This window comes from Balaenoptera musculus, chromosome 11 (genome assembly GCF_009873245.2).
Source record: "Balaenoptera musculus isolate JJ_BM4_2016_0621 chromosome 11, mBalMus1.pri.v3, whole genome shotgun sequence".
In the NCBI taxonomy this organism is placed as follows: domain Eukaryota; kingdom Metazoa; phylum Chordata; class Mammalia; order Artiodactyla; family Balaenopteridae; genus Balaenoptera; species Balaenoptera musculus.
In genome coordinates, this window is record NC_045795.1 from 41,034,902 (window position 1) to 41,175,127 (window position 140,226).

Sequence of the window (140,226 nt, forward strand, 5' to 3'; positions counted from 1 at the left end):
CCCAAACTAATCTCACACCTTAAATGCCCGTTTAAATGAGATATAGTGTTAGATTGACACGCATCTATTTGAAATCAACATTTATCCTTTTGGACTTAAATAAATCCTATCCCACACCCACAACTCTTAAGTACTTCTGAACTTTCAAAATCCTGTCCATCACTTTTCTCTAGATGACCAGAGCTCAAAGGGAGTTGAAGAGTTCACTCACTGAGCTCCACAATTAAGCGGGCTGAAAAGCCCAATCAGGGGGCTCCTCCCCTTTAAAAAACTAAGAGCCTTGCAAAATGGTAACAAGTGATTCCCAGCCCTGCTTGGGTATTACCATCTCTTTGAGCTTTTGAAAAACCGTTGCCCAGGCCTCAGTTTAAGAATTCAGGGAATTCCCTGGTAGTCCAGTGGTTAGGACTCTGCACTTCCACTGCAGGCCTGGGTTCAAGCCCTGGTTGGGAAACTAAGATCACACAAGCCGCGGGGTATGGCCAAAAAAGGATTCAGACAGAAACCCAAGTTATGAGCTTTTAGCAGCTCTGGAGTCCAAGTATGCAACAAATGTTGAGAGTCACTGCTAGAGCCCAATTTATTGCTACCTCCAAAATCATCACTACCATCTCTACCATATTCCACTTTCCACCTGTTTCCAGCAACATTACAGTAGAATAAACCATTAGGTTTACATTCCTGGCCTTCCATTTAAAAATTCAGATTTTCTACTATGGCCCATTATTTTAAACCGTCCCCTTTTGCAGGGTGTAAAGCCCCCAAAATTCCAGAAACCATACATCTCATCCTCCTCAACTATAGAGCCCTTCTATCTATACAGCATGAGAAGGGGTTGGACTTGTGATTTCATTTTGGTAAGGATTGCTGGAATTCTCTGAACTGGCATTGTATTTAACCAACTTTGCAAAGCTATGTAAATGTGCAATTTGAGGCCAAAGCAGCAAATTATAAAAGTAGGCACAACTGCCTTTTTAAGGCAGATGTCCAATGCAAGAAGTACCTACTGTTGGCTACCTCCCATCCCTTTCACATCTTGCTAAGTGTGCAGGAAACAATCCACATGTCCAGCACCAGAGGAAAACCTGAGCCTATTCCAAATCTTGAGTTTGAAACTCTTGGTTAAGATATGAATGAGCCAGAGAATTCTGTTTTCTTCATCTAAAACCAGAGCAAATTGCAAACCTTAAGGTTATTTTGGGGGATTCACTTTACAAAGGGCAGATGCACTTTTATCACTATAGCAACAGCCTACTGGTTTATTTAAAACAGGATGGTCCTTTTTTCCTCACCTCAGGAGTACTTTCCTCAAAATCTCAATTGTATCACATTCCTTTTGAAGCACTAGAAAAAGAAATGTCATTAAAGTAATAAACTCAAAACTTGAATAATATTTTCTTTATTTACAAGTTAGAATCAACAGACAAAGAAAAGACAATCCAGGGGACCAAATGGGGAGATGACCGAAACCCCCAGGGGCCCCAAATGGAGAAGGAAAAGGGAAAACAGAGTAGAAAAAAAAAAAGTCAACGTAAAAAAAGAACGCCTTCCTCCCTCCCCATGGAGGCTGAGGGGACCACGGCCCCACCCTGCCTCGGCCTTACCTAGTTTAAAATAAATTAGAACAAACAACCTCAAAACAGGGCCCTTACAAGTGAACAGGGCAGCTACCGCCTCAGGTAACCCCGTATCAGGGCCTTTGCCCATTCCCACCCTTTACCCCTGCCCCACCACAATCATTTTGAATAGGGGCTCTATGCCTAAGAGGTCACTCTCCATGGGGCTGGGAACGCAGTCGTATTTTGTCCATTTATGTCCCTCCTTCAGTAATTGTCCCTGCATTCCTCCCCCCTGCAGAGCCAGCTCTCCTACAGTGGGGGGGAGGGGGTGAGATGAGGAAGTGTCACAGCAAAGGGAGAGTAGGGGTGGGGCAGGGTGGTCTAGGGGTCCGGTCCTGCGGAGCCTCCTGCCCCAACTGGCCTGGCCCCTTAGCCTGAGTCTGAATCACTGGTGTCTGAAGAAGAGGAAGATGAAGAAGAGGAGCTGGAATCTGAGCTGGAGCTGGAAGCACTGAGGCGGGACACTGCTACCTGCTGTGCTGATGACGTCTCCGTTTTCTCACTCGCTGCAGAACAAAGTTGAAGTTTAAAGATATTTAAGTCTGATCTCCATTTTTCAAGAGTCAAGAGGGCAGGATGTAGTGAATTCACAGTGGCTTACTGAACACTCACCTTTCTTGGGTGGCTTTTTGGTAGAATTGAGCTGCCCACTAACATCTTGTAACCGCTTTTCTAGTTCCCGCTTCTTCTCCAAAGCCAGTTCCTCCTTTGTCTTTCCCACAGGTTTCTTAATAGCTAGAAAAAGAAATATACCAGGATTAAGATAGCCAGAAGCACCCTAGTTTTTCTGTCCCCTATTGTTGCCAAATTCCTTTCTTGAACATTGGGAAGCAACTAATCCAACCCTTATCATCCCAGGAGCTGATGATCTCAAGTCCATCAAGCGTATGCCTACTATCCTTCTCTAACTGTCCTCAGAACCTCGCGAGGATTTGCTGAGTTAACTGGTGGGCCTCATTTCATACTCACTATAGGGCTTCCGAGGTTTCTTTCGTAGGCAGGAAAGGACATAGCGTTCAAGCTCTCTAAGCGTGGATGGCTTGAGCGTTTCAAAATCAATCTCAATTTCTTCTGGGTTTGAGTCACGTAAAGAGGGCTCCCTGGCTTGAATTATGTGTACAACTCGACCCAGTTTCTCCCCGGGCAACTTGTTGATGTCCAGGCTCAACTGCCGCTTCTCGTCATAACTCATGGGCCTGCTTTCTTCCTCCTCCTCTGAATCATAGCCTGCAGGCAGGGCAGGTGGGGCTGTCTTTGTGGCCTTTTTGGGGAGTCTACGGGCAAAAGAAAATTGTCAATTGTAGGACATTCTCACTATTTAACCCAGTGACCTGGATTTCATGCCTGAACAACTATTTTCCATTAAGGCAAATGAGTGGGCTACTAGACACTGTATCAGGGGAGCAGAGCTTCTTTACATGCCAAATTCTTTTATAAGAAATCTCAGACTTTGAGAACTAAATATAAGTACACTAACACAGGTCCACTTTTTTTGCTCCCTAAAGCATTAACCCCCCCCCCAACCACAGAAGAAAACACGAAAAAACACAGATTCACTGGTTTACAGAAGGGGTAGGCAGACTACACTGTCAGAGTTAAGCAGCTTTGAGAGACTACAATCTTCAAAGTCTACTTCATCACCTGGCCAGTTGCAGAAAAAATTCGCTGGACCCTGATTTAGAGAAACTTTTGCAAGGAGTGGGAGAAATCATCCTCCCTGGAGAGATTAGAGACATAACTGAGCTGTCTCTGCTTCCATGTTAGATAGTACTCACTTCGTGCTACTTCCTCCAGAAGTTCCAAAGCCAGGAGGGCCTAGTGTAGCAGCGCTGCCAGCCCCACTGCCACTCGCTTTCTTGGACTTCTTGGGCTGAGATGGGCGAGGTGCCCGAGGCCCTTTGTCATCTTCCTCAACCCCGGCTCGGCCTCGATGCTTCTCTGCCTTCCGTTTCTTCTTTTTCTCTTTTTTTTCTCTCTTTCGCTTGGGCTTGGATATTGGACCTTGGGACAGGGCAGCCAGCTGTTCATGTACTGCTCGAAGCTAAAGAGGAAAAAGAATCATGTGAAATGGAAAAAATAAATAAGCAATAAAGACTAAAAGAAAAAAAATTTAGGGCAAAGACAGTGCATGAACCTCACCCAGTAAACTGAACAGTGACAAATTAAAATAATACCTGTTCCTGTAGTTCAGCCAAGCGATGAGCCCTTTCTTCCTCAGAGTCAGAGCTTTCACTCTCTTCTTCCTCCTCTTCATCCTCCTCATCTTCCTCCTCCTCCTCCTCAGAAGAGCTCTCACTGCTACTTTCCTCGCTGGAGGACTCTGAAGATGATTTGGCCAAGCCAGGGGGCAAGGCAGTAGAGACTGGTAAAGGCCCTGTTTCCAGTGGTTCATCTGGCATCTTGGCATAACGGAACTCAAATACATCCTAGAAAGAGACAGCAGACTCAAAACCATGCTAATTAATGGATGTGCCCTGATCATACCCAGCCATATGGTAGCTCCAATTTACAACTGTAGAGACTGGGAGAGCCCCATGTTGAGGTTGTGCACCACAGACAGCAAAATTTCTCTCCCCAGACCCATTTATTCTTCAAACTCCGACCTTGACACTCACCTGTAACTTTCGTGCCATGGCCACAACATCATGGTCTGGGGGATTGTACTTATAGCAGTTGGAGAACATAAGCCGCACGTCAGCAGCAAACTCCTGTGCATCCCGGTAATCACGATTCTCCATCTTCCGCTGCAGAAGGAGGCAGCATCAGAAGCTGCACAGGCAGGAAGACTCACCTTTCCCTGCCAGCTCCAGACACCGCAAGGCTAGCCCTCTCAAGAGCATGGGGGCGGGGGGAGGGGGGTAGCCTTAAGGATCTATGCCCTGGGGCTCAAGTCTGAAGTCAAAGGAATTTGGGTGGGTTGAAGAAATATCTGTCTAGGAAAAAAAATCATTTCTAAGTGAAAAGAAAGGGTGGGTGGTCTCTGACTAACCAGCCATCCCTTAACTTTCCTATCCTAACCCAACTTTCCCAATAGGTAGGACCTAATTGTAGATGAGTAGCGATGCTCTGAACACAAAACCCACCAAATTGTCTCAAACTCCAGAAAATATGGATTCCTAACAAGTACTTGACCTTCTGCCCCATTACTATTTTGTAAAAATAAAATGCCAAGACTGCCGTGTGCCCGGAAAAAGTGACTGTTTTATTGATTCCTAGGCTCCAATCACTGCCTGAGTATCCCATCTGCCCCATGCAGTGGGTACCTTGACAGTGCTGAGGTCCATGGGGTGCTTAATGATGTCATGGTAGTCATGCAGGCCAAGAGCAGAAGCGTCCACTGGTTTATAGAAAGGCCAGGCATAGGCAGCATGCTTCTTAGACAGTAATTCCTTCAAAATGCCATTGCAATGTTTTAACTGTTCCGACAGCTTTCCTTTCTTGGAGCTTTGGTGCTGTTGCTGAGAGTCAGGCAAGTCTTTGCGTGGGGGCTTGATAGGGCGGCCACTCTCTCTACGCATAGGGGGAAGCCGTGCTGCCTTAGGCTCAAGACCCCCGGGAGGGCTAGCTGGGGAACCAGGAGCCAGGATAGCTGTAGGTGTAGGGGTGGTAGTATCTGCTTTCCGCTTTACCCCTTTTTTCTGCAGAGAAAAACAAGACAGGAGCCTTTTACCCTGGGTCCACTCCATTCAAGACCTGTCCCTCCTCACTGTCTCAAAGATATCCACAGATGTATACCTTGGCAAGGGGCTGGGCTGGGGGAGCTGCAGAGACAGCAAGGAGCGGGGGTCCAGCGGAGTGCAAGGACTTGAGAAGGGGCGAAGAGATGACCGATGGGTGGGGAATGTTGAGGACAGTGGTAGGTATCTCAGGTGGTGGAGTATACAGGGCTGTGTGAGACACAGAAGAGACAGCAGGCACCTGATGGGCACTGGTGATACTGCCCTGGAGTGCTGGGGGTGGGGAGGGGGGAGAAAAAAAGTTTAGTCTGATTATCTTTCCCATCTTTCCATCTTCACTGGCAAAACTCCTACTGTTCCTACCTGCCAATTTGGCCCCTTTCTTGTGGCTGTTCTTAGGGATAGTCACCACAAGCTCTTGTTCCTCTTGTGGCATTGACGCCACCTTCTGTAGAAAGATCTTTTCCAGCGTTTGTGCCATCAGGACAATATCATCAGTAGGCTACAGGAAACACAAAGAAAAAGTTCAAATGCCAGCAAAAGACAAGCAAAACCATTTTTCTCTGAGAAATTCCTAGCCCCAGGCATCACCACCACCCCCCTTACACAACTTCACCATCAAATACTGAAAATCACCTATATTGGGCCACTGAATTCCCTTTTCTCTTCCAACTCTGCCCCTCAAGATGCAACAAAGAAATAAAGTTCAAAAGTAAGAGAATGAGAGCTGATAAAAAAAAAAAGTTCCTGCTCTACTCAGATCTCTGGAGATTTCTCTGAAAAACAGGGCCACTATCCACAAGAATAAAAAGTGTTCTATTTAAACATTTCTTAACTCTGGATCTCTGAAACCACATCACTGCTTTCAGTGGTACCTTTTGGAACTCAGACTTTCTAGGATCCTGACTACTGAGAACACCTACAGTAAAAGACTTAAACCTTTCATTGATAAAGTAGTGATAAAAAATGCACTCTCTCCCCAACTACTAATACCACAAAAACACTCACCTTGTTGTAGATATAACAGTTGGTGAACATGGTATTGAAATCCTGCATACACTCTGAGGCAGCCCAGTAATAGTTGTTTTCAAGTCTCCTCTTAATAGTTCCCATATCCATAGGCTGCTTTATAATTTTGTGATAATCCTAAAGAAAGAAATGGTAGGTCAGAGCTACAGAAAGATAAACGCTTGTTCTCCTAAGTAAACTATCAACCCCAACACACACGCACATACACACCCCCTATTCGTCAAGAATACATGGTCTCCTAAACTGCGGCCCCAATTAAATCTATGGGATAGGAAAAAAAGTGGAACAGGATTCTTATCACCCATAGGGAGGCCCCTACTGCCTTTCTCTAACCACCCACCTCCCACCCACTCTGGAAAAGCTTCCCATCCTGTGACATTACCTCTGGGGCTGGCTATCCATGGGCTGCATGAGGGAGAGGAAGAAGCTAAGAATTTTGGCCACCGTGGTCCTCTCCCAACCTGGGGTGGGAATCTGTAAAATGGAGCCAGGGCACAAAAGTTAAGGAAGGACACATGGAGGGCACAATGAAAGATGCTAAGATAACAAGCGGTTGGATCAAACACAAAGGACCAAGAATCCAGAAATCTGGTGGCTATCTGCCCTAAAGGGTAGAAATGGGAACTCCTAGGGGCCGCAGCAGCTATACTAGACAGCCCACTCCACGCACACACATTCTTGTTCATTTCCATACCTCCCCACTCCAATCTCTCTACTCACCGGCAGACCCAGTTTGACAGCATCCACAGGCTGCCGGAAGGGCCATGCAAACTGATGTTTCCACAGAGCCTTCATCACCACCTTGTGCAGGTATTGCAACTGGTTGGTAACCCGTCCTGGCTTTTTGGGATTGGACACCTCCGGGGGTGGTGGGTTGGCAGGGGTTAGTTGCAAAGCCGGCACTGAAGCCATTGTGGGGCTCTCGAATCCCTCATACAACAGGGAGGGCTTTCGAATCCTTTTCCCAGGCGCTGCTGCCTCTGGGCCCAGCCCCAGTAACCCTGCATTCCCCTCCCCAGGGAGCCTGTGAAGACAAGGAACAAAACCAGATGTGGTAATCTTGTGGAACTTGGGAGAGTACAATTTACACTAATTTACGCTACGTACCCTCAATAAATCCAGGCTTGGAATCTAGTGAAAGGTGGTCAAGATTATGAAAATGAAACCAGTATCCAACCAATCCATGGAGCTTTTGTTCTTGTACTTCCTACCACCTCTTCTGTTCTTAGTCCTACATTTTGAATTCTCAAGTCTGATGGACTCTTTCATCTGTTTTTAAAATTTAAAGTGAAAAAGCCCAAGGTAGTTTCTCACAGGGCACAGCCATTTGAGAATAACAGCCTTATTGGGATGGGACTTAAGCAAAATGGGTGGAGCCGAGAAACTCAAGCCCCAAGCTTCCTCCTCACTAGGGGCTTGGTGGTTGCCATGGTGGTTGAGCCTGAGGGAAGCGGGTGAAAAGGAAACAAAATAGAAGAATTTCATAAAATGCTAATTAAACAGACACTTAAGAATCCACCTGTGCAGAAGGAATCAGCATCCTCCACAAGCTCTGGATAGTTAACTCCAAACAGACCAGACATCTAACGGAAAACCCTATCAACTCGAAAAAAAAAAAAAAAAAAAAAAAAAAATCAAACAAGGGAGTATTTGTCACACTTCACAGCCTGGAATACCCCAAGCTACCAGTCTCCAAAAACTAATTATTCACAAATTCATATCCTCCCTCTGAAGAACTCAAAAAATAGAGCTGTCCGAACAGTCAAGGTCAGCGAGTTCTCTCAGAAAACTGATACAGACCTCCCCTGCAACCCCTAACAAAAACTGCGATGCCTGTTAACTGTTCCCACTGTAGCATCAACTCTGAAGATCAAAGGCCAATAATGCACCAAGTTTACATTCTCTCTGGTGCTCCTCGAGACCAGGTATTTCCCAAGACCCAAGACTAAAAGACATTATACCGAAATCTCATTGTTTACATCCGCAGAGCTGGACTAGAGGATCCTTAGCTCCACCCTCCTACCCTGAATGAAACTCCCAATTGTATCACAAAAACAAAAACAAAAAAAAAAACACATCAAAAAACCCAATCCTCTGCAACAAGACATACAACTCTCAACACAAAGCCGCACCAGTCAATGAAAGACTAGCAGGAACTTAATGACCTACCCCAGGCATTAAGAGAGTGATCCTTCTACCCTACTCAGGAAACCTCCGTTTCCAGTCCCCGAAGCTCTATCACCATGGCAACCCTGTAAAGCACAAGATATAACCACGAACCCACCCCCCCAAAAGTCCTGACAAACCGTCGCTAGACACCAAACCCCCTACCCGCAGGACCTGCTCCCCAATCAGCGTCCTTCCCCATTACATTCTGCCACCACCTCCCTCTGCTCGACTCCGCTAAGATCTGACCACAGAATAAAAAACGTATAAACTGACAACCCGTGCTCCCTCCATACTCAGGATCTGGGCCACTACCTCAGTCCCAAACCGCCGCTCAACCCCCTGCGCGAGCCCGGCGAGCCAACAGTTGCGCCACGAAACAACGCGCCCCACTAGGTTCCGCACTCCCTCCGAATCCGACGCCCCACACCCGCGCGCCGCAACTCCCAACCGCCCCCTTCCCACACGCGGTTCGCGGGGACGTACTTGCTGTGGGGAGTCACGTTTTGCAGCATCTTGACCACGGGGAACCGGCGCTGCCCTCAGCCGCGGAAAGTCCGGGTGGCCTCGGTTCCCCTTACCTTCCAGTCCAGCATAACCCGGGAAGTGGTGGGGGGGGCGGGGGCCGTTGCCCTCGGCCCTCCAGGCGACAACCCCCCCCCCGCCGGGCCGGCACGAAAGCAGTCTCCTCCGCTGTTTCTCGGAGAACTCCCAGCAGCTTGGCGCGCTCCGCAGGAGGCGGACAGCAAGAAAATGGCGGCGGCCCCAGCCGAGGCGGGCGAGCGAAGGGGGACGGACTCTTCAACCCCCAGGACAGCCCCCGATCCCAGACACCGTCGACAATATTGCCCGCCGTTGGTCTGCAAGGATCCCCTCTTCCTGCCAGGACCGTCCGGCGCGGACGAAGTCCCGTTTCGATCTCGGATGGAGGCGGATGAACACGAAAAGTGGTTTAGGGAGCCGCCGCCTCCATCTTTGAAATCCTCTTGAGGGCGGAGTAGAGGGGGTGGACAGACTCCGAGGACTGGGCGGGGCTCGAAAAAGGGGAGCTTCGGGGGCTTCTATGGGGTCTGTACTGTCCGCCGGGACCGGTCATAGGCCGAGACGAAGGCCATTTCCAAGCGGATGGACGTGGATTGTAATGGCTGCCCCGGACGACTCGAAGGCTCTGTATAGGTAGGCAGAATCCTCCAGCTCGTTCTAGAGGCTGCTCCACTCCAGCGCGAAATGGCGCCGCCGAGCCCCGCGCCAGCCCTTTATATATAGGCAAGGGGGCGGAGCTTCGCCGCTCATGCGCGCCACCGCGCTCCCGACTTCCCCCACCCCCTCCGCGCGCGCGCGCTCGCTCACGCGCGTGAAGCAGCGCAGTCGAAGAGGGAGGAACACCTCTCCGCGGGAGCGTTTTCTATTGGTCGGCGGATGCGATGACGTCATAAGCCTCATTTCCAACGCGTCAGTCACCAGGCAGAATGCCGCATAGACCCACAGGGAAGCGGCAACCCGCCACATCTCCGAGCCAATTGGCTGTGCTGTGGTTCAGCAACTCCAGGGAAAGAGGGAGGTTGGCAGGGGTGCAGCACCCTCTCCCCGCCTCCCCTTCCAACAAAGTCTTCCCAGGCGTCCAAGCCCAGTGCGACTGGTGACTGCCAAGCTCGGGCAGGTCGTGCCGTTTGTAGCTCCTCCATTGGCTAGACTGGCAGGACTGGAGGCGGCCGCGTGGGCGTAGTCAGCCTCGGTCCGCCGGGGTGTGGCCACAGGACGCCCGCGGGTTGTTCTCGGCAATGAGGAGGCCGCCGCAGTGAAGAATCTGAAATGAGGAAGGAGACGCCATCTTAGAAACCGCGGCCTGCCACTGGCAAACAGCTAAGGGCTCCCAAGCGCAGCGAGGAAGGAACCGAACGTTCCCATACTCCGCAATCAAAAATACAGAATTGATAGAGTATTAATATCCTCCCTTTCCTTCCCCAAGCCAAACTATCGAAAGACAAAACTCTCCCCAGAATCTACCATCTGTGAACTCTTAAAGGCTTTTCATCAACAAGGCAACCAAACAGAATACGTTCCAAACACTTGCACCCCAAGCACCTCTCCAATCCCTCCCACTCATACCTTCAGTCACCAATACAAATATCTGCCTGCTCGACAAAACCTCGGCAACCCTTAACTGGGAGCAAAATCTCCAAACGCACCCATATACCCTTTAAAATGAAACCCACCTCCTCCCCAAACTTCATTCCGGTGTGTGGCTCAGAGCGGAAAAAACAAGTCCCGCGAGGGGCGAATCAGGGTGAACGCCCTCCCCCTCCTGGCGAGCTCAGACCTTTCCCCACGCTCGCCGTCCTCCCCCCACCCCGAAGGCAGGCCCACACCCTCTAAGGGTCCTAGCGTCGCGGGGGCGGAAGAGCCCCCCCATCCCCCCCACCAGGGTTCGGAGTCCTCCCCACGGAGCGGCTGGTCCATCGGTCAGCGCCAGGGAGGAGGGCGAGCGGAGGAGGCGGCGGCTGCGGCTCAGACTAGCCCTCCCCCTCCTTCTCTCCCCTCCCCCCTCCCCCCGGGCCGTCCGCCTCCGAGGAGGGGCAGGAGCCATTTTGGGAACTCAATTTCGCCCCCTCCCCCCAACCCACTCAACTAACATCTTTCCCACAATCTAGTACAATAATCTGAATAGGGTTACAGACTACGTGTGAATAGAACCAAAGCACAAGGTCAAGATCTCTAAAGCCATCTCTGGGGCTCCCCCGCCCCCTTACCGGAAAGTGAAAGAATTTCCCCCACCTGGGCTTTAGTGGGGGCCTTCCCCTCCACGTCCCCTCTTCTGGCTACCAAGGAAGAAAACAGACTATGCATATCTGAATAAGGAAATTAATGTAAGTTAAGGAATATAAGAGACCCCCCAAACCCAGGGCTTCGTGAGGGCCTAGGTCCTTGAACTCCAACTGGGTCACCCTCCCTCCGTAGCGGCCCTGGAACCCTAACCTCGCTTACTGCGTCTAAAATGGCCATCAATTCTCGACCACCCGAGTCCGGCAAACCCTGCGGGACGGGGGGAACTGCGCACAGGAAAAGCAGTCTCTCTCCTCCCCCCCACCCACCTCCGATCAGACCTCGGCCCCAAAAGTACAAGCGGGCCCGCCCGGGTGGCTGCAGCAAAGAGAGCAATGACACAGCAACTTTGCAGAGGCCTTCTCCCCTCCCCCATTCCCCTCCCCCTAATGGCCCGGCCTCCCCAATCTGCCTTTCTCCACCCGGGGCCTTGCAAGTCTGCACACAAGCCCATCAGGGGGCCGGGCAGGGAAGAAAATTTAGGAGGTCGAAAGAATACAGGGCCTTATTAGAAAGGGAAAGGGCAGCCAGACAGTACTCTGGCTTATTTCCCTGCATTCCGGAAAATCACTGCTCTCCGCTCCCTCCCAATTCTCCCTTCCCCCACATGAGTCACAGGGGAGGCTACTGCTACTCAGTAATTTGGAAAAGTAACTCTTCCCTTCTTTCCGTTCCCTCCCCCGCAATACACAAGGAGAGAACTGTTCAGGAATGGGGGAGGGGATGAAGGAGGCAAAAGACACCACCCAGGAGAAACCCGAAACCTTGGGAGCAGTGAAATCGTTCCAGGTCCTGAGACTCACTCACTCCAGTCTCAGGCCACGATTACCAACCCCTCCCAAGACGCCGGTTGGGCCGGTTTCTGCTCCCAAGAGGACCCCAAGCTTCCAGCCTGCAAGCCCTCCCCAGTCTGGGGTAGACACATGCTCAGCTAAGACCCCCCGCCGCGGCAAAGGAGGTTTGTTCGGAAGGCTCCGCAGGCCATGTCCACGTGAACGCACACAAATTCGATAAGCGACTCGAAGCGTAACCTCCACCGTGCCATGTGGTGACTGCCAGCTTCCTACCGCTGACACAAAGGAAGCACAGAAATGCTCCTTAGTCTCTGCGGAGAAAGGGAGTGGGCGCCTGGGAACAATTTCAGTTTACAACCCGGGTTGCCAACTCTCAGCATTCCCATCTACGAGTAAGAACTAGTCACCACTCCCACTCCTCAGCCCACTAGGTCACCCCACCCTCCGAACGCCAAAAGGATCCCTTCTCACCTGGCTCCAAGCTCCTGTACCCCCAGGGGACGAATGGAATTGGGGGGGGGGAAACACCGCCCCACGCCCCTTTGCCCTCCAGTTGGTATTGAGACAGAGGTTGGCCATTCCCCTCCCCCACCCGAGGGGCCCTCTCCTGCTCGCCCCCCTACACGCTCCCATTGGCTGTAAACTATTTGAAGGACAAATCCTCCCACCCTCAGGATTCTTCTCTGCACCCCAAGAATCTCCCTCCCGGACTCCCCACCATTGGTTAGGCACTTAAATGACTGACAACGCCCCCGCCCGCCAAAGGCCCTTTCTCACCTGGATCCTGGAACCTTCCAGGGGGGCTCCAATGTTCCCCTTGTCTTGGTGCGGGGGGAGGATGTAATCCGGGGTGTCACCCCCCGGAAACTGAGGTTGCGTTGGGGGAGGGGGCGTAGCCCCCAGCCCCTCCCTTCCCGACTGAGCTAGGGGGTGGGGAGACCATCGGGGCCGCGCGGCCACGTCAGCAACATCCAGATTGGCTGACCCGGGTCACGTGCCAGCCGCCCCTCCCCCCCCGCCACGGGGGCCAGTTTTCCATAGGTTCCTAGGGGTCGCTCAAGCGGCCAAGGGGGCTGCATGGCCCAGGCATTTCTCCACAGACCCAGAGCACTCTAATGCCGCTGCTTCTGCATCTCCCCGGCTTCCCATCCCGCTATCGTCGACCCTATCCCCCCCACTCGCCTCTCCGTACGGGTTCAGCATGGCTGCCGCAGCCCGGGAACGTGCACAGCGCAGGCGCAAGGGTGCGACCAGATTGGGGGAGGGGAAGGAGAGCGGGAGGCCGCGGGGAGAGCAGTGCGCAGGCGTGAGGGCGGGTTCCGTAACTCCCGCGGCGGGCCTCGGAGCGCGCGCAGTGGGTGGGGCGGAAGCGGGCGCGGCGCGCCGCCCTCCCGCCTCAGCAGGCCTTCCCCGAATGCGGGCGGCCTCGCTGGGCAGCCGGGGGAGCCCTGCCTCGGTTCCTTTTCCGCAGGTGGAGGGTGCGGCTTGGGACGCCCGAGCCGGAGTTCAATGGGAACGCGCGCCGCCGTGCTGTTGTCAGTGGAGGAGAATGAGGCCTGGACCTGGAGTTGTGAGGGTTTGCAGGGTGGGGTCTCTCCCCGGCTGTAGTGTGGTTCCACGACGGGAGTGTTGTCACCGCCCTCGTCGTGCTTGCGGCGGGGATAGGAGGTGCGGGCGGTTGGTGTGGGCGTTTTGTTCGGTCTCTTTGTCCTAGGCCGCTTTCTAACCTCTCATTTCCTCTGAGTCTACCTGGAGTTCCTAACTTTATTGAGACCTGCCGGAGCCTGGACTCCTTTGCCTGATGCAAAACTTGCCAGCATTTTGATCACTTTTACTTCTTTACTGGGCTTGTCTCGACCATTTAAGTTAAAACACTTAGGCTTTTTCTAAGGCTTTATCCTCTGCTCATCTTGAATAAAACCCATAAAAATCTAATCTAGGGATGGTTGCCACTTAAAGGCGACCTTTTACTTGTTCATGGGCAGTAATCCCTCCCTTGACCCTCAGAGTGGTTCAAATTTTCACTCTAGTTCATAACTCCCCCCTACTCCCGACCCGCAGAACGGAACAGAAAGGCCAGCTTACGCGAGAGTTCTTGGCTTTCTATCTCCCACCTGTAAACTGGGCCGTGTCTGTGTTCCTTTACCACCATTGTACTCGAAGTCCTCTCTTCGGATTAAAGAAATGTATTTTCCTTTTGACTTGGTCAATCTTATCTGTTACTCTGAAGCTCTCCTCCATTTTCTACCAATTAGCATTTTTAACTAATCCCTTAATACGGGTTTCCCAGCCTAAAAAGAAGAAAAGAAAGACAGTAACCTTATCAATATTGTATTCCCTTGTGGACTCGCTTATCTAACTCTAAGCTCCCCTACACAGTCAAGACCTGAAATTGTCATCTTAATTTTCCTCTCTCTGCCTCATTCCCCACTCTAGCTCATTTCTTCCACTACTGAAACTGTCCTGGCAAATGTCACCAGGAACCTCCTAATTGGCAAAGTCAGGAAGCACTTTTCAGTTCTCACCTTATTTGACCTCTCTGAAGTATTTGACATTTGATCACGCTTCCTTCCTGAAATTCTCTACACCCTTGATCTCTGTGACTACTTCTCACTTGTTTCTTTTCCTGCTTGTCCAACTGTTCCTCTGGTCTCCTTTGTGGACTTCTCTTCTTCGGCCCTGTTGATGTTTGCCAGGATTTTGCCTCAGTTTGCTTCTAGTTCTGTTCATCGTCTCTAAGTAATCTCAGTGGCTCAGAGCCTCTCAGATCTGTATTTTTAGTTCAGAGGACTTTCCTGAGCGAAACTCACTACTGAATTTTACCACTTGGATAATCCTCAGACACTTGAATATTTTCAAAATTGATACCACCTGTATGTGCCCTAGACCTGCTCCGTCTGTATTTTCCGGGTTGATGGCAGCTATTCAATCAAAAAGTCTGGAATCTGGGAGCCATTCTTGATTTCTTTTTCTCACAACATTATATCTCCTAGGCTTATCATTGTGCCTCTAATACAGCCATTGACTCACACTCTGTCCTAGTCCTATCACCTGAGCTGTATCAACAGCTTCCTAACTGGTTTTCTTATTTCTAAAGCTGCACTGTTCACTATGGTAGCCACAAGTGGCTGTTTAAATTAACATTAAATACTGTTTTAAATTTAGTTCCTCAGATGCCCTAGCCTCATTTTAAGTTCTCATTAACCATGTGTGGCTAGTGACCATCATATTGGATAGCACAAATTATAGAACATTTCCATCATTGAAGAAAGTTCTCTCGAACAGTGCTGCTCTAGATTTTTCTCTCTGCCTCTGCCACAATACTGCCAGGAATGAGCTTTCCAAAATACAACTGTAGCCATATGCTACTGTTTAAGCCCCGTATTAATTTCTCATTGCCTGTATGATAAAGTCCAAATTCCTGTGCTTGCCAGAAAGGTCTGTCTACCTCTCCAGTGTCATGTCTAGCCACTTCCTCTTGGGCCCTATATTCCAGCCGTATTGAACTGTTCCCCAGATAGACCATTTTATTTTACACTGTATTTTACACATACTGCTCTCACTACATGAAATACGCTTTTCCCCAGTCCATCTAAGCCCAAATACCATCATCTGAAAAGCCTACCCTTGCCTTCCAAATTGACTGCTCATCCCTTGGTGTCCCTTTATCTTATGATTGCACCTTTCACAGTGAATGGCATATATGTGATGCCACATGTTTCTCTCCCTTACTAGACTTTGATCTTGAGAACAGGGCCATGTAGTTTTGTTTTGTTTTGTTTTTATTTTAAATGCCCCCAGCTCCTGGCTCAGGACCTGGCCAATATGAGGTGCTCACAAAGTGAGCAAATGTTGAAGGAAGTTGATGTTTACATAAGTATGTGACTTAGGTAAGATTGTAATGTATGTGTTTGGAGGGGGGGGGCTCCATGCATAGTATTGGGGAAATAATCATAGACAAAGTTATTGTTGTCAGATAAACATTTGAGACACTGGGATGGTGGGAGGAAAGACAGAACAGAGCAGGTCATTTTCACAGAGCATTGCAGTCCAATCTGGCCCGAATAAAATATAAGCTACAAGAAGTAGAGCTGGAGGAGATTGGAAGTTACATTTATTTGAGACAATGTGATGATTTCCAGTGCTGTTAAGTTTGGACCTAGTGGAGAGCCACTGAAATTTTTTGAGCAATGGCTTGATTTGAGTTATGTCATTAGATAGGAATTCTATCTTCATATCCCCAGGGGCTATCTCTATACCTGTTAATAAACACCAAATAAAAATGCCACGTGTTGGAAGGAGGTGAGACTGGTGATAGCTAAAATTCTTTGAGTTTTTGAAATGTCTCAGGCCCTATTATAAATGCTTTACATGTAGGAACTCTTCTAATGTTTATAACCCTATAAAGTAGATACTATTGTTATCACTCCCATTTTTCAAATGAAGCGACTGAAGCAAGAGATGTTAAATAATTTACTCACAGTTACATGTTTAATAAGTGTCCAGAGCTGGGATCTGAACCCAGGCAGTCTGTCTCTGTGTGGTATGTTATTCTGGTTGTTAGGCACAGCAGGTATTTTAAAATCAAAGATTGAAGTTCGAGAAAAAAAGGTTAGTAGAGGTAGATTTGGGAGTCACCTTTGAGGTGTATGAGGTGTAGTTTGAATCAGTCATGCAGGTAAGTAGGTGAGATTTATAAGGGAGGAAGTATGGAACAATTTAGTTGTGGGTTAAACATCACGCTCTGGGTTACATCCTCACACAGGGAGCAAGAATAGGAAGAGAAACCAGTGTAAGAGCATCAAACAGGAAAAGCAGAACAACATAATATGAGGAAGCCAGAACAAGAGAGGGCTGCAGTGAGGATTTCATGTTTATTGAATGAATGACTAATCAGGAGTTTTTAAGCTTGTTTGTGCCATGGACGACTTCGGCAGTTTGGTGGAGCCTTTGGACCTTGTCTGACAATAATATTTGTAAATGCATAAATAAAATACACAGTTATCAAAATATTTAAAGAAATGTGTGATGATCTAGTAATAATGTGTTCCCTTATTAATAGAATACTAATACAGTAAATAAAATGATTTATTGCAGGTCTAAACTCGTAATTGTAGAGGTATTTTGAGATGTCTATGATATGAAAATATTCGTTGATGGTGGTTTCTATTGATGATGACATTACAGGTACCGCTAGTACTACAAAGAGTTGTTTTCTACATTATTAAGTTTCAGTTAATTAGATGTTCTTAAAAATAAAGGTGACTCTTTTTGTTCCATCCAAGTTCATGGACCCCTGAATTTTATGGCATGTGGACTGCAGGTTAAGAACCCCTGTTCTTTTTCTTCTTTTTTTTTCGCCACGCCATGCGGCTTGCGGGATCTTAGTTCCCTGTCCAGGGATTGAACCTGGGTCCCGGCAGTGAACGCGCGGAGCCCTAACCACTGGACCTCCAGGGAATTCCCAAAAACCCCTGTTCTGATTGAATGAGGAGACAAGATCCTGCAGAGGGTGTGAGAGAATGAAGAAAGGGGTAATCTCACTAGGTTGGTGATTGGGGGTCATTACTGATATTGGAGAGCAGTTTTGTAGTCTGGGGATAGAATTCAGAGTATGGGGAGCCTGAAAAACCCGGGCCAAGTAATTCAGACTGAATCTCGTAGAAAGGGGAGAGCTGTTTAAGTTTTGAGAGGGGAAGGAAGAGCTACTTTTATAGGAAGTTACTTGGCACCATTGTGCACCATGGATTGGCTTTGGAGAGACTGGAGGTATGTCAGGTAGGAATCACAGCACACATTCACCCATGGAATGAAAAGGAATAAAGTCATAGCATTAGAATTAATCACACTTAGAGGAGAATGCAAACCTCGCTGTGGTCCACGAGGTCCCACGTGGTCTTGCTTCTTCCTGCCTCTGGCCTCATCTGCTGTCTGTGCTCTCTTATTCACTAATAATATGCCAGCCACACAGGTCTTCACCTCCCTGAAGGAGCCAGCCCCTTGCCTGCCTCAGGGCCTTCCTCTTCTTCCCCCTCTGCCTGGCTAAATCCTACTCACCCTTCAGATCCCATCTTAATATCACTAGGTTCCCCGTTTCACTTAGTGTCTCTTATGGATCTCAGTTCTTTTCCTTCACAGTACCTTTTACAATTTGTTTTTGTAGGTTCGTATGATAACTTGTTTAATGCCTCTGTTTTCATTAGATTATAAGTTTGGTCATGTAGGTGTCTGGTGCCCAGCATACTACCAGGTACATAGAGGGTAATCAATAAATATTTGCTAAATAAATGAATGAACCTCATTGAGCCACAGATTTCTTGTTTATATAATGGCAATAATAAATTCCAACCTTGTAGTTGACAGGATTGCTGTATTCAAATAATACAGCTAAAAGGGAACAATGAATATGGATGTGAAGAGATCACTGAGCTGGGAATGAGGGTAAAGGTGGGAGCTGGATGGCCAGGTTTACTCTCTGAATTAGGCTGTGGCAGGGAGGAGGAAGAAAATGGGAAGAGGAGTGGGGTGCACAGGGAAAGCAGTGGGAGTGAAGATGTCTGTAGAGTGGCCCACAGACATGCCTGGTAAGATTTACTGTTTTTTTTTTTTTTTTTTGGCTGTGTTGGGTCTTCGTTGCTGCGCGCGGGCTTTCTCTAGTTGTGGCAAGCGGGGGCTACTCTTTGTAGAGGTGCGTGGGCTTCTCATTGCGGTGGTTTCTCTTATTGCAGAGCACGGGCTGTAGGCGCGCGGGCTTCAGTAGTTGTGGCACGAGGGTTCAGTAGTTGTGACTCGTGGGCTCTAGAGCACAGGCTCAGTAGTTGTGGCACATGGGCTTAGTTGTTCTGTGGCAGGCATGTGGGATCTTCCTGGACCGGGGCCCAAACCCGTGTCCCCTGCATTGGCAGGCGGATTACTAACCACTGCACCACCAGGAAACCCCAGATTTACTGTTGAAATATCCATGTTAGAAGGAATGACTTATCATTCATCTGATGCTTGAAGGCTCTTCTAGGCCCAGCTTCAACAACTTCAGTAACCAACAGCCCATTTATTCATCCAGTGAGTAGTCATTTGCTGGTGGGCCTTCTTGGTAGATACTGAAAATGGAAAAAAAACAGGAAGAGATCCTTGATACCTTGCAGTGGAAGTGAGGTGACCGAAGCAGACATAAACAGAAGAGCATAATACAATAGAAATGATGGTAAGGACAGGCCGGTGCTGTGGAAGCATACTGAAGAAGTCACTCATCTCCACTCTGGGTTCCAAGGCTACCTGAGGGAGGTGAGATTTCGTCTCAAAGGATGTATAGAGATAGGTTAAGTGGATCCAGATCATTAAGGATCATGCCAAGGAAAGCAGATTGTAGAGAGCCATTGAAGGCTTTCTTGCAAAAGTATGATGTGATCAAATGTGCCTAATAAAAAGATCCCTGCGGCAGCACTGGAAAATAAGAATAAGATTGGAGAAAGATCAGTTCTAAGAAAATTGCAGTGATCCAGGAAAAAGACAAGCAAACCAATGAGGGACTGAACTAGTGGGAATGGAGGACAGACTAAAGAGATATGGAAGAGGTAGAATTGATAGGACTTGGTGAACAGTTGTTTGAGAAGGTTTGAGGAAGATGAAGTTGTCATGGTTGACTGCCGTATTTGTGACTCATCTGATTGGGTGGACAGTCAACTTACACACTGAGGTCTTCAATACGGGAGCTTAAACATGCTGGAAAGGGAAGGTGGTGAGTTTAGCTTTGTAAATTTTGAGATAGAGGTACATTCAGTGTAGTAATTCCTGAACTTAATTTGCCTAAAAATTCATTATTGAGCATTCAACAGAGGTTTATGAGACATCATGTAAAATAGAAAACTCACTAAATTTTAAAATATGAAAGCACAGTTTGAAAACCACAGGAGTGCTTTTCATTTAAAACTTTCCCTTAGACATTTTTGAGATAGTTGGGGAAAAATGAACACAGATTGGCTTAAAGGAAGTTAAGCAATCATTTTTAATTTTGTTGCTTGTGGTGATAGGGTGGTAGTTACGTTAAGGAAAAAGTCATTATAGATACCCGTAGAAATGTTTCCTGGTGAAATATAATGATAGAATTTGTTTAAATACTCCAGAAAAAAAGAAAAAGTGTGTGGAACAGGAGAATAGATGAAACAAGAATGGAAGACTTTTAGAATGTTGAAAATTGTTGAAACTTAAACAAGAGTACGTGGAGGCTTACTGGATTCTTTTGTGTATGTTTGAAATTTTCCATAGTTAAAAAAAAAAAATTAAACTTAGTCATAGATCCAAAGGAAATCAGTTAGTGGAATGTAAATATTATAATTATATAATTAATCAACACTGAGGTCATAAGTATATTTTGAATTTGTGGCAAGACTTGTGACAGACAAGAGGTCAAGTAGATGACATATATCCCTCGGGCAGTTAATTGGGAGATGCTTTCTGAGTGTTAATGCACAGACTTAAGCTCACATTTATGCCTCAGATGATCTAACACAATTGTCTGGGATGCCGTATGTTTAAGATAATTATACTGAGGTGGTTGGTTCGTGGTAATTCTCGCTTCTCTGGGAATAGCTCTAAGACACAGAGGTGATGTTGTGCCTGGCCACCACTAATTGATCCGGAGGTCCACACCTGATACAAGCTGAGCCCGTCAGATTGTCCCTCTCAGCAACGTGAAATTTGAAAGATAGAGGCTGGAGGACTTTGAAGGTGTGGCATATTAATGGCAACTCAACCCTTGCTGCTAAGGACCCTGTGGCTCCTCTTCCTGAGCCTAGCTGATTCCACCCATTTTTTGATTTTCTGAGCTAGCTCTGTATCCGTCCAATAAATCGCCCCTTTAAAAGTTAAGTTAGCTAGAGTTGGTTTCTGTTGCTTACAACCAAAAATAACCTTATTAAATATAATAAATTATTACATAATAAAAATTACTGTGTAAACATGTTTGGTGTTTTATTACATCTGTGTTGAAATAAATTTAAAAATGAAAAATTGCTACTATCGAATTTACATTTTAAACAATTTCTTGAGGGACCCTATTTTGTGGAGAGTACATTTTGAGAACTGCTGTTGTACAGCATCCAAGTGGAGATACCTAAAGGCAGTTGGGTGTATGGATGGTGTGGAATCAGAGCCAGATCTGAGCCGAAGGGGGAAATTTGGAAAACGTCGGCAAATAGATGGTAACGGAAGACAAGTGGGAGTAGATGCCATTGAGAGCAGGGGTATAGTATAAGAAGAAAAGAGGATGAGGACAAAACTCCAGGGATACCAACACTTAAGGGGTAGCTGAAAAAAAGGAGTCCATGAGGGTGACAAGACGCCAGAGAAGTGGGAGGAAAAACAAGGAGAGAGTGCTGTCAGGGATGCCAAAAAAATAGACCGTTTTAGGAAGGAGGGCATGGCCAACAGTGTCAAATGTTGCCAAGACTGCAAAGAGTCCATTTGATTTAGCGACACAAAGATGTTGAACCACTTCATTGTTGAGTGTTAAGGATTAAATGGAAAGTATGAAAGTAGAGAGATGGTTGCCCATGGCTTTTTCAGGAAACTTGGCTCTGTCAAGAGAAAGAAAATGGGGTAGGACTAGGAAGGGATGGAGAGCTGAGTGTTAGAAAGCTGTGACCTACTGGGTTTACAGGTGTGATGCCTTTATTTTCAGAGGCATTCATGTCTCATGACCAAAGACACTGAGTTACTAGCGTGCAGAACTGGTGCCTTGCCCTTCTCTTGACCACAATTCCCACTTCCCCAAACTGATGAGAGACTATTTTTGAGATATGTATTAATGGAGGTTGTTGCAGGGTCCTGACAGGAAGAGGATTACATAGAGGGAAGGGTAGTTATAAATGTTTGAACTGGTTCCCATTTGTTCTGGGAGAGAAAGGAGTTAACCACAACCTTGCCTTCATCTTGATGATGGGTAGTTATATTTCTCCGCATGCTGGACTTGTCTACACTGTACTCTCGGTGGAGAACTTGGGCCCCCTTTGCCTCATTCCTTCCACCCAGAGTAGTTGCAGGGTCTGCTCTAACTGTTCCTAGCCCTCCCACCAGTCCTCTTCCTCCTGTGCCCCCTCCTCCCCCAGACATCCTTCCAAACAGTGTTGTATCTGGGACATGATACATTCATTAACCAATTGCCACCCCCAAAAAGGAATGGGGCTCTTTGGAGGGTGGGTTTATTTTGGGTCCCCCATCCCATTTCTGACCACACATAGAACAATGTTCAGCAAACAGTGGTTTCTGAGCAAAAGTCAGCCCATATATTTTTATATGGCCCAAGAACTCAGAACGGTTTTTACATTTGTAAATGGTTGAAAAAAAAAACAAAAGAATTCTATTTTGTGACTCATGAAAATTATATGAAATTTAAGTTTCAGTGTTCCTTAGTAAAAAGGTTAAGAACAAAACTCCAAGGAACAAAGATTTGCTATCGGGTCTTTTACAGAAAATATTTGCTCACCACTGGTTTAGAACTCCAGGTGGCTGTGTGTCATCTATCTCCACCAGCTGTTCTGGTGATGTCAATAGACCTCCTTTCTATCAATACTTTCCTAAGGGGCTGAATCTTCCCCACCGCAGGAGCTACTGACGGATTAATCCACAAAGGATGAGACATTAGAAAAATGTTCTACTTTTTTTTTTTTGGAGTGTAACACAATGATTTCCAAGCCCAGCCCAACCCTGGCACTCTGCCCACCCCCACCACACATACACACACTCACACACACATACGTACCCTTTTCAGAATATGCAGGAGGTCATGGGGGTGTTTTGGTTTGGGGCTGTTATGGCTGCTGTTATTTGTTTCTCAAAAGGGAGTATGGATTTTGAAAGGACCATATTCACATAGATTGATTTCTAAGATTACTTAATTGCCACATTAGATCTTTCTCACTGCTTCTTCCCCCACCCCTTCTGTCTTTCTTTTTCTTCTCTATCAAACTTGCAGCATATACACTGACAGTTTCTTCCTCACCTCCCACTTACTTCTCAGCCCACCACAATCTGGAGTCCACTCCCACTCCAACGCTGAAACTGCTCTCAACACATTTGTCACCCATCTTATAATTACCAAATCTAAGGACATTTTCCCGTCCTCCCTTGACTTCTGAGTAGCATTTGATAATGCTGACCTTGCCCTTCTTCATGGAACACCTCTGTTCTCTACATCTGCTTCTTCTTTATTCTTCTCTTAGCTCACTGGATGCTCCTAGTGCCACCAGATTCTTACAAATTAGTGCATTTCAGTGACCTGCTTATAATCTAGCATCAGTGCCAAGCCCAGCCTCCTATACTGTGTTCTGGACTGCTCGGCCGTGTATTTCCCAGCCTTCCTGGACGGTTGGCTTCCTGTTAGATTCTCTCAGTAGGAGGTATGGGTGGGAGATCAGATGGCAGGAGAAACCAAGAAGCTTCCTGCTTTAGTTTCTAAGAGAGTGGCAGCTCCTGGTACCAGCAGCAAGAATGGGTGATTCTGGACTCCAGCTTCCTGGGCAGAGGAAATACCTTCTCAAAGATCCAGCTTTGATGGAGATGGCGCCTTTCTGGTAGATCCGGAAGTGACTGTGATGGTGTCTCCTCCAGGACAACAGCAGGTGTAGACATGAATTCCAGCTCAGGGGCAAGAGCTGCTTCTGATTGCCAGGTTTTCCTCTTTCCTATTTGCACCTCCAGCCTCTCTCTTTTTCCCTCTTGCGTGTCTTGCCTTTTAAAAATACCTTTGTAACCAATCTCTATATTAAATCCCCTCAGTCTGAAATACCTAGAGTGATCATACCTTCCTGACTGGATCCTGGATGATACTGAATAACTGGTATGAGGTTGGGGTTTGAACCCAATCCGACCTGTGTCCTTGTGTCACTTCCCCCTCCCTCTGCACAGTGTACGTGGGTGATCTTGTCCACTGCCTCTGCTTCAGCATTTGTGCAGATGACTCCCAAATTAAGGTTCTTCAGCCCACACCTGAGATCCATACCCATCTACCTCATGCCTCCTGGTTACCCTGGCACCTCAAATTCAACACAAAACCGAACTTAATTCTCTGCTTCTATGACTTTCTTTTCTATTTCAACTCAGTCCATCATTGATCAGTCACCTAGACTGGAGACCCTGGTGTTACCTCTCCTTGACCCCTCCACATCTAATCATCAGCCAAGCGCTTTAGATTCGACTTCCTAATTACATCAATATTTGATTCCCTCCATCTCCTCAGTTCAAGACTTAATTCAGGCTCTTACCATGTCTCACCTAAAGTATTGCTATGCTGCTACCAGAGGGCAGTGTGTGTGTATGTGTGTGTGCAACTTTTAATTTTGATGTCATACACATCACAAAGTCTACGTGTGGACTCTTGACCAGCAGTTTGGCTTCAGTTCTTTTCAAGCTCCAGTCCATTATTGGAAGCATCAGAACGATTTTTCTAAAATGTTAAAAATGATTGTGTTACCCTTCGGTTTAAAGTCTCTATCATCTGTAAAATAAAAAACACCCTCCTTGGGACTTCCCTGGCGGTCCAGTGGTTAAGACTCTGCACTTTCACTGCAGGGGGCACGGGTTCCATCCCTGGTCGCATGCCGCCTGGCTTGGCAAAAAAAACCCCAAAAACAAAAAACAAAAACACCCTCCTTGTGGCATAACAGAGCCTATGTGATCTGGCTCTTGCCTAAATTTCTAGCTCATCTTAAATCAACTATACCCCAATCAAAATTTAAAAAAAAAAAGTGAGTAATTCCTCAAAAAAAATTTTCTTTCCAGCTCATCTTGACACCCCACCCCCACCCCCTGCCCGTTACCAAACAGGGAAACATGAGCAGCCTCCAAACATTCATGTCCAACTATACAGAGGTCTCCAAAGAAAGGAGCTCTGAATGCCTTTGACCTTCACCCATTTGCCTACCCCTTGCCCTGGAAGGCTTTTCTCTTCTCTCACATTCTGCTGGTCTGTTTTTCCTTCAAGACTCTTAGCAGCCTTCCTGATTACATCCCACCTATTTCTCCATCCTCATGAAATTACTACTTCCAAAACACACTTGGCATGGTCTTATTTGAATACATTACATTGTATGTAATTATTTATTCAGTGACCACCCCCACTCCCCCCAACTTAGACTCTAAACTCTTTGAAAGCAGGAATGTGCCTTATTCATCTTGGTATTTCTAGCCCTGGACCTAACGCTTGTTACATTTTCAGTCTATGTCTGCAGAAGGAAGAGAGCTAAATCCTGAAGGAGAATAAATTTTGTGAGAAAGAGGAGGGGGCTTGGGAGGGAGAAGACAGGGTCTGAAGAGGCCTGGGGGGTTACCATGGGAAGATGAACTTCCCCAGTTTATTATTCGGCCACAGGGTGGTGCTGCTCAGAAGAGTCCCTTGGTGTGGTTACAGGCTGAGGCTGACTGCCAGATACTAAAGAGAGATCCCCACCAGGAGGCAGACATTCCTCCACTGCCTCCCCAACCCATCTACAGCCCCCAGGGTGGCCTGGTAAAAGAGCCAAGTCCTAAGAAGGGTGCTCGCTCCTGGTCTCTCCCCAGTGACCGATGACGTCAAACCCTACACTTTCTGTGATTGGCTTAACCAGAATGACAAGGGCAGTTATGGGAAGTGAGCTGGAGAAACATGATCTGGGAAGGAATCTGGGGACCTGGGTCAGCCGTCTGGTAGCTCCTAGCCCCCTGGGAGGTGTGAAGATATGGATCATGAGCTGAGCCAGGGAGCTGCGCTGCTACGGCTGCTACCCCTTCTGTGGCTGCTGCCCCAGTCCTGGACTGCCCCTGAAGGTATGGCAGTACCTCCCCTTTACTTCCATCCTGACTGGGGTAGAACCTAGGGAGCCGGGGCATTTGAAAGTGGTGAAAGTGCTTTGTAAGTGGTGAAAGTATTATGAGAGAGTGGAAACGATAGCGGAATTGGGAAAGAGAGCTATACTATGGATGGATGGCAAACAATGCCAGAGGTGCTTTGTAGGTTTCACTGAAGACAATCTGTTGAAGCAGAGATTATTATATCCACTTTCCAGACGAAGGAAATGAGACTCAGAGTTTAAGTAACCTGTGGAAGTTCACCCCGTTGGAGAGTGGTAGAGCTGGGATTTGAGCAAAACAAATGTTATTTCCACTGTTCCTACTTAGGAGTCTACTCTGCACTCTGTCATCAATCCACCTTATGATTGTTGAAAAATCTCTTAACTTTATTGGTCCTTAGTTCCTTCTTTGAAAAGGATGGGGCAGAATGGAAGAAGAATCTGGAAGACCCCTCTTACTCTATCATTCTGGGTATTGGGTTTTGAGTAGAAGATCTCCTCCTGGCTGGGGAGATTCCTGCCAGGAGTTTCAAAGAATTAGAGATTATTTCCTGCAGCCATGGTGCCATTTCCCCAGTCCTGTCTTTGCAAGGTCTGCAGGGTTGAGGGAGGGGAAGGTATTTTCAGAGAGGCCTGGTGCCAACGAAGCGGCTGAAAAGAAGCCTGGAGAGTGGTTTTTCAGTCTGCCATGTGTGTCTGGGGATAGGGTAGGGCAGTGCCATCTATGGCTTAGGGAGGCCACCACCATTCCTCCACATATCCACGTGAAGACTGGGAACGCATCCAGGCCTTTCACAAGTCAATAGGATGGCCTCCCGGGGATCAGGCAAAGGTGGAGACCTTTGGGAGGATGTAACCCTATGCCAGGATGCATGGCTTGGTGAGCAGAATGCAGGTTAGATTTCAGCTGCCACTTACCTCTTTGGCTGGGTGCCTTTAGGCACAAAGATACAACCAACATTGTGATTCTGAATTACTTGTTACAACTTTAGACAGTTGGCCTTTTTATGGGCTGGGTAAGTTTGGCGAGATCCCGTAATTTCTTTTATGCTCCCACCGGGAGGCAACCCACCTCTTCCCCTCTACCTGAAGCAGGCCTTGCTGTTTTCTAAGCTAAAGAGGAGGAGGCCCCCACCTCCTTGGACACCACTCTGTCTCTTTTGCAGCTCCTACTCCAGGGTGGAGGGATGAGCTGCAAAACCACACGTTCCTGCACACAATGTACTGCCAGAAAGGGAGTCCCAACGTGGGGCTATCCGAAACCTACGACGAGGACCAGCTTTTCTCCTTCGACTTTTCCCAGAATATCCGAGTGCCTCGCCTGCCTGAATTTGCTGACTGGGCTCACAAGTCTCGAGATACTTACAGCATTTTCTTTGACAAAGCATTCTGCCGGGCGATCATTGAGGAAATTGGCCCAGAGCTTGAGGGGCAAATCCCTGTGTCTAGAGGTCAGGGGGTTTTCTGGGGGGTGGGCTGCCCTCTTAACCTCATGATACACTGAATTACTCCCCTTCTCACCAGCTCCCCATCTCTCCTGCTTTCTGGTTTTCTCCTTGGATTTTGATTTTTCTACCACCCATGATCTGTACTCTGTTTTTGTTGTGGGGCAGAAGAAAAGTCCCTGGGATGTAGTAGGCATTCAAAACTACGGAACTTGATGAATTCAACAGAGACCAACTGATGCCTACTGAGTATTAGGGCTTGTGTTACGATGCTTAGCAAGATGGAGGGGAGAATGGAAGCATCTGATGATCTGCCTGCATTTTATTTTATTATTATTTTTTTTTCAAAAAAATTTGAGTTTATTAGGAAATGCTGATGGATCATAGTAGATGAAAGCCCCAGCTGACGTAGTGAAATGGTACTAACTGCCTTGGTAAACTAGGCTTAACTACATAGGTTAATCAAGCTCTGTTAATGATTATTTATTTTATTATTCTACCATATTTGTTTGAGCATCATAATGTGTTTTTTTTTTAATTGAAGTATAGTTGATCCACAATGCTGTGCCAATCTCTGCAGCACAGCAAAGTGACCCAGCCATACACATACATACATTCCTTTATCCCAGGAAATTGGATATAGTTCCCCGTGCCACACAGCAGGACCTTATTGTCCATCCATTCTAAACATAATAGTTTGCAATCATAATGTGTTTTTAATGTACATTTGCCAAGATTTAAACTACAAGACCATATCAAAACTGAGTTGACATTAATTGGATGATGAGGTAAATTTAAAAAAGTATGGATGTGATCAGGGTGTCTTTCAAATATATCCAAACATATAGTTCCTTGAAACTACCCTTAAAATTAGTATTTTCAATTTTTTTTACTGATTGGTTCTTTTTTTTTTTTTTTTGGTGGTGGTGGTTATCTTTATTTTCTTAAATTTAATTTTTATTTTATATTAGAATATAGTTGATTTACAATGTTGTGTTAGTTTCAGGGACACAACAAAGTGATTCAGTTATACATATGTCCATTCTTTTTCAGATTCTTCTCCCATATAGGTTATTACAGAGTATCAAGTAGATTTCCCTGTGCTATACCATAGGTCCTTGTTGATTATCGATCTTATATATAGTAGTGTGTATCTGTTCATCCTGAAGTCCTAATTAAAATGTGCCTGCATTTTAATGAGAAGACAGTGTGTGATCAGATGCTGGTGTGAGCTCCAGACAGGAAGTGCTGCAGGAAGCAGGGTGGAGGTTCCAGAGTGGCCTGGCTCTGGTCCAGGTCTGGTTCTTGCCTAGACGAAGACCTCCCTCAGAGCCCCAGCTCCCCCCGCCTCGTGTCCCCTCCATATGCCACATCCTCTCCACACACGGGGGTCCCATCTAAGTTAGTTGCTTCTTTCCCTCACCTCAGTACCCCCACAGGGCTCCCCATCGCTGAGGTGTTCACTCTGAAGCCCCTGGAGTTTGGCAAGCCCAACACGCTGGTCTGTTTCGTCAGTAACCTCTTCCCACCCACACTGACTGTGAGCTGGCAGCATCATTTGGCCCCTGTGGAAGGAGCCAGGCCCACTTTTGTCTCAGCCGTCGATGGACTCACCTTCCAGGCCTTTTCTTACTTAAACTTCACACCAGCACCCTCTGATCTTTTCTCCTGCATCGTGACTCATGAGATTGACAGCTACACAGCAATCGCCTTTTGGGGTGAGACCCTTCTCCGTGGAAGCCTAGTTCCTTTGGGGGGCAGAAGGGGGTAGACCCACAGGAGGACTTCTTTCTCCACTGGGCCCTTGTTTAGTCTGTTCTCACTCTGAGCTGACCTCAATCTTCCATGCCTCAGTTTCTCCCTTGTCATCCCAGACACCCGTGTCTTTCCCCTGGGGCTCCCCAACCAGGTCTCTGGGCTGACCGGCTTCCCTTTCTCTCTAGTGCCCCAGAATGCGCTGCCCTCCGATCTTCTGGAGAACGTGCTGTGCAGTGTAGCCTTTGGCCTGGGTGTGCTGGGCATCATTGTTGGCTTAGTCCTCATCATCTACTTCCGAAAACCTTGCTCAGGTGGTATGTCAGGGCATCTGGAGAGGGCATGTGTGGGTGTGCCGGGACCGACCTGTGGCCTGGGGAGTGCATACGTGGTCCTCAGGCCCTTGGCGGGGAGGCCTGTGTCGGGCACCGTGGGACATCCTCCTGGTTGAGGTCCCAAATACACACACCCAGTTCTAGGTCATGAGAATGGCTTTGCGTGGGTGAGGAGCGATGTGGGGGGCTGGAGGAAGGGTGCTTGGAGATGATTTGGAGAGAAGGAGAGATCAACTTCTATAGGGTGTGTTGCAGGCTGGAAAGGGCCTTTGGGGACGAGGAGGATCCCCCTGATGGCTTTCCTCCATCCTTCTCTCTCCTCAGACTGACTCTTCCTGACCAGTCTGAGGCCGACAGCTGCAGCCATCCAAGCAAGAGGTGTTCAAGTTTCTCACATCCTACCCAGGATCTCTCCTTCTCAGAGCAGGAGGCCCTGGGACTCCCCCCAGGGGATGTGTGTGTGTGTGTACAGGTTTCTCAGCTGGGGTCTCTGCTGTCCCTGGGCTTTTGCATCCAGGGGAACCCAGAGTGGCTTTCCTATCACGACCACATCACTGCCATGTCAAGGCAATAAATCTCATTTCTTAATATCAGTGTGGCTTCTTTTTTCACTCATGATATTTATTTCTGGATATTTTAACTTGAGTAAGTTGTCATGTCAAATTCAACAAGCCTTAACCTGACATGTCTGCCCTCGTTAGGGAGAGAAATGGGAAAACCCCTAATTCCTCAGCTGATTCCTGTTCCCTGGTCTCAGTACAGCACGATGGCTTTTACTCCTATCAGTTTGTGCAAAATACATAAGCAATGAAGGCAGAGCCACTTTCTGATAATCTGCTCACAAAATGGTGGAGGAAGCTGCTTGCGGGGTTTTTTGGATATTTTTTTGCAATTTACCGTTTGTGAAAATGTTTATGCCTAGTATAGGCTGCCTTGAGGAATATATAACTGCCTTCAACCTACATCATAGCTGAGAAAACAAGAGCTCATAATGGAAAAATAAGCCTTCAGATGCTATTCTAACTCAGTCATTCCGGTTTTGTGAAAACAGTATAATCCAAAGTTCTTGAAACGAAGTGTGAACAGCCTGGAAGGGCCCAGAATTCATGTGTCCTTTCAGACGATCTGTTCGTTGGCCTGAGTGGACCGTCCAAGGAGAACTGTGATGATGCTGTCTTGGGTGGATGGTGGGGGCAGGGGGCACATGTCTACTAGTGGTAATTTCCTTTGCATGTGCTTTGTTTCTTGCTTTTCTTGGTGTTTGGGAGTTGCTTTGGAGGAGGGGGCGGCATTAAGGTGAAGAGTGAAATTATTTTGGTATTGGCGCAAGAGTCTCTGTTCTTTGCATTGTATCAGAATCTAATGTAAGGGAAAATATCCACTTCTTCCCAGGAATTGGCATCTCTTTGAACCATCTCATTTCTAAGAGCAGCATATGTACTGGTTAAGAGTGTGGAGTCCAGAGCCAAACCGCTGGGAATTCAATCGTGACTGTCAAAGTTTAGCTGTGTGCCCTTGGACAAGTTACTTAACCTTTCTGTCTTGGTACCATTTTCTGTAAAAGGATGATGATAACAATGGTGCCCACCTTAATACGGTTGTTGTGAGGCTTAAATAAATTAACATCTTGTAGAATGCTTAGAACAGCGTTTGGCATGTAGAAAAGGTGCTCAGTAACTTAGCAAAGATTTTCACTGGGGAATTTAGCAGCATCATTAACTTCTTTTCTGGAAACTACTTTGAATCTACCTTCAAGTATTGTATGTTCTCCCTTTGAGATGTTTTTCTTTTCTTTTCACTTTACCATTCTACATGTCTCATTGCTTTCTAGTTCTTCCTGATTTCTCTCTCTCCATTTTCCAACTTATCCAGAAACTTCCTGCCAGTCAAGCCTTAAAACTGCTTTCATTTATTTATTTATTTATTGGTTGCCCTGCACAGCTTGTGGGATCTTATTTCCCCAACAAGGGATTAAACCCAGGTGTTCAGCAGTGAAAGCGTGGAGTCCTAACCACTGGACCACCAGGGAAATCTCAAAACTGCTTTTATTATTCTGTGTGACCTTAGACAAGTCACACCCCCTCTCTGGGCCTCAAACTCCTCATCTGTAAAATGATGGGCTTAGGTTAGATGCTCTCTATCAAGCGTTCTATAATACTGTCACTTATAATACTCAAGAAGCCTTCCAGACCCTCTCTCGTCTGGTGTCCCCCCTTTAGTAAAAAAAAAAAATAGTGCCTCCTCTTCCATGAATCTGTTCCTAATATTCCAGCCCTGACTGACCTTGACTGAACTCGGAATTCCAAGACTTGGCACACTCAACCCAGACCTTGCTCTCAGCACTATGCTGCCTTGGTTTATGTGTTAGTTTTTTTTTTCATACAACTACTTTGTAATTTCAATGATTCAGGGATCATAAACAGTTTACATTCCCACCAACAGAGCAAGGTAGTTCTCACTTTCCTTTCTTGTCACTAACACTTGAAATTATTTGACTTTCAAATGTTGGCGATACAGTGGGTGTCAAGTGGTCTCACGTTTTGGTTTTTTTTTTAATTTAAAAAATTTTTTTGAATTTTTAAAATTTTTATTTTTTAACATCTTTATTGGAGTATAATTGCTTTACAATGGTGTGTTAGCTTCTGCTTTATAACAAAGTGAATCAGCTATACATACACATATATCCCTATATTTCCTCCCTCTTGTGTCTCCCTCCCACCCTCCCTATCCCACCCCTCTAGGTGGTCACAAAGCACCAAGCTGATCTCCCTGTGCTATGCGGCTGCTTCCCACTAGCTATCTATTTTACATTTGGTAGTGTATATAAGTCCATGCCACTCTCTCATTTCATCCCAGCTTACCCTTCCCCCTCCCCATAGGGGCAGGACAGGAATAAAGATGCAGACGTTGAGAATGGACTTAACTTGCCTTTCTCTCCTTTGCTAGTGAGGCTGGACATCGTCTTATAGGTTTATCTCTCTGTGAATTGCTGATTCATATCTTTTATCTGTCTTAAATATGGCTTTTTCTTGTGAATGTACGGGGGTTTCTGAAATATTTTATATAGCAATCCTATGTCGGTATAAATACTGCAAGTGCCTTCTTCCACTTTGCTGCTCATCAGTTAAATTTGTATACGGTTCTTTCCCCAAATAGAATGATTTCATTTTGACAGTCAAAACCCATATGGTTTGTGTTTTCCTAACCTTAAGAAATCCTTTCGAACCCCAAGGCAGTAACGTTACAATTTTTGCTGAAACATAAAGTGATAAGGTGAGTCTCCATTTTCTCAATGAGAATATTTTAAAAGATTTCTGACCAATTTCAAAATTTAAAGTTCTGGTATATAGAAGTTTTAGGCAAATAGTCAAATGTCTGCTAACTATCTTTATTTAGTTACTAACTCACAAATTTAAAATCACATATTTTATAACAATATTTTAATGTAGGCATATTGCTGTTTCCACTTTTCACATTTCATAAAACAATTTTTATTCTAATTCTCGTGTATTTATTTGTGATTATGCTAATAGCTTCTAAATTCTTTGATTTATTTAAAAAATAAACCCATTTATTTAAACTAAAAAACCCACCAAAAACAGTTTGTTCATTTCTCCTACCTGCCCACCCCTCCCTGGCAGTCTCTGGCAACCACGAAACTGTTCTGTTCTCTGTTTCTATAAGCTTGGTTGTTTTTTCGTTTGTGTTTGCTTGTTTGTTTGTTTATAAATTTATTTATTTATTTTTGGCGGCATTGGGTCTTCATTGCTGCACGCGGGCTTTCTCTAGTTGCAGCGAGTGGGGGCTACTCTTTGTTGAGGTGCGTGGGCTTCTCACTGTGGTGGCTTCTCTCGTTGTGGAGCACAGGATCTAGGCGCGCGGGCTTCAGTAGTTGTGGCATATGGGCTCAGTAGTTGTGGCACAGGGGCTCAGTAGTTGTGGCTCGCAGGCTCTAGAGCACAGGCTCAGTAGTTGTGGCGCACAGGCTTAGCTGCTCTGCAGCATGTGGGATCTTCCCGGACCAGGACTTAGACCAGTGTCCCCTGCGCTGGCAGGCGGATTCTTAACCGCTGCGCCACCAGGGAAGTCCCCGTTTGTTTGTTTGTTTTAGATTCCACATATAAGAGAGATTATACAGTATTTTTCTTTCTCTGACTTATTTCACTTCCCATAATGCCCTCGAGGTCCATCCATGTTTTTGCAAATGGCAAGATTTCATTCTTTTTTATGGCTGAATAATATTCCATTGTATGTATACACCACGATTTCTTTATGCATTGATGGATAATTAGATTGTTTCCATATTTATAGAGATATTATTATACTATAGAAATATAGTAAATAATGCTTCAGTGAAAATGGGGTGCATGTATCTTTTTGAGTTAGTGTTTTTGTTTTCTTTGGGTAAATACCCAGAAGTGGAATTGCTAGATCATATAATAGTTCCATTTTTAATTTTTTGAGGAACCTCCATACTGTTGGTGAATACTTATGCAATATTGGTAGGAATGTAAATTGGTGCATCCACTGTGGAAAACAGTATGGAGGTTCCTCATGTATTTATTAATTGAAATCATTTTAGGATAATGTATCTTCTCCAAACAGCTTTGAGAGAGTGGCCATAACTTGGAAAGGAAAAAACTTAAGGGTTTATATAGAAGGTAATTCTCTCTTTTCTGATGAATAATTTAAGGTGAAAAAGCTTTGCCTTATATCTGGCCATATATGATATTTCACTGTGCTTTCTTCTATTAGGGTTATTGTTCTCCTTTCACAGTTAGATCTTTATTGATCTGGAGTTTTTCCATATGGTATGAGTATGTTTACATTTCTTTTTCTCCAAACACTAAATTAATTTTAATGCCATGTATCAAATATTTGATTTAGGGCTTCCCTGGTGGCGCAGTGGTTGAGAGTCTGCCTGCCAATGCAGGGGACACGGGTTCGAACCCTGGTCTGGGAAGATCCCACATGCCGCGGAGCAACTAGGCCTGTGAGCCACAATTACTGAGCCTGCGCATCTGGAGCCTGTGCTCTGCAACAAGAGAGGCCACGATAGTGAGAGGCCCGCGCGCCGCCATGAAGAGTGGCCCCCGCTCGCCACAACTAGAGAAAGCCCTCGCACAGAAACGAAGATCCAACACAGCCATAAATAAAATAAAATAAATAAATAAAATAAAATAAAATAAAGAAACCAAGCCTCCTTAGTGCCCACCAGTGCTTCTTATAAAAAAAAAAAATTTTGATTTATTCCCAGGAATTTTATGCCAGATTCCCCCATATGCATGGATTTGTCTCTGGATTATTCAGTTCAACTGGTTTGTCAGTTCCTGTGTCCACTTAATCATGTTTAAATTATTATGGCTTTTTTTGTGTTTTAATATTTGGTAGGGCTAGTTTCCACTTCTTTGCCACCTCACCTCCCAGAAAACCACATTTTGCTCTTCTTTATCAAAATTGTCTAAGATTCTTATGGACTTTATTATCATGTACATTATAGAATCAGCTTGTCAAGTTCTCCCCAAATTCTGCTATGATTTTGGTTAGAGCTATGGGGGGAAACTGACTTCTTCATTATGTTAGGATGCCTCATCCATGAATATGGTATGTCTCTTCACTTCTTAAGGTCTTCATTTATGTACTTTAATAAAGTTTTCCTTTTTTTCCTAGAAAGTTTTTATACTTTTGTATGTTAATTTCTAAATATATTTGGTTTAAAATTCCTATTATAAATGGTTGGCAATTTTCAATTAGTTTCTAATTGATTATTAAGATATTATTATAGTATAGAATTTAGAGTCAAGTCATGGTGCTATTACTTAGTATCTGGGTAAAGCTGGGCAGTCACTAACCTCCCTCTGCCTCCATTTTCTCACAGTTAAAATGGGGAGGTAATAACATGATTCAAGAGTTGTGGTGGCAAATCAGGTAAAATATCCGCTAGTAGTTCAAGTAATCTGGCTGCAGGATGGAAGGAGGTTGAGCTAGTTACAGCAACTGTAGCTCAAAGGTCAGGGTCTAGAGCAGTGCATCCTAACAGAGAAGAAGGAGAGCGAGGAGAGGAGAGGTGGGAGGTGGGTGGGCATGGAGTTGGACAGACTGGGAAGTCATGTAATCCTGATGGGATGCAGAAGTGTGTAGTTTTGAAAAGACATTGAAGGAAGTCACAAATGTGGTCTCATGCTCTTGGTTTTCAATTACAAGTGATGGACAAGTTGAACAATTTTTGAGTTTATAAAATGGAGGCTTGAGTTAAAACCATCTGTCCAGGACTTCCCTGGTGGTGCAGTGGTTAAGAGTCTGCCTGCCAATGCAGGGGACACGGGTTCGAGCCCTGGTCCGGGAAGATCCCACATGCCGCGGAGCAACTAAGTCTGTGCGCCACAGCTTCTGAGCCTGCGCTCTAGAGCCCATGAGCCACAACTACTGAGCTCGCGTGCTGCAACTACTGAAGCCCACGTGCCTAGAGCCCGTGCTCCACAAAAAAGAGAAGCCACCGCAATGAGAAGCCCGCGCACTGCAACAAAGAGTAGCCCCCACTGGCCGCAACTAGAGAAAGCCCATGCGCAGCAACAAAGACCCAACGCAGCCAAAAATAAATAAAATAAAATAAATAAATTTATATATATATATATAAAAAAACACACTATCTGTCCAGAAGCGGAACCTGTGAACGTACAGGGAGGGATGTTAGGAAGGACCTAGAAGAGATTTTTTATTATGGCCATACTCTCGAAAAAGCATAAGACCACATTTCTGACTTCTTTCAAGGTGCCAGTGATGTCACTGTAGTTCGTTTTTGTTTTTGTCAGTCCAGGTAGCTGGTAGACCCCCAACAGCACCTTATAACATTGCCCAGCTCGTGTGGTTATATGCCAAGACCGGGATGCCAACCGCCTTCCTCTTCTCCGACACGAATCCAGCCCACTTCCAGGCCCCCTCAATGGAGAGGACTTCCTGTCCACCAAACACACAATGTCTTCTCTTTTCTCTTTTAAGGCCACTGGCCTGATTGCTTACTTGCATTAACATAAACTCTTCTCTTTCTAGATGTTTCTTCTCACTCCCCAACCGACCTGTAAGCGAATGACATGGGAATGGAGCCCACATCTCTTAGCTCTTCGGAGTCCCTGTAATGCTTTGCAGGTAAACACCATGGTCAGTCCACTTCTGGCCTATGGTGGCCAGCTTAGCAGAAGAGGCAGCGGGCAAGGAGAGGACTCACTCTTTGGGCCCTTGTGTAGCGGCAGTAAAAGAGGGACAGCATATGGGAAGCTGCCTGGGGTTCCCCAACTTCAGTCCTGGGTGTTACATAAATAGTTATCCAATCACCAACGATGCACAGGACAGTTGAAACATTCTTTGGGGTTGACTAGAGGTGGGGGACAGAGCTATGTCTGTAACAACAACAACAAAAAAGTAGGGTTAGGAGGAAGAGGGGAAGGAAGAAACCACTTCGCTGAGCACAGGTCTCTGGGTTTTTCTGTCCAGCTTGATTCTAAAAAGCACCCTCAGTCTTCTCATTAATAGAGAAGTGAAATCGTCTACATTTCCTGTTGCTGCATTGTGGAAGGTTTCACATCTCCTTTGGCTACCTGAGCAGAGAGCCAGACATGAGAGGGAGCTTGCTGAGCCTCAGGGAGCTGGCGGAGGGCCACACAGGCCCTCCTGTGTGGAAAGCATACCTGTGCCAGGCGAGATTTGGGGACCTTGAAAAGGATCCCAAGACCTGGTTCCTGAGTTAGGTTCACTGCCTACCTGGAGGGAGGAGGAGAGACGTAAGGGGGAAGTGAGCGTGTGTGTAGGAGAATTCACACAGTTTTGAGACTGTTGAAAGAAAAAGTGGAAGAGACACTGGTTCTAAGAGCAGGAGGAACTCTGAGCATCGGGAGGATGAGACTCAGAAGGATGGGGTGGCTTTTCCCTTTTTCCTTTTCTCAGCGGAGGCCTCCACGAGTTACCTTTACTTGGGTCATCTCAGTCCCAGGATGTAGTGAGTGTGTGGGCACACTCAAGTGTGTGTGTGTGTCTGTGTGTGTACCTCGAGACCTTGGGTGTGAATCTTTGGACCTGTTTTCCAAACTGTAAAATGAGGACCATTAACAGGTCTTTTTAAAATTAATTAATTAATTTATTTTTGGCTGTGTTGGGTCTTCGCCTCTGTGCGAGGGGTTTCTCTAGCCGCGGCGAGCAGGGGCCACTCTTCATCGCCGTGCGCGGGCCTTTCACTGTCGCGGCCTCTCTTGTTGCGGAGCACAGGCTCCAGACGCACAGGCTCAGTAGTTGTGGCTCACGGGCCCAGCTGCTCCGCAGCATGTGGGATCCTCCCAGACCAGGGCTCGAGCCCGTGTCCCCTGCATTGGCAGGCAGACTCTCAACCACTGCGCCACCAGGGAAGCCCTAACAGGTCTTTTAAGATTAAATGAGATAGCATGTAAAGGATTGACTTAGCATAGTATCTGTCACAAAGTAGAAGCTTAACAAATTTTGGACTCCCCTTCCTCCATTTTCTGCCCATTCAACACCCTTAATGGTTCATTAGAGAAGTTCAAGTGTAGCGGTATAACCCAGGTGGGGTTGAGTGTATGGTTGGGGGGGAAACGTGCGCAGAGCTTCAGTGAAGCTCAACTAGTTACACAAAACAACTCTTTTGTTCCTGATATTCATGTATGTTTTCATCTTGGGGGTAAGCTTCCCCCCCTTCCTTTTTTCTTCATAAATATCAGATCCTCTGGGGGTCAGGGACTTGGAAGGAGGACAGGTAAGTGTGGTGTCAAGGGCTTCCCTCCTAATCCTCTTTTATTTAGCTCACTATCAAGTCAAATTCAAGAGCTTTCAGAAAGCAAGGTGAAACTTGCTTGGACCTCCCTGGTGGTGCAGCAGTTAAGACTCCACGTCCCCAGTGCAGGGGGCCCGGGTTCGATCCCTGGTCAGGGAAATATATCCTGCATGCCGCAACTAAAAAAATCCCGCATGTGGCAACGAAGATCCCATGTGCCGCAACTAAGACCTGGCGCAGCTAAATAAATAAATAAATATTTTTAATAAAGAAAGCAAGGTGAGGAGAGGCAGCCCTGAAGCCTAGTGGGGAGCACAGAGAAACCAGTTTAGGGTTTTACATTTGTAATGGAAAGATCTATCAATCGTATAGTTCACAATGAGAATGAATTGTTATTTAAAATTTGTCTTTTCCTGGGGAAGAAAAGTAGGGATGTTTTATCTCATTTTTCTAGTGGCTTCATAATGTGGGGACCTGCCCCAGGACAGATGGGACCTGTGGGGGAAACACACAGGGGAGTTTTGAGTTTGGGGGAGACAAGTGAGCTTTGGGCATTGGCCCATCACCAGCTAATTATCAAGGGGGTTAAGTGGTATTGCCCTGCGGTCTGCTCTGAGATGGTTCAGAGGGTAGGGGGTTCGGGTTTCTGGCTCAGGAAAGCAGAAAGGAGAAAATGAAGCTCATCTGGCTAGGACAGATGAAGCAAAGGAAGCCCAGGGAGGGATTTTTCAGGGCTGTGACCCTGATCTCTTAGGAACTCCTTCTCTTCTGCAGTCTTGCTTTGAGGCCAGCTAACTGCATTCTCCCTACATCTCCTTCCTTAGCAGCCCTGCCTCTACCACATGCCCCAGAAGGGCCCCTTGTCCGCCTGTTTCCTGGGTGACAGGACAGACCAAGGAATATGTAACCAAGGGATAAATTCCCAAGTAACTTCCCTTAAAGGAGCAAGAGAAGTTACCTAGTCCCCAGTCTTTGAGGAGGACCTTGAGAAGAAATAGTTAAACCAGTGGGCAGTCCAGGCTGCATACATCTTGGGAATATTGGGTTTATTCTCTCCACTGAGCTAGGGAAATCCACCTACAGACTGTTCCTTAGGAGAGTTAAGAGACCAGTTGTTAAAAGCCCAGGGCAGGATGAGATTTACCTAGTAACTGATGATGCTGGGCTGAGGCGCTCAGCGATTTGTCTCTACACTTGTCCCCACCTACCTAGCCAATCTGACAGTTCTCAGTTTGGGACACTGAGTTAGATGATCAGGTAAGGAACAGGTATAGTATCTAGGGGCTTGGTAGCTCCAAATCGCTCATTTAGAGAGCATCGAGGGGCCCCGGCAATACCATATTCCCACTCAGTGTTTGGAGATCATCTACCCAGGCTGGGACTTCTTGGGCAGGCAAGGACCCAGGGCCCCTGGAAGAGCTGGTCCAGGGGACGTGATTTCCCGTGTCTCCCCCGAGGAGAGGATGATTGCCCTCCTGCCGCTGCTGCTGGGCCTCAGCCTGGGCTGCACCGGAGCAGGTAAGGACCCTCCCTTCCTCTGCTCCCTTTGGGTAGGGTGTTCAGTTGTGTTATTGGATTCGGATACCGCAAACTAGTCTGTCTCCCTATTACATACACCCATAGCACTTTGTACTGTGCCTTTGTAGCAATTTTTTAAATTTATTTTTTTATTGAAGTTTAGTTGATTTACAATGTTGTGTTAATTTCTGCTGTACAGCAAAGTGACTCAGTTATACACATGTATACGTTCTTTTTTAATATTCTTTTCCACTATGGTTTATCCCGGGCTATTGACTATAGTTCCCTGTGCTACACAGTAGGACCTGTTGTTTTTCTGTGTAGCAATTTTAATGTAATTAAGCTGTATAATTATTTGTGTAATAGACATTTCCTGTTGGAAGGTAGGCAAAGATGATATCTGCCCTGTTGAATGCTGCATCCCCAGCTCCTAGCACGGTGCCTAGCACACAGCAAGTGATTCAGAAATACATGTGGCACAAATATTTAATAATGTGTCCAGCACAGAACAAGGCTGACTCTTTCCTTTGACCCCTTTTCTCACTCGATCACTGGCCTTACTGAAAGTCTTATCCTGGGTAAATTGTCGTGTTTAAACATGCAAATAATTTTGGGCTACTTGTGTCCCCATGCTTAGTCTCACATAAAGAGGAAACAGGATCTAGAAACTTCTCTGCTAGGACCATCTATGCCCTTAATCGGGACTCTCAGAGACTCTGGTCCATGAGCTTGGTCAGCAGATGCTGCCTCAGGCGGGAAACCTGTGCCCCACTCACCAGGTGTAACTGAGGCTTGGGCTCCTGCAGAGGACTCTGACCTATCCCTCTTCTCTGGCTCCTGCAGGAGGCTTTGTGGCCCACGTGGAAAGCACCTGTCTGCTGGATGACGATGGGACTCCAAAAGAGTTCACGTATTGTATCTCCTTCAACAAGGATTTGCTGACCTGCTGGGATCGCCTGCAGGCCAGTATGGTCCCTTGTGAATTTGGGGTACTGAACGACTTGGCCAAATACCTCTCAGATTACCTCAACCATAAGGAAAACCTGATCCAACGCTTATCCAACGGGCTGCAGGACTGTGCCACACACACCCAGCTCTTCTGGAGATCTCTGACCCACAGGACACGTAAGGAGAGAAGGGAGCAGAGGGACGGTTAGGAAGCAGTTAGGAGAGGGGAGGCCAAGAAGGGTCCTTCACCTGCAAGGGGTTTGAGCTGTGGGCAGGAAAGAAGCCGAAAATCAGAGGACCTGGGATGTAAAAAGAGGGAGGGTTGACCCTTCCAAGGACACAAGGTGGTTGACAGGGGTAGAGCAGGAATGAAAAAGGGGAGGTGACGTCTGAGCCAGTGAGGAGCTTTTGTGGGGAGAGTAAGCTAGTTTTCCTTCAATTTAGGGCATCTCAGGAGGCAGATCCAAGTTCAACCAGGTGTTGAACTGTCAGAATAACCAGAATGGCTTTTCCCAAAATGCTCATGCCACTGTAGCCCAGGTTCTGGTGTCCCAGGTCTGAGACAGGCCCAGGCATGGGAATATTTGGAAAACTGCCCAGGGGATTCTGATGCAAACTCTCTCACCCTTAATCACTTGCATTGAGAATGACTTGAGATTTTTAAAAGAAAACTTGAAGTTCTCTATCGTACAGAGTATTGTGTCTTAAGATGTGATTTCTCAGAATTGCCTGGGGAAGGTGCTTGTTAAAAACACAAGCCCTTGAGAACCGCTACAGATCTGTTGGATTAAAATATCCAGGGTTGCAGGCTTAGGAATCTGCATTTTAACACAATATCTTGGATTTTTATTGAAGATTTTGTTTGAAAAACACCCAAACAAGCGGAAGGGTCACCTAGAAGAATAAACTATTAAAAGATGCCAACATGAATGATCTCATGAATTAGGATCCCCTCGTCCAAATTTAGGAGAGTTAGTCCTGAGTTAGTCTTGTTTCCTTAAACTATCCAGGAAAAAAGAAAGGCTTTCTTTATCAAGTCAATTTGTTCAATGAGATTTAAGGACAAGGGTGTTTTCCTACTTTTGCAAACCCCCCACTATAACTCTGGATGACAATTCACTTATGCACTTGAAATGAATACAATGACTTCTGAAACAGCCTGCAGTTCAGCCCTGGCTTCTAATTGTGAACAAATATAATTTTGGAGGAAAAAGAAAGGAAGGAGCAGTGATGAAATGGGAGACAAGAAAGAGTGAAGCAGGAGTACATTCTAACTCCTCATTTTCAAAGGGATGTGTGTGGGAATGAGGTGGGGGTCGGGAAGGTCGGTGGGCAAAATCCAGGAAGAATTCAAGTAGGAAAGAAACCAGGTTGGAGGAAAAGCCAGAATGTTGCCCTCCTTTGTGACTCTTTTTTCCTCCTCTGCAGGACCGCCATCTGTGCAAGTAGCTAAAACCACTCCTTTTAACACGAGGGAGACGGTGATGCTGGCCTGCTACGTGTGGGGCTTCTATCCAGCTGATGTGACCATCACGTGGAGGAAGAACGGGCAGCTGGTCCTCCCTCACGGCAGCGCCTATAACATCGCCCAGCCCAACGGAGACTGGACATACCAGACAGTCTCCCATTTGGCCACAACCCCCTCTTTTGGGGACACCTACACCTGTGTGGTAGAGCACATTGGCGCTCTTGAACCCATCCTTCAGGACTGGAGTAAGTGTGGGGCAGGTGGGAGGAATTAGCGTTAAAGCAGAGAGCTACTGTCATTCCCTGGCGGTCCAGTTAGGCCTCCACGCTTCCCCTGCGGGGGGCACGGGTTCCATCCCTGGTCGGGAAACTGAGATCCTACATGCTGTGCAGCGTGGCCAAAAAAAAAAAAAAAAAAGCAGAGAGCTACTTCAAGTGGGTGGTTGTAAAAAGAACACCAATATTTTGGCAGAGGGAATGGGATGCAGAGAGGTCCGCCACGGTATAGGGGAGAGAGGGAGATGCTGAGAAAGAGTGAGTCTGGAGGAGCTTACGGAGGGTTCACGACCAGAGATGGGGCCAGGGGATATAGACACGGAAAGAGTTAGTTATTGTTGGACTTCCCTGGCGGTCCAGTGGTTAAGACTCCGAGCTTCCAGTGCAGGAGTCACGAGGTTCGATCCCTGGTCGGGGAAGATCTTGCATGCATAACAAGAGTTACTGTTGCTGTTGCTGTGGTGCTGTGGTTGGTGTTACGTGCTTGTCTGAGGGTGGGAGGGAGCCTGACTGTCCTGAAAAGAGGATGTCGATTTGGTAACCATATTTTCAGAAGCCAAAATTGTGATGCAATATTCTAGGATTCTCGGATTTCCGCTATTCTGTTGTCAGGTCAGGAATGGGAGTTGGAGAAATAAAGAAGGTCACGGAAGAAAGGGTACTCTCTCGGTCTGGGGGCCATACTGAATTGGGGCTGCTCTATCAGGGAGGAAGAAGCCAGGGCTGGCAGACACTTTGGTGTACACGCTTGGAGGCTACTGCATAAAGCCAGTCACCATTGTTTGAACCCTGGGATTGGAAGTAGTTAAAGGAAAGGAATCCGGGTGGGGGACAGGATTCAGCCTAGAGCCAGCTCCAGGAAGTGAGGGCTGTGGAGGGGGGTGGAGACAGGTTCTGGAAGGACCCAAATCTGGAGGTGGGCAGGTAGGAGACACATAAGTACTTGGATAACTCATGGAATGAAACCTTGGAAAGTTAGGAAAGGCGGAAAGACAATTTCATAGGAAAATGCTCAGATAGAGTGGTCAAGGGAGCAAGTATTGTCACCACAGGCAAATGGAGAGAGGGATGGGGAACGCTGTATTCCTCAGCGAGGGTGCCGTTGGGGTGAAGGAAGAATACAGGATGCCTTGAGAGGCCCCACCATCTTAGAGAGGATCTGGAAGCGGGGGTACTAACTCAGGGAGAGCGGCTCCCCAGGGAACCACAGGGGTAGAGACGCACAGGATGGGGGTTTTGAGGAAAGGCCACTTCCTTGGGCCTGGATTGGTGTGAGCTAGACCCTTGGGGTCCGGATAAAGCACCTTTGAACCTGAGGTGGAGGTTGCAGTAAATGAAGTTGCTCTGGGAATGAGCAAGAGAAATTGGTTCTAGTAAGTTTCTATTTCCGCAGCTCCTGGGCTATTGCCAGTGCAGACACTGAAGGTTTCCGCGTGTGCTGTGACTCTGGGCCTGGGCCTCATCATCTTCTTTCTTGGTTTGCTCAGCTGGCGGAGAGCTGCCTCCTCCGGTGAGTGACCCTCCTGAACTCTCAATCCTAACCTCTGCTCACTTTAAAAAATTAAAAAAAAAAAAATTTTATTTGGCTTTGTTGGGTCTTAGTTCTGGCATGGGGGATCTTTAGTTGCGGCATGCGGACTCTTAGTCGCAGCATGCAGTCTCTAGTTCCCTGGCCAGGGATCGAACCTGGGTCCCCTGCATTGGGAGCACAGAGTCTTAACCACTGGACCACCAGGGAAGTCCCTCTGTTCACTTTCTGTTTGTGACTGGTTCTCCCATGGCTACCCCATTGGCTGTGAATAATACCAGAGACTTTTATCCACCAAGACTGTCCTCCACTCAAATATTTTCTTCTCCTAGGCTATGTTTTCCTCCCAGGGTCCAATTATCCAGAAGGTAACGTCTCTGTTGGTCTGTCTGCCTGCTGGTCCTTTGGAGGGGGTGAAAGTTAGAGGGAGTCACCGTTGGGTTCAGCTAATGGTGTTGACATTTGGAGCGGGGGTGAGCTTCCACCAGGCTCGGGCTGATGATGTGATTGAAGCTGCCGTTGTTGGGATCAGGAGCAGGAGGGAGGAGCACCTACCCCCTTCTCTTCTACCCAACGGAGTGTCTGAAGGTGGCTCCTTAGTGTTTGGTGATCTAGAATTTTCCATATCCCTGTATTAAAGGCTCTGGCATGGATGGTTATAGGGACAAACGATGGGGTCAAGTTGGTTTGGAGCTTTATTATCTTGTTTTCATTTCTTCTTCAGGTCAGCACATTTCCTAGAGGCAGAATCCTACAACTTCCTCTCCACGTGAGGAGATTCAAACTCTTAAGAATGCTGCTGTGCTCCTCCAACCCCTCCAAGCTTCCACATTTTCTTGGATCCTATGGTTTCTCTATTTGATTCTTTGAATTTCCCAGTCCCCGCTATGTAAACCTTACAACTTGAGGAACTCATTTCTGGGAATATTCTGTAACCAAGGTGTTGTCCATAGGTAGAGCCCAAGGCTACGTATCTGGGGTGAATATAATCTGGGGAGGAAGGCCAAAGGCCCTCTTGGGGGCCCTCTGTGCCACAGAGGCATGAGTCGCTGGTGATCGTCTCTGAGGAATAAACTCTGGTGGAAATACAGTTTTTTTCATGCTTTTTCTTGAGGCCCTGAGGAAGGACTGTAGGCAGTTAGGGGCTGGGCTTGATTCCCTCTCCTACTGGAGTCCAGGAGTCAGTGTTTCCTCCCATTTTCCCATCTAGACATGACAGAACTGGGGACAGTTTCCTGATGGATAATTCATAAGAAGGTAATAAACTGTGGTGGGATGGAGTCACAGAGACAGGGATAGGAGGGGGTTAACAGTTTTCTGACCTCATAAGGGATCTTAATGAGGATTAAATGAGTTCATACTTGTAAATGGCTGAGAACATTACCTGGCACACAGCCAGCCCACACTCGTGACATATCAGTCACAACTTTCTGGGCCAGGCACTCTACTAGGTGCTTTACATGCATTGTTTCATCTGATCCTCATCACAACTCTGACAGAGACCCTCAGATAGTCAGTATTCAAGGGGCAGAACTCAATTTCTGATCTGAGTTCTGGGCAGTTATTTCTTCCATAACCTACGTGGGAAAGGGACCGTAACTCGAATGCTTATCACGACCTAGGCACTGGGCTAAGTACTTTATGTTGTATCTCATTCATTCACCACAATCACCCGGTAAGGAAGGATGGTCTCCCTCTGAGTCACAGATGAAAGTGAGGTTCAGAGAGGTTAAATAACTTGTCCAAGGTTGAACAGCAAATTCTCTATAGGATGTCTGTCTACCTGAGTTGGAAGTAATTAGGCTGTTGTATTCTGAGGACTGTCAAGCACACCACTCTTCAGAGCCCCCCTTACATTCCCTTCCACCCCAAGCCCAAGGGGGATCCACCGTTGGGGGCTGGATTTCACACAGCGGAAGAGAGGTGCTCTTCGTTCCCAGTGAAGGGCGACACCTGCTGGACACAAGTGGCATTGTCTTTGGAATGAGAGTTAGATACTAGGCTAGGCAACCGAAAGGAACCAGAAATGAAGGTAAGTACTGGAGGAGTTTAGCCTAACAGAGAATTGTGGAGGGAGAACAAGGGGTTAGGGATGCATGTGTGTGGGTGTCTATGTAGAAACACATAAGAGCAGAATCTGATGAGCTGGGGGAAGGGGTCAGAAGACAGACGGTGTGTGGAATCTTCCTGCATTGTTGTCTCCATGGTTGTTTGTGTGGGTGGTTGGGAGGGTGGTCACGGGGGCTGAGACCCTTCCTCCTTGCACAGTTTCTGTGCTGATGGGGGCCTGGAGAAGTGTGGGGATAGCATTGTTCATACAGACTTGATATCCAAGCTGGTGCTCAGGTATAAAAAAAGAGCAAAATAATGCCATTTGCAGCAACATGGATGGACCTAGAGATTATCATACTAAGTGAAGGAAGTTAGGAAGAGAAAGACAAATACCATATGATATAGCTTATATATGGAATCTAAAATATGACACAGGGACTTCCCTGGTGGTGCAGTGGTTAAGAATCTGCCTGCCAATGCAGGGGACATGGGTCGAGCCCTGGTCCGGGAAGATCCCACATGCCGCGGATCAACTAAGCCCGTGCGCCACAACTACTGAGACTGCGCTCTAGAGCCCGCGTCCTGCAACTACTGAAGCCTGCGCGCCTAGAGCCTGTGCTCCGCAACAAGAGAAGCCACCGCAATGAGAAGCCCACGCACCGCAACGAAGAGTAGCCCCCGCTCGCCGCAACTAGAGGAAGCCTGCGCACAGCAACGAAAACCCAATGCAGCCAAAAATAAAATTATTAAAAATAAAATAAAATAAAATATGACACAAATGAACTTATCTACGAAACAGAACCAGACCCATGGACACAGAGAACAGATTTGTGGTTGCCAAGGGGGAGGGATGGACTGGGAGTTTCGGATTAGCAGATGCAAGCTATTATATATAGAATGGATAAAGAATAAGGTCCTACTGTAGAGCACAGGGAATTATATTCAGTATTTTGTGATAAACCATAATGGAAAAGAATACGAAAAACAATGTGTATATATTTGTATAACCGAATCACTTTGCTGCACAGCAGAAATTAATACAACATTGTAAATCAACTATACTTCAACAACAACAAAAAAAACAAAGTAGGTGCTCAGGGTTTGTCCAATCAGTGAATTGATTTCCATCATATCCATAGTTTCCCCAGATGGATCCTTGTGATCAGGGCATCTCTTCTGGAAGGAGTTTCACGAAGAAGTCAATGGTAGGGGAAAGTGCTCATGAGTTCAAAATAGCTATTCTCTGAGCTGGGTCACATAATGTAGGAAGCAGTGGAGTGCCATGCGCTGTGATCCGTATATATAAGCTCAGAAACTAATCTCTACAAATTTTATCAGTTTTATGTTTCATTGAAAAAAAGTTTTTATATAACATTTAATTAATTAGCTTGTATATCATGTAAATAATCTTTCACCTCTACCCCACTACCTGCTTTCTTTAAGAACTTGCTGTTTCAGGTCTTGCCATACTGTTTCATTTTCATTTTTCCATTCGCTGGTCTTGTTTTTGTTTGTTTGACAAAGCCAATTCCTTCCGATATTCTAGTCTAGTCTGGGTGGGGCTTTGGGTCTTGTCTATGCCTGGCCATTTGTGAAGGAGACGCTGTACATCCGAAGGGTCTGGGTGTGGTCTCAGCAGTGAAAATCAAAGTGGCAGGACCCCAGGGGAAGGAGGGAGAGAGTCAGCTAATTAGAGAGCTTCCAGTCCCTCTCTGGAGACCCCGTGCAAACTTTTCTCTGCCCTAATCGTGTAGGTGTTTGGTTTATAGGGAAGGCTGTCCCCTTCCAGATGGGGAGTAGGAAAAAAGTGCCACATAGATCTCCTGGAATCCAAGAAGGCAGATTACAGGAGGGAGAAAAGGGAAGATGTGTGTGTTACACAGGCGAGTGAGTGGTGCCTGGAAGGAAGCCAGAAGAGGGATAACGATGCGCCACCTCCTGACTGTTTGAGGAGAGTAAAATGTTACCCATAGCAAAGTGCCAAAAAGGTGTGCGTGTGTGTGTGTGTGTGTGTGTGTGTGTGTGAGAGAGAGAGAGAGAGATAGAGAGAGAGTTGGGCTTCTGCGTTATATCTAATCAAAGTGGCACAACGATTGGTTCTCTCCCTTCAATGTCTTGTTTTAAAAACTGAACTTGAAGCTGGAATTGACTTAATACATCATCTAGGCCAACTCTCCACCCATATAGGACACACGTTTGTGTCCATGAGGGCAGGCACTTCAACCTTTGGGGCAGATGCCAATTCTTTAGCCAAATGTGTTGACCCCAAGTGTGAGGTTCTTCTTTGGACCATTGACGACGATGGTAATAAAACCAAATGCACCCCACCAGAAACTAACACGACATTGTAAATCAAATATACGCCAATAAAAATTTAAAATAAAATAAAATATAAAGGAAAAAAAAAGGAACACCAAGGATTTCCAGCAACCATTGGAAACTAGGAGAGAGGCATGAAGCAGATTCTCTTTTAGAGCCTCCAGAAGGAACCAATCCTCTCAACACCTTGATTTCAGACTTCTGGCCTCCTTAACTGTGAGAGAATAAATTTCTGTTGTTTTATTTTAATTTTATTTATTTATTTTTAATTTTTGGCCATGCCACACAGCATGCAGCATCTTAGTTTCCCAATCAGGGATGGAACCTGTGCCCCTTGCAGTGGAAACGAGGAGTCCTAACCACTGGACCGCCAGGGAATTCCCTCTGTTGTTTAAGAAAAGAAAACCCCAAACATACCAAATGCATCCCGGGAGGGCGTCTCCTTGGTGTTTTCCTGAGGGAACGCGTGTTCCTGTGTTCCAGGTTCTTTGCTTCCTTATTCAGCACACATTCATGTGAAAGGAATAGACAGGGATTAGTATTTAACCTCACTGTTTATTTAGGGAAATTATTTTTAGATCATCTTCTCAAGTAATTCTGTTTCCAAAGTAAAACCGGGTGAATCAGATGACAGCTGAGGGTGGAGTCAAACCCCACCCCCACCTTGGTCGTGGATGGAGTGCCTTCCATTCCCAAGAGTCCTCAAACTGCCCTGGAGCAGGGCCTGGGGGATTCCTCCTTGGTGCTTCCTACCACCCCTTGGCCAGACCAGTCCGCAGGGGCTGCAGAGAGTGGAAAGGCCCCAAACTCAAAGAGGCTGCTCCCAGACAGGGGCTCACTGGTTCTCCCAACACTTCCTCTCTTTTCCATCGCATATGGGGCTTCCACGAGCCCCCTGGTCAGACTGGACTGGGGCAGGGAATGAAGAAATAAGTGACTTTCATTGTATCAAGGCCTCAATGGAAAACGAATGGCACTTACACCAGGATAGTTCAAGGAGACTCTGTTTACAGGGAGGAGGACAGTACAGTGACCTGGAGCTGGCCAGCAGCTGAGCTGTCACTCCCCACCCCGGGACGGGACGGGAGGGGTATCAGAACCCAGAGCAGGGCAAATCCTGTAGAGTCCCCGCCTTGCCAGCAGCAATGCCCTACCCTTCAGTCCAGGGGACACAGCCAGCCTAAGCTGACCTTGCAGGGAGGGAGCCAAGGGAATAAAAACCCTGACCTCACTCTCCTCTTCCCTCTGCTCTCTGGGCAAGGCTAAAAGCAAGAGAAAGCCAGGGAGCAGGGAGCCTGTGATGTCATATAGGTTAGCGCCCGGGGCAGTGGAGAAGTGCAGAGAGTGGGACTGAAAGGCAGAGGGAGGACAGTCAGCACATTTACAATATGAAGGAAAGAAGCCAAGGTTGGGGGGTACGGTGGGGGGGAGAAAGATGCAAAACTCGGGCTTTTTTTGGCGTTGGACAAGACCTCAGTTGCAAGAGAAGACCAAGTTCGTACTTTCCTGCTGGGGGACCTGGGAGAACACTCTCCCTCTCCACCCCTCCCTGCCCCAAGTTTCTGTAACTCTTTCTGAATCTTTCTTTTTCCCTACATAGTTTACAGTAAGTTTATAGAGTTCTCAAAATGAAAGTAGAATTTTGATTGAGGTTATACTGAATATATAGAGCAACATGGGGATAATTGATTTCTTTTTATGATCAAGTCATCCCATGCAAAAGCAGAGGGTATGTCCTTATTTATTCAAATGACTTATTTGCTCTTCATTATGTCCCCACTCCCACCACACCGCGCAGCTTGCAGGATCTTAGTTCCCTGACCAGGGATTGAACCTGGGCCATGGCAGTGAAAGCCTGGATTCCTAACCACTAGGCCACCATGGAACTTATTATGTTCTTTAAAATTCACTTTTTCACAGTGATCTGGGTATGATGGGTTAACTCTTGGACATTTTAGAGCTTTTGTTGCAATTGTGATTGGTATCTTATTGTAATTTTATTTTCAATTCAGTTATTTCTGGTACAGAGAAATGTAACCAATTTTTAAAAATTGTGGTAAAAAACATTTAACATAAAATTGACCATTTTAACCATTTTTAAGTATACATTTCAGTGTTAAGCATGTTCACTTGTTGCATATTTGTTCAACAAATCACTAAAATTTCTTCATCTTGCAAAACTGAAACTTTGTACATATTAAACAGCAATTCCCCATGTCCCTCTCTCCCCAGTCCCTGGTAACCACTGTGCTTCTTTATGTTTTACTGAATTTGACTGCTTTAGATACCTCATATAAGTATAATCATACAGTATTTGTCTTTTTGTGACTGGCTTATTTCACTTAGCATAAAGTTCTTAAAGTTCATCCATGTTGTCACATGATAGGATTTCCTTCCTTTTTGAAAGCTGAATAATTTCCCATTGTATGTGTATACAACATACTGTTTATCCATTCATCCACTGATGGACATTTGTGTTGCTTCCACCTCTTGACTATATATAGTCAAGTACATATACTTGTATATAGTGCTGCTATGAACATGGGTGTGCAAATATCTGTTCAAGTCCCTGCTTTTTTTTTTTTTTTTTATAATTGTAGCCATCCTAATGGTGATATTTCATTGTGGTTTTGATTTGCACTTCTCTGATGAGTAGTGAGGTTGAACATCTTTTTGCAGGCTTGTGGGCCATTTGTATTTCATCTTTAGAGACGTGTCTATTCAAGTCCTTTGCCCATTTTTCAATTGTTTTTTTTGTGGTTTTATTTGTTGTTGTTGAGTTGTAGTAATTTTAAAAATAGATTCTGGATATTGCTGAGGCCATGAATGGGGCTGAGCTCCATGAGTCTCGGCCTGGCCCTAATGTGGCTCTGGCTGCTCAGCTGAGCTCCTTTTATTTTCTGATACCTGGACATCCCTGCCCTGTTCGGCCCCACAGCTCCCAGCTAGTCAGTTTCTGTTCCTTGGTGGGAACTCTGACTGTTTGAATAAACCAGACACCCCACATGTGTCACGTAAGTTAAAAAAAAAAAAAGATTCTGGATATTAATCCCTTATCAGATACATGATTTGCAAATATTACTTTTTAAAAAATATATCAATTCGAATTTTGTTAATTTTATTTATTTAAAAATTTTTTGGCCACACCACATGGCATGTGGGATCCTAGTTCCCCAACCTGGGATCAAACCTGAGTCCCCTGCATTTGAAGCATGGAGTCTTAACCACTGGACCACCAGGGAAGTCCCTGCCTATATTACTTTTAACCTACCTGTATTGTTATACTGGCATACATCAGAGATATTGTGGGTTCGGTTCTAGACCACTGCAATAAAGTGAGTCCATAATTTTTTTGGTTCCCATTGAATGTAAATTTATATTTATACAGTACTGTAGTCTATTAAATGTACAATAACATTATGTCTAACAGAACAATGTACATACCTTAGTTTGAAAATAATGCTGTTGGAAAAATGGTGCTGATAGACTTGCTCGATGCAAGGTTGCCACAAACCTTGAATTAGTAAAAAAAAAATCTGCAAAGTGCAATAAATTGAAGTGCAATAAAATGAAGTATGACTGTATTTGAACTGAGTTTCTTGTAGTTAGCATATCTTTGGTTCACCTTTTAAAAATCAACTCTTCCAATCTCTTTTAATTGATGTATTTAGACTATTTACATTTAATGTAATTATTGGTATGTGTATTTGTCTACTTGAGACGCCATAACAAAATACCATAGATTGGGTGCTTAAACAACAGAAATTAATTTTCTCACAGTTCAGGAGGCTGGTAGTCTGAGATCAGGGTGCCAGCATGATTGGTTTCTGGTAAAAACTCTTTTCCTGGCTTGCAGATGTCTGCCTTCTGGTTGTATCTTCCCTTGCATGGGGTGGCCATTCCTCAGGTCCTGGCATCCTAGATGGTCTGCCTTCTTATCTCTACCTTTCAGAGTCTTCTTATGTTTGTCTTATATATATAATGCCTGGGGGTTTTAGTTGTACTTAAAATTAAAATTAAAAATATAGTTTTCCAGCATTGATTTATTTCATCATATATATTTTCCCTCTTAATCTTCTAATATAGTGAATTATATTGAGAGATTTTTTGATGTGAAACATCTTTGCATTCTTTGGATAAATCCTATTTGATCATCCTATAGTTATATATTAACAGTTGGTTTTATTTAGTTAATATTTTACTTAGGGTGTTATATTTACTTTTATAAAGTATGGACATAAAATTTGCTTTTTTATATTTCCTTATTTATTTTTGCAATAAAAATTCCTCTATACAATGAGCTGGGCAGATTTTGTTCTTCATTCTTTTTTTCTGGAACAACATACATATGTATATTTTCAAAGGTCAGCTTTTGTTTTCATTAGTGCTTTTATTGCTTTCAGTTCTCTATTTCATTGATCTCTATCCTTATCATTATCATGTCCTTCCTTCTTTCTTTGGGTTTGTTTTGTTCATCTTTACTTAACTTTTGAGTTGAATGCTTAGCTCACATTTCATGGCTCACTTTCACATCTTTTTTTTTTTTAGTTTCCTGATAAGTATAGTTAAAGGTAAAAAATTTCCTCTAAGTTCTGCTTTAGTTATATCTAACACATTTTGACTTGTACTGATTTAATTTCTATTCAGTTTGAATTGTTCTTTATACTTTTTATTTTAAGTTGAATGTTATTTATGAAAAATGTAAGCTTTTTATTTTGAAATAATTTCAAACTTACAGAAAAGTTATAAGAATAGTACAAAGAATTCCTGTGTACACTTTGTCCAGATTCAACAGTTTTAAACATTTTTCCATATTTGCTTTCTTTTTCTCTATTTCTGCCCCTCTCTCTAATGTTTTTTCCTAATCATCTTAGAGTAAGTTGAAACACATATGCCCCTTTACTGCTAAATATTTCAGTGTATTTCCTAAGAGCAAGGATATTCTTTTATATAAACACAGGAGAATTATAATATTCACAAAATTTAACTTTGTTGTAATACTATTATTTAATCCACAGTACATATTCAAATTTCACTAATTTTCCCAATAAAGATTCTTGTAGTCTCCAATCCCCAACCTTCTGCCCTGAAATCTGGAATCATGCATTTCAGTAAGTTGTCTTATCTCCTTTTTAAAAAAAAATTTATTTATTTATTTGGCCACACAGCTTGTGGAGATCTTAGTTCCCCAACCAGGGATTGAACCTATGTCCCCAGCAGTGAAAGCAGAGTCAGGGAATTCCCAAGTTGTCTTATCTCTTTAGTCATTTTTAATCTGGGAGAGTTCTTCAGTTTCTTATTTGTTGGGGCCTGAATAATTTGATTGTTCTGCTATTCAAGACCTCTTTTTATTTTTCTCTCTTCCATATTTTGAGAGGGTTTTGTTAAAATCTCCAACTGCAATTTTTAAAAACACACAACTTCTTTTTTTCTTTTTGGCCGTGAGCCTTGGCTTGTGGGATCTTAGTTCCCTGACCAGGGATTGAACCCATGCCTCCAATGCAGTCTTAACCACTGGACTGCCAGGGAGGTTCCCCCCAAAAAACACAACTTCTAACTGTAGTTTTCTTTAGTTGTTGCTTTATAAATTGTGAGGCTGAAGTTTCAATTTTATATATATTTCTGATACTCATCTTCTTGCTCTATTGTTTCTTTTTTTAAACATTAATTTAGTTTTTGGCTGCTTTGGGTCTTCGTTGCTGCTCGCGGGCTATCTCTAGTTGCGGAGAGCGGGGGCTACTCTTCCTTGCGGTGTGTGGACTTCTCATTGCGGTGGCTTCTCTTGTTGCGGACCACGGGCTCTAGGTATGTGGGCTTCAGTAGTTGTGGCACATGGGCTCAGTAGTTGTGGCTTGCGGGCTCTAGAGCGCAGGCTCAGTAGTTGTGGCACACAGGCTTAGTTGCTCCGCGGCACGTGGGATCTTCCCGGACCAGGGCTTGAACCCATGTCCCCTGCATTGGCAGGCAGATTCTTAACCACTGCGCCACCATGGAAGTCCCTCTACTGTTTCTTTTTAATATAAACACATTTTCTTTTGTCCTTTATGCCCTTTTATTAAAACTTAAATTTTATTTATTGTGCATTGAGATTATTCCCCAATTTTCTTTTGGGTCATATTTGCCACCTGGTTAATCTTTTTCCTCCTTTTAATTTCAACCTTTATTTGTCTTCTTGCTTTAGGAGTATTTGTTGTGAATAACACATGGTTTGGTCTTTTTATTTCCTCCATTATGAGAGCCTCTATCTTTTTGACTGGTGACTGTTGACATAGTAAGACTTATTTTGCAACTCATTTCACATTTTGTATTTTTGTACATTGTTTCTTCCCTTTTTCTGCTTTCCATTTGATAAACTGATTTTGCTTTCTGCTGGACTGAAAAATATACATACTGATTCTGTTCTTTGGTGGTTGCCTTTAATTTAAGACCTACACTTACATTTACCTATCTTTATTATTTTCTTTTTTTATTCTTAAAATATTTATTACTATATTGGACGTACTTCCTCAAAATTATTTTTGATCTTGAAAAATTTATCAAATGGAACATATATGCAAACAAATGTACACATATTTCTTGTTCCTTAACTTAAATGTATCCAGTGCTTTATTTCCTTTGGTTATCGTTTTAGCAAAATGCATTCCAGGTTTGTAAGGTTTTCTATTTCTTATTTTTTTCTTCTTTAACAATTTGAATTATATTTAGTCATTATGCAAATTAACTTCTTAATGCAAAGGTAAATATTTTTAGCATATTGGAATTCTATTTACTTATTTTTATTTTTACCATCTTAACCATTTTTAAGTGTATAGTTTAGTAGTGTTAAGCTTCTTCACATTGTGGTGCAATCATAGTTTTTCTTAAATGGAACTTAATTTATTGATGAATGTAGTGTTGCTGAAGCAATGTCTTCATGTTTTTTCTACTTTATTATTCTTTCTCCAGAATATGTATCAATTTGAAGGCACTGGGTTTTCAAATATCCCTCAACTTATAGACCATCACTATACAACAAAACAGGTCATCACTAAGAAATCAGGCGTAGTTCTGCTGAATCCTATTCCTAAGGTAGGTGCATATATACACTTAAACATTTTTTTAAGTTAAAAAAAATTTTTATTGAAGTATAGTTGATTTACAATATTGTGTTAGTTTCAGGTATACAGCATAGCAATTCAGTTTCATATATATATATATAATCTATCTATCTATCTAGCTATCTAGCTATATTCTTCTTCAGATTCTCTTCCCTTATAGGTTATTACAAAATATTGAGTATAGTTCCCTGTGCTATACAGTAGGTCTTTGCTGGTTATCTATTTTATATCTAGTAGTGTGTATATGTTAATCCCAACCTCCTAATTAATCCCTCCTCCCACACCTCTTTCCCCTTTGGTAACCATAAATTTCCTTTCTATGTCTGTGAGTCTCTTTCTGTTTTGGAAATAAGTTCATTTGTATCTTTTTTTTTTTAAAGATTCCACATATAAGCAATATCATGATATTTATCTTTCTCTATCGGCTTACTTTACTTAGTATGATAGTCTCTAGGTCATCCATGTTGCTGCAAATGGCATTATTTCATTCTTTTTTTATGGCTGAGTAATATTCCATTGTGTGTTTGTGTGTGTGTGTATAAAATATTCCACTGTGTGTGTATATAGATATATATAGCTATGTATACATACCTATATCTATCTATCTATATCACATCTTCTTTATCCATTCATCTGTCGATGGACATTAGGTTGCTTCCATGTCTTGGCTATTGTAAACAGTGCTGCAGTGAACATTGGGGTGCATGTACGATATTTTTTCTTTTTTTTTTTTTTTTTTGATATTTTTTCGAATTAGAGTTTTCTCTGGATATATGCCCAGGAGTGGATTGCAGGATCATATGGTAACTGTACTTTTAGTTTTTTAAGGAACCTCCATACTGTTCTCTATAACGGTTGTACCAAATTACATTTCCACCAACAGTGTAGTAGGGTTTCCTTTTCTCCACATCCTCTTCAGCATTTATTATTCGTAGACTTTTTGTTGATGGCCATTCTGACCAGTGTGAGGTGATTCCTCATTGTAGGTTTTTTTTTTTTTTTTGGCAGCTCAACACGGCATGTGGGATCTTAGTTCCCTGACCAGGGATCGAACCCACGCCCCCTGCAGTGGAAGCGTGGAGTCTTAACCACTGGACTGCAAGGGAAGTCCCACCTCGTTGTAGTTTTGATTTGCATTTCTCTAATAATTAGCGATGTTGAGCATTTTTTCATGTGCCTGTTGGCCATCTGTATGTCTTCTTTGGAGAAATGTCTATTTAGATCTTCTGCCCATTTTTTGATTGGGTTGTTTGTTTTTTTGATATTGAGCTGTATGAGCTATTTGTATATTTTGGAAAATAATCCCTTGTTGGTTGCATCATTTACAAATGGGAGAAAATATCTGCAAATGATGCAACCGACAAGGGATTAGTTTCCAAAATATACAGTCATTGATTTCTTAAAAAAGATTTGAAACAAGTAAGGCAAAATATTAAGATTTAATAAAGCTGGTGTTTGGGCAATGAATGTTCTTTAGTGTTTAAATATTTAACAATTAAAATAAAATAAAAGATCATAAAAAGATTGGCAAACTAATTGATTTTAAGAAATGCTAATCATAGGAACAAAAGCCGTTGTTACTTGCTCAAAGAACCAGACATAATTAATAATACCTGATTCTGTTAGAACTAGACAGAATTCATTAAAACTTATTCTATTACCTGTATATGGATTATGAGAATAAGAAGTTTGATCAGAAGAGTGGTATTCTGTAATTGGCAGCATGAGGGACCTGAGTACATTTTACATTGTTATAATTAGTATTAAACATTTCTAACACACAGAAAACACAAAGAATCATACTTACACACCTGACTTCAGTTCCACCTTTCTTTTCCCTCCTCAGATGTAATTATTAAAGTTAGTGCATATTATTCTTCATTATGTTTTGAGAATTGTCCTTGTGAAATATTGCAAAATATTTAAATCTGGTTAATAACACAACTGATGTTTTTCTGTGGGAATTCAAAGATACACTAATAATATTCATTGGACTGTCATAACTATTCACAAGACACCTTAAGTTTCTAAAGGCTGAGGATGCTTTCACATTCCACTTGGTAACAAGGGAGGAATCACTATCTACAGCAGCATGAATGGACCTCAAGATGATCATACTAAGTGAAGTAAGTCTGACAGAGAAAGACATCACTTATATGTGGAATCTAAAAAAAAATGATACAGGGACTTCCCTCGTGGTCCAGTGGGTAAGACTCTGAGCTCCCAGTGCTGGGGGCACTGGTTCAATCTCTGGTCGGGGAACTAAGATCCCACATGCCACACAATGCAGCCAAAATATAAATAAAATATAAATTAAAAAAATGATACAAATGAACTTATTTGCAAAACAGAACTAGACTCACAGATGTAGAAAACAAACTTATGGTTACCAAAGGGGAAAGTGGGGGGAGGGATAAACTGGGAATTTGGGATTAATGGATACATACTACACATGCTACTATATATAAAATAGATAAACAATAAAAACCTACTGTATAAAACAGGGAATGATATTCAATATCTCATAATAACCTATAATGGAAAAGAATATGAACAAGAATATATGTGTGTATGTGTGTGCGTGTGTATAACTGAATCACTTTGCTCTACACCTGAAACATTGTAAATCAACAATATTTAATGGAAAAACAATAATGCTTCAGGTTGAGTAACCTTGTTTTAAGGGTGACATGTGGCCTAAGAAACGAGGGAGTTTTGGTCTATGTTACAATATTCCAGATTCAGACAATCCCTCAGTGGAGAAGCTGGGACGCTGAAAAATTTTCATCTGATGACTTTGATGCTTCCTTTCTGATCATTATAAAGAATGAATAGCTCCTTAGCATTGACAAGAAATACTGATGGTGGTGGTGATTTCATTCAAGTGACAAACTCATGCCAAGTTTCCAATCCTTATCTGTTTTAGGATTAAAATATGTAATTTGTAAAAATCATGGAAAGAAATACTAACTTGCTACAAAGCACTCTAAGTACTAACAAAGACCCCCTCATGTCTCATCTGTACTTCACTTGCTTATTTTGCATGATTTCAAGGCAGTGAAGGCAAAAGTCTCAACATTTATTTCTGACAGATCAACATCACATTTTGGAGTAAAAGAAACACATATGAGGGGTACTTTAATATATGTTTTCTTGTACTTATTCAGACTCATAAGAGAAATGTTTTCATTAACTTTTACCAAATATTACTGGATTGTATAAATACATTTTCTACTTGGGTTCTGGTCTATGATATACTGTTATTTCTCTACTCATTTATTTTTTATCATATACTGACTAGATTCAGATTAATCTGATAAAAAGATCTTGTGGATTCTGCTATACATAATGCACATAGCAATCAGTAATAGAATTTCTGTAAATTTACACTTATTGATGATCTAATACCTTCTCTTCATTTAGCTGTTGATTTTCACTAAGTAGATTAAATGGTGTTCTTAAAAGCAGAAAGCCACTTATGAATAAATACAAAACGAAATGTTCCCAAATGCAATCTTGGATGTAATGTCTTAAACTTAAAAAATTCAGGTTCATTTATTTTGGATTAATTTCTCCCTGTTGGATGTTGACACACTGTTTTTCATCTGTCAAATGCATAATTATAAAACTAATCATTTTTGACAATGAAGTGAAATGATATACACACATTAAAGTGTCCACCTCTTTGCCATACTTCTATTTTTTAAAAAATTTATTTATTTTTTATTTTTGGCTGCGTTATGTCTTCGTTGCTGTGTGCAGGCTTCTCATTGTGGTGGCTTCTCTTTGTTGCAGAGCACGGGCTGTAGGCACATGGGCTCTAGGTGCATGGGCTTCAGTAGTTGTGGCACGCGGGCTTTAGAGCACGGGCTCAGTAGTTGTGGCGCACGCGCTTAGTTGCTCCGCAGCATGTGGGATCTTCCTGGACCAGGGATCGAACCCGTGTCCCCTGCATTGGCAGGCGGATTCTTAACCACTGCGCCACCAGGGAAGTCCCTTTTTGCCATACTTCTTAAACGCGCTTCCAGATGACATAAAAAAAATGGGAAAAAGGTCTTTATTCAGAACCTACTGAATTTTCATTTTCAATTTTGTGGGTCTGTCTGTTTCTTTCTATCCCCAATTTCATCTAATTTGAGTTTCACAAACAAGATGCCTCTAAGTGAATGGTTAACATGTAAAATTATTAGTTATTTCATAAGAATTTGTAAAGCCTTTTTGGTATTGAGAAAGTGATAGAACCTAATGTATGTGTAAGAACAGTTCTGCAAATCAAGTAGTTTCTAATTCTTTGCTTCAACAAAACTGAAGAAAAACTCTACATTTGAGACTTCCCTGGTGGCGAGGGGTTAAGAATCCACCTGCCAATGCAGGGGACACGGGTCCGAACCCAGGTTCGGGAAGATCCCACATGCTGCAGAGCAACTAAGCCCGTGTGCCACAACTACTGAGCCTGCGCTCTAGAGCCTGTGAGCCACAACTACTGAGCCTGCATGCCACAACTACTGAAACCCACGCGCCTAGAGCCTGTGCTCTGCAATAGTAGAAGCCACCACAATGAGAAGCCCGCGAACCGCAACGAAGAGTAGCCCCCGCTCACCGCAACTAGAGAAAGCCTGCGCGCAGCAAGGAAGACCCAACGCAGCCAAAAATGAATATATAAAATAAATTAAAAAAAAAAACTCCAGAAGCTAACACACCATTGTAAGGCAATTATACTTCAATAAAGATGTTTAAAAAAAAAACAAACCCAAAACCTCTACATTTGAGTTGTGAGACTATTAAAAATAGTATTTAATAAGAGCTTACTATGTGAGTTTTTGGCATATAACTAAGAGGAAATTTGTAAAATTGGTTGAAGTTGCTACAAGAAAATTCTTTCCACTTCCATACTTTTTCTGTTCCCACACTTACATATGTGAACAAAATTCTTTAGTTATTTTACGTTAAACTTTTTTTTGTTTAAGGAATAGAAATCATATAGAACCTGGCCTCACAATAAGTAATTTTCATCAACATGAAATTGGGAAAATAAAGCTCCTATCCATCTCAGTAAGAGATGCATTTCAGTTAAATTTTACTTCTAAAAAATTTATAATTTCATATTTTATTTACCATAATCTATATTATTTATACTGTTTTGATCATCTGTGTATCTTTAATAATTGTAATTATTTTAATCCACATGACTTTTTAAGCACTTAAAAGAGAAAATCAAAAATTCATTTTTAAAACGTACTTTGCTGCAAAGAAACATAATAGCTGGATCAAGAAAAGATTTCCAAGAACAAAAATATATTACATTAGGATGCAGCCAGGGTGAGAATTCAAAAACTATTCCATAGGGGCAGTAACATGAAAATAGGAATTCAAAGGAAAAAGGAGCAAAGTAAAAATTCCAACTGTTAAGGAAGGGGTTGCTTGTGCCTTTTAAAAATTAATGATGGGTGTCAAACATTATGGTACTTGGATTCCACTGGACATGTGATAGAGTGATTAATAGTTTTATGTAAATGTGTTGATATATATATTGAAATTTCTATTCTTTGTAACTATTTGAATCCATGCTGAGAATTTCAGATCAACTTCAGCCTGTGGGAAGGGGCATATGATGTTTCATAATTCTTTTAGGAGAGATGTGAAGGGAAGAGCACTAATTCTTCCCCCTTCTTGTGTTACCCTGATAGGAACACAGACATATTACTGGGGAAGAGAACCTAGGTGTCAGCAGACACAGGAAGGAGTGGACATTTTTTCAGTTCTATGCCAGGAAGTCCACTCAAACTGAGGCTGGAAACAATAAGACACACTAGTCTTGAAGCCCCTGGTATTCTGGAATCCCTGCCCACACCCCAAATGGCCAACCCCCAAAGCTTCCTTCCGCTGAGTTGACTATTCTTAAACTCTCAGCAACTCTTCCCCACAGCAAAGAACTAGTTTTTCCTTTCCCTTGTGATTTGAATCCCTCCCCCTTATTTACTAGATGATGAGGATACCACCCTTTTTCATTCCCCATGAAGAGAAAATGACCGTGTGGGGTCAGGGTGAAAGTGGAGGTTGTGAAGTCCTAGAGCAGACCCATTAGTCTTATATTTGAAGCAGTATAAAAATGTAGATGCCAGATGCAAGGTAGCATCTGTAAACAATGGAGGGGAAGACACATATGTGCCAGGCATAGGACAATGGCTCTCCTAGAAGTCTGTCCTGAAGTAGTGGCTTTCCTCCAGTGAACCCTAGATCTGGGGACCACGCCAAGGTGCTTTGATTCCAAATTTTCGCCTCATTTACACTTGGGGTAGATGTCCCCTTTGACTATTCAACACACCATTTGTAGCACCATTTACATACCCATACATGCCACCTAGAGGGTTTGGGGTTCATCTTTTGTTTTTAATCAAGGCTGGGACCTGGTTTCCTCCCATGGAATCACTATTTTGTTTTTTGTTTTTTTTTTGCATCACTATTGACAAGCTTGAGAAGAGAATTCTTGGAGTGGATATCTTGAAGATAAAAGAACCATTGCTCAGGTGCCTGGTGCCTTTCGGTCACTCTCCAGGCTCCTGGCTTGGCTTCCCCAGCCTTTTTGAATAAGCAGGGGAGCTCTGAATGCAGACCAGCCAAGTGGAGCTCAGCCCGCAGAGACTGGTCATCCCTGGTGGAAGGCTGCCATTGGGCACTGGGACTCCTGGAAAACCTGTACTGCTGAGTTTGCAGTTCTCCATCTTGGCTGCTTCTCGGACTGACCACGAGGCTGAGTTTTCACCAGCCTCTTGCCTCCCCTCGTTTCCCACAAGCAGACATGGGAACTCACTTGCACGTGCTAACCCCTTCTGCAGTGGTTACTTGGCCACACCCTTCTACCAGGCTGAGACTCGCCTGCCTAAGGTCAGACTCCCTTCTATCCTCTACAGAACACCTGTGAGTCAACACCTCTGGCCCTAGTGTAAGAGTGGTCAGATATTGTGTAACTCAGCTACTTAAGAGTGGAAAACCAAAGTCAAGGTGAAGAGACCTGGTATCCTCACTCAAGCTTTTCATCTATATTATCCAACCTCCACTCTGATAACCAGAGCACCAAGGAAGAGTAGGTCAGCAACTATGTCCATGATGATTTTTTTTTTAGGGTTACAGAAAAATGGAAGTTTATTCAACTTTTTCTTATTGGTAAATTTTTACTTCTTTAGTCCTTTTCTATTTCCATTGAAAGACCTATAAAAGGGAGAGCTCAGTAGTTCAGATTGAATATAGAATACATAATGTATCTTACTTTAATAGAAGGATATCTATTTCTGGGATTCAACAAACTCTTGGCTTTTAGTTTACTTAAATTATGAAACCAATTAAAACTGCTTTTTAGATATTGATGTGAAGAGTCCAGAAAAATCGTTTGCTTTCTACAACTAAAACTTTTGATTTTATATTTTACTTTTAATTTTATTTTTGTTTTAGACTTCCATGATTATACCATTCCAAATTGGAAAAAAAAATACTTGTTAGTTAATATATTTACTTCCAGGACTCTGTATAGAATAAATGTCTACTATACTATTTCTCTCATAGAGAAATAGAGAGATATTTCTGATCACTGATCACTGGTATTTCAGTTAGAAATATGATATTCAGAAGAAGTTCAACTTAGGATTTTTTTTTCTTAACTTCTTTATTATTTTGAATTATGGAGCAACTGTGTCCATGATTATAAGGAGGTAGGACAATGGCTTTTGAAAAGGGGAAGGGAGATGGCTTATGATTCTCTCTTGGCTGGAACCCTGGTCCTGCCTGCACCTTGGATGGCTCCTGATTGCCCTGGTCTGAGAAGAGATTCCCTTCCCCACACAACCCTCACTACTCCACCTCAGGCTGAGGGGTGCGGATGTGAGGCTCAGAGGTTGGTGTCTAAGAGAGAAAACGGCTGTTGCACAAACTAAGGCCACCTCAGGTTAAACGGAACGAGTTACACATCCAAACAAACGCGGTGAGAACCGAAGGGATAAACGTACTACCCGAAGTATTCTCCTGGGACCCTCCCCAAGGACCTGGATTGCTTTAATGATCCCGCCAGGACAGGAGGACTCAGCGTACACCTCCCATAACTAACGGGTCTAAAGGTCTGGGTAGACCCCGTCCCTCTCTCGTCAGGGACGAGACCTATTCTCATTGCTCTCCCTCACCTCACTCCAGGGCTCCGTGAAGAGAATGAGAGAGGAATCTAGGGGTCCGGATCCCTTCCTCACTACCCCAGCTGCGTGGTACATGGGGGACACGATCTCGGTTCCAAATCTCACCCCGCAACAGCGTCTCCTGCGCGTTCTTCAGGTATTTGCAAGCCACCAGATGCATGCCCTCTTCGTCCAGGCAGGCGCTTCGGGACTTTGCAAAATAGGCGTCTATTTTGGGGGTTTTGAGCAGCAGCATCCGCTTCTGTCGAGTCTCCAGGCCCGGGTGCAGGCTTTTTTTTTTTAAACATCTTTATTGGAGTATAATTGCTTTACAATGGTGTGTTGGTTTCTGCTGTATAAGAAACAGAATCAGCTGTACGTATACATATATCCCCATATCCCCTCCCTCTTGCGTCTCCCTCCCACCCTCCCTATCCCACCCCTCCAGATGGTCACAAAGCACCAAGCTGATCTCCCTGTGCTATGTGGCTGCTTCCCACTAGCTATCTATTTTACATTTGGTGGTGTATATATGTCCATGCCACTCTCTCACTTCGTCCCAGCTTTCCCTTCCCCCTTCCCATGTCCTCAAGTCCATTCTCTACATCTGCGTCTTTATTCCTGTCCTGCCCCTAGGTTCATTAGAACCTTTTTTTTTTTTTTAGATTCCATATATATGTGTTAGCATACGGTATTTGTTTTTCTCTTTCTGACTTACTTCACTCTGTATAACAGACTCTAGGTTCATCCACCTCACTACAAATAACTCAGTTTCCTTTCTTTTTATGGCTGAGTAATATTCCATTGTATATATGTGCCACATCTTCTTGCAGGCTTTTAACGAGGTCTGCCAGAGGCGCGGAGAAGCGGTCTCTGCCGGTGCCCCTCTGGTGGGCCCTTTCACCAGAAAGACTGTGGCCGGGTATCCGCCTCCGCAAGAGCGCTAGGAGCGCTCAGGCCCCACCCACCTGTGGGCCGGAAGCTATGATTGGCTCTCTGGAACGCCAATCAGAGCCCGGCGCTCTGAGGGGGGCGGGGGGGGGGACGCAGCCCCGCCCGTACTGCTTGAACCGGGCCTGGGAGGCTATCTGCGCTCTCCCGGAGGAGCCGTTTCCCCGGAGTCCCTTAGTGTGGTCCCGTGGTGACCTGAGATGTCCGAGCTCACCTCAGTTCCCCACGCACCTGCTCACCGCTGCGGCAGGGCCCGTGAAAGGAGCAGGAGGGGGATTTCTAGTAGCGTTAGCGGGTTCCAGATGCCACTGCATGAAACGGCAACCTAGACCCTAAGTCCACTCCAGCTGACTTGATAAATGTGAATCTTGACTATCCCTGGAGTCTTCCCCATAGGCAGGTGGAAAAGAGGGACGTCAGCTGCCCCTGTACAGAAAAACTGAAATCGCAGGTACCATGGATGTGGAAATGTGGGGTCCTGGGAATCCTCAGCACTGATCACGCTCCTAAGTCCACTTCCAAGCCACATCCACGACCCTGAAAGCCTGTATGTATCTGTGTGTATATATATATATATGTGTGTGTGTGTGTATATGTATTTTAGTGGACTGGAATAAATAATATATAAATATATAATATAAACATATATAATATTTATATAAAATACATTTATATATAATATATAGTAATATATAAAAATATATAGTAATATATAATATATGTAGTAACATGTAAAACATGTAGTAATGTATAGTAATATATAAAAATGTATATGAAAAAATATGTTTACATATGTGTATATAAATAGAGTGGAATGGAATAGAATGCAATAGACTAGAAAATAACAGCCTGCACCACAGATAGTGAGTGTAACTATAGTTTCATGAAATGTTTCAGTTAAATATATTTGTGTGTGTGTATTAGCAGATATATATATATATATATATATATATATATAAATAAAACATTTTTTTAACAAAGTTTGAAAAGCACGGAGCCCTCTCCCTGAATTGAACTCCTGGTGCCCTTGCTCCCAAAGTAACCAAGAGGCCCTCTCCCTCTGAGCCCTCCCCCCACCACCCCTAGACTCCTCCGTAAGGAAAGGAGCCCTCAGCCAGAGTGACCTTCCTTCAGGACATAGCAGGTAATGGAAAGGGGCTGTGCTCTTTCTTTCTGAAAATAGCTGCTGTCTGGGGTTCCACATGATGATCAGCTCATCATTTTTCAGTTACATTGAATCCTTCATTTTAATAATCATCTGCAGAAAAAATTGAATTGATCATTGAATATCTTCACACAAAAGAAACTCAAACCCTAATTGCTACATCAGTAAGTTGTACCAAACACTTAAAGAAACAACAATTCTAATCCTACAGAAGTTCTTACAGAATATAAAAAGAGGATATATCCCCTACTTCTTTTAGGAGGCTTGTAATAACCTTTATAGTAAAAATTTGACAAAGATAGGACAAAAAAGGAAAATTATAAGTCAACCTCACTCATGAATATAGATACAAAAACCCTAAACACACAGTTCACATGGGCTTTCAAACAGGTAGAATAAATCTCACACTCAAATAAAAGGAGAAATCATTAACTTCTTGGGAAAACTGGAGATTGTTCTACTGTACTTTCCTTCCAAGGAAAAGAAAGAAAAAAATATATCCATCTAGAAGAGAAAAAAAATCACACAACTTTCCTATGTTTCCTTTAAAGAAATATTTTGGGGTGGTGGGTTGTGGATCTCTTACTGAGGAAAAGCAACCTATTGGAACCTCTGTGTTCTGCATCGTGTACTTAAACCCAGGCTGGGTTATTCTCAACTCTCTCTGTGGAGACACTGTCCATCTCAGCCTCATTTCTCACAAAGAATCACTCACTTAGAATCAGATGAATTTTTAACACAACCAACTTAGAAAAATGAATGATAGAACATGTGCTGGAATTACAGTTGTTCTTCTACTCCAGTGGTTCTCAAAATGTGGTCTTTGGATCAGCAGCTTTTGAAATGTATTTAAAATGCAAATTCTGGGCTTCCCTGGTGGCGCAGTGGTTGAGAATCTGCCTGCCAATGCAGGGGACACGGGTTCGAGTCCTGGTATGGGAAGATCCCACATGCCGCGGAGCAACTAGGCCCGTGAGCCACAACTACTGAGCCTGCGCGTCTGGAGCCTGTGCTCCGCAACGAGAGAGGCCACGACAGTGAAAGGCCCGCGCACTGCGATGAAGAGTGGCCCCCGCTCGCCACAACTAGAGAAAGCCCTCACACAGAAACGAAGACCTAACATAGCCAAAAATAAGTAAATAAATAAATAAATTTATTAAAAAAAAAAAGCAAATTCTTAGGTCTGAACCCAAAACTTCTGAATCTGACCCTCTGGATGCGGGACCCAGAAATCTGCATTTTAACACGCCTTCCAGGGGATTCCCATGCACTCAAGTTTGCGAATGCCTGCTTGGATTCAACTGCTAGTACTCTCACAGGTAAGAGTGCACCTGGACCCATACCAGTGACATCTGGCAAAAACCTTTAGACAGAAATCAACAACAAAAGAAAATCCCATAATTTTCTTACTTTCTAATAGCTCTGGATTTTCAGTACAATTAATTCTTTAACAACAAAGTTTTGAGCTAGCTGGGGAAGGATCACAGAGGCAGACAGGCTCCTATTGAGGCCAAAATAGAGATTTGTCTTACTTGATTTTTTTAGAACTAAAAACATTTTTTAAAAAATTGTGGGCTTATTTTTAGGCTCAGCATGGAATCACCCTCCTTATGGTTCTACTCTCTGCTTGGTTCACTCATTGAACGTCTTTCACTCTTTGTTTAATAAAAAGTCCAGTAGAGTCATTTATTCTGTGTGTGTGAGAAGAGGGAAATGCCAATGATTCTTTTTCTCATTTGACAGAAGAAATTCGCAAGTAATTTTAGCTTCCTGCAGATGGAGATGTTAACAATATTATCACTAGAGCTTACATTATCAAGAAAGATGAGTGGTCAGGATTAGAGATGTTTTATAGGTTAAGGGGTATTTTATCCAGTCTTGTCCAGTCTTTGATGTCTAGGGGTTTGACAAATTGTCTTTGTTAGATGTATCATTTACAAAGACAGATTTATGTTAAAAAAATGCATTCATCATTCTCCCCAGCTTTGCGGGCAGAAAAGAACATCTTTTCCTTATTACCTTACAGAGAATTTTGTCACCTGCGTCTTAAGGCTAAGAACTGAAATTCCATCTTCGGCATTGAGTTAAAAAGAGGTAGACCCTTCTAGAGAGTCAAATATTATACTGTGAAATGGAAAATGGCTTAGTGGGGTTACTTAGGCAGAGAATTTGGGACTTTTTAACAACAGCCAAAACGAAAGAAAGACAGAAAAAGAAAGGAAGGAAGGAGGGAAGAAAGAAAGAAAGAAAGAGAAAGAAAGGAAGGAAGAACATAGAAGCATAGGAAAGGAAAAAAACAAGCTTTCATTATGTAGAGGTGATATGATTGTCTACAGAAAAAATACCAAAAAAATCTGAGATATAAGAATTAATAATATTTTAGTAAGGTGGTTGGATAAATACACAAAAAATCAATTGCACTTTTCTATCAAAACAAAAAAAAAGTGGGATATGTGATAAAATGGTCTCTTTTAATAGCAAACTTACAGTAATCAGAAATAAATTCTCAGAAAGAAAAGACATGCAAATTGTCTCATTTCAAAACACAAGAACATAAGGTTTCTAATGTTATTGGTATATTATTATCTTTAAGATGATTTAATACACAATTCATTGTTAATTTCCTTTTCGCTGCCCAACATCTGCTAGTTTCCTTTTTGTGCATTCATGTTTTGGTTGTTCATTTGCTAAGCGGGACGTAGAAGAAGGAAAGTGGCCAGATTCTCTGCCTCTTCTGAATGAGATTTTCACAGTGTTTTAAGTGAACAAATACTTATTGCATGCACATTTAAAATATAAATGATCATGATTAGGAATGATATTTGATGACCTTTGTTCCCGTACAAACACGGACGCGTGTATGTGCTTTTCTTTTCCTTAAGTGAAATCATTTTGTAAGACTTTGAAAGTGAACAAATCTGATTTAAGTAGCTATGAATTTGAATGTGCTCTCAAGTATTTTCTAAACTGTCATTATTAAGCATATACTTTGTGTGCAGTGTAATAAGTCTCTTGGAATGTAAATGTGAATAATATGTAATCCCTGCTCTTAAGGAAAGGAAAGTCTAATAGAGGAGGCAAATATGTTGGTAAGTGATTACAATAGACTCTAATGCTATACTGTTATACTGTAGTTATGTTATAATGACCCTGGGAGCCTCTTACGAGATTGACTGTAGCTTGGACAATCCTTCACCAAGAAAAAAAAAAAAGAAAAGACATGCAAGATTTAAATGGGGAAAACTAAAAACATTGAAAGGGACTTCTCTGGTGGTCCAGTGGTTAAGAATCCGCCTGCCAACATGTATACAATGGAATATTACTCAGCCATAAAAAGAAATGAAATTGAGTTATTTGTAGTGAGGTGGATGGACCTAGAGTCTGTCATACAGAGTGAAATAAGTCAGAAAGAGAAAAACAAATACCGTATGCTAGCATATATATATATGGAATCTAAAAAAAAAAAAAGGTCTGAGGAGATATATCCAAAATATATAAAGAACTGTTTGTCGATTTTGTTTATCTTTTTAAAGAACCAGTTCTTAGTCTCATTAATCTTCTCTTTTTTTAAAGTCTCTATTTCATTTATTTCTGCTCTAATCTTTATCTCGTCTCCTCTACTAACTTTGGGTTTTATTTGTCCTTCTTTTTCTAATTCCTTTAGGTGTAAGAGTAGGTTGTTTATTTGAGATTTTTCTTGTTTCTTGGGGTTAGGCTTATATCGCTATGAACTTCCCCCTTAGGACTGCTTTTTCTGTGTGCCATAGATTTTGGACAGTTGTGTTTCTATTTTCACTTGTCTCAAGGTATTTTTTGACTTCCTTCTTGATTTCTTCATTGACCCATTGGTTGTTTAGTAGCATGTAGTTTAGTCTCCATGTGTTTGTGTTTTTTGCAGTTTTTTCCGCACTATTTTAAAATATTTATTTATTTGTTTATTTTGGCTGTGACACGTCTTAGTTGCGGCATGCAGGATCTTTGTTGTGGTGTGAGGTATCTTTAGTTGTGGCATGCGGTATCTTTAGTTGTGGCATGCGGGTTCTTTAGTTGCGGCATGTGGGATCATTAGTTGTGGCATGCAGAATCTTTAGTTGTGGCATGCATGTGGGATCTAGTTCCCTGACCAGGGATCGAACCTGGGCCCACTGCATTGGGAGCGCAGAGTCTTAGCCACTGTACCACCAGGGAAATCCCTGTAGTTGATTTCTAGTTTTATACTGTTGTCCCAAAAGATGCTTGATATGATTTCAACCATCTTAAATCTATTGAGACTTGTTTTGTGGCCTAATATGCCATCTACTCTGGAGAATTTTCCACGTGCAATGGAAAAGAATGTGTGTCCTGCTGATTTTAGATGGAATGGGCAAAGCAACTAGGCAGAGACATAAGGGTCAGTGATGTGATGGGTCAAGCATGTTGGAGATTAGGTAAGGATGCATCCACAGCCCACTTGTGGATGTTCATCCCTCAGATACATATCCTCCTTTTATCCAGGGAGACTTAAGGAGAGGAATGTGTACAGATCCAGTGTATATTTCTGCAATTTCACTTCAGCTAAGGAAAAAGAGTGTATATCTTTATTATCAGTGTGTGTATCTCTTCTCAAGTTTCCATCATTCCTACCATAATGCACCACAATTGTTCACTTTCAGTAGGAGTACATCTCAGGCCCATTTTCAGAAAATCAGATTACAGGAGAACATAACCAGGAAAGCATTACTCAAAAGAGCAGATACCTATCATCTGGTGTTCATGGAGCAATTAAACCTCAGACTGATCTACTTAATAAATATTTGTAGCTGCAAGTGGGCTATAGCCTTTGATTTTCAGCTTAATAAGTATTTCTTTTTGCCCTTCAGGTTCAGACTAATATTGATTGTAATTCTCTACTACCACCTAGTGGAAAATCCAACCATTAAAAAAAAAAAAAGAAAAAAAGGTCCCATTTTTTATTTCTTAAAATTCCGCAGTAAATACCTGATTTTGTTATAAAATATCTTGTTATAAAAAGTTCAAATCATATAGAAGAGTGTAAAAAGAGTAAAAGGTCTCCTTTTATCACTCCCCTCTCTCCATTTCACTCTGCTTCCCAAAGGTGACCGTGCATTGTGGCCTGTATCCTGCTAGGACATTCCCTGTGCTTTTACATATTCAGGTGTTACAGCAGGAAAAATTCTAAGACATCAGCTAAGGATTGTTTTGTCTTTCTACTATAGAGACAGATAAGGCATTTTACCCTTCATGCCTTGGGTGGCCACAGCAAAACAATGATGATCAAAAGGTTAAGCTCTTGAGCTTCAAATTTACCTTTGAAAACTATGGTAGAAGCAAGATGAATGAAAGGCCTAGATTAGTAAATATCTGGTCAATGCTTATGCCATAAGTGGTAGATTTGGGAAGGACTCCTGATGAAGTTAGGACCAGTTTTCTTGCTTGGAGTTGATACAGAATCCAGGCTTTGCACCCTGTAATCCTTCTAAACTGTGTCACAGATGTTTTTGTTTTACTTTAGTTTAAATAATTTAAATTAAAAAAAACCTGATCTACTAAATTAGGAGGCAAAAAAGGAAACAGGATATTTGATTGTGCTATGCTTGACCTATGACCTATTTGGTTTTCTATTGCCAAAGCCCACAAAATCAAAAACTGAAATTTCTGATCTCATTTTGTGGTTTTTAATAAACTTTTTGGAGGTGTAATTTACATAAACCCTATGGAAACATTTAAAGCAGGGTTCCCCAACCTCTGGGCCACGGACCTGTAGCAGTCCGTGGCCTGTTAGGAACCGGGCCACACAGGAGGAGGTGAGTGGCAGGCAAGCGGGCGAAGCTTCATCTGTATTTACAGCTGCTCCCCATCACTCGAATTACCACCTGAGCTCCGCCTCCTGCCAGATCAGAGACCGCATTAGATTCTCATAGGAGCGTGAAACCTACTGTGAACTGCGCATGCGAGGGATCTAGGTTGCACACTCCTTATGAGAATCTAATGCCTGATGATCTGAGGTGGAGCTGAGGCTGTGATGCTAGCGCTGGGGACCAGCTGCAAATACAGATTATCATTAGCAGAGAGGTTTGACTGCACAGAGACCATAATAAATCAATTGCTTGTAGACTCATATCAAAACTCTATCAGTGGGGCTTCCCTGGTGGCGCAGTGGTTGAGAGTCTGCCTGCCAATGCAGGGGACACGGGTTCGAGCCCTGGTCTGGGAAGATCCCACATGCCGCGGAGCAACTAGGCCCGTGAGCCACAATTACTGAGGCTGCGCATCTGGAGCCTGTGCTCTGCAACAAGAGAGGCCACGATAGTGAGAGGCCCGCGCACCGCGATGAAGAGTGGTCCCCGCTCGCCACAACTAGAGAAAGCCCTCGCACAGAAACGAAGACCCAACACAGCCATAAATAAATACATAAACAAATACTTAAAAAAAAAAAAAAAACTCTATCAGTGAGTGGCAAGTGAAAAGAAGCTCAGGGCTCCCATTGATTCTGCATTATGGTGAGTTGTGTAATTATTTCATTATACATTACAATGTAATAATAATAGAAATAAACTGCGCAATAAATGTAAGGCACTTGAATCATCCCAAAACCATCCCCCCTGCTCCCGTCTGTGGAAAAATTGTCTTCCATGAATCTGGTCCCTAGTGCCAAAAAGGTTGGGGACCGCTGATTTAAAGTATTCAGTTTGATGAGTTTTGACAAATGTATACACTGTGTAACCACCACCCCAATTGATACATAGAACATTCTTCTTGTCTCGAAAAGTTCCTTCTTGCCCTTTTGCAGTCACTTCCCACTCTAGACACCTACTAATTTGATTTCTATCACTTTAAATTGATTTTGGGGGAAAAAAAGAAAAGGATTTGTTCCCCGTCCTCAGATTTTTTTTTTATTTGATCACTGCCATGGGGCATGCAGGATCTTAGTTCCCTGACCAGGGATCAAACCCGTGCCCCCTGCAGTGGAAGCACAGAGTCTTAACCACTGGACCATCAGGGAAGCCCCTCATTTTGCTGTCTTAATTTCTGGGAAGAAAACCTAAATGTAAACATATGTATTTAATCTAATTAACACAGGACATGCTTTTATTTTGTAAACTATTAGCTCTTGTGATCTTTAGACAATGCTGCAAATCATTGTATTAGTTACTCCACTTACTTTCTCAGTAAAAATTAAAAATTCCACCTCTGAAAAACTTCTAAGGTCAATAGTGGTTATTATGTTCAACTTCGTAGTCTCACCTAAATGATTTTATAAGTTTGGACTGATTTAAATTGAGTTAAGTAAGAAATGACTTTTTGATTACCTGCAACATTCTTTTAAAAAAACTTTTTTTTTGTTTTAATTTATTTATTTTATTTATTTACTTTTGGCTGCGTTGGGTCTTTGTTGCTGCATGCAGGCTTTCTCTAGTTGCAGTGAGCTCGGGCTCTAGAGCGCAGGCTCAGTGGTTGTGGAGCACGGGCTTAGTTGCTCTGCGGCATGTGGGATCTTCCCAGACCAGGGCTCGAACCCGTGTCCCCTGCATTGGCAGGTGGATTCTTAACCACTGAGCCACCTGGGAAGCCCCACATGCAACATTCTTAAAAGAAATAACAATTCATAGAGACAAAGAAAAGAAATGCTGAATCACCAAAAAATACTGAATTGCTTTTATGTATATACTCTTGTCCATATTTACTTTTTTCAAAACTGAAATTAAGATGGTAAACTCAAGTCCATTGACAGATGAATGGATAAAGAAGATGTGGTGTATATATATATATATATATATATTTTACACAATGGAGTATTACTCAGTCATAAAAAAGGATGAAATAATGCCATTTGCAGCAACATGGATGAACCTAGAGATTATCATACTAAGTGAAGTAAGTCAGACAGAGAAAGACAAATATCATATGATCTCACTTATATGTGGAATCTAAAAAAAATGATACAAATGAACTTATTTACAAAACAGACTCACAGATATAGAAAACAAACTTTTATGGTTACCAAAGGGGAAAGGTTGGGGGGAGGGATAAATCAGGAATTTGGGTGTAACATATACATACAGTACTATATTTAAAATAGATAACCAACAAGGACCTACTGTGTAGCACAAGGAACTATACTCAATATTTTGTAATAACCTATATGGGAAAAGAAGCTGAAAAGGAATATATATATATATATATATATATATATATATATTTACATATATATGTAAAACTGAATCACTTTGCTGTATACCTGAAACTAACACAACATTGTAAATGAACTATACTTCAATAAGAAAAGATGGTAAACTCAATGTGGTATACACATTAGGGTATTGTATTAATAAGATTAATTATATTTTAAAGCTGAAGTTGAAAGCTTTAAATAATATTGTCATCTAACTATATACATATTTGAAACACACACATAATGATGAATTAAAATTAATAAGCAAAGAAAGAGAGGACTTGTTCAAATTTGGTCTTGGAATATTCATTGTACTCTTAAAAAGAGATAGAAAAAGTTTTTATTTCCTTGAGTGTAATCAGCTCAGCAAGCAGCTATTTTCTCTCAGAATACTCTCACTCAGTATCCTGATAAATTTGAGTGCTTTTGCTGATATTTTCGTGGCCTTAAATATTTTAAAAACAAATAACAAAAACCCTTTGAATCATGAGAGACCTACAGCTTCTATAATTATTATGTTACCTTCTTTATATTTATTTTAAAATGTTTTATTATCACTCTGGTTATTGGGATAGCAAAAACTTTAACACTTGACCACTCTTAGGTACCTGTCCACTTATATTAATTAAGTGACCAGTTTCCTCTGACAATTCTTTTTTGTTGTTGTTGCCTTCCTGAAGCGTAAACTCTTAATTGAAAATATTAAAACTGTCAAGCTATCTTTTACTGTACTCTAAAAAAACCCTTTTTCCCACTAGGTAGCCACTACCCATTTGACCACTAGGTGGCCCCAAAGCCTTAATCTGTCACAATATGAAATGCAGGAGGCCAGAAGTTAATTAGGTGCATTTTGCATGCTTTATATACTTTAGATTAATTCTATATTCTCAAAAGAGCTACCCTGTGTATCAACCCCAGAATGCTGAAAAAGCTGACAAAACACAGGAGCTCAACCTTTCCTTGATTAATCTTGTCCAGGTAAAAATATTGTGAATGTGTGTCATAATGACTGTAGATGTTTCAGGAAGGGTAAAAGCATACTCTTGTTTGTATTCCAAGTCTGGATGGGTGATTTTAATACATTTATTTTAAAGAACGTTTTGTTTCTGGGTTTAAAATACCCTTGTCAATCAGTAGGAATCCTAGTCTGCACTTTACAGGCTGAATTAGAAGAACATGGAAAGTTGCCAAAGCCCCTCACTGTCTAGAATGTGTAATTACCTTCAGAGTAATGACTCATAAGTCTTTGTGAAATTGTGAGATTTCTAGATTCTACTCCTCTATTCTGATATTGTTGGTTACTGTGATAAATTAAACTGCACCATCTGGCCAAACAGATGTTTTCTGTTTTTCTCTCATATTTGAAGAAGCCCTCTGCTAGAAGCTATCACAAAAATTGGGTCTTCTGAGAGAAACAACAGAAAAGGACAATCTCAGGGGCTCAGTGGAAATGATGACCAGGATTTCTTGATTCTTGCTATTGCAGAGAATAGAATTATGAGAACAAATTTACCAGTTTAAGCTGATATGGTCACCTATTGACATCTGTCAAACTGTATCAGGGGACTTAAAAATTGGAACTTATAGACTATTTTAGTACAGAAGCAGAGAAGTCATTAACATAGTCTGCTAGCCCTAGATCAGTGGGACAGGAAATAAGACTGAATGAAACTGTTAACCAATATTTAATTATGGTGATTTATTTCAGAACATTGTTTTAAATGTTCTATTTTCTGATGAGCATGTAAGCAGACCATTTTATTTTCTTCTTATCTATCTGTAATCCTCAGGTTTAGCCTATGCTTATGGAAAATAAAACCCAGTGTTCTTTGAATGATGTCTTGTTCCATTGGAACCACAGAATTCAGGAAAAAATATCCTATAGTAAATCTTAATATAGACTGCAAAGTATAACTACTCAGGAAAAATGAAAGATAATGATGACCCTATTCCTAATTGGAATTCTGACAAATGTTTTTACAATTTTTAAGCTTAGAAAAATCTCAGCTATCCTTTGTTAAAGGACAGTGAGTCAAATTTTGCTTTTTATGGCTACCATAGCTCTATAGACAATCAAATATTTTTGTAGACAGCATCACTGGTGGAATATATGATAATTCTATAGAAAATTTGGTATATAGTTCTTCTCTGCAAATAGTGTTCAAGGTGCTTTTGTGGGTTGCTTTATGTTTTTATGGCAATGTAGTGATATGCAGTGGTTCACGTCTCCAAATTTGGAACCCTGAGCATGCCAGAAATGTCACATAAAAAGGAAAATCTCATTTCATTAATCTCATTAATTTCTCTAATAAGACAAAGGACTGCAGTTTGTATGTGGAAACAAGGCCTACAAAATCCTCTGAGCACACTGGTTCCTAGTTTATTGTCCCCACCCGACAGGTGGGAAAGGATGTTAATTTCTGAGGATGAGTTAATTTCAGAATCACTGATGAACTTTGAGAATCTCAGAGAAAATGGGATTTCATCCTCAGTGAAAGGCCCTATAAATGAAGCTCTGAGATGGTGAGTCGGGGAGGGTTCTTGGGATAAGTAAACTCTTGCATGGCAATAAAATTATTTCTGGTTATCATAGGAGTAATTAAAACTATGACCTTATGGACTAAAGCCTTCCAGAAAGATGTGAACTGTTAATATCGTTAAGACCTTTGTTTTATTAACTACATGACAAGGAGGTCTTCACATCTTAATCCTAAAACAGGCCAAATAAAAGAGCCTGTCAAATTAAGGATACTGAATTAGAATATTTCTGGAAAATCTTATTTGGTCAATTCATTACTTTATGGGTAGGAATCGTGTAGGGAAAATGTTCCAAAATTTGGAAATAAGGCAAAAATCTGCTTTCTTGATTAATATATGTGAACATTTTCTTATAATCCTGCCTGATTATAATCCTGTTTCAGGGATTGTAACTTGACTAAAAAGAACCCGGCTGGCCCTGTACTGTGAGACGTTAATCTGTAGAAAGCTGATAAGGTGTGATGCCTTTGCTTTTTCTCTGGTAAAGAAGATAACTCCAAGGTTATGATTTTATTGCTTTGTAGTACATTAACCATTTTGAATCTCTAACACAGCGATTTCCCCTGACTATGTGTATCTTTGTTTTGCAAATACTCTTTGAATCTAGTCTCTTGTATTCTTCCTGGTTCCCTCGTTAATGTTTGGTAACACTTTAAAAAATCTAACAAATACATTTCTCCAACATATGGTAGGCTCATCATAAACAGATAACCATCCCCCCCGACCAAGCCCGAACAGGTCTCATAAACCACTTTACTGCTGCTTCCAGGTGCTGCTGCTTCCAGGTGTCGCTCTTTGCTCTGTCATTAGGAATTAGACTTTATTGCAACCACCACTGAAGACACTTCGAAGCCACTTTGGTGACAGGAACTTAGCCTTTTTTACCACTGCTTCCCCCAAAGCCAGTTGCTTTTCCTGTCACCTTTGCCAGCGAACTGAATGCAGGGTAGATGCCCATTTCCTCCTGTCGCTCAGTTGTGAATTGAAGTCTCAGGTGCATGAATTTGATTTTTTTAAAGGTGGGACTTAGGTCCTATATTGGTGCCCTGGCTTCCAAGAGGACTGGGAGAAGTGGGTTTTCTGAATTGTACTATGGGGAGGCAGGACCCATAAAGTCGGGGAAATTTTTACAGTATTCTAAAAGTGTTCAAATCTGATGGGACAGGTAACCAATGTCCTTACATGAAATGTCAGGGGTTGTATGGATTGGCTGCCTTGATAAGTGCTTTGGTTCACGGGCTACATCAGTGGTTCTTCAAGTTCAGTTAACCCCCAGAATAACAAGAAACCATAAAATGATTGTTTTTGTTTTAAGCCACAAAGTTTAGGGGCAGTTTGCTCCACAGCAATAGATAACTGAAACCTATATTGTTTTTTTTTTTCTTTCTCTAATTTTATTGAAGTATAGCTGATTTGCAATGTTGTGTTAATTTCTGCTGTACAGCAAAGTGACTCAGTTATACACATATTTTTTTAATATTCTTTTCCATTATGGTTTATCTCAGGATATTGAATATAGTTCCCTGTGCTATACAGTAGGACCTGGTTGTTTCAAAACATATATTGTGTAGTTTTGTGTGCATCTGGCTTCTTTATTCAATATTATTTCTGAGATTTATCTACCTTGTTGCATTATCAGTAGTTCATTAATATGCATTGCTTATGCAGTATTCTATTGTATTAATAAGCTACATTTTATTTATCCATTTACTATTGAGGATCTATTTTGTTAAGTCATTTGAGAAAAGTTGTGGACATGTGACATTTACCCTAAAATAGTTTGGAATGTGTATTTTAAGAATAAGGATGTTTCTCCTACAAAACCAGAATAACATCATCACCTCTAAGATACTTACCATGGATATAATATTATCAAATACACAGTCCATATTAAAATTTCCCCTATTGTCCCAATAATGCTCAATTGTAAATGGTTGTTATTTTAAGCTGCTAAATTTTGGTGTCATTTGTTACACAGCAATAGGTAGCTAATGCAGTGAGTATGAGACAATAGAAAAATAGGCAATAGACAATAGAAAATTAATTTCCTTCCTTCTTATTTCTTTAGGTTTGCTCAATTGTTCTTTTTCCAACATTTCAGGAGAATTTTTAAGTCATTTATTTTAAACTTTTTTTGTTCTAAGAAATGTATTTGAAGCTATAAAATTCTAAGTATTCCTTTGTGTCCCACAGAATCTGATAGGTAACATTTTTACCACCTGGTTCTAAATGAGTAAATTTCTTTTATGAGTACCTTTTAAATCTGTTATTTATCAATATTTTTTTAGTTTGCAAACCATCAGAATTTTAGGTATCCTTTTGTTATCAAGTTCTAATTTAATACAATATGGATGCTGAATGTAGTTTCAAAGATACTGATACTTTGGAATTTATTGGCGTTTTCTTTATGGCAGGATGCATATTCTATTTCAGTTAATGTTCTATGTGATTTGAAAAACTATATATATATTATATCTATATCTATATCTATTTTGTTGTTGTTTTTGGATGATTTGCTTTTTAAATGAATCTGTCAAATCTTGTACCTGATTGCATTTCCTTTTTTGCTTTCACTACCCTGTAGCTCAGAGCCAGTTATTTTTTTTTTTTTTTTTTAAATTATTATTTATTTATTTTTGGCTGTGCTGGGTCCTCGCCTCTGCGCGAGGGCTTCCTCCAGCTGCGGCAAGTGGGGGCCACTCCTCATCGCCGTGCGCGGGCCTCTCACTATCGCGGCCTCTCCCGTTGCGGAGCACAGGCTCCAGACGCGCAGGCTCAGCAGTTGTGGCTCACGGGCCCAGCTGCTCCGCGGCATGTGGGATCCTCCCGGACCAGGGCCCGAACCCGTGTGCCCTGCACCGGCAGGCAGATTCCCAACCACTGCGCCACCAGGGAAGCCCCAGAGCCAGTTATTTTTCACCCATGGATAGCTGGCTGATCAACATGTGGCATGTTAAACTGGCTTTCTGGGGAAAAACCCAAAAAAGTTCTGATGCGTAGCATTGCTGGTTTCCGTAGTATAAATGCTTCCACCATGGTCAATGTCAAGCTACCAATGGTTAACAGTTGCCTCTCAAAATTCCTGAATGTTTTACAATCTGCTCTTGTTAGGCTGTTCAAAACAGCTCCAGCACATCACTTTTCTTTTTTAAAAAGAGATATTCATGTTGTATACTGTTTTTACCTCTTGGCTTCATTGATTTCTTAACTTTACTTTGGCTTTGCTCTAATTATTTTCTTTCTCTTCTCCTCCTCCTCCCCCTCCCCCTCTTCCTTCTCCTTCCTTCCTCCCCTTCCCTCCCCCTCCTCTCCCCTCTCTCCTCCTCCCCCTCCCCCTCCTCTCCCCCTGCTCGTCCCCCTCCTTCTCTTTTTCCTCCTCCTCCTTCTTTTTAAATTGTAAGCTGCTACAAGCCCTTTTTTGGAATAAGGGGCATAAGGATGCAGTTTTTTGGCCAATAAAGAAAAAGATGGCCATCTAATTTTAAAAGGTTTACATCTTAATTCAGTTCTCAAAGTCTTTGCTGTTTTGTGCTGGTTGTGTCATATGTGCAGCTCAGGAGTAACCCGGCTGTCATGAGGATTCATACCTAGAATTAGGGAGCCCCGTCCCCAGCTCTCTCATCTGGGAGATTCCCCTACACTCTCCTGCCCACAGGGGCCCCTTTTCTCAGTTCCTCCAGCCAGAAGGGCAGTGGAGATTCAGCTCAGAAGTGCAGCTCTGTAGCTGATGCCTGACTTCAGGGCAGAGCCATGAGAGGAAAGAGAAAAAACATTGAACCCTCCTTTTCCCCCCAGAGCGTTGCCTTCCCAAGTCTTGACTCTCTCCACAATCCCCCTGCTTTTGTTTATTTTTCAGAGTGGTTTAGTACTTGCTTTTGTCCACTCTCCAGAGTTCGAGTTGGGGAGTTGTGATTGGCAGGAGAGACAGGCTCTTAAACTATTATGTTAAATTTCAAAATAAGTTAAATCTCATGGCTAGAAAGAACTCAAGGCTCTAGTAATTTATTTTTTATTTATTTATTTTTCAGTTTAAATGGTTGTTCTAATTTTTATTTGCAATGTACAATTTATTTAACATCTTTATTGGAGTATAATTGCTTTACAATGTTGTGTTAGTTTCTGCTGTATAAGAAAGTGAATCAGCTATATGCATAGATATATCCCTATATCCCCTCCCTCTTGAGTCTCCCTCCCACCCTCTCTATCTAGAGGGCTAGATGGTCACAAAGCACCGAGCTGATCTCCCTGTGCTATGCGGCTGCTTCCCACTAGCTATCTATTTTACATTTGGTAGTGTGTATATGTCAATGCTACTCTCTCTTTGTCCCAGTTTACCCTTCCCCCTCCCCTAGGCTCTAGTAATTTTAGATTATTTTTCTCCAAACCAAATACACACTACCAAGGAGATAGGAATGTCTTAGGGTACTTTGAATTTGTAGGTTGAGCCTGAGATCCAGAAAGAAAAGCAGACAGAAGCTTCCTGGGTAGCCTACTAGGATTTATGTTAAATACACCTCTTAACTGCTCACTTATGAGCAAAATGGCATTGAATGTCAAAACTATAAACCATCTTAGAAGTCACTCAACACCTTCATTTGACAGAAGAGAAAATGAGGGCTCAAAGAAGGGGAGTAATTTGTCCTCTCACTCAGAAAGTGCCTGGCAACGATAGGACCAGAACTCAGCCTGTTTCATACAGTTACTCAAACATCTAGTGATGACTTGGTAAGTGTCAAATCATGGGCTGGGCTAATTATTGCAGATTTCAAGGAGGAGATGTTATATGAAGCTTGCGGTTATAGAAGGTTTCACGTTGTGTTAGAGGAAAGGCATATGGTAAACTAAATCCCACATCTCAGCTTTTGAACTTGCCATGACTTACTCTTCCTAAGTTCCCATCTCTCCGTACACAGAAGTAGTTGTCCTACCTACATAAGATTTTTTTGTTTGGGTTCTAAGAAATAAAGTTTATAAGCATGTAGCTAATGCTTGGTTCAATAAATATAGCTTTTTTGGTTCTTGTTATTAGTCTTTGAAATTCACAAGTCCCCCCCCCCCCCACCAAATATTTAAGTACTTATCAGTTTTTGGTCTCTAATGTGAATGAACGCATTATGAAAGGAATTCTTTTCCATGTGAGTTTGCTGGTGCTCTTAGCTAATTCTCACGTGTGTAGCTGTCTTAGCTACCTATGACCTGTCATGTGTAGAGCTCTTCCTAGTTCTAGTATACACCCCGCCTCCCTGCCCACCTCTCTCTCCTGTGGGAAAGATGTTTTAGACCTGGGGACAAAAGAACAAAAAAGATATGCTAACATCTGGGTGGGAAGAAGCCCCCTTCCCAAGCTTTATCTCCCTGAGTGACCATGACCATACCAGCTTCCGGTCCCAGAAAGTTTATTATAAAATAAAGAAGGGAAGTCTGAGAAAGATTCACTCGTCATAGAATTTCGGCAGCTCATTGCCCAAGATGACTCGATGGTCCACACCAGCGGCTGTGATCGTGACCAGGTAGATGACGCCCCCACTGGAGCCATCCCGGTTCATGGCCAGAGCAATAGCTGCAGAGGGTTTCAAGTTGCAGAGAGGAAGAGAGAATGGCTTAGCTTCAAATATCGTTTCCCTTCCCTCCGGTCCATATGCCTATGACCACTTTCAGACTTCAGAACCCATCTCCTCCTAGAGATGCATATTTAGTGGTGGTCAACCAACTTTAAAAAAAAAAAAGTCTTCACATAATGTCCATGGTCTCAATACTCCCGCCATGATTGATTTCAAGTTATAAATAGATAAATAAGCAGCTCCCCAACCTTGAATATTTAACAATCGACTCTTATGAGCGGGCCCAAGCTAGCTCACCACTGGTTCTTGTGGTCACCCATAAACCTAGTCCTGGTTTATGCCTTTTATCCTGAAAGCCCATCTAGTTTAGCCTTTGTCCTGCCATCTCTCACTCTCAAAAGTGTCCCAGTTGGGACGTTTTCTCTCTTTTTTTTTTTTTTTGGCCGTGCCGCATGGCTTGCGGGATCTTAGTTCCCCCACCAGGGATCCAACCCGGGCCTGGGGAAGTGAAAGCGAGGAGTCCCAACCACTGGACCGCCAGGGAATTCCCATTGGACATTTAATTAAATGGTCACCCACGTATTCCTATTCCTCATACTCTACCTCCTTCCCACATTTAACAACCCCTGCCCCAGGTACCCTTCCACTTGCTGAGTTACCATTCGTGGTGAAGCGCCTGCACTCCTCTGGGGACATGCCTGGTTTGTACGCCGCGTCCACGTAACCGTAGATATAGGTGCTGCCAGAGCCACCGATGGCAAAGGGCTGTCGAATCAGCATCCCTCCCATGGTCCCATATACCTGGGGGAGGCATCCTCAGGTCAGACTCTAGAAGCCTCCCTCCTCTGCTCACCACTGAGACAAGCAGGTGGTGTCCACACTCTGCAGTGAAGCCCCAGCATCTCATGCCCTTCTCCTTTGAGACTATCCTACATTTTCGAGGCAGTGTCTTTGGAACTCTTGGCGAGAATGCCATATGACCTCCATCTCCCTCTCTGCGGGAGAGGGGAACCCCAAGGGATGGAGGACATTGGAAGAGACTCACCTGGCCCCCTTCGCGTCGGTCCCAGCCTGCTACCATGAGATGTGCAGACAGGTCCTCCCGATATTTATAGGTGATATTCCTCACCACGTTTGCAGCAGCCAGAACAAGCGGGGGCTCCTCCAGTTCCATTCTAAAGGAAGGGTTAGGAATAGGCAGCAATATGATTTTCCTGAAGTTCCACCCTCCTGGGCCATTACCATCATCGCTGCCGGGGGAACACCCGAAACCTATAGCTGCAAGGATTCAAACTCTAGCTCCCCTCCCACATGTGCAGGGGAACCAGAGTCTCACATCACCCACTGGGAAGAAGGTTTCAATTGCTAATTGTTCTCCCTCCTTTACTCTGTCCCACCCCCAGCCCCCAATGACATAATTCTCCTGACTGCCAGAGCCCTGCCCATGTGGGTAAAAGCAGGTAAACTTTACTTCTGCCCTAATGACCTTGGTTTCCCCCAGGGTCACCACCTGATATTATGGTGGCCCACGTCCTAATCTTCTTCCCCACTATTTATATTAGGAGAGTGATTTGCAGTTTTTGAACTACTTTCACTCACATTTTTTGATTCTGGAAATAACCATCTGGTGAGGTAGGGTAGGTACTATTAGTTATCTCTACTCTACAGGTGTAGAAACCAGCTTCGAGAGATTCAAGTGCCAGTTCAACACTAATGAAAGCCGGAGGCAAAGCAAGAATTTTTCATTTTCCACAGCAGTGCTCCTGGAACAGGACTCTGTATAGGGGTTCACTGGTTGGGGGAACTCTAGGTGGTGTGGACTGGGGACCCCAAAACTTCATACCCATGGAGCTCCAGCTGGTAGGCAGCCATGTCCGCTATGGCCTGAGCATCAGCAGCCGAGCCAGAGAGAGCACAGTAGATGCGCTGGTGCAGGGGCGACAGCTTGTCAAACACTCGGTTCACCACCGCCTCTCTGTCAGGAAGGAGTCAAAAGTCATCAACGTTAGAGGTACCAATTTTTTACAAAATTTTATTGAAGTTTAGTTGATTTACAATGTCGTGTTAATTTCTGCTGTACAGCAAAGTGATTCAGTTATACATATACATATTCTTTTTCATATTCTTGTTCATTATGGTTTATCACAGGATATTGAATAGAGTTCCCTGTGCTATACAGTAGGACCTTGTTGTTTATCCATCCTATATATACTAGTTTGCATCTGCTCACCCCTAACTCTCAATCCATCCCTTCCCCACCCCCCTCCCCCTTGGCAACCACAAGTCTGATCTCTACGTCTGTGAGTCTGTTTCTGTTTGGTAGATATGTTCATTTGTGTCATACTTTAGATTCCACATATAAGTGATATCTTTTGGTATTTGTCTTTCTCTTTCTGACTATGCTTAATATGATAATCTCTAGGTCCATCCACGTTGCTGCAAATAGCATTATTTTATTCTTTTTTATGGCTGAGTAATAGTCCATTATATATATACACACCACATTTTCTTTTTTTTTTAAATTTTTTATTGGTGTATAGTTGATTTACAATGTTGTGTTAGTTTCAGGTATACAGCAAAGTGAATCAGTTACATATATACATATATTCACTCTTTTTTTTTTTTTTTTTTTTTTTAGTATAAAGACAATCCTCAGAATGGGAGAACATATTTGCAAACAAAGCAACTGACAAAGGATTAATCTCCAAAATATAACGGCTCATGCAGCTCAATATCAAAAAACCAAATAACCCAATCAAAAAATGGGCAGAAGATCTAAACAGACATTTCTCCAAATAAGACATACAGATGGCCAAAAAGCACATGAAAAGATGCTCAACATCACTAATTATTAGAGAAATGCAAATCAAAACTACAATGAGGTATCACCTCACACTGGTCAGAATGGCCATCAACAAAAAATCTACAAACAATAAATGCGGGAGAGGGGTGGAGAAAAGGGAACCCTCCTACATTGTTGGTGGGAATGTAAATTGCTACAGCCACTATGGAGAAGAGTATGTAGGTTCCTTAAAAAACTAAAGATAGAATTACCGTATGACCCAGCAATCCCACTCCTGGGCATATACCTGGAGAAAAACATAATTCAAAAAGATAGATGCACCCCAATGTTCATGGTGTACCACGTCTTCCTTACCCGTTCCTCTGTCGATGGACATTTAGGTTGCTTCCATGTCTTGGCTACTGTAAATAGTGCTGCTATGAACATAGGGGTGCATGTATCTTTTCGAATTATAGTTTTGTCTGGATATATGCCCAGGAGTGGGATTGCTGGATCATATAGAGAGTTGCCAAAATTTTTGATGTTCATCTTTTGGTGTTTCTCAAATTTATTTCATGAGAGAATGGCTTCAGAGTACATGAAATTTAATGCTTGGATTAAAGCAGGAAGCAAAGAATTGTCTCAAACAAATGAAACACTGCAAGTAATGATCAAAATTAGATTTATTTTCAGGCTTAGATTTTTATAATAAAACAAAAAATACTAAATTAAGCTAAGAATAATCTTCCCCTTATTAATTTTTCTTTGTTATTAACCATCTTGAGGAAGTTATGTGTTCTATGGAACATAAAGTAAGTAATATTGATCTAATCCTGTATACTTATTTTGTATGTGAGGAAACTGGCCAGAAGGGAGAAAGACAAACTTAGTTCAACATGTGATGGATCAGAAACCAGAATATCTGCTTGGCAGGACCATCTTTTCTATCTCTAAACATAGATGGAAGGTGGGCCCCTGAAATCTCTATCTCCTAAACCCTTTTCAGACCCGATTCCGTGACTCCCTGGGACAGGCCACATTAGCATCCAGGCCCCAGATTCTTCTCCATGAATTCAGAGACCCAAATACCCACCCAATATCTTATCATAGTGGCCTTTCTGAAAGGTTCACTCAGTTTCTCCAATGCTTCAGTTTGCCAGTCTCTTTATGAATGGTTAAGAAAAATGTGCACTGGGGGCCATTAGCTTCCTTCCAAAAGTACACACCGGCACTGGTACTCACCCTGCAGACACCCGGGAATCAGATCCCACCACGACGCCCCCATCAAACTCTACCGCCATGATGGTTGTCTGCAGAGACACAGAGGATGGAACGTCAGAGCAGCAAGAGCCTTGATCCCTTCATGTTACAGATGAGGAAACATTCTCAGAATGGGGAGGCGACTGGCTCAAGGTTATACAGTAATTTAGCCCAGAGCTGACTCCCAGAATGGGATTTTTGTCTTCATCTTTCCATTTTCTCTCGTCTCTCCCAGCAGCAAGGGAATGTCAGAGCCTGGCAGTGGTATCACACAGAAAGAATGGCATCCCTAGAATCCTTTCCACTGTAAAGAGAGAGAGGTGGAATGAGGCTCCTAGGGGCATAAGTGCTCCCTTTGAGTTAAGGGCTAAGGGGGGGCACTTCCAAGTCCCGGTGACGCAGCTCCACAAATGAATTACGTCCGCATGCGCTTGTTGTGTGTACAGATGTGCTACAGACCTCCCCACGCAGCGAGTGACCGTGACCTTGGGAAACAAGCTCAAGCCCTTTTTTTGGGCCCACAGTCATCCACCCCACCACCCCTTAATCAGAAGTGAGCTCTTTCAGTTTACTGAACAACACAAAACATCTCAGTGGTCAGTGGTTAGCATGGCCACGTGTCAAGGAAGGAGGAAAGCAGCAAGAAACACATGGGACAGTTTAAAATAGAGGTCTCATTTAAGGATTTCTTATCAAGAGGTAAACAGCCAGGGGAAGAGAGTAGCCAGGGAAAGAGATCTGTACCAAAAGAGGATTTGATTGGGGAGTTTGAGCTGACTTTTTCAGGTCAAGAAAAGAAATTAAACAAAAGAATTAAGGAAGAGTGAAGGAGGACAAAGCTACATTTTTTTACTCCTGTTGAACTGGAAAGAGCCTTAAAGATCCTACAAATGAAGAAACTGAGTCATAGAGAACGCAAAAGACTTGTCCAAGGTCACACAGGACTGAAACCCAGGTCTAGCTCCCATGCTTTGTTTTGACTTCTACTTCTTACTTTTCACTGCTCATCTGGCAGTGAGGAGAGATATTCTAATTTATAAATGGTTTTACGGCTATACTTCTCACCACTCCATAAGTTACTCTGGCCTCCAGGGATGTTGGCCGAGTGTTCATTTTGACATACTGATTCATCATGAATAGCACAGCAGAGAACAGGGGCAACCCCATCCAAGAGGTTATTCCTATATAACAAAGCTGCCCCAAAGCTAAGCTTGGTGGCAGTAGTTTGAGAGCAGAAGCCGGCCTGCCTTGGGCTGCCATCTGCCCCAGGGGTCCAGCCTTGGCAAAAGTCGTCCAGCAGGTTGTGGAGGTGGGTGGGGAAGACATGGGGAAGGGAGCACGGTGGCACCTGGGCCAAGGAGGAGCCTTCCTGGGCCAGGCTGGGGAAGGTCACCTCCAGCTCACATGGAACCCCCATTATCAGTGCTGGGGCTATGAGTTACCCACGGGCTAGTTTATCAAAGGTCTGTGTGATGCGTCCCTTCTCAATCAGTGCCCATACTCCCCTCTCTCAAGTGCTGTCCTACTTAACCCAGGGCACCGTTTCCTTTTCTCTGTGCACCTTCTCCAACCCCCTCCCTTGATTTAACCAGGCGCTCTCTCTAGCCCAGAGTGAAAGCGAAAGCGCTTTAGGGCAGCTTCTCCTTAACGCTTCCAGCTCAGAGCCAAAGCACCCCTTCTCCACCTGCCTCCCGTGCCCAGTCCCTTCGCGGACCCGTAGACGACCCCTTCAGAATACAGACGCCCGTGTTCATTTCGGGATGTGAGCACTGGCTGCTACAAGCTATCTCCCCACTCTTGTTAGTCTCCAAATTCACTCTTTGGCGCTTCCAGGGTCCCCCTATCGCTCCATTTCCTCCACCCCTCCGCTAACCCTCAAGCCCAGACTCATTACCCCGGTGTGGACTTCTCTGGCCCGGGGTAAGTCTCCGGTGGGTGCTCCCGCCCGCAGCATCCCGGCGCCGCGCTCCTCGCCGCCTGGGGCACTGGTTTGCGACCTGGGACAGCGCGCTGCTCGCTGCCTACAGCTCCGCCCCTTCTCCACGCCCGCCAGGGGGCGCCCGGGTCCATGCCGCGAGGCTTCGTATCCGGGCGCTAACTTGCGCGGGGCAGAACTGCCCGGAGACAGATGACGTAGAAACCCCACCCAGAGGCTGGAGTGAGAAAGTCGCGACAAGTGGATCCCGCAAGTGGAGGTGAGGACAGGAGGGTCGGGTGTTGGGAATGGAGAAGGTGGGGCACCAGGGCTTGCTCCCCTAAACATCGGATCTGATGTCGACGCCCTCCCCCCACATAGTCCGGGCGGACCGCCTTCGGAGTGGGCGGGTCTGGAGAGCCGGAGACGCTTTCGTTTTCCCTTTAGCGTAAACCGCTCGCTTCAGGCCGGCGCCGGCAGGCTCGGTGGGTTCCCGGCACTTTCCGAAGCCCCGCCCCGGCTCGCCCTGCTCCCTCCCCGCCGCGGTCCGGGCGCCCACCCTGCTACGACTCCGACAGCTTCCAGAGACTCCGTCCCGGCGAGGACGGCGAGAGTCCCAGGACCCGGGCCGGCCTCGAACCGCGCGCGCCCATGGCCTGCTCGGAGTCCCCCGCTCCCTGCGGGTGTCTCCGCCTCTCCCGAGCCTCCCTCGCGTGCCTGGGGACAGCGCTGCTGCTCCTCGCCGACTGGATGCTGCTCCGGCTGGCGCTGCCCCGAATAGCCTCCCTGCTGGTACCCCCTGCGCTGCCGCTGCTCCGGGTCTGGGTGGCGGGCCTGAGCCGCTGGGCGGTGCTGTGGCTGGGAGCCCGAGGCGTCCTCGGGGCAGCGCTGGGCTTCCGGAGAGAAAGCTCAGGAGTCCGGGGATGGCTGGCTGCTTTGGAGCCGCTGGCGGCGGTGCTGGGCTTGGCCCTGCCGGGACTTGCCTCGTTCCGAGAGCTGGGCCCGTGGGGAGCCCCCAGGGACGCTGACAGCACCCGGCCACTGCACTGGGGAAGTCGCCTGGACGCCTTTGCGCTCAGCTACACGGCGGCACTGCCTGCGGCCGCCCTGTGGCATAAGATCAGGAGCCTTTGGGTGCAAGGAGCTCACGGCGCTTCTGGAGTGGCGGTGAGCCGGCTTCTAGGCTTCCTGGGCCCAGAGAAAGAACGCCTCCCGCTCATTCTGACCCTGTTGGTACTCTCCTGTCTTGGTAAGGGGGATGCAGGGGGGAGAGGGACGAGGCTAGAGGACTGGGAAGGAATCGAGAGTAATGGTCAGTGAGATAGATTGGTATGAGTTCTCGGAAATGTGGATGAGGGGAAGGGGACCCAGCTCAGGTCTTGAGAAGAGCCCCCACTCCCCACCCCAGTGGAGAGGGAAGAGCCCTGTACTGGGTAGGAGTCAGGAGTCCTGGACTCCAGGGCTGCCCCGGGCGTTGTTTCACTGGCCACCTTGGACAAGGCCTTTCCTCTGGGGCAGCCCATCCTATGATCCCTAGGCTTCCTCATTCAACCTCTAAAGGTCTGGTGGGGCCACAGGGTTTTGAGTTCCCAGGTGGCCCGTTTACGTGTAGATTGTGTCTTTCTGCCACTGCCCTCCAGGATTATGGGCAAAGGTGAAAGGAGGGTGGGCCGGGGGCCGTCTGCTTAGAGCTGACCTGCTTAGACTTGATATTTCTCTCCCTCCCCAGGGGAGATGGCTGTTCCATTCTTCACGGGCCGTTTCACGGACTGGATTCTACATGACAGGACAGGCGCTGCCTTCACTCGAAACATAACTCTCATGTCTGTTCTCACCATAGCCAGGTCTGGGGGCTGAAGTTGGAAGGCTGGGGATGGGGGAACCCTGAAAAAGAGGGAGTTGAAAGTTGGGGCTACCGTCCAGAGTGCATTTCTGGGGGGCCCCCTGACCATGCCCGGCCCTCCTTCTCTGTCTCCCTCTAGCGCAGTGCTGGAGTTCACGGCTGATGGAATCTACAACAGCACCATGGGCCGCGTGCGCAGCCACCTGCAGGGAGAGGTGTTTCGGGCTGTCCTGCGCCAGGAAACAGAGTTTTTTCAAAAGAACCAAACAGGTTTCTCATGAAACGCTTCACTATCCGTCCACTTACTGTTTATATCCCCATACATCTCTTTACTTATAACCTTGATCCTTCTCTCACACGTAAATGTCGTCATGTCTTATTCTTGACGTACCTCAAGAGCAAAATACAAATACTCCTTACCTTCAGAAAAACCTAGTGTTTCCATCCAAGATTTTCCCACAGATATATCCCTCTGTGTGTATTTAGATAGAAATGACAGGAATTTCAAACCTGGAAATTTTGAGATCACAGAGTCCAACCACCTCGTTTTACAGAGAAGGGAACTGAGGCCCGGACCCTAAATGCCAACACTTGCATAGACACGTATGGATAGAGATGAACTTGGGAATAGAAGCCATCTCTTGATTCCCAATCCAGGACTTGCTACAGTTTCCTGGACTGCTTTCTAGCAGCACCTTCGTTTTTCTCCAGCTCTGTTATATGATCAGTTTAAGTTTTTCCTGCCTATGTGCAGGGGATATACAAGTTCTTTAGAGAACAGAAATCTGTCAGAGAATTAGAAATTCACAAGGGCATCAATTTCTTTAGAGTTAAAAGGAAGGTCTTTGGCTAGGCTTTTCCTCTGGAACCCATTCTCCTTGAGTTGAGATTCCAAGCCTCCCTAAACCACTGACCTTGTTTTCCAGACCTTCTTAGAACCCCTCCCCCTGGCACCCTGGCTCATTGCCAGTCCTTCCCATCACTCTGAGCTTCTCACTCACTCACTCTCTTCTCCTCAACCCTTGGCAGGTGCCATCACATCTCGGGTCACAGAGGACACGTCCACCATGAGTGAGTCTCTGAGTTCGCAGCTGAGCCTCTTGCTGTGGTACCTTGGGCGTGGACTGTGTCTCTTGGGGCTCATGCTCTGGGGGTCCCCGTCCCTCACCATGGTCACCCTGCTCGCCCTGCCACTACTTTTCCTTCTGCCTAAGAAGCTGGGAAAATGGCACAAGGTATGTCCAGGGAGTTGCCTCAACCTATACTGACCCTCATTGCCCAGACCTGGTGGGCTCTCCTCACAGATTTCTTTCCTGGCACCTTCGCTGATTCTTCATCTTTTTGAAACTCCTTGTCCATGTTCCTGGATTGCTCAGTGTCAATCTTCACATTCTCTGTGTCTTCTAACGTCTGCCTACAATCTGTCTTTAAGCATGTGATCACCGAGGTTGGGATTAACATATACGTATTACTATATATAAGATAGATAAGTAACAAGGATCTACTGTATAGCTCAAGGAACTCTACTTGATACTCTGTAATAGCATAATACGAAAGAACTCTGGAAGAGAATAGATACATATGTATGTATAAATAAATCACTTCGCGGTATACCTGGAACTAACATAATATTGTAAATCAACTATACTCCAATATAAAATGAAAACTAAAAAAAGGAATATGATCACTAGTCTCAAGAATATGATCCTCTATGACCCTTCTGAGTCATTTTCCTCTTCTCTGTATCTCTTTAGTATCCGTGGGGGATATAGCTGTGTCCCTTTCTCTTCCGTCTCTCTGCCCTTTCTCACCTTTAATCTCTAATTGGATAACTCAGGTCCTAGTGTCCCTTATGGTTTGCCAACCACGTGTGACATCTCTTGTCCATGTCTCCACAGGTGCTGGCAGCACAGGTGCAGGAATCTCTGGCAGAATCCAGCCAGGTGGCCATTGAGGTGCTGTCAGCTATGCCTACCGTCCGGAGCTTTGCCAACGAAGAGGGTGAGGCCCAGAAGTTCAGGCAAAAGCTGCATGAAATGAAGACACTCAACCAGAAGGAGGCCCTGGCCTACGCGGTCAACCTCTGGACCACCAATGTGAGCACCTGGGGATGAATGCCTATTCCCTGGTCCCCAAGATGCTTCAGTGCCATTCCCTGTCCCATGACCCTGCTCCACACTCTTCCTCCGCTGGGCAATGGTGGGTTCAGTGTCTGTATCCCAGCAACCAGAGGCTCCATGACCCCACTCAGTGTTCCTAACCCCCTCCCTCTTTTCAGGCATGCTAGATGGCTTCCTTTCCCTAGGGTGCACGAAATCTCCCCGACCCCCTTTGTAGGAAAGTGCCAAGTCTTCCAGTCCCAGGGCCTTCCTCTGCCTCATGGGGGTTGCTCAGGGAGCTATATATTCCTGCACCTGGGCCTGCTTCATGCCGGAACTATGCGGATGTACTCCTGAGAGCCATGGGAATAGCGGAAGCCAAGGATGCGGGGCATCTTGTGATGTAATTGACAGAGAACTAGATCAGCGATCAGAAGTTCCTGCCTTGATGCTGCCACTTACTAGCTCTGGGACCACGGGCTATTAACTTCCTTTCTCTGAGACTTTTTTCTCATTTTAAAAAATGGGAGTAATATAACCTAGTTTATAGGGCTCTTGATATGAATATGAGATGACATTACATTCATGAAAGCCTTTTGTGAAGAGCAAGATGCTCCCCAAACAGGGCGCTCCTGGTGATGGTGATGGTGATAATTGACTTCTATCATGGGTAACCGAGTGAGACTCCATGGGATGCTATGGTTCATTCTTTAATACCTATTGAACCCCCTGAGTTACTTGGGGAAAGGGGACGCTACCTCTCCTTAATGTTCATGATTCTGGTTCTTTGCACCAGAATTTTAGATTTTCCTTCCACAGTCCCTTTTCTCTGTGGTCTCCACAGATCTCAGGATTGCTGCTGAAGGTGGGAATCCTGTATTTCGGTGGGCAGCTGGTGACAAGTGGGTCTCTAAGCAGTGGGCTCCTGGTCACCTTTGTTCTTTACCAGATCCAGTTCACCACAGCTGTTGAGGTGAGGTCCTTCCGTTCTTACTCCCCAGTGCTTTTCCTTCCCCTGTGCCGTCACCATCTGAGTCAATTTCCTTCCCTCCTTTGCCCTTCTCACATCACATAATCCTGGTAACAGATTGGGTCCCTCCCATCCCCTGCCTCACTATTCATACCTCCCCTCCAGGTACTGCTGTCCACCTATCCCAGGGTACAGAAGGCTGTGGGCTCTTCAGAGAAAATATTTGAATACCTGGACCGGATCCCTCGCTGCCCAGCCAGTGGTGTGTTCACTTCCTTAAAGTTGCAGGGCCTCGTCCAGTTCCAGGGTGTCTCCTTCGCCTACCCAAACCGTCTAGATGTCCCAGTGCTGCAGGTACAACCTACCAATCCCTGTATTCTACCAACCTCACCCTCAACTCGAGCACCCTAAATTTTCTCCCTGCCTTCAACCTGCTTAGCACCAGGTTTAGACAGAGCCTCCCTCACCCTTCAAAGGCAAAGTCGAGATCACGCGTTCCATAAAACTGCCCCCAAGCTCAAGGACCAGGCTGGATTTCCAAGAAGAATGGAAGAGGAGGCTCTCAGGGAGAAGGCTCTCCTATCCTAAGGCGTCATGGAAGCAAAAGCTGTGTCTCCAGTCTTCCTTTTTCTTTCCATCTGTAGTTTGGAATGTGATTTTTTTCTTTTTTTTCATGCTATCTGAGACTGAGTGTGTGGCACAGTGGTGCTTAGTCTTTGCCTTTGTGTTTGTTTCATCTTCCATCTCTACTCCATGGGGAGGTGTCTGTGCATGTGGAAGGGGAGTAGTTGCTGTACTTCCGCATTTTCCTCCTTTCTTCTCTGGGGGAAGACATTGACAAGACAACGTAACAAGACAATGACTGACAGGTCTCAAGGTTAGGGGCCTCCGGCTGCCTCTTAGTGTGTGTGATTCTGTGGCTTCCAGGGTCTGACGTTCACCCTTCGTCCTGGTGAGGTGACGGCGCTGGTGGGGCCCAATGGGTCTGGGAAGAGCACAGTGGCTGCCCTGCTGCAGAATCTGTACCAGCCCACCGAGGGGCAGGTGCTGCTGGACGGGGAGCCCCTTCCCAAATATGAGCACCGCTACCTGCACAGACAGGTGAGCAAGAAGATGGCATGGGGGAGGGCAGGGAGCCTCAAGTCAGAAGAGCATTCTTACCGAGCGCTCTGAACAGAGTGTTAGGAGACCTTAGGTGGAGGTGAGCGTGCGGTCAGGAGAGAGGCCGTGTAATTTTGTGATATGCTTCCAATAGAGATTCTCAGTCTTCAGTCTCTAGAGAACCACACTCCTGTGTTCCTTGTTCTATGACTTTGCATCGTATTTTGTCCAAGGTGGCTGCTGTGGGACAAGAGCCACAGCTATTTGGAAGAAGCTTGAAAGAAAATATTGCCTATGGCCTGGTCCAGAAGCCAACCATGGAGGACATCACAGCTGCTGCAGTGGAGTCTGGAGCCCACGATTTCATCTCTGTACTCCCTCAAGGCTACGACACAGGTGCTCTCTCCACTCACATCACCACCCAGACATCTTCACCTTCCTTGTAACCGCAGTAGCCTTGCCTTGATTCCTTAGCTCCCCCCACCCCACTGACATCAATTTGAAGTTGTAAGATCTTGTTCCTATGGCTCTTTCATCCTCATGTCCTCAGAACTCCTTTACCTTCCTAGAACCTTCCCTACCTTGCTGCATCCATCAGTCCTTGGTGTGCGTGTACATGTGTGTGTGCGTGCGCACACATGGGTGCACATGTGCTTATTCAGCTCTCACCTTGGCCCTTGTCTCTGCAGAGGTAGGTGAGGCTGGGGGCCAGCTGTCAGGGGGTCAGCGACAGACAGTGGCCTTGGCTCGAGCCTTGATCCGGAAACCATGTGTACTCATCCTGGATGATGCTACCAGTGCCCTGGATGCAAACAGCCAGTCCCGGGTAAGAGAGTCATCTTCTTAATGCCTATTTCCCATCCAGTCCTCCTTCCTTCTCTCATCCTTTGTTATTATACTAACATCATAATTCTCCAAACTGGTCCTTGCAATTCTCAGTTCCCATTAGCTTCTCCCCAAGATGCCTAAAACCAGTTAAAAGAGATGATCTACAGACCCTGAATCTGTGAAGCCAAACATAAGCAAAAGACCATCCTCATAATACTAATATGAATTGAAATTTTACTATGTGTTGGACGTGCTGGATGGCCCTTAACGTGTAGTCTCTTGCTCACTTATTCATCGTGAATGCTTGTGAGCTGGGTGTTGTTATCCTCATCCAACAGATGATAAAACGGAGGCTAAGAGAGGTTGAATAACATGCTCACTGTCATTCAGCTATTGAATAGCAGAGCCTGGACCCCAATTCAAGTCTGCCTGACTTGAATGCTCATGCTCTTTACTAGTAAGTTATATTTCCTTAAAAGAGAATATAAAAATTAGAGAGGAGAGACTCTTCAATACCCTTCACTCTTTTCTTATGGGATTCACCCTAGGGCTCTTTCTTTCATTACATTTTTTTTTTTTTTTTAATTTTTGTTGGAGTATAGTTGATTTACAATGTTGTGTTCATTTCAGGTTTACAACAAAGTGAATCAGTTATACATACACATATATCCACTCTTTTTTTTTTTTTTAGATTTTTTTTTTTCCCGTATAGACAATTACAGGGTACTGAGTAGAGTTCCCTGTGCTATATAGTAGGTTCTTATTAGTTATCTATTTTATATACAGTAGTGTGTGTATGTGAATCCCAATCTCCCAGTTTAGGACTCCTTCTTTTATTCCACCGTTGCCACCTCATGTAAACAGCCCTTCACAAATCAAAGGTTTGACAGAGAAGCACCGAGAAGGAGAATCTTCAATTTCCTTGGGGTTATTGGCAGAGGTGGCAATGATCCTGGCGAGGTCTGTCCCAGCTCTGGAAACACAGATGTCTCCCTGAGCTGGGAGTGGTCCCCTGGTCTGACAGAGTGTATGTTTTTTCTCAGGTGGAGCAGCTCCTGTATGAAAGCCCTGAGCGGTGCTCTCGGTCTGTGCTTCTCATCACCCAGCGCCTCAGCTCATTGAAGCAGGCTCACCACATCCTCTTTCTGGAAGGAGGCACCATCATTGAGGCGGGAACACACCAGCAGCTCATGGCAAATGAGGGACGCTATTGGACCATGGTTCAGGCTCCTGGTGGGTCAGGTGCTCCAGAAAAAGACTCCTCAGACCCGCACACTCCATCTCCGTCCCTTTTTCCCTCCTCTCTATAGTGGAGAGTTTGAGAACAAAGGTCTTACCAGAGTTGCAGAATGGGCAGCTGCTACTGGGAGTGGTGACATTCTAAAACATAACCCTTGAGGTGATGCCTGAAATTTTGCCATGAGTGTTAGTTGCCCTCCAAGCTCCTCTTGGTTATACAGATTTCCTGGAAGAAAACAGGCTTTAGAACTCCTTAGTGTAACTGGGTTTGGAGCCAGGGTTGGTGTGGCTAGCATAAGAAATATTTAGAATACACAGAAAGGGAGGGTCAGCTCCTTTTCAACCTGACCCGAGGCATATGCTGGCCCATAAATACCCTGTGGTTTCTTGATATTTATAATAAAATTGGTGTCTTGTACTGTGGTTTCTCGTGTTTTCAGTGGACCAAATGGCCCATCGACCATTGCAGTACCATATTCAGGAGCTGGGTCCCTCCCTCCTTCAGCATCCTCAGTATTTCCCAGCCCTAAGTGTGCCATCTTCTCCCTTAAGTTTTCTGTTTCCTATGGTTGCCCCCTTCACTTCTCCATCCCCCTGTGCCCGACCCCAAGGATGAGCCAGACAGGGGGATACAGTGCCCTCCAAGGCACCAGCAGCTTCAGTGCCTCAGAGCCCGGAGGTGGAGGATGGAGGATGAGCACGTCTAGAGAAAGTTCACCACCTCGTTCGCTCGCCCACCCCAGTCCTTTACAGCAGGGCTCGCCCGGTTCTGCAGTGGCACCTGCCCCGGTTACTCAGCGTAGTGGGCGGGGTGGTCTAGTAAATCTCTTCCATTCAGGGAGGGCCGTGGTAGTGTGACGTCAACAGTTGCCGGGCAGATTAGGCCAACTCAGGTTGCAAGGAGAGGCGGGTTTTAGAGACGTTGAACACGACAGTGCTCAGTCAAGCAAGAATTACGCGAGTAGGTGCGGGCAGAAAGGGCAGTTCTTGTGGGGGGCTACAGGTCAGGGAGACCGTTGAACCGGGAGAGGCCCTAGGAGGGACCAGGTCGAAGGATTCAGAGGCTGCACCCTCTCCTTGGTGCTCCCTTCCCCCACACGCTGCGGGTGTATTCTATTGCCGGTCTCCCCAAGACCTGTCTGTCCTCAAGACTCAGTGCCCCCACGTACTCCTATCCCTCCCCTACTTTTATAAAGCGATGCTCCTAGTCACACCCCTCCCCCATTCCGGATTTGAAACTGCTCCCAGGTTCTCGCTGACTTCCAGATTTCTGGTTAAGGCTACGCTTTTGATGCTATGACCCCTGCCCACCCCATAACTGTCCCCGGAGGATGCCCCAGCCTGTCGGTGTCTCTTACAGTAACCTCATCGCCCAGGGAGCTTTCGAGCTGCTCGCTCTCTTTCTTCCTTTCTTCTGGCAGTCTATCACCCCCGTTTCCCTAATTTCCATGAAGGCGGAGCAGAGAAGCCTGTCCCCAACATAATACTCCTGGTCCCCATACGCCCACCGGACACTTCTCAGGAAGGGCAGGGGGATGTGGAAAAAATTCTGGTTCCCTCCCCTTAAGGCTTCGGGCTTTCGCTTTCACTTCCTCCTTCGAGAGCCGCCAGATCTCCGGGTGCTGGGCGGTCATGGCGCTGCTGGACGTGTGCGGAGCCCCCCGCGGGCAGCGGGAGGACTGGGCTTTCCCTCACGCGGGAAGCCGGCAGCGCTCGGACCCCGGTCACTACAGTTTCTCTCTGCGATCTCCGGAGCTCGCCCTCCCCCTGGGAATGCAGGTCAGGGCTGTAAGAAAATCCCGTGGGAGGCGGGCAGGAGGGAGCAGAGTAATGGAGGGTCTGCCTTGAGACTGTCCGGAGGCGGGGAAATGCGGAGGGGGCCATCCTTTAGTCTAGCAGAGCCACGTCCAGGGTCTAGGGCCAGAGCCAGGGAAGAGGCCACGTGGGACTTGGGGGCTGGCCGTCTGAGGGTTAGGAGGTGCAGATTAGGACAAAGAGGGAGAGGTGAGCGGGGAGGGGGCTCCCATCGGGAGACCAGAGAGCTTTCCTGCTGGTTCTCCATCACAAACAAATCACGAAGCTTTTCTCATAGGCCTATCCTATGATACAGGGGCTGTGTAGTGTCTTGCAAAACCTATGAACTCGAGCGTTTAGCCTGGACTCAGCCACTCACAGTTGTGTGCCTTGGATCAAGTCCCTTAGTCTAGGTCTTGGGTCTCTCTTCTGTAAAATGGGGATAATATTCATAAAACGTTTTTCCTGAGGGTTAAATGACCTATGGATGGAAAACCATTACAGTCACCCTTAATATGTTTAGTTATGGTACCACTTATTTTATTTTATTTTTTCATGTCTATTGTGCTGGCGTATGGAAAAGGTTGGTGTCATGGCCTCTTCTTTTCTTTCTCCCAAACCATTTCCTTGTAGAGCTGGGTTATTAACTGTTTCATTTGTTGGTGGTTGGAGAATTTCTGCATATCTCCTTCCTCTAAATTCCTTTCCTGGAGCGTCCAGCTTCAGAAGTTTTCAGTGGCCCTTTCTCTGCCTTTTCTGTCTCCTTAGCCCACTGAATTCTTCCGGTCCCTGGGTGGGAATGGAGAAAGGAACATTCAGATCGAGATGGCTCATGGCACGACCACGCTGGCCTTCAAGTTCCAGCATGGGGTGATTGTGGCCGTGGATTCTCGGGCCTCGGCCGGGAATTACATTGGTGAGTGTGTGTTCTCCAGCTGGCAGAATCTGGGGAGCTGGGCCCTCCTCTCAGCAGGAGCCCAACATCTACACCAAAGTGGGACCAGATATTGACTTAGGACACACAGGGAGAGCTGTGGGGTCATTCCTCCTCTCCCCAAACTCCATCTTCTTCCAGCCACATTAACGGTGAACAAGGTGATTGAGATTAACCCTTACCTGCTTGGTACCATGTCTGGCTGTGCAGCTGACTGTCAGTACTGGGAGCGTCTGCTGGCGAAGGAGTGCAGGTAGGCCTGGCCCCCTACCTCCCTTCTAAGCCTGGATTCTGCATCTTCCAGATCACTGCTCCTAACCGCCCCCAGCATCTTAGTGCTAATGTCGTATTTCACAAAACAGCCTTTTGGTGATTAAAAACCTCCTCCCAAATCTCAGCCTGTGCTCCTGCCAAGAAGCCAGATCATTTGTCAGTTATCAATATTTAGCACCGACACCATTGCCCCTGGTGGGATCCTATCATTTACTGGGATTTCTTTTTTTTAATTAATTAATTAATTAATTAATTTTTGGGTCTTCGTTGCAGTGCGCGGGCTTCTCTCATTGAGGTGGCTTCTCTTGTTGCAGAGCACGGGCTCTAGGCGAGCAGGCTTCTGTAGCTGTGGCATGCAGACTCCATAGTTGTGGCTTGCAGGCTCTAGAGCGCAGGCTCAGTAGTTGTGGTGCACGGGCTTAGTTGCTCCACTGCATGTGGGATCTTACTGGACCAGGGCTTGAACCCGTGCCCCCTGCATTGGCAGGCAGATTCTTAACCACTGCGCCACCAGGGAAGTCCCTACTGGGATTTCTTTATGTGGTTTTGACGACTTCCCTGGTGGTCCAGTGGTTAAGACTCCATCTTCCAATGCAGGGGGCGCAGCTTCCGTTCCTGGTAGGGAACTATGCTCCCACATGCCGCATAGCCCAAAAATAAAGAAAAGTTAATTCTATATAAATTCCAAATCTTTCCCCATCCTTAGATCCTACAAAACCACTCCTTTCAAATGCTTATCTCTTCAATCATTTTCTGCCCATCAAGTGGGCTGCTAGGAGGGCTAGCCTTCTCCTGTCACTGCTAAGTCCTCTCCTGGAACCACCCTGTCCTCACCCAGGCTGTACTATTTGCGGAATGGCGAGCGTATCTCTGTGTCTGCAGCCTCCAAACTGCTCTCCAACATGATGTGCCAGTACCGGGGCATGGGCCTCTCCATAGGCAGCATGATCTGTGGCTGGGACAAGAAAGTGAGTCCCCTCCCTTCTCCATATTCCCACATGTGGATGAGAGGTCAGTTTCCCCACCGTACACTCCCACTCCCTCCCGTACAGGATACGTGGCACAGAGAACACTCGGTTATAGAACTGTTACCAACTGGCAATTTCTGGGTCTGGATGTGGACCATTGTTTCATAAGCTTGTCCCTTTGGATCAAATAGCTGATTCCAAGTTTGTTTTTCCTCCCTTAAGTTCTATGATTGTTCCCAAAGTGTTCTCCAAGTTCAAATGTTCCTGGGGTCAGCCTAAGTCTTTGGTCCACTTCTCATGGCTCACACTTGAATCTGGATGTTACCAACAACTTCCTCTTCACTTCCAACCTAGACCCTTCCTGCATCCTATAGGGTCCTGGACTCTACTATGTGGATGGAAATGGGACTCGGCTCTCCGGAAATATGTTCTCCACCGGTAGTGGGAACTCCCATGCCTATGGGGTCATGGATACTGGCTATAGACCTGACCTTGGCATTGAAGAGGCCTGTGACCTGGGCCGAAGGGCAATTGTTCATGCCACCCACCGAGACAGCTATTCTGGAGGCGTTGTCAATAGTAAGAGACCAATGCCCTCCTCCCCTGCCACGCCCCTGGGGAGGGAGAAAGAAGGGGGGTTGAGATTGGGAGACATGGGGGAGGCTGAGTGGCAGGGAGCAGGTTTTCAGAACCTGAAGGGGGCATTGCAATCCTCGTAATAAGGGCTTTGAGAGTGTGTGTTGCTGTTGTCGCCTTCAACATAACATCATTAGCAGGATCTTGCTGAAGGGAAGGTGACTCTGTTCTTTCTCCTTTGCCTGCAGTGTACCACGTGAAGGAGGACGGTTGGGTGAAAGTGGAAAGTACAGACGTCAGTGACCTGATGCACCAGTACCGGGAGGCCAGTCAGTAATGGTGGCAGTGGTGGACTTGGGGACCTGGGCCAGGTTACACCCCAGGAGAAAGAGGGGCCTGACCTGACCCAGAGATAGAGAACCAGGGGCCACTGGGAGGCAGCGTGGAGTTTATCCTTTTGTGTGTTCTCTGTCTCCATGAGTATCACCCCCAGCCCAACCTTCTGGGTGCCCCACTAAGCACAATAAAGGAAAACGGTTATAAAAGCCTCTGTGTTGTGGCCTTATGGGGGCTCTGGGCTGGGCTTGTTGGGAGGAGGGATCAGGAAATAAAGACAGACTTTTCCTGAGAAAAGAGACTCAAACCCCTACCTAAGAAATGGGGTCTCATCAAATATTTCTCTGGGCTTTCCTTCCACTTTCATCTCTCCAGGACCTCGGGAAGGTTCAACATTGTCTGTGGACACTTATGTGCAATTTAATTTAAGTTAGGCATACAACCTGGAGGCTCCTGTGTGGTCAGTTGTTAATGGTTTGGGTATCTGGGTGTAGTGCGCTTAGAACAACTGTTTTTGACTTTGTAAAGTAGAATGAACAAGCTTCCTCCTCACATGTGTGCGGTAATTGTAAACACGGTCCCATTTATCTCAAATAACCCCGTGGAGAGATTGGATATTACATGGAAAGATGGACGTTAGGGGTTCCATTTCATGATGGGTCACACTCCATTGCAAGATGACAAGACTGTGATTGAAGTGGAAGAGGAGATAAGGAGGACTCGCTGAAGTTGGAAATATGAGGAAAAGGTAACCAGGTTAGAAAGATGAGACAGAATGAGATTTTCTGAATCACGCTGGGACTTCAGGAAGGAGCAGGACACTGTCACCTCTCCAAGGAGAGTTCGTCAAAGGAAGAGCTTGTAAGTAGGAAGCAGCTGAACGTGGAGCTTTTTCATTAGAGAGAGATCCTTAAAATCCCAGAATGGAAGGGGTTGGAGAAGTTATAGTAATCCCCTAACTTCAAATCTAAATTTGAAGTGACTCATGGTAGTCGTGCCAATAACATTTCAAAAGGGTGCATTGGAATCCACGTGGCCCTCCCTTGGGGAATATGTTGAGTCTGGAAGGTGGTTTCAGCCAGAAGAGTTATTTCTGGAATAAACCAATCTGCCTGTCCCATAGATGGGCTCTGGGTCTGGCAGGACCTATAGAAACCTGATTACTGTGCTAATCAGTGTTAAAATAGACTAAGAAACAAAGTCCACTTCCCTCATATGAGGAAGGTGGTTCCACCATAATCTGAAGCACAAACCTAGAGGCGTCTGAACACTTTCTCTGCTCAGGAGCTGTGTTGAGAAAGGCAGATGAAGATGTGCAGTGGGGGCCTTCTCAGCTCAGAATCTGTAAGTGGAAACTCACTTAGGTCCTGGTGAGAGTAGCTGGGCCTTCTGTATAGAAGAAGTCCTGTGTGTTTCTCGCTTGGACTCTGGCTCTGTTTCATGTGTGTGTGTGTGTTTTGTTTGTTGTTGTTGTTTTAAACCCCAATATCCTACAACTGGAACTTGGATTGGGAAAGAGGGCAGTTCTCAAAATAGGTTCAGAGCTGAGGTATGAAAATCCAGCGGTTCTCCAATTACAAAGCATCCCAATCCTCGAAACAGCTTTATTTTACTTAGTGGCAATTTAAAAAACTGCAGTAGCTTCCTATGACAGAGTAACTGTTGCTGAGGGTGGAGACTAACCGGAGCCTGGCACGTGGAGCAGGACTCGGGGGTCTGTTCCGCGGGCTGCAGGTGTCGCGCGCCCCCTGCTGGCCGCCGGGCCCACAACCGGGCACCGGCTGCGGAAGCGAAAGCGAAAGCCGAGGGAGCCCGGCCGCCCTGGCTCGGGGATCCTCGCCCGCCGACAGAGGGGAAACGAAGCGGAGGCGGCGCGAGGGGACTTCAGAGCTTGGCCCCCGGCACGTAAAGGAAAGACCCCTGAGCTGCAGCCCAGAAGCCCCCTCCGGTGAGTTGGTGCGCGTGGGAACCTGGAGTGCTAACAGGGACGCAGCCCACCCACCAGCCACTCCGCGCCCCAGGCTTCCTGCCCTTCTGGACCCCGAGAGCAAGGGAGCGGGGCGGGACCGCCTGGCCCTTTGGAACTCGGCGGCGGCGGCTGGCGGGGTCGGGGTGGGGGGAGGGGGTCACGGGTCTTTGTTTTAGAGGATGAGGCTGCAGATGGTCCGGCTTCCCAGCTCCCTCTGTCAGGCCGAATGCCTGGGGTCCTAGGAGGGCGATACTGATGAGGACCAAGCACCTTTCAGGCATCTTTCAGGGTAGCACTGGGTAAATAAAATGGGAAGCCCGTGGACGCGTTCGACGGAGTGCGAGTGGGGAGGAGTGGGGACAAGGATTGGGACTCACCTCTGTCGTGTCTCACCTTCTACCCCTAGATCTCGCCATGCGGCTCCCTGACCTGAGACCCTGGGCCTTCCTGCTGCTGGCCGACTCGGCGTTACTCTGGCTGCTGCAGGCGAGCCTGGGGGCTCTGCTTCCCCGCGGGCTTCCAGGCCTGTGGCTAGAGGGCACCTTGCGACTGGGAGGGCTCTGGTGGCTGCTGAGGCTGGGAGGGCTGCTGGGGTTTGTGGGAGCACTGCTGCCCCCCCTCTGCCTGGTGACCCCTCTGTTTCTCTCCCTGAGGGCCCTGGTCCCAGGGACCTTGAGTGCTCCCCCAGCCAGGGCGGCTTCAGCCCCTTGGAGCTGGCTGCTGCTGGGGTACGGGGCGGCCGGGCTGAGCTGGGGCGTGTGGGCTGTGCTGAGCCCTCCAGGAGCCCCGGAGAGGGAGCAGGGCCAGAAGAACAACAGAGCCTTGATGTGGAGGTTGCTGAAGCTCTCCTGGCCAGACCTGCCTTTCCTGGGTGTGGCCTTCTTCTTCCTCGCTGTTGCCGTGTTGGGTGAGTCGGGAGAAGGCGCTGTGACTTGGAGGTGGGAAAAGGCCCTGGGCGCCAGCACATTCACTGTTGTCCTCACGCAGGTGAGACATTAATCCCTTACTATTCCGGTCGTGTGATTGACATCCTGGGAGGTGATTTTGATCCTGATGCCTTTGCCAGCGCCATCTTTTTCATGTGTCTCTTCTCCGTTGGGAGGTAGGTGATGGAGATTTGCTAGCCCCCAATTTTTACAGGGACCCTCACTTTCCTAACTCTGTTTTCAGACCCTCTTGTGCCCAAAGCACAAAATACTTAAACTAAAAATCTGTATTTGTTTATTCACCATTCTGTGTCATGCATCCATTCATTTATTCCTCCGTTCACCACGTGGCTCCAACATCTTCAAAGTTTATATTACTTATTATAGTTACAGATAGGAGTGAATGTAGTACAAAAGGTGTTTATGTGTCGAATGGAATGTCTCTCAGTTACCTCTCAACATTTTTATCTCCATGAAGTTCCATTTCTCTTTTGTGTCCCCAATCTCCCACCCTGTGTTTGTTTCCACAGTTATCCTGTTGTCAGGGTGGGCACGTTTCTTCCTCCTGACTCTTCGTCCTTAAGTCATCTTGTCTATCCTGGAAGATCTTACTCTGAGGCTTGTCACCTTTCTTTCCAGCATCTTTACTCTTTTCCACTTCATTTACTTTTCCTTCTGTTTTAAGACGTAGCCAGGAGTCCGCTGTCTACAAACTAACTAACTAATTACCTAACTGCTTGATAGGGCTGGGGCTAGGATGAGGTGAGTCAGGTACCTAGGCTGCAAAATTTAAGGAGGTGCTCATTCTCAGGGTCGTGCGAGTACCTCACTAGCCTTCCCCAAATACCAGCCGGCTGCTTGATCCTGCTTCTTTGCTATGGTCATACTTCATTTAGAATCCCTCAAAAACCAGTTCTTCATTATTTCATACTTACTACTCTTTGCTGAAACTAACTACTTAAAAGTGAACTTCTTATTGATCAAGCTGCTGCTTTAAAAAAAAAAATCAGCCCTCAGTTCTCTATGTGTCTGTAGCATCTGGCATCAGAACAATCTCTTTTTTTAAAAAAAATTATTTACTTATGTATTTTATTTATTTGTCTGTGCTGGGTCTTAGTTCTGGCATATGGTCTCTCAGCTGCAGCATGCGGGATCTAGTTTCCTGACGAGGGATCGAACCTGGGCCCCCTGCACTGAGAGCTCGGAGTCTTAACCACTGGACCACCAGGGAAGTCCCAGAACAGTCTCTTATGATTGATCTTGTTCTTCAGGTAGCTTTTATGAACTCCCTTTCTACTTTCCAGTCCACTCTCCCTCTTCTGGAGAACCGTCCTCCTCTGGATCCTTAATTATGGACTTTTCTCAGGACTCAGTTCTTTGATCTTTAAGAACATTTTTCCTGTTGAGCTAATGCAGCTCACGTCTGCAGGACATTCCCACATCCACATTCCCACATCCAGCTCCAGTCTTGTAATCCAGAGGCCTCCTTGACGTTCCCATTGGCTGACGCCCTGTCACCTCAGACTCCATGCACCCAGAGCTCCAAGTGCATCCCACTCCCTCCTGGTCTCCTTGAAAATGCCTCCCTCTTCTTATTCCCATTCATGAAACCATCAGTATCCTCAGCTCCAAGCACCAGCATCGTCGCTGCCTTTCTCATGTTCTGGCATTTTCCACACTCAAAACGTGCTCCTGTGGCTCCTTTCTCTCCATTCTCACTGTGATCACCAAAGTCCAAACCCTCACCATTTCATGTCTGAGTATGCCGACAGCCCTCTAAACATGGTAATTAGATTTGTATTAGAAACCCATATTTTGTACAGTTCCTGCTTGTGTGCTTTCACATTTTTCCTTTGAGTTTGACTGTAAAAATTCACTTGGTCTAAGAGGAATTCTCCAATCCCAAGGACAGTGGAGAGGGGAGAACAGCAGGATCCCAGGGCTTTGGAGATGGGAGGGCAGGGAGTCCATTGCTGCAGTTCCCACAAGAAAGTATCAATATCTGGAAGTAGGAAGAAGGACGCCGGGGGTGGGGAGGAAGGAGACCAAGACCAGGGGGAAAGCTGGAGGGATGGCCCTGAGGGAGACCAGGTCAGAAGCAAGCCATAGGCTCTTTCCCTTCACAGCATCTTTCCATTTCTGTTGTACTGTTCCCTCCTGTCTAGCACAGAATGAACTAGTGATGCTGGTGAATCTGTCCGTGTTATGATGTGGTTCCCACAGCTGGCTCACTGTGTCCTCTTTTCTCTTCGTCTGTTGATTCCTGCCCCTTGTGTCTCCCTCTCTCTTATTTGTTTCTCTTCTGCTCTCATGATGTACTGCCCCCAACTTTGTATTTCTTTTCTTTCCATGCTTTCTCCTCTGCTTCTCTCCCTCCCTCCGTCCTTCTCTGCATCTCTTCTCTTCATCCTCCGCCGCCCTCCTTCCCCGCAGCTCACTGTCCGCAGGCTGCCGAGGAAGCACCTTCACCTACATCATGTCCAGAATCAACCTACGGATCCGGGAGCTGCTTTTCTCCTCCCTCCTGTGCCAGGACCTTGCTTTCTTCCAGGAGACTAAGACAGGTAGGGCCTGGAGTCCAGGTCTGGGGTCCCCCAGGACTTCCTTTCCCCTCCAGTGCCCTCCCCCTGCATCCCTGGTGCCAAGGCCTGGAGCTGTTTTTCTCTCTTTGGGGACCATGTAGAGAGGCGGTCTCCACCTGTCTGTCTGCACAGAGGGAGGGCTGTGTGAGATTGAGAGCTCAGGAGGGAGTTTCTGGGGGTTCTGCATTACAACACGTGGTTTCCTCACCTGCTTTGTCCTGCCCAGGGGAGCTGAATTCCCGGCTGAGCTCGGATACCAAACTGATGAGTGATTGGCTTCCTCTTAATGCCAACGTGCTGTCTCGAAGCCTGGTGAAAGTGCTGGGACTTTACAGCTTCATGCTCAACCTGTCACCTCGACTCACCCTCCTTTCTCTGCTTGAGGTGCCTCTAGTGATAGCGGCTGAAAAGATGTACAGTGTTCGCCATCAGGTACGTGTGGATGGTAGGGAATCCCCACGGAAGAAGAAAATTCTCCTAGAGGCCTTCTCCTCCAGGCCCTTAGAGGCTTCAGAAGGTCCATGACCCTCTGGGACTTTGTGTGTGTGTGTGACAGAGAGGGGGGGTGGGAAGAGAGAGAGAGAGAGAGAGAGAGAGAGAGAGATATTTTCAGGTTATTTTCCATTATAGGTTATTAAAAGATGTTGAATGTAGTTCCCTGTGCTATACAGTAAATCCTTGTTGCTTATCTATTTTGTGTTAGTAGTTTCTATCTGTTCATCTCAAACTCTTAATTTATCCACTCCCCCCTTCCCCCACCTTTGGTAACCATAAGTTTGTTTTCTACATCTGTGAGTCTGTTTCTGTTTGTATATAGATTCATTTGTATTATTTTTTTAGATTCCACATGTTAATGATATCATATAATATTTGTCTTTCTCTGTCTGACTTACTTCACTTAGCGTGAAGAGAGCGTTCCAAGGGCTGGAATGAGACGTGGGGGTCGGCTGTCTTTTGCCGAATCAGCCCCTCCCATCTCCTGCCCCACTTTTCCAGGCAGTCCTTCAGGAGATCCAGGATGCTGTGGCGAAAGCAGGACAGGTGGTACGTGAGGCAGTTGGAGGGCTGCAGACTGTGCGCAGTTTTGGGGCGGAGGAGCAAGAGGTCCGTCGCTATAAGGAGGCTCTTGACCGATGCCGGCAGCTGTGGTGGCGACGAGATCTGGAATGGGCCGTCTACGTGCTCTTAAGGAGGGTGAGAAGGCTGAGTGGCTGGAAGAAGGGCCCAGGGAGGGGGCAGGGAAAGTGATGGTCCTCTTCCTACAGCTGGTCCGGGGTTCACTCAGTGTCATAGGGGCAGGGAGGCCAAAGAATGGAAGATTCTCAGGCTCCCTTTCCTTCTCCCTCCAGATGCTGCACTTGGCAATGCAGGTGCTGTTGCTGAGACGTGGGCTGCAGCAGATCCTGGCTGGGGACCTCACCCGGGGCGGGCTGCTCTCCTTTCTGCTCTACCGGGAGGACGTGGGCGACCACATGCAAGTGAGTCAGGAGCTGTGCACGCTCTCTTTTCCCGCTTTGGCTTCTATTTGTTCCCCTTAAAAAAAAAACCAAACTGAAATAACCCCAACTCATTGTGATGGGGAATTTCAAACATGGGCAAAAAAAGAGAAAAAAACTATAATGTGAACCCCCATGTACCCAGCATCTGGTTTTTTTTTTTAACTTTTTCTTTCTTTATTTTATTTAAAATTTTTGTTTTATATTGGGGTATAGTTGATTCACAGTGTTGTGTTAGTTTCAGGTGTACAGCAAAGTGAATCAGTTATACATATATCCACTCTTTTTTAGATTCTTTTCCCATGTAGGTCTTTACAGAGTATTGAGTAGAGTTCCCTGTGCTACACAGTAGGTCCTTATTAGTTATCTGTTTTATATATAGTAGTGTGTATATATCATAGGATATTGAATATAGTCCTCTCTGCTATACAGTAGGACCTTGTTGTTTATCCCCCAGCATCTGTTTTAACAATTACCAATTCATGGCCAATCTTATTTAATCTGTAACCCCACCCACTTCCCTCCCCCCATATTATTTTGAAGCAAATCCAAGATATGGTTTCATCTGTAAATACGTATCGCTAAATGTAAACATTAAAATACATGTAACCACAAAGCCATGACCACACCAAAAGAATTAACAACAACTTCAGCAAATGCAAGTCAGTGATCAGATTTTCACATTTCTCATAGAGGTATATATTACACTGATCTCTTTCTCTCTCTCATATACATCTGTGGTGGCAGCAACCAGTAAAGCTTAGTGCCCAGATCCATTAAATCATTTGGGGTGGCAAAATGGTGACACTCCACCATTCCTTCATTTATTAGCCAGATGTATGTCTCAAGGGAGATGTCTCCTCATCTACTGTTTGGTTGCCAAGTGGTACAGTTTGATTAGGAAAGGCAGAGTAAGTGTTTAGTTCCTTCTCTATATTTACCAGTTTTCAAAAATAATTAGTTACTGCATCTTGGGCTTTATTTTATAAGTTTCGTAGACACTGATTAAACATCTTTTATGGGTGGAGAGCTGTGCAAAGCAGTCTGGCATCTGCAAAGAGGAGGTGGGCACAGCACCTGCTTTTGAGGAGTTCCCTGTGTAATTGGGCCAGACAGAACTGTGTATGAGTAACTGGAAAGGTCTGGGGATGGAAGGACTATGATCTCCATCCTTTACCTGGCAAATTGGAATAATGGGGTATTGGTGCCCCTTTGAAATTCAAGCAAATTACACATTAGGGAGACTTCCCTGGCAGTCCAGTGGTTAGTACTCCATGCTTCCACTGCAGGGGGCACGGGTTTGATCCCTGGTTGGGGAAACAGGATCCCACATGCCCTGTGGCACGGCCAAAAAAAAAAAAAAAAAAAAAAAAAAATCGCACATTAACAGTGGGGAATCGGGACTTCCCTGGTGGTGCAGCAGTTAAGAATCTGCCTGCCAAGGCAGGGGACACGGGTTTGATCTCTGGTCCGGAAAGATCGCACATGCCATGGAGCAACTAAGCCCATGTGCCACAACTACTGAGCCTGCGCTCTGGAGCCCACGAGCCACAACTACTGAGCCTGCGTGCCTAGAGCCCATGCTCTGAAACAAGAGAAGCCACCGCAGTGAGAAGCCCGTGCACTGCAACGAAGAGTAGCCCCCGCTCACGGCAACTAGAGAAAGCCCGCGTGCAGCAACAAAGACCCAACGCAGCCAAGAATAAATAAATAAATAAATAAACAAACATATATATATATATATATATATATGTATGTATATATAGATATATAAAAAAAAGGTAGGGAATCTTTTTTGGATGAGGGGAGAAGCATGGCTGGGGTGGAGTGTGGCAGGGAGTGTGTGAGGAGTTGGGAAGTTGGTTCCTGGTGGAGCTTCCTTTGCTTGGCTGACCCCTGCCTTCCTGTTTTGCAGACCCTGGTGTACATGTTTGGGGACATGCTGAGCAACGTGGGGGCTGCAGAGAAGGTGTTCTGCTACCTGGACCGAAAGCCAAATCTGCCTCCAGCTGGGACACTGGCCCCGCCCACTCTGCAGGCCCTGGTGAAATTCCAAAACGTCTCCTTTGTGTATTCCAGTCGCCCTGACCAGCCTGTGCTCAAGGTGCCCAACGGAGACCCCAGGGAGGGAATCTGGGCCCCTCACGCCCTGAGTGATGAGAAGCTTATCTTCCTCTGATAGAAAGAAGAGGAGAGGGAGGGCAAAGAGGCAGGCCCCTAACTCTTTCCTGGCTTTTCTAGGGTCTGACATTCACCCTGCATCCTGGGCAGATGACCGCACTGGTGGGGCCCAATGGATCTGGAAAGAGCACAGTAGCTGCCCTGCTGCAGAATCTGTACCAGCCCACCGAGGGGCAGGTGCTGCTGGACGGGAAGCCCATCTCCCAGTATGAGCACCGCTACCTACACCAACAGGTGGGTGGGGAGGAAGGAGAGGGATCGCAGATTGGAGGGAAGAAGGATGTGCAGAGAGCAGGGGGTGGAGATGGGGGAAGAAACATAAGGGGTCCATTGTGAGGTAGGTAGGCGGGGAGGAAAGAAGGGTCCCTGCCATGGGGGTTTCCACATGGTCCTCTGCTCCTGTCACCTCTGCCCAGGTGGTTTTGGTCGGGCAGGAGCCTGTGCTGTTCTCGGGTTCGGTGAGGGACAACATCACTTATGGGCTGAAGGGCTGCAGTGATGAGAAGGTGCTGGCTGCTGCACGGGCGGCCAGAGTGGAGGAGTTCATAAAGGAAATGAAGCACGGACTCGATACAGGTACCTTCTTTTTTTTTTTTTAAACATCTTTATTGGAGTACAATTGCTTTACAATGGTGTGTTGGTTTCTCCTTTGTAACAAAGTGAATCAGCTATACGTATACATGTATCCCCATATCCCCTCCCTCTTGCGTTGTCCCTCCCACCCTCCCTATCCCACCACTCTAGGTGGACACAAAGCATAGAGCTGATCTCCCTGTGCTATGCGGCTGCTTCCCACTAGCTATCTGTTTTACATTTAGTAGTGTATATATGTCCATGCCACTCTCTCACTTCGTCCCAGCTTACCCTTCCCCCTCCCCGTGTCCTCAAGTCCGTTCTCTACATCTGTGTCTTTATTCCTGTCCTGCCCCTAGATTCTTCAGAACCTTTTTTTTTAGATTCCATATACATGTGTTAGCATACGGTATTTGTTTTTCTCTTTCTGACTTACTTCACTCTGTATGACAGACTCTAGGTCCATCCACCTCACTACAAATAAATCAATTTCATTTCTTTTTATGGCTGAGTGATATTCCATTGTATATATGTGCCACATCTTCTTTACCCATTCATCTGTCGATGGACACTTAGGTTGCTTCCATGTCCTGGCTATTGTAAAGAGAGCTGCAATGAACAGTGTGGTACATGACTCTTTTTTTTTTTTTCTCCATCCAAAGCACTTTATTTTAATACTCCAGTTGGCATGGGAATTTATTTCAGGAACACATTATGAGATCTAAGGACAAGTCCGTTAGACTGTGTGGGTGCATGTTTAGTTGTAAGACTTCATAAATCTTTGAATCTGCACATGGAGTTTGGAAGATTTTGGTTTTAGGAGGCTCCTCTAAGGAATGACTCTTTCTGAATTATGGTTTTCTCTGGGTATATGCCCAGTAGTGGGATTGCTGGGTCATATGGTAGTTCTATTTTTAGTTTTTTAAAGAACCTCCATCCTGTTCTCCATAGTGGCTGTATCAATTTACATTCCCACCAACAGTGCAAGAGGGTTCCCTTTTCTCCACACCCTCTCCAGCATTTACTGTTTGTAGATTTTTTGATGATGGCCATTCTGACTGGCGTGAGGTGATACCTCATTGTAGTTTTGACTTGCATTTCTCTAATGATTAGTGATGTTGAGCATCCTTTCATGTGTTTGTTGGCAATCTGTATATCTTTGGAGAAATGTCTATTTAGGTCTTTTGCCCATTTTTGGATTGGGTTGTTTGTTTTTTTGATAATGAGCTGCCTGAGCTGCTTGTAAATTTTGGAGATTAATCCTTTGTCAGTTGCTTCATTTGCATATATTTTCTCCCATTCTGAGGGTTGTCTTTTGGCCTTGTTTATGGTTTCCTTTGCTGTGCAAAAGCTTTTTTAAGTTTCATTAGGTCCCATTTGTTTATTTTTGTTTTTATTTCCCTTTTTCTGGGAGGTGGGTCAAAAAGGATCTTGCTGTGATTTATGTCATAGAGTGTTCTGCCTATGTTTTCCTCTAAGAGTTTTATAGTGTCTGGCCTTACATTTAGGTCTTTAATCCATTTTGAGTTTATTTTTGTGTATAGTGTTAGGGAGTGTTCTAATTTCATTCTTTTACATGTAGCTGTCCAGTTTTCCCAGCACCACTTGTTGAAGAGGCTGTCTTTTCTCCATTGTATATTCTTGCCTCCTTTATCAAAGATAAGGTGACCACATGTGCGTGGGTTTATCTCTGGGCTTTCTATCCTGTTCCACTGATCTATATTCTGTTTTTGTGCCAGTACCATACTGTCTTTATTACTGTAGCTTTGTAGTGTAGTCTGAAGTCAGGGAGCCTGATTCCTTCAGCTCCGTTTTTGTTTCTCAAGATTGCTTTGGCTATTCGGAATCTTTTGTGTTTCCATACAAATCGTGCAATTTTTTTTTCTTGTTCTGTGAAAAATGCCATTGGTAGTTTGATAGGGATTGCATTGAATCTGTAGATTGCTTTGGGTGATATAGTCATTTTCACAATGTTGATTCTTCCAATCCAAGAACATGGTATATCTCTCCATCTGTTTGTATCATCTTTAATTTCTTTCATCAGTGTCTTATAGTTTTCTGCATACAGGTCTTTTGTCTCCTTAGGTAGGTTTATTCCTAGGTATTTTATTCTTTTTGTTGCAATGGTAAATGGGAGTGTTTCCTTAATTTCTCTTACAGATTTTTCATCATTAGTGTATAGGAATGCAAGAGATTTCTGTGCATTAATTTTATATCCTGCTACATTACCAGATTCATTGATTAGCTCTAGTAGTTTTCTGGTAGCATCGTTAGGATTCTCTATGCATAGTATCATGTCATCTACAAACAGTGACAGTTTTACTTCTTCTTTTCCGATTTGTATTCCTTTTATTTCTTTTCTTCTCTGATTGCTGTTGCTAAAACTTCCAAAACTATGTTGAATAATAGTGGTGAGAGTGGGCAACCTTGTCTTGTTCCTGATCTTAGTGGAAATGGTTTCAGTTTTTCACCATTGAGAATGATGTTGGCTGTGGGTTTGTCATATGTGGACATACTCTCTGGAGGGTTTTTATCATAAATGGGTGCTGAATTTTGTTGAAAGCTTTTTCTGCATCTTTTTAGATGATCATATGGTTTTTCTCCTTCAATTTGTTAATATCGTTTATCACAATGATTGATTTGAGTATATTGAAGAATCCTTGCATTCCTGGGATAAACCCCAGTTGATCATGGTGTATGATCCTTTTAATGTGCTGTTGGATTCTGTTTGCTAGTATTTTATTGAGGATTTTTGTATCTATGTTCATCAGTGGTATTGGCCTGTAGTTTTCTTTTTTTGTGACATCTTTGTCTGGTTTTGGTATCAGGGTGATGGTGGCCTTGTAGAATGAGTTTGGGAGTGTTCCTCCCTCTGCTATATTTTGGAAGAGTTTGAGGAGGATAGGCGTTAGCTCTTCTCTAAATGTTTGATAGAATTTGCCTGTGAAGCCATCTGGGCCTGGGCTTCTGTTTGTTGGAAGAGTTTTAATCACAGTTTCAATTTCAGTGCTTGTGATTGGTCTGTTGATACTTTCTATTTCTTCCTGTTTTAGTCTCGGAAGGTTGTGCTTTTCTGAGAATTTGTCCATTTCTTCCAGTTTGTCCATTTTATTGGCATAAAGTTGCTTGTAGTAATCTCTCATGATCCTTTGTATTTCTGCAGTGTCAATTGTTACGTCTCCTTTTTCATTTCTAATTCTATTGTTTGCCTCCTCTTCCTTTTTTTCTTGATGAGTCTTGCTGATGGTTTGTCACTTTTGTTTATCGTCTCAAAGAACCAGCTTTTAGTTTTATTGATCTTTGCTATCGCTTTCTTCATTTCTTTTTCATTTATTTCTGATCTGAACTTTATGATTTCTTTCCTTCTGCTAACTTTGGGGTTTTTTGTTCTTCTTTCTCTAATTGCTTTAGGGATACAGGTACCTTCAGCCAAACCCATTCACCTCCCTCCCCAGCATCATGAGTTCTATAGCTGCCTGTCCAGCTCAGGAGCCTTTGTTCCCGGAGAGCAGGGCAGGGTGATGATGCTCTATGTACACGGGCAGCCCTAGAGGTCCGTCCCCTACCCCGGGCCCTCATCCGCCTAAATGTTGGCTGTGGAAATACCAGCTGTGCTTGTGAGGAGGATGTTGTCGTGGTCACCTGTGTCTGAGGAGAGGGATTTCTCGGTTTCCTCAGAGGTGGGGGAGAAAGGGAACCAGTTGGCTGTGGGACAGAAGCAACGTCTGGCCATCGCCCGGGCCCTTGTGCGGGACCCCCAGGTCCTCATCCTGGATGAAGCCACCAGTGCCCTGGACGTGGAGTGTGAGCAGGCTGTGAGTACTGGGCTGGGAGGGGCAGGGGCGGTGGGACCCTTCTTAGGGCTGGGATGGAATGGAGGATACGTGGGGTGGTGTGGGGACATCCCTGATGCCGCCATGGCTCCCATCCCATCCTCCAGCTGCCACAGCCCCGCTGAGAGAGGAGGGCAGTGCAGACCTTTCCCTCCCACTTTGTCTTATCTTCTCGTGTTTCATGCCTTCTCTACCCTAAGTCACTAGAGATGGTGCCCAGTGGGGCCTTGGCTTCCATCTCATTCTTATCTTTCTGAGGCATTACGATTCTCCCCCTTCAGCTGCAGGACTGGAAAGCTCACGAGGGCCGAACAGTGCTGATGATCACCCACAGGCTGCACACGGTTCTGAGCGCCGACCAGATCCTGGTGCTGAGGCAGGGGGAGCTGCAGGAGCACGTGCAGCTCATGGAGGGGCAGGACCTCTACTCCCTCCTGGTGCAGCAGAGCAGGAGGACTGAGACCCCAGAGATGCTGGAGCCTTCTCAGGGCCATCTCAGTGACCCAGAGTAGCTCCTGCTTTGGCTTTCCCTGGGGGTGTTCCCCTGGGTGATTGTTTTTGGAGCTGGAGGCACGATGATGGAGATTTAGAACATGTGTACTTTTGTCAGGGCCATGGGAGGGCAGGGGGTTGCTCTCTGTATCCAGGGACCTTATTTCCTTGATGAATAGAGCTTTGCCTGGTGCTGAGTACTGTACTGTGGCATCATAAATATATTTCAAAATATTTTTTCCTTATATAAATAGCACACATTCGTATAGGAAGTGTAGACAATAGAGACAGGTAGGAAGGAGAAAAGTAAAACTACACACTGTTTCACATCCCAGAGATAATCACAGGGACTATTTTGCTGGCTGTCTTATCAGCCTTTGAATTGTTCTTTGAGATACATATTAACCAGTATGACATAAATATTCATGAGTGTGCCTTTCTGTGTCCTTCCCCATTCCCACCAGGACCTGATATTTTGTTGGGGAGCTAGGGTATGGTGGGACAGAGCACCGTTCCCTAATTAACAGTATGAATAAAATATTGATGAGTTACTGTGTACAGAGTTTTAATATGAGTAGGAACTATGCTAAGCATTTTTCATGTATTATCATTTTTAATCCTTATCCTCAGCCCTTTGAGATTGTTAGCTTTTATCCCCATTTTATGGATGAGAATACTGAGTCTCCAAGAGATTAAAGGACTTTCCCAAGGTTGCACAGTGGTGGAATTGGACTTGGAATCCAGGCCTGACCCCAGAGTCCACGCTCTCAACTAATACATTATATTGCATCTTGTGTCATAATCTACTTTATAATCAGATCAAGTAAAGCTCTTTCACTTTTAGCTCCAAACAGCTCTGAATCCCTTATCTTCTCTCTGATCTCGTTGTTGTAACTTTCATTCATAGTGTGAGATAATCTCATATTCAGAGAGGTTCCCCTACCGTTGGTGCACCTCTTCCAGCCATTGTTCACAAAGTCATTCTTCTTTCTAAAAGACGCATAAGACGATGTCACTCCTGTAAAATCCTCCCTGTGTCTTCACCCCTTTTTCTGCTCAGGTCTTCCTCAGAGACAGTTTTTCTAGCCCATTTGTCTCACCCTTTCCTGTTGGATTAAGTTCTATCCACAACAAACTTCCTGCCCTCCTGATGCCTTTGTGCCTCTGAATATGTTGTTTCCTGCCATTTGGTGAAAGACGCTCCCGGATTTGCCCCAGTTCTTTAAGATTCAACTCAGGATTTAAGTCTCCCAAGAAGCCTTGCTTTATCTTCTTAGTCTGGAGAAAGTGCCCTTTCTGCATGCTCCTGTTGCTCTGCTCCTGGGGCTTACCTCTCTCACAGTCCCTATTAAACTCTCCACGGCCCACTGTAGACCTCTGTCTTTCCACTAGACCATGAGCCCTTGCGGGGGAGGCCGTCTGTCTTATTAAGCTTTATATCTACTGCCTGGCACAGGGCTCCATTCATAGTGGACAATAAATAAATGTTTGTTGGGTAAATGAATAAATCTCCTTCCTCTACTGTCTTCCATCTTAATCCTCCCTACACGTACAAATCATGGAAAATCCAAAGCTGTACACGTCACTGGTTATTGGAAGGGTCTTAAATTGGACGGTTCCTATTCTAGGAAATTGAAACTTTCACTTTCCCAGAAATAGCAGGTACCTTCCCGGCTAGCAGTGAACTCACTGGGACTTTTTGTTGTTTTGGATTTTTTTTTTTTCTGCCTGGCAACTGTTGGGAGCGAGGTGAGGCCAGAGTAAGGAACTTCTTATGCAGATAAACCCCTGCTTCAGCCTGCTGCTGTCCTACTGCTCCACACCTGTTTATCTCTCAAATTTCACCGAGGGTGAGATAAGCATTGGGAGAGAGAGAAGTCTGGCCTGATTCCTTCCCCTCCCCACCAAATGTCCTTCTTCTATTAATAAAGTAGGAATAATAATTTCTGTATCTCCCAACCTTATGGAAACTATAGTCCTCACAGAAGAAGATCTATTAATCTTTGACGTCCTCAGTACAAATTATACCCATTGACTCAAAACACTTTAAACTTGGAAGACATCTTAAAAATAGTATAGCTGTCAAATCTTACTTTACAGATAGGGAAAGTGGCCTGAAATCACACAGCTAATCAGTGACAGAGCTGGGAGGAAAACTCAGGCATCCTGATGGGCAGTACGGGAAGATACAGCAGACCTTAGGATCATAAGTGGTCATGAAAACTTGTTATCTCAGGGAAACTTCCAGGTACGCCTTATTTCAGGGACACAGAAAAATGTTCCCCGACAGAGTATTCAACAAATCCCTACAAGTGTGGTCTGCCTGGTAACCACAGACATTAGTAATTCTGATTTGTCCAGAGTTCTTTTCATTTCCCCCTCCTACTACCCATCACCATTTGACTTCCGCCCCTTAATTTCCCCTTCTTCTTGTCACTTACCTTCAGTGCCTTTCCTGCTCAGCCATGAACTGCTCTTTCCAAAGCGAGATATGAATGGAGAGGAGGAACCTTAGGAAACTCTCAGATTACTTTGGAGCCCCAAACAACCTCCCGCCCCATCTGCCCTGCCCAGTGTGGGAATAACATTGAACTTAAAGTACTTTACACCCCAGCTGAGTGGGGCAGCCACTTGTAGTCTGCATGGCAGTCGTGGTTCAGGAGAAGGAAGTGTGGAGTCAGAATTTGGGGGGGAAAGGAGAAGGGAATAAGGAAAACAAAAATCTTCTGTTTTGGGCGCTGAGTGAAAGGAGCATGCATTCACTTGGGTCCAATGCCACCTGCTGGCCCTAGGAAAGACTGAGTCTTCAACCTAGAGTTTCAAGGACTTTTATGAATTGTAATAGTTCAGTATCAATGATAATCATTCACGGAGTGCCTTCTGTGTGCTCCTGCTGTGCTAAGTGCCTGCCATATACCGTCTTACTTTATCTTTAAGATAATCCTACGTGGCAGGTGTTACTATCCCAATTCTAAGAATGAGAATGGAGATTTAGAAACATTTAGTCACTTGCCTGGGACACAGAGCTAGGAAAAGGTGGACTTTGCTTAACTTTACAACAGAACTCCTCAAAAGAGTTCGCTATACTGCCTGTATCCACTTACCCTCTTACTATTCTCTTTTTTAAAGATACAATTCATGTGAATAAGCAATACATTAATCAATGTGGTTTAAAATTCAAAAAGCACAACATGGTCTACGGAGGAAAGCTTCACTCCCATCCTTCCCCACAGTTTGCCAATACCCCTTGCTTTGGCAATCCATACTTCAAGCTTTATCCTTCCAGAGAAACAATGTACTGTATATTTAAGCATATATATGTATATATTCTTGCTCCCTATTTTTACAAATAGCAGCTCCCTAAATTCCCAGTTCTGAAATTTACTTTTTTAAAATAAATATTTATTTTATCTATTTTTGACTGCTTTGGGTCTTTGTTGCAGCATGCGGGCTTTCTCTAGTTGCAGCGAGCGGGGGCTACTCTTCGTTGCGGTGAGCGGGCTTCTCTTTGCGGTAGCTTCTTTTGTTGCGGAGCACGGACTTTAGGCACGCGGGCTTCAGTAGTTGTGGCATGTGGGCTCAGTAGTTGTGGCTCGAGGGCTCTAGAGCACAGGCTCAGTAGTTGTGGCACATGGGCTTAGTTGCTCCTTGGCATGTGGGATCTTCCCTGACCAGGGTTCGAACCCGTGTCTCCTGCATTGGCAGGCGGATTCTTAACTACTGCACCACCAGGGAAGTCCTGAAATTTACTTTTTAAACTTTAGAAATATATGGCTCTAATGTATGCTATTTTATGGACGTACCGTATTTCATTTAGCCTGTCTCCTTATATTGATGAGTAGTTAGGCTATCAGAAGTCTTTTGCTATTATAAGCAATGTCTTGTATAGACATTGTTATACACATGTGCGAGAATAGGACTAGGATAAAATCCTAAAGAGGATGTTACCAAGTCTAAGTGTTTATATATTATTAATATTGATAGATATTGGAAAAATTGCCTTCATGGAGATTGTATGAATGCAGAATTCCATCAGCAGTGTATGAGTTTATCTCTTCCGCACATTCTCATCAACACAGAGTGTTGTAAAATTTTTAGATTTTGTGACTCTTATAGATAAAAAGTGGCATCGTACTGAAGTTGTCATTTGCTTTATTTTTGTTACCACTTAAGGAAGAAGGATACTGAACCCAGAAAGAAAAATTGGGATGCAATAAGCAAAGATGAGTAAACACACACACGTGCGCACACACCACCACAACCATCATTAACTGAAACCTGTCTAAAATATTGGTAAATCAGATTGAGGAATGAAAAATGACTATAACTACAAAAATCACTGGCAATAATGACAATTAAATTTAAGAACATGATGGAATAATCAGAAATAACATGAGAGTGAGGCAGATAAAGTAAAAGCATTCTAAAGTCTTGGTTGTATTTGGAAGGCGGGCAGAGATATTGATTAATTTCGGATGTTGCTAAATTAGGCAGTCATGTTAAAAATGTAGGGGTAAATCTTAATTAATAAAAATTAAAACTCCTAAGCCAGTAGGGGGAAATTAGAGATTACTTAGAATATTTAATTAGTTTAATGTAAGTGATGAAAAGAGAAAAAAGGAAGCAAAGAACATAGCATAATATGTGATAATAGAAACAAATCCAGACAACTTAGTAGTCACAGAAATGTAAATAGCTTAAATTTAGAAGTTAAAAGAAAGAAGTTCTCAGATTGGATTAATACTATCACAAAATCTAGTTATAAGCCCTTGACATGAGTCACAAAGAAAACTTAAATACTTGAAAAGGTTAAAATCAAAATGTGTAATACGATGTGTAAAGCTAACACTAATAGAAGATAGTTCATGTAGTTACATTGACATCTAAAAATATGCATAATGGGACTTCCCTGGTGGTCCAGTGGGTAAGACTCTGCTCTCCCAGTGCAGGGGGCCCAGGTGTGATTCCTGGTCAGGGAACTAGGTCCTGCATGCTTGCTGCAACTAAGAGTTTGTACACCGCAACTAAGACCTGGTGCAGCCAAAATAAATAAATAAATATTACAAAATAAATAAATAAAACTATGCATAATGATAACAAGAAGTCACCAGGACATTATACTATAACTGAATCAGTCTGCACCAAGCAATAAAGTCAGATATAGGTAAGAAAATATAGACCACAGGAATTCCCTGGTGGTCCAGTGGTTAGGACTCCCCGTTTTCACTTCTGAGGGCTGGGGTTCAATCCCTGGTAGGGGAACTAAGATCCCACAAGCTGAGCAGCATGGGCAAAAAAATATATCTATATCTGTATCCCAAATTATAGAAGAAACTGACAAATAGAAACACATTTCTTAATAATTACAGATAAAGTGGAAAAATGAGTAAGGACATAGAATAAGCTTGCTGATGGCCTAGTCTTTAATATCTGAGAGTCAAAAGATAGCCCTAAGACAGATAAATCAAGTAGTTGTATTTAGAACATTTGTAAGAGTACAGAGTTATACACAAAGACAATGGAAGAGAAAGGGAGAGAATATAAGCTTGTTTTCTGATGTTTATAGTAGAAAACTAATAGGAACTATCTAAAGAAGAGAGGAGCTAACTGAATTGTATAAAAATAAAATTATCAAGACAATCCCAACATATACACTTTCCTAAATATCTGAAAAACTGCAATTTAGAAAACCACAAAATGACATAGTAAAAGATTTTAAAAATGAAATACTCGGGGCTTCCCTGGTAGTGCAGTGGTTGAGAATCCACCTGCCAATTCAGGGGACACGGGTTCAAGGCCTGGTCCGGGAAGATCCCACATGCCGCGGAGCAACTAAGCCCATGCGCCACAACTACTGAGCCTGCACTTTAGAGCCTGCAAGCCACAAATACTGAAGCCTGCGCACCTAAAGACCGTGCTCCGCAACAAGAGAAGCCACCACGATGAGAAGCCCACACGCTGCAATGAAGAGTAGCCCCCACCCGCCTCAACTAGAGAAAAGCGCGAACGCAGCAATGAAGACTCAATGCAGCCAAAAAAATAAAAAAATAAAAATAAATAAATAGGGCCTCCCTGGTGGCGCAGTGGTTGAGAGTCTGCCTGCCAATGCGGGGGACACGGGTTCGAGCCCTGGTCTGGGAGGATCCCACATGCCGCGGAGCGACTAGGCCCGTGTGCCACAATTGCTGAGCCTGCGCGTCTGGAGCCTGTGCTCCGCAACAAGAGAGGCCGCGATAGTGAGAGGCCCGCGCACCGCGATGAAGAGTGGCCCCCACTTGCCACAACTAGAGAAAGCCCTCGCACAGAAACGAAGACCCAACACAGCCGTAAATAAATAAATAAACAAACTATTTGTGTAGTGTTTTAAAAAAAAAAATAAATAAATAAATAAATAAATAAGTAAAAAAGAAATACTCATATAAACATCATATTTACCAGAAAATAATAATCTCCAAATTACACTGAACTATTTGCCATATTAATAATTGTAAATGAACTTAACTTATTAAAATATTAAAATTAAAAATATTTTTGGATTAGATTAAAAGAAAAACTCTGCTGCTTGCAATATACAAAAGATATGCCTAAAAATAAAGTGACTCAAATAGATTCGTTCATTTATTCAACAAATAAAATGATGGACAAAGGCATAAAAAGAGAATGCAAACATAAAGAAAGCAGAGGTCACAATCTTATTATTAGACCAATCTCCCCAGATTGACTGAGATAAGAAGACACTTTATAATGTAAAGTGTAAAATTCAAAATGCATATCTAAGAAATATATAAGTTCTAAATAACATATAAGTAACCCTCACAAAGCAGAAATGAAGGTAGATACCAGGAAAATATTCAGAAATGTAGCAATAGGTGATTTTAATTCACTTTTCTTAGGACTAAACAAATCAAGTAGACAAAAAATAAATATGAACACAGAAAATATTACTAACATAGTCAAAAATTAGATCTGATGGCTCTATACTGAAATTTCTTCATTGAAAATTGAGAACACAATTTTTCAAATTTCAGCAAAATATTAATGAAAATAGACCACACATTCTGGCACTCAATCATTTCCCCCAAATGGGAATGATACAGATACTATTCTCTGACTATAATGGAGCAAGCTAGATAATAATCAGGTCAGAAAATGTAAATGCCCTTCCACATAGGAACTTAAAGAAATGGTCTTTCTCTTGGGCCAGAGAGTGAGAAAACAAACAAGCAAACAAACAAACAAACAACTGAAGATTTTGTAGAAAATGACAATTAAAAATTGTTACCAAGTCACTCTGCTTGCCGCACAACAGGCCAGTAAATCGGGAGACGAGGTGTTGAGGCAAGGAATAGCGACTTTATTCAGAAAGCCGGCAGACCGAGAAGATGGGGGACTAGGGTCCCCCCAAAACCATCTTATCAGCGTCTGGATGGCAGTTTCTTTTATAGAACAGAGAGGGGGAGGAGGTGAGGAAGTAAAGTGAAAAGGCCATTAGTTTTGCCTGGCTTGGCCAGCATCGGGAAGGGGATGTGTTAATTTCTTCTTTTCTGCAGCCATTCACAGGTGGGCAGAGTCAGATTGTCTCCCTGGGAGCTGAACAAAGGTACTTTATTATAACATTCAAGCAGATGGGCAGGGTTCCCTGAGGCAGGCCATTATATATGATTATAATAACAAAAGCAACGAAAAACAAAGTTTAAAATCAAAGAAACAGATCCAACATGGAGTCCGACTTTGCTCTTCCCTGTTACAATTAAATCACATATCAAACTTTTGGGATATAGCTCCTCAGTGTTCAGAGGAGAATTCATGACCTCAGTTGCTTACATCCATGAAAAGAAAGAATGAAATGAAGTGAATTAAGTGAAAAGAAAACAAAATCAAACAAATGGAAACAACTTAAATGTCTATCGATAGATGAATGGATAAAGAAGATGTGGTACGTATACAATGGAATATTATCCAGCCATAAAAAAGAAATAAAATCATGACATTAACAACAACATGGATGGACCTAGTGGGTATCATGCTAATTGAAATGTCAGAGAAAGACAAACACTGTATGGTTACAGTTACATGTGGAATCTGAAAAACAAAACAAGTGAACAAACAATTACAAAGCAGAAAGACTCATAGATACAGAATGGTTGCCAAAGGGGAGGAGGCTGGGGAGAATAAGTGAAATAGATGAGGGAGATTCAGAGGTATAAACCTCCAGTTACAAAATAAATGAGTTACAGGAATGAAATGTACAAGGTGGGGAATATAGTCAATAATATTGTAATAACTTTGTATGATGACAGATGGTAACTAGACTTATCATGGTGATTACTTTGTAATGTATAGAAATATCAAATCACTATGTTGTATATCTGGAACTAACAGAGTGTTATAGGTTAATTATATCTCAATAAAAATTAATAAAGTCACCAAGATAGCAATGGAAGAGATATTTTTGTCAGGTAATAAGGAGAATGATTTTTTACCACCTCAATGAACAACCACATCTACCACACCCAACTTCTCTCACTCCCTAGGGAACGGGGAGGGAATGAGAAAGAGGGATGCAAAATATGAGTTTGGGGGAAAAATCACAGAAAAGCCCGTGTCTCTATTAGGTAGGGCTCTTGGCTGAAGTCAGACGGGAAGAGATAGATGAAAAGGCCCCACTTTATTTTTCAAACTCATACAAGTAGAACACAAAAACAAAAATGTGGGAGAAGGCAACCAGGGCATGACCTCTCCCTTTATTAGTTGTCTCCCCAGAAATGTCTATTTTCTCTGATGAGCCTCTGAAGCTCAGATCCTTCCACTGTAGACATTGACAAGAAGCACAGAAAATGACTCAACAAAGCTTCCAACTGGACAAATCAGAGGCTTCGATTTATTCAAGATGTATCAGAGGCCATTGACAAGGGAGATTCCCAGGTTGGTATTGCTTTCTCTTCTTGGTTGACATTGCTACCTCTTCCTACAGATGGTCTCCATGTCATTCCTTGCTTGTGATATACGAAACCACTGACTTCTTTTGAAGAGATAGGGATGAAGGTCTGTCCTGGTACCAAAGTTATAGATTAACTATAGTTATAGATTAATCACCTGACCACAGATTAGGTGATTCTCTAGTGCACCTTCTTTCCCTGATGACTCATCTAATTAGACTGCTTTTATATTCTGGTTTCAACTCTTTATATAACACAAGGCTGTCTTAGTTGACTTGGTAGTGTTGCCGAAATTTGACCTCTGTACACCGGTGCTGGATTAAATCTTGGAGACAGAGTTTTGGATGAAGTAGAAAGAAATAGCTTTATTTCTTTGCCAGGCAAATGGGGAGACAGCGGGCTAGTGCCCTCAAGCCTGCGTGTCCTGCCTTGGAGGGGGTAGTGAGGAGTCTTACAGTGTTCAAGGAGCAGGGCGTGGTCAGCTCGTGGACATTCTTCTGACTGATTGGTGGTGAGGTAATTGGAAGTCAGCATCATCAACCTTCTGGTTCCAACTGGTCTGGGGTCTATGTACTTCTGGGCAGTGTACAGTTAACTTCTCCCACCAGGTGGGGATTTCAGTGTCTGCAAAACAACTCAAAGAACATGGCTTAGAATATTATTTATAGCCCTTGAGGAAGAACTAAAGGTCCTTCACTTCGTTTAATGGCTAAAGTATTATTGTTTTGTCTTGCTTGACTATCTTCCTTTTTTTCCTGCATTTTCTCACTTCTCTGATTAAATTTATTCTTTGACTAAAGTTTTTCTAAGACCAAAGGCAGGCAGAGGACATGGGTGGGGGTCTATTCTGGGAAGGCCTCACAGGGTCCTGCTTGGTTTCACCAGGGGAAGAGGAAACGAGTCAGGCATTGGTAGTTAAATTCTTTGACCAAGAACCTTTTGTCCACTAACCATTGGCTAGAACTAGTCTCTGGAATGTATCGGAGACTATGTGGTATAGTTTTTCCATATGCCTAAGGAGTAGAGAAAGTTGGTGAACACTAGTAATGTCTTCCATACCGCCCCATCTTTTTCTTATTCTACCTGTCATGACCTCCCAGGGGAAGAAATGATTTCTTGGATGGCTCAGATCCCAGGGCAGGACATGTTTACTAAGAGTAACATGGGAGGGGTGTCAGAGGACATTAAAGGTTACAGAGTTGCATTTCACCTTTCTTTCCTGAATCTTATTTCCGCCATCTTGAAAAGAGTCCCTTTGTGACCCATCATCTTTTTTTTTTTTTTTATTGGAGTATAACTGCTTTACAATGTTGTGTTAGTTTCTGCTGTGCAACGAAGTGAATCAGCTGTATGTATACATATATCCCCTCCCTCTTGGACCTTCCCCTCACCCACCCCCACACGATCTCACCAATCTAGGTCATCACAGAGCACTGAGCTGAGCTCCCTGTGCTCTACCACAGGTTCCCACTAGCTATCTATTTTACACATGGTAGTGTATTTATGTCAAACCTAATCTCTTAATTCTGCCCACCACCCCTTCCCTCCCTGTGTCCACACCTCTGTTCTCTACATCTATGTCTCTATTCTTGCCCTGGAAATAAGTTCTTCTGTACCATTTTTCTAGATTCCACATATATGTGTTAATATACGGTATTTGTTTTCCTCCTTTTGGCTTACTTCACTCTGTATGACAAACACTAGGTCCATTTACATCTCTACAAATGACCCAATTTCGTTCCTTTTTATGGCTGAGTAATATTTCATTGTATATGTGTACCACATCTTCTTTATCCATTCATCTGTCGATGGACACTTAGGTTGTTTCCATGTCCTGGCTATTGTAAATAGTGCTGCAATGAACATTGGGGTACATGTGTCCTTTTGAATTATGGTTTTCTCAGGGTATATGCCCAGTAGTGGGATTGCTGGGTCATATGGTAGTTCTATTTTTAGTTTTTTAAGGAACCTCCATCCTGTTCTCCATAGAGGCTGTATCAATTTACATTCCCACCAACAGTGCAAGGAGGTTCCTTTTCTCCACACCCTCTTCAGCATTTATTGTTTGTAGATTTTTTGATGATGGCCATTCTGAAAGGTGTGAGGTGATAGCTCATTGTAGTTTTGATTTGCATTTCTCCAATTAGTGATGTTGAGCAGCTTTTCATGTGCTTCTTGGTCAACTGTATGTCTACTTTGGTGAAATGTCTACTTTGGTGAAATGTCTATTTAGGTCTTCTGCCCATTTTTTGGGTTGTTTGTTTTTTTGATATTGAGCTGCATGAGCTGTTTGTGTTATTTGGAGATTAATCCTTTGTCTGTTGCTTTGTTTGCAAATATTTTCTCCCATTCTGAAGATTGTCTTTTCATCTTGTTTATGGTTTCCTTTGCTGTGCAAAAGCTTTTAAGTTTTATTAGGTCCCATTTGTTTATTTTTGTTTTTATTTTCCTTACTCTAGGAGGTGGGGTCAAAAAAGATCTTGCTGTGGTTTATGTCAAAGAGTGTTTTTCCTATGTTTTCCTCTAAGAGTTTTCTAGTGTCCAGTCTTACATTTAGGTCTTTAATGCATTTGGAGTGTATTTTTGGGTATGGTGTTAGGGAGTGTTCTAATTTCATTCTTTTACATGTAGCTGTCCTGTTTTCCCAGCACCACTTATTGAAGAGATTGTCTTTTCTCCACTGTATGTTCTTACCTCCTTGTCATAGTTTAGGTGACCATAGGTGCGTGGGTTTATCTCTGGGCTTTCTATCCTGTTCCATTGATGTATATTTCTGTTTTTGTGCCAGTACCATACTATCTTAATTACTGTAGCTTTGTAGTATAGTTTGAAGTTGGAGAGCCTGATTCCTCCAGCTCCGTTTTTCTTTCTCAAGATTGCTTTGGCTATTCAGGGTCTTTTGTGTTTCCATACAAATTGTAAAATCATTTGTTCTAATTGTGTGAAAAATGCCATTGGTAATTTGATAGGGATTGCATTGAATCTGTAGATCGCTTTGAATAGTATGGTCATTTTCACAATATTGATTCTTCCCATCCAAGAACATAGTATATCTCTCCATCTGTTTGTGTCATCTTTGATTTCTTTCATCAGTGTTTTATAGTATTCTGAGTACAGGTCTCTTGCCTCCTTAGGTAGGTTTTTCCCTATGTATTTTATTCTTTTTGTTGCAGTGGTGAATGGGATTGTTTCCTTCATTTCTCTTTCTGATTTTTCATTGTTAGTGTATAGGAATGCAAGAGATTTCTGTGCATTAATTTTGTATCCTGCAACTTTACCAAATTCATTGATTAGCTCTAGCAGTTTTCTGGTGGCAACTTTAGGATGTTCTATGTATAGTATCATGTCATCTGCAAACAGTGGCAGTTCTATTTCTTCTTTTCCATTTTGTATTTCTTTTATTTCTTTTTCTTCTCTGATTGCCATGGCTTGCACTTCCAAAACTATGTTGAATAATAGTGGTGAGAGTGGACATCCTTGTCTTGTTCCTGATCTTAGAGGAAATACTTTCAGTTTTTCACCATTGAGAATGATGTTTGCTGTGGGTTTGTCATATATGGCCTTTATTACGTTGAGGTAGGTTCCCTCTATGCCCACTTTCTGGAGAGTTTTTATCATAAATGGGTGTTGAATTTTGTCAAAAGATTTTTCTACATCTATTGAGATGATCATATGGTTTTTATTCCTTAATTTGTTAATATGGTGTATCACATTGATTTGCATATATTGAAGAATCCTTGCATTCCTGAGACAAATCCCACATCATCATGGTGCATGATCCTTTTTTTTTTAAAAATTAATTAATTAATTAATTAATTTATTTTTGGCTGTGTTGGGTCTTCGTTTCGTGTGAGGGCTTTCTCTAGTTGCAGCAAGCGGGGGCCACTCTTCATTGCGGTGCGCAGGCCTCTCACTATTGCGGCCTCTCTTGTTGCGGAGCACAGGCTCCAGACGCACAGGCTCAGTAGTTGTGGCTCATGGGCCTAGTTGCTCTGCGGCATGTGGGATCTTCCCAGACCAGGGCTTGAACCCATGTCCCCTGCATTAGCACGCAGATTCTCAACCACTGCATGACCAGGGAAGCCCGGTGTATGATCCTTTTAATGTGTTGTTGGATTCTGTTTGCAAGTATTTTGTTGAGGATTTTTGCATCTATGGTCATCAGTGATATTGGTCTGTAATTTTCTTGTCTTTGTGATATCTATGTCTGGTTTTGGTATCAGGGTTATGGTGGCCTCATAGATCGAATTTGGGAGTGTTCCTCCCTCTACAATCTTTTGGAAGAGTTTGAGAAGTATAGGTGTCAGCTCTTCTTTAAATGTTTGATAGAATTTGCCTGTGAAGCCATCTGGGCCTGGACTTTTGTTTGTTGGAAGATTTTAAATCACAGTTTCAATTTCATTACTTGTGATAGGTCTGTTTATATTTTCTAATTCAGCCTTGGAAAGTTGTACCTTTTGAAGAATTTGTCTAATTCTTCCAGGTTGTCCATTTTATTGGCATATAGTTATTTGTAGTAGTCTCTTATAATCCTTTGTATTTCTGTGGTGTCAGTTGTAATTCTCCTTTTTCATTTCTAATTTTATTGATTTGCATCCTCTCCTTTTTTTCCTTGATGAGTCTGGCTAAAGGTGTATCAATTTTGTTTATCTTCTCAAAGAACCAACTTTTAGTTTTATTGACATTACTATTGTTTTCTTCGTTTCTATTTCATTTATTTCTGCTCTGATCTTTATGATTTCTTTCCTTCTACTGACGTTGGGTTTTCTTTGTTCTTCTGTCTCTAGTTGCTTTAGGTGTAAGGTTAGATTTTTCATTTGAGGTTTTTCTTGTTTCTTGAGGTGAGATTGAATTGCTATAAACTTTCCTCTTAGAAAGTCTTTTGCTGCGTCCCATAGGTTTTGGGTCGTCGTGTTTTTGTTGTCATTTATTTCTATGTATTTTTAATTTCCTCTGTGATTTCTGCAATGATCTCTTGGTTATTTAGTAGTGCACTATTTAGTCTCCATGTATTTGTGTTTTTTACAGTTTTTTTCCTGTAATTGATTTCTAATCTCATAGCGTTGTGGTTGGAAAAGATGCTTGATACGATTACAATTTTCTTAAATTTTTGAGGCTTGACTTGTGACCCAAGATGTGATCTATCCTGGAGAATGTTCCATGTGAACCTGAGAAGAAAGTGTATTCTGCCACTTTAGGTGGAATGTCCTATAAGTATCAATCAAATCTATCTGGTCTATTGTGTCATTTAAAGCTTGTATTTCCTTATTTATTTTCTGTCTGGATGATCTGTCCATTGGTGTAAGTGGGGTGTTAAAGTCCCGCACTATTACTGTGTTACTGTTGACTTCCTCTTTTATGGCTGTTAGCATTTGCCTTAAGTATTGAGGTGCTCCTATGTTGGGAGGATATTTAAATCATATTTATTTTATTTAAATCATAAATATTTATAATTGTTATATCTTCTTCTTAGATTGATCCCTTGGTCATTATGTAGTGTCCTTTATTATCTCTTGTAACAGTCTTTATTTTAAAGTCTATTTTATCTGATATGAGTATTGCTACTCCAGCTTTCTTTTGATTTCCATTTGCATGTGATATCCTTTTCCATCCCCTCACTTTCAGTCTGTATGTGTCCCTAGATCTGAAGTGGGTCTCTTGTAGACAGCACATATATGGGTCTTGTTTTAGTATCCATTCAGCCAGTCTGAGTCTTGGTTGGGGCATTTAATCCATTTACATTCAAGGTAATTATCGATATGTATGTTCCTACTGCAATTTTCTTAATTATCTTGGGCTTGTTTTTGTGGGTCTTTTTCTTCTCTCGTGCTTCCCACCTAGAGAAGTTCCTTTAGCATTTGTTGTAAAGGTGGTTTGGTGGTGCTGAATTCTCTTAGCTTTTGCTTGTCTGAAAAGCTTTTGGTTTTTCCATTGAATCTGAATGAGATCCTTGCTTCGTAGAGTGATCTTTGTTGTAGGTTTTTCCCTTTCATTACTTTAAATATGTCCTGTCACTCCATTCTGGCCTGCAGACTTTCTGATGAAAAATCAGCTGATAACCTTTTGGTGATTCCCTTGTATGTTATTTTTTGTTTTCCCTTGCTGCTTTAAAATTTTTTTCTTTTTATTTAATTTTTGTTAGTTTGATTAATATGTCTTGGTGTGTTTCTCCTAGGGTTTCTCCTGTATGGGACTCTCTGCACTTCCTGGACTTGGGTGGTTGTTTCCTTTCCCATGTTAGGGAAATTTTTACTATAATCTCTTCAAATTTTTTCTCAGACCCTTTCTCTTTCTCTTCTTCTGGGGCCCCTTTGATTCAAATGTTGGTGTATTACATGTTGTCCCAGAGGTCTCTGAGACTATCCTCAATTCTTTTCATTCTTTTTTCTTTATTCTGCTCTTTGGCAGTTATTTCCACCATTCTATCTTCCAGCTCACTTATTCGTTCTTCTGCCTCATTTATTCTGCTATTGATTCCTTCCAGTGTATCTTTAATTTCAGTTATTGTGTTGTTCATCTTTGTTTCTTTGTTCTTTAGCTCTTCTAGGTCCTTGTTAAACATTTCTTGTATTTTCTTGATCCGTACCTCCATTCTATTTCTGAGATTTTGGATCATCTTTACTATCACTAGTAAAGATGAATTCTTTTTCAGGTAGGTTGCCTATTTCCTCTTCATTTATTTGGTCTTGTAGGTTTTTACCTTCCTCCTTCATTTGTAACATATTTTTTTGTCATCTCATTTTTTTGATGGGTGGGGCTGTGTTCCTGTCTTACTGGTTGTTTGGCCTCTGGCTTCCAGCTCTGGAGTTTGCAGGCCATTGGGTAGAGCCGGGTCTTGGTGCCGAGATGAGGACCTCCAGGAGATCTCACTCTGATTAATATTCCATGGGGTCTGAGGCTCTCTGTTAGTCTAGCAATTTGGACTCAGCGCTGCCACCACAGGAGCTCAGGCCTGACCCCTGGCGTCCTGGGAACCAAGAATCCACAAGCTGTGTGGCACAGAAAAAAAGAAAAAAAAAAAAGCAGAAGAATAACAAAGAATAAAAAATAAAATTAAATTAGAAAATTAAAAAATACATTAGGGGGCTTCCCTGGTGGCGCAGTGGTTGAGAATCTGCCTGCCAATGCAGGGGACACGGGTTCGAGCCCTGGTCTGGGAAGATCCCACATGCCACGGAGCAACTGGGCCCGTGAGCCACAATTACTGAGCCTGCGCGTCTGGAGCCTGTGCTCCGCAACAAGAGAGGCCGCGATGGTGAGAGGCCCGCGCACCGCGATGAAGAGTGGTCCCCACTTGCCACAACTAGAGAAAGCCCTCACAGAGAAACGAAGACCCAACACAGTCATAAATAAAATAAATAAGTAAATAAAAAAAAAATACATTAGGAAAAAAAATAAATGAAACAACAACAAGGCAAAACAAAACCACAGCAGCAAAAAAAAAAGAAAGAGGGTCCAGAAAAGTCCTTGGCTGGGGGGATGGGGAGGGGCTTAGGCGGGGGCGGGGCTTTGGGGGCGGGGCCTACGCTCAGGACCCATGCAGGTTCTGAGAGGGGTGGCAGGGGCAGGGCTTAGGCTCAGCATGCCTGGAGGCAGCCTCGGAGGGCGGAGGTTCAGGCCTGGGACTCCAGCAGGCTCCTCGGGGCCCAAGTACACAGGGGGAAATGCTGGACCCGTTCCTTTCCCATCCTCCGATCCCCCAAAAGTCTATCCCCATCTCCGCTAATTCTCTTGCTGTAAGTGGGCCCCTCTGAGCATGGGAACCCCTTCCCTCCCCCATCCGCCCCTCAGGGATGCCGGTCCTGTCACACCTCCACTTCTCTTCCTCCCCTCCCTCCCTCCCAAGTCCTACCCAGTCGTGTGGGGGTTCCTCCTATCCCCTTAGGTGTCCGAGGTCCCCCACCAGTGCCTGGTAGGTGCCCTAGTTGTGAGGAGACATGAACTCCGCGTCCTCCTACTCTGCCATCTTGACTCCCCCTGTCATCTTTCTTCTTCCCACACTTCATATGCTTGGAAGTTCTAATCCTTCAGGATTTACATCTGGCTAGCAGTAAAAGTGGGAACATGAGACCTTGCTTGGGGTCTCATGCTTCACAGAAGCTTAGCATAAAACTCTCTATTAGAGTATCAGGGATTTGACCAGCTAATAAAGCCTTTGATTTACAATTTGCTATCACATTTATGGGTAGAGCTGTCCTGAGGGCATCTCAGCATATTTGGTAAGGCATAATTCAAGTATTCCAGGCTCACCTGGTCAATTACCATCATAATCCCACATTACACATCTATAAAAGCATGTGTTCCTTTAGGGAAATGAAGGAGAAAAAAATTCTATTGTATCTTCTCATTCAATGAAGTAGTGTGTGTGTGTGTGTGTGTGTGTGTGTGTGTGTGTGTGTATAAAATACATATACATATTTATTGTGGCTAATCAGTAATTTTTAAGGAATTCCAGATACACTTTTTGTTTAACTGTTTATTTCCTCTCTTTTGTCCACATGCACAAATGTGGAGTTATAAAATTCTCTGTTAGCCATGTGTACCAAATATCAACTTTATCAATTTCATCATGAACTCTTTCTTAGATGGTTAGAATTTTCTCTTCTTGTGTGCTCAAGCATTACAATGTTGATTTGATTCTTCCTGACATTACAGTGGATGGTTTCCCTGTCACTCCACCCAGGTTTTACATTTCTTGAGGACAAGAAACATGTCTGTTTCATCTTGCACTGTCCACAATATTGGGCTATAGAGCGCGATGCTAATTAAATGAGAATGCACTTACAGACCACTTTGGTGAAAAAGGGGTCTTGCTCTCCTTAGTTATCAAATATTTTTTTTCCAGTTTCTTTTTAGCAGAAGATCTTGCCTTGTTCTAAACTGAGTTTATTGAAGCCACACAACTGGAACTTCCTCATTCCCCTCTTTATCACCCCAACCTTCCTATTTCATTCATGTATCTGAAAAAGTCTTTCTCTTTTTATTGCCATGTGTGACACTTATTTGGATTCCAATCAACATTTGGAGGGTAATTTCTCTTTTCTTCTCCTTTTTATCTTCAATTTCTCCTAAGTACAGGTGACTTTCACTTGACTCAGAAACTTAGGAAGGTCTTTTCTAGCTTAAAAGCAATTTTCCCTTAGCGTTGCTTTTCTCTCAAGAGAGAGTCTCATTTTTTCCCTTGTTTTCACTTCCAAAATTCCCGAAGGACTGCTTACATCTGCTGCCTTCATTTTCTCATTTTAATTCACTCTTTACCTTTTTGAAATATTGTTTCTACCTTTAACACTCTGTTCCACTGAAGGTTTTTGGTGCCCCATTACTTATAAAACGCAATAATGCCTTCTTCTCTTTTATCCTCTTAGCCATTTTTGCAGTATTTTATTCTTTTGAGAATCCTCTCCCCATGTTTTGTTTTGTTTTTTTTTTCTTCCCCTTATCTTGGTTTACAGGAAATCCTCTTCAGGTAATTCTCAGTCTCTTCAATTTCTTCTCTGATAATGCTTTCCTTAACTCCTCGTAAGGTCCATGCTTCAGAATGCTGTCTACTGTCTTCTTTATTTACACACTCTCTGTAGGCAATGTGAACCACCCCATTGGCATGGAGATCTATTAGTCACAGCAGGCCAGGGACAGTGCTATATGAGTATAGTAAGATCCATGATAAACAATCTGCCCAGTTCTTCTAAGACCACATACCTTGCAGAGTAGTATTTTCTTTTTCTCCTAGCCGGTTTCCTTGTACCTGAACTGCTGCCAGTGATTCTGCAGGTAAATAGTTCTTGAGTGGTAACAACTTTATGAAAGTATTCTACCCAGCACCTAATGACACAAAGCTCCTCTGTCTTGATTGGTTATCCATGTGAGGAGTTTCCAATCCTGGGGAGGCCAGAAAGTTATCTCTATTCTTCATGAATATTTTTGACTGAGTTGTGTGTGGGCAAGCCCCATTCTGAAGAGGTGGAGGATTTTTCTGTCTCGCTTGTTTTCTTCCAGAATGGGTTCTATTTGGGTTCCCTGGGTGGTGGCTTTGTTAGTGACGGTAATCAGGCTGGATTCCTCCATGACTCAAGGCAGAGATTCTCCAGGTAAGGACACAGTGATTTCTTTCAGGTGTACATGCAAAAACTGGCGTGGGGGAGGAAGGCCTTTCCCTACAGGTCCAGGCTCCAGTCCAGACCGGAAGTGGCTTCTGGGTTCAAAGAGAGTCTTCTTCCCTTTGACAGGAAATTATTCCTTCCCTCTTTACCACATGCAATGGACCAGCAGGAAGAGGGTCTTCCTGTCCCAGAGCCACGGATTCAAGGAGTCTAGAGGCAGGAAAAAGGGAAACATTGCTTGCTTAGGGTCCTTATGGTATTAATGTCAGTCTGGAGAACTGTAAAAAATTGAGGCAGTCTGAGAATAGCTGCTATCCTTCAGCCAGGAGTTTGATGATTGTGACTGTTTCTGTATGTATCCAATTGGGGTATATGTAAACAAAAGAACTTGGAAACGAAGGTTGCTTCATTTGACATTTTTAAGCCCCTATAATATGGTCAGACTGTATGAAGCGATCTTGAGAAATGAGAGAAATTGAATGTATTAGCCCTGTCCTTGTGTTACCAGGTACATGTATTTACTGCTGTTATTTTTCTAGCTGAGGAGTTAAGCTATGCAAACATGAAGTGGTATTACATTCTGAAAACATATTTATCAGAAGAAAACAGGATATAATGTGCTAAAAACCAGAACCCCTTTGAACGTCAAAGTCTCATTAAACACAAAAGAGGAACAAACCTAGGGGTGTGGGGTGTGGGTGTGAGGAGATCAGTATTCTTGGAGAACAGAAACCTCTCCGAGCTTATAATATCCGTTGAACAACAACAACACATACACAATCAGTAAGATCTAAACTGTGACACAGATCTGACTGAAAACTAACTTTTAAAAAATTTTTATTTAGAATGTAAGACAAAATAGAGATTTGGAGATTAGAGCCTTGTTTGAAATTAGCTGAGTTCGAGATGAGTCTGGCTGACCCAGGAAGGATGCTGCTGTCCTGACACTCAGTCCAATAGTTCCTCTGAACATAGAAATGAAGGAAAATCTACACTCGAGATCAGTAACAATTACCCTTCAAGTCTCAACTGAAATGCCATTTCTTCAGGGAGCTCTTTCCTGATCAACTTACATTATTAACCCATTTGAATGTCCTTTTTTTTTTTTTTAATTTATTGATTTATTTATTTATTTTTGGCTGTGTTGGGTCTTCGTTTCTGTGTGAGGGCTTTCTCCAGTTGCGGCAATCGGGGGCCACTCTTCATCGCGGTGCGCGGGCCTCTCACTGTCGCGGCCTCTCTTGTTGCGGAGCACAGGCTCCAGACGCGCAGGCTCAGTAGTTGTGGCTCACGGGCTTAGTTGCTCCGCGGCATGTGGGATCTTCCCAGACCAGGGCTCGAACCCGTGTCCCCTGCATTGGCAGGCAGATTCTCAACCACTGCGCCACCAGGGAAGCCCCTGAATGTCCTTTTATATTGTTCTCAAATGCACAGAATGGAGTTAATCTTCCCCAGTGACTTCACAGCACCTTGTAATCACTGATCAGAACAAGGATGCTCTCCTCTCTTCCCTTGTCTCCATTCTCACTCCCTCCCTTCCATTCTAATGTGCCTGGTATGTCTTTAAGTATGAGGGTGGCTTTTAAGAAGATGTAGCATTGTTTTCCTGTGTGTATTTAAAAAAATTGTTTTTATTGGAGTGTAATTGCTTTACAATATTGTGATAGTTTCTGCTGTACAACGAAATGAGTCAGCTATATGTATACATATATCCCCTTCCTCTTAGACCTCCCTCCCAACCCCCATCCCACCCATCTAGGTCATCACAGAGCACTGAGCTGAGCTTCTTGTGCATTATAGCATGTTCCCACTAGCTATCTATTTTACACATGGTTGTGTATATATGTCATTCCTAATCTCCCAATTCGTCCCACCCTCTCCTTCACCCCTGTTTCCACATGTCCATTCTCTATGTCTGCATCTCTACCCCTACCCTGAAAATAGGTTCATCTGAACCATTTTTCTAGATTCCACGTATATGTGTTAATATACGGTATTTGTTTTTCTCTTTCTGGCTTACTTCACTCTGTATGACAAACACTAGGTCCATCTACATCTCTGCAAATGATCCAATTTCCTTCCTTTTTATGGCTGAGTAATATTCCATTGTATATACGTACCACATCTTCTTTATCCATTCATCTGTCAATGGACACTTAGGTTGTTTCCATGTCCTGGCTATTGTAAATAGTGCTGCAATGAACATTGGGGTACATGTGTCCTTTTGAATTATGGTTTTCTCAGGGTATATGCCCAGTAGTGGGATTGCTGGGTCATATGGTAGTTCTATTTTTAGTTTTTTAAGGAACCTCCATCCTGTTCTCCATAGAGGTTGTATCAATTTACATTCTCACCAACAGTGCAAGGAGGTTCCTTTTCTCCACACCCTCTTCAGCATTTATTGTTTGTAGATTTTTTGATGATGGCCATTCTGACAGGTGTGAGGTGATAGCTCATTGTAGTTTTGATTTGCATTTCTCTAATAATTAGTGATGTTGAGCAGCTTTTCATGTGCTTCTTGGCCATCTGTATGTCTACTTTGGTGAAATGTCTACTTTGGTGAAATGTCTACTTTGGTGAAATGTCTATTTAGGTCTTCTGCCCATTTTTTGGGTTGTTTGTTTTTTTGATATTGAGCTGCATGAGCTGTTTGTGTTATTTGGAGATTAATCCTTTGTCTGTTGCTTTGTTTGCAAATATTTTCTCCCATTCTGAAGATTGTCTTTTCATCTTGTTTATGGTTTCCTTTGCTGTGCAAAAGCTTTTAAGTTTTATTAGGTCCCATTTGTTTATTTTTGTTTTTATTTTCCTTACTCTAGGAGGTGGGGTCAAAAAAGATCTTGCTGTGGTTTATGTCAAAGAGTGTTTTTCCTATGTTTTCCTCTAAGAGTTTTCTAGTGTCCAGTCTTACATTTAGGTCTTTAATGCATTTGGAGTGTATTTTTGGGTATGGTGTTAGGGAGTGTTCTAATTTCATTCTTTTACATGTAGCTGTCCTGTTTTCCCAGCACCACTTATTGAAGAGATTGTCTTTTCTCCACTGTATGTTCTTACCTCCTTTGTCATAGTTTAGGTGACCATAGGTGCGTGGGTTTATCTCTGGGCTTTCTATCCTGTACCAGTGATCTATATTTCTGTTTTTGTGCCAATACCATACTGTCTTGATTACTGTAGCTTTGTAGTATAGTTTGAAATTGGAGAGCCTGATTCCTCCAGCTCCGTTTTTCTTTCTCAAGATTGCTTTGGCTATTCAGGGTCTTTTGTGTTTCCATACAAATTGTAAAATCATTTGTTCTAATTGTGTGAAAAATGCCATTGGTAATTTGATAGGGATTGCATTGAATCTGTAGATCGCTTTGAATAGTATGGTCATTTTCACAATATTGATTCTTCCCATCCAAGAACATGGTATATCTCTCCATCTGTTTGTGTCATCTTTGATTTCTTTCATCAGTGTTTTATAGTATTCTGAGTACAGGTCTTTTGCCTCCTTAGGAAGGTTTATTCCTAGGTATTTTATTCTTTTTTTTTGTGCTGGTAAATGGGATTGTTTCCTTAATTTCTCTTTCTGATTATTCGTTGTTAGTGTATAGGAATGCAAGAGATTTCTGTGCATTAACTTTGTATCCTGCAAGTTTACCAAATTCATTGAGTAGCTCTAGTAGTTATCTGGTGGCATTTTTAGGATTTTCTATGTATAGTATCATGTCATCTGCAAACAGCGACAGTTTTACTTTTTTTTTTTTTCCAATTTGTGTTCCTTTTATTTCTTTTTCTTCTCTGATTGCCATGGCTAGGACTTCCAAAACTATATTGAATAAGAGTGGCAAGAGTGGACATCCTTGTCTGGTTTCTGATCTTAGTGGAAAGGCTTTCAGTTTTTCACCATTGAGAATGATGTTGGCTGTGGGTTTGTCATATATGGCCTTTATTATTCAGTGGGCCAAAAAGTGCCTTTGGTTTTTTAAGTAAAAATAAAAGGCACATTTTTCATTTTCACCAAGAACTTTATTGAACAACGTATTCACCATTTTTTTACACTACCTTCTGCCAGTTTTCAGGCAACTTCATAATTCCATCTTCCCAAAACTTTTTATATTTTTGAGCAAAGAGCTGTTCCAGGTGCCTTGCATGGTCTTCCAGGGAATTGAATTTTTTTCCATTAAGAGAATATTGTAAAAACCGAAATACATAGAAATCCGAAGGTGCAATGTCTGGTCAATACACCAGATGAATCAGAACTTCCCAGTGAAGCTGTAACAGTTTCTGCCTGGTCATCAAAGAAACATGCGGTCCTGCATTATCCTGATGGAAGATTATGCGTTTTCTGTTGATAATTCTGGAAACTTTTCGTCAAGTGCTGCTTTCAGTTGGTCTAATTGGGAGCAGTGCTTGTTGGAATTAATCGTTTGGTTTTCTGGAAGGAGCTCATAATAGAGGACTCCCTTCCAATCCCACCATATACACAGCATCACCTTCTTTGGATGAAGACCAGTCTTTGGTGTGGTTGCTGGAGGTTCATTTCCCTTGCCCCACGATCTCTTCCATTCCACATTATTGTATAGTAACCACTTTTCTTCACCAATCACAATTTGTTTTAAAAACGGAACGTTTTCATTATGTTTCAGTAGAGAATCACATAAGGAAATATGGTCAAGAACGTTTTTTTCGCTTAACTTATGTAGAACCCAAACATCAAAGCCATTAACATAACCAAGCTGGTGCAAATGATTTTCAATGCTTGATTTGGATATTTTGAGTATGTCAGCTGTCTCCTGCGTGGTATACCACTGACTGTTCTCAATTACTGTTTTAATTTGATCGCTATCAACTTCAGCTGGTCTACCCGACAGTGGAGCATTGTCCAGTGAGAAATCTCCAGTATGAAACTCCGTGAACCACTTTTGACACGTTTGATCAGTCACAGCACCTTTTCCATACATTGCACAAATCTTTTTGTGCGTTTCAGTTGCATTTTTACCTTTCTTGAAATAGTAAAGCCTAATATGTTGAAAATGTTGCTTTTTTCTTCCATCTTCAATATTAAAATGGCTACACAAATATTCACCAATTTTGATAATTTTTTTAAAATGTATGCTGATATGACAGCTGTCGTATACAATCTAACAAAATTGTTTTGAATGAATTTAAAGACAACTAAGTTCTACTAGAGCCATCTTACAGAAAAAACCACACAAACCTTTTGGCCCACCCAATATGTTGAGGTAGGTTCCCTCTATGCCCATTTTCTGGAGAGTTTTTTTTTTTAATCATAAATGTGTGTTGAATTTTGTCAAAAGATTTTTCTGCATCTATTGATATGATCATATGGTTTATTTATTTATTTATTTGCTTGTTTGTTTATTTTTGGTTGCATTGGGTCTTTATTGCTGTGTGCGGGCTTTCTCTAGTTGTGGCGAGTGGGGGCTACTCTTCATTGTGGTGTGCGGGCTTCTCATTGTGGTGGCTTCTCGTTGTGGAGCACAGGCTCTAGGCTCACAGGTTTCAGTAGTTGTGGCACGCAGGCTCAGTAGTTGTGGCTCACAGGCTTAGTTACTCTGCGGCATGTGGGATCTTCCTGGACCAGGGCTCGAACCCATGTCCCCTTCATCGGCAGGAGGATTCTTAAACACTGAGCCACCAGGGAAGCCCGATTATATATTTTTTATTCCTTAATTTGTTAATATGGTGTATCACATTTATTGATTTGCATATATTGAAGAATCCTTGCATTCCTGGGACAAATCCCACTTGACCATGGTGTATGATCCCTTTAATGTGTTGTTGGATTCTGTTCGCTAGTATTTTGTTGAGGATTTTTGTGACTATGTTCATCAGAGATATTGGTCTGTAATTTTCTTTTTTTGTGTGTGATACCTTTGTCTGGTTTTGGTATCAGGGTGATGGTGGCCTCATAGAACGAATTTGGGAGTGTTCCTCTCTCTGAAATCTTTTGGAAGAGTTTGAGAAGTATAGGTGTCAGCTCTTCTCTAAATGTTTGATAGAATTTGCCTGTGAAGCCAACTCGTCCTGGACTTTTGTTTGTTGGAAGACTTTTAATCACAGTTTTAATTTCATTACTTGTGATAGGTCTGTTTATATTTTCTAATTCTTCCTGGTTCAGTCTTAGAAAATTGTACCTTTCTAAGAATTTGTCCATTTCTTCCAGGTTTTCCATTTTATTGGCATATAGTTGTTTGTAGTAGTCTCTTATAATCCTTTG

The 140,226-nt window shown here is 43.9% G+C and overlaps 8 protein-coding genes and 1 non-coding gene across 26 annotated transcripts in view; 6 read left to right on the forward strand and 3 right to left on the reverse strand.

Annotated features, from left to right (window-relative positions):
* Positions 1-1,383: 1,383 nt before the first annotated feature.
* BRD2 (bromodomain containing 2) lies at positions 1,384-13,261 on the reverse strand. Of its 7 annotated transcripts, XM_036868014.1 has the most exons (14): positions 12,886-13,021; positions 8,978-10,298; positions 7,433-7,594; positions 7,046-7,349; positions 6,305-6,442; positions 5,660-5,798; positions 5,355-5,569; positions 4,883-5,257; positions 4,235-4,363; positions 3,794-4,045; positions 3,395-3,660; positions 2,589-2,893; positions 2,232-2,354; positions 1,384-2,125 (listed from the first exon to the last, which is right to left on the reverse strand). In XM_036868014.1, the coding sequence occupies exons 4-14, from the start codon at positions 7,235-7,237 to the stop codon at positions 1,989-1,991; spliced, it is 2,271 nt and encodes a 756-aa protein (XP_036723909.1). In that variant the 5' UTR covers positions 7,238-7,349; positions 7,433-7,594; positions 8,978-10,298; positions 12,886-13,021; the 3' UTR covers positions 1,384-1,988. The 7 variants fall into 7 exon arrangements, with proteins under 7 accessions (XP_036723909.1, XP_036723903.1, XP_036723908.1 ...); XM_036868008.1 differs by lacking the exon at positions 7,433-7,594 and having other exon boundaries at positions 12,886-13,261; XM_036868013.1 differs by lacking the exon at positions 7,433-7,594 and having other exon boundaries at positions 5,355-5,506.
* Positions 13,262-13,325: 64 nt separating this feature from the next.
* LOC118903201 (HLA class II histocompatibility antigen, DM alpha chain) lies at positions 13,326-30,056 on the forward strand. Of its 7 annotated transcripts, none has more exons than XM_036868018.1 (5): positions 13,326-13,693; positions 27,095-27,379; positions 28,813-29,091; positions 29,317-29,445; positions 29,788-30,056. In XM_036868018.1, the coding sequence occupies exons 1-5, from the start codon at positions 13,618-13,620 to the stop codon at positions 29,790-29,792; spliced, it is 774 nt and encodes a 257-aa protein (XP_036723913.1). In that variant the 5' UTR covers positions 13,326-13,617; the 3' UTR covers positions 29,793-30,056. The 7 variants fall into 7 exon arrangements, with proteins under 7 accessions (XP_036723913.1, XP_036723914.1, XP_036723915.1 ...); XM_036868019.1 differs by having other exon boundaries at positions 13,326-13,684; XM_036868020.1 differs by having other exon boundaries at positions 13,326-13,678.
* A 9,432-nt stretch (positions 30,057-39,488) lies between these two features.
* LOC118903744 (HLA class II histocompatibility antigen, DM beta chain) lies at positions 39,489-45,069 on the forward strand. Of its 2 annotated transcripts, XM_036869163.1 has the most exons (6): positions 39,489-39,760; positions 40,604-40,885; positions 42,137-42,421; positions 43,845-43,961; positions 44,312-44,347; positions 44,704-45,069. In XM_036869163.1, the coding sequence occupies exons 1-6, from the start codon at positions 39,706-39,708 to the stop codon at positions 44,718-44,720; spliced, it is 792 nt and encodes a 263-aa protein (XP_036725058.1). In that variant the 5' UTR covers positions 39,489-39,705; the 3' UTR covers positions 44,721-45,069. The 2 variants fall into 2 exon arrangements, with proteins under 2 accessions (XP_036725058.1, XP_036725059.1); XM_036869164.1 differs by lacking the exon at positions 44,312-44,347.
* Positions 44,117-44,189, reverse strand: TRNAG-CCC. Its single transcript has one exon. It is a non-coding gene; the product is annotated as a tRNA-Gly (tRNA).
* Positions 45,070-81,812: 36,743 nt separating the features above from the next.
* PSMB9 (proteasome 20S subunit beta 9) lies at positions 81,813-88,232 on the reverse strand. Its single transcript, XM_036869831.1, has 6 exons — positions 87,931-88,232; positions 86,019-86,086; positions 83,838-83,969; positions 83,040-83,169; positions 82,654-82,795; positions 81,813-81,993 (listed from the first exon to the last, which is right to left on the reverse strand). The coding sequence occupies exons 1-6, from the start codon at positions 87,988-87,990 to the stop codon at positions 81,866-81,868; spliced, it is 660 nt and encodes a 219-aa protein (XP_036725726.1). The 5' UTR covers positions 87,991-88,232; the 3' UTR covers positions 81,813-81,865.
* TAP1 (transporter 1, ATP binding cassette subfamily B member) lies at positions 88,176-96,438 on the forward strand. 4 transcript variants are annotated; one of them, XM_036869828.1, is made up of 12 exons: positions 88,207-88,231; positions 88,418-89,200; positions 89,681-89,795; positions 89,934-90,064; positions 90,824-91,029; positions 91,693-91,890; positions 92,738-92,866; positions 93,029-93,217; positions 93,791-93,964; positions 94,198-94,360; positions 94,654-94,790; positions 95,836-96,438. In XM_036869828.1, the coding sequence occupies exons 2-12, from the start codon at positions 88,603-88,605 to the stop codon at positions 96,100-96,102; spliced, it is 2,307 nt and encodes a 768-aa protein (XP_036725723.1). In that variant the 5' UTR covers positions 88,207-88,231; positions 88,418-88,602; the 3' UTR covers positions 96,103-96,438. The 4 variants fall into 4 exon arrangements, with proteins under 4 accessions (XP_036725724.1, XP_036725723.1, XP_036725721.1 ...); XM_036869826.1 differs by having other exon boundaries at positions 88,213-88,231; positions 88,399-89,200; XM_036869829.1 differs by lacking the exon at positions 88,418-89,200 and having other exon boundaries at positions 88,176-88,231.
* Positions 96,439-97,615: 1,177 nt separating this feature from the next.
* PSMB8 (proteasome 20S subunit beta 8) lies at positions 97,616-101,124 on the forward strand. The gene is made up of 6 exons (XM_036869110.1): positions 97,616-97,810; positions 98,594-98,741; positions 98,901-99,012; positions 99,871-100,000; positions 100,375-100,579; positions 100,825-101,124. Exons 1-6 carry the CDS (start codon positions 97,664-97,666, stop codon positions 100,911-100,913), a joined length of 831 nt encoding a protein of 276 aa, XP_036725005.1. The 5' UTR covers positions 97,616-97,663; the 3' UTR covers positions 100,914-101,124.
* Positions 101,125-102,678: 1,554 nt separating this feature from the next.
* Positions 102,679-115,515, forward strand: TAP2 (transporter 2, ATP binding cassette subfamily B member). Its single transcript, XM_036869753.1, has 12 exons — positions 102,679-102,860; positions 103,288-103,788; positions 103,869-103,983; positions 106,241-106,371; positions 106,616-106,821; positions 107,386-107,583; positions 107,739-107,867; positions 109,801-109,989; positions 110,127-110,300; positions 110,483-110,642; positions 114,318-114,454; positions 114,754-115,515. The coding sequence occupies exons 2-12, from the start codon at positions 103,296-103,298 to the stop codon at positions 114,982-114,984; spliced, it is 2,163 nt and encodes a 720-aa protein (XP_036725648.1). The 5' UTR covers positions 102,679-102,860; positions 103,288-103,295; the 3' UTR covers positions 114,985-115,515.
* An 18,107-nt stretch (positions 115,516-133,622) lies between these two features.
* The window catches only part of LOC118903704 (HLA class II histocompatibility antigen, DO beta chain), a 15,210-nt gene continuing 8,606 nt past the window's right edge, over positions 133,623-140,226 (forward strand). Inside the window, exons 1-2 of one of the 2 annotated variants that reach the window (XM_036869052.1) lie at positions 133,623-133,636; positions 133,900-133,991. In XM_036869052.1, coding sequence (XP_036724947.1) covers positions 133,901-133,991 — 91 coding nt within the window. In that variant the 5' untranslated portion in view covers positions 133,623-133,636; position 133,900. Of the gene's footprint in view, positions 133,637-133,884; positions 133,992-140,226 lie in introns of those variants that run through there. The other variant, XM_036869051.1, reaches the window with a different exon arrangement.

Bases quoted from the DNA above. Each gene is read 5' to 3' on its own strand.
- BRD2 (XM_036868008.1), bottom strand. From the start codon at position 9,006: ATGCTGCAAAACGTGACTCCCCACAGCAA. The intron at 4,046-4,234 runs GTGAGTGTCAAG...GTCTCTTTCTAG, and splicing joins CCATGGCACGAAAGTTACAG to GATGTATTTGAGTTCCGTTA. The intron at 2,126-2,231 runs GTGAGTGTTCAG...TTTGTTCTGCAG, and splicing joins CAAAAAGCCACCCAAGAAAG to CGAGTGAGAAAACGGAGACG.
- LOC118903201 (XM_036868016.1), top strand. From the start codon at position 25,818: ATGGATCATGAGCTGAGCCAGGGAGCTGCGCTGCTACGGCTGCTACCC. The intron at 25,906-27,094 runs GTATGGCAGTAC...TCTCTTTTGCAG, and splicing joins GTCCTGGACTGCCCCTGAAG to CTCCTACTCCAGGGTGGAGG. The intron at 27,380-28,812 runs GTCAGGGGGTTT...GTACCCCCACAG, and splicing joins GCAAATCCCTGTGTCTAGAG to GGCTCCCCATCGCTGAGGTG.
- LOC118903744 (XM_036869163.1), top strand. From the start codon at position 39,706: ATGATTGCCCTCCTGCCGCTGCTGCTGGGCCTCAGCCTGGGCTGCACC. The intron at 39,761-40,603 runs GTAAGGACCCTC...TGGCTCCTGCAG, and splicing joins CCTGGGCTGCACCGGAGCAG to GAGGCTTTGTGGCCCACGTG. The intron at 40,886-42,136 runs GTAAGGAGAGAA...CCTCCTCTGCAG, and splicing joins ATCTCTGACCCACAGGACAC to GACCGCCATCTGTGCAAGTA.
- PSMB9 (XM_036869831.1), bottom strand. From the start codon at position 87,990: ATGCTGCGGGCGGGAGCACCCACCGGAGACTTACCCCGGGCCAGAGAA. The intron at 86,087-87,930 runs GTAATGAGTCTG...GTGTCTCTGCAG, and splicing joins CCAGAGAAGTCCACACCGGG to ACAACCATCATGGCGGTAGA. The intron at 82,796-83,039 runs GTGAGTCTCTTC...TGCCTCCCCCAG, and splicing joins ACCGACGCGAAGGGGGCCAG to GTATATGGGACCATGGGAGG.
- TAP1 (XM_036869828.1), top strand. From the start codon at position 88,603: ATGGCCTGCTCGGAGTCCCCCGCTCCCTGCGGGTGTCTCCGCCTCTCC. The intron at 94,361-94,653 runs GTGCTCTCTCCA...TTGTCTCTGCAG, and splicing joins CCCTCAAGGCTACGACACAG to AGGTAGGTGAGGCTGGGGGC. The intron at 94,791-95,835 runs GTAAGAGAGTCA...GTTTTTTCTCAG, and splicing joins ATGCAAACAGCCAGTCCCGG to GTGGAGCAGCTCCTGTATGA.
- PSMB8 (XM_036869110.1), top strand. From the start codon at position 97,664: ATGGCGCTGCTGGACGTGTGCGGAGCCCCCCGCGGGCAGCGGGAGGAC. The intron at 97,811-98,593 runs GTCAGGGCTGTA...CTGTCTCCTTAG, and splicing joins CCCTCCCCCTGGGAATGCAG to CCCACTGAATTCTTCCGGTC. The intron at 98,742-98,900 runs GTGAGTGTGTGT...ATCTTCTTCCAG, and splicing joins CTCGGCCGGGAATTACATTG to CCACATTAACGGTGAACAAG.
- TAP2 (XM_036869753.1), top strand. From the start codon at position 103,296: ATGCGGCTCCCTGACCTGAGACCCTGGGCCTTCCTGCTGCTGGCCGAC. The intron at 106,822-107,385 runs GTACGTGTGGAT...CCACTTTTCCAG, and splicing joins TGTACAGTGTTCGCCATCAG to GCAGTCCTTCAGGAGATCCA. The intron at 109,990-110,126 runs GTGCCCAACGGA...TGGCTTTTCTAG, and splicing joins CTGACCAGCCTGTGCTCAAG to GGTCTGACATTCACCCTGCA.